Raw genomic sequence first — 118764 nt, forward strand, 5'->3', positions numbered from 1 at the left:
ATCTTTCTAGGGGATCTCATGGATTTTCTATTGTATTTTTGCAAGATTACAACTCCTACACACTAAAAATTCGTTAATAGAATATGTTATGAATTGACTTACTGTTAGGAATTAATACAATATATTTTCATTATATTTGCATTGAATCATAAAAAAAAATTTTTTTTAATAAAATAATTTTTTTTTAGTGAAATAAGTGATTAAAAAATAAACGTGGAAATATGGCAACAGTGCGCTAGTGTTGAGTAATTTTTTTGTGTACTATTGTTGGTCATAAGCAGTGCTGCCAGAACGTGCGATATTTTTACCCCCTCCTGAGGTGACATAGCATTGAGTGTAATGACAGGAGGGGGTAAAAATATCGCACGTTCTGGCAGCACTGGTCACAAGGCTTATTACACTCATTGTCATTAATGCCTGGCCCCCTGCTTGGTAAAGAATTAATAGTCTGGGGGACCAGGCATGACAACGAGTGTACTAGCTGGAGCTCAGGTCTAACATGAGTAATATGTGGTAGTGTGTATTAGCGAGTAAACAGAAAAGAACGTCAGCTGATTTTTGTTTTTATTAATTATAAAAGAAAGTAATATTGAAAAGTGGAAATATTGGAAAGGTAAATTAGTATCCGAAGCTGTTTGTAATAAACGTTTAAAACTATCAGAAAAGGGAAAAAAACGAAAAAAAGAAGTTTACACGCTAGACATATTAGAGGTATTATTCAAATTTCCCGCGGTTGTATCATTTCACGCTGTTGCCGTCGTAAGTGCCATGCTGTAGCCCTAAAACATCTTTTAATAACAGTAGGAAAATAACTAGAATTGGAACTAACACCTGTACTAATACAATGATATTGTGATTTTTACATTAGACAATCTTTATAAACATAAAATGTACAACAATGTCGTTGATCTATATTGAGAGCATTTAACTATTCGTAAAAGTTAAAGCAAAATAATTGTAATACGCTACTGAAATGTTGCCAACTTAACTTAATTAATGTTTATTTGAATTGAAGTCTGATTTGATTATAAGTAAAAATTGAAAATAGTTCAAATAAAGAAAAAGAATATAATTAAAAATGTCGAACAAAGAATGTTTATTTATTTACAAAAAGTTGGAAATTAAAATAAAAATTAATATATAAGAGTCAAGTATAACGAAAAGATAGGTTTCAACAAAAAATAAAATAGTAATGTGTTTACGTTTACCGTAGGTATGCAATATCTTTCGGTGTATTTTAAAAAAAGTGAATATTTAAATCTGTTCTAAAATTAGCAGGGATGATGTTGTAAACATGTATGAATTTAGTTGTAGTCGATTTTGTTATTTTACTCGAAAGATAATACTGACTGTCGATATACTGTATTACCGTTGGTAATGTAGAATTTTTCATAAAAATGTTTTTGAAATGTATAGTAGATGAATTAATTTGAATACTGTGAAATGAGAAATCACGTATAAATAATTTAATTAATTATAAATAATTAAAAACTGAATTGTTATTTATGAATATTATTATCAATTAAAAATGATTATTATTATTATCATTATACTCCTATCACACCTAAATAATAATAAAACAAACGAAATATCGGAATTTATTCATCAAGCTGCAATAAATAATTAAATATAAATAATATTTTATAAATTTAATAACGGTACTCGGACAGTCACGTAGTGACTGTTTGCTATTATTAACGATATTGTTATTATTATTTTTATTATTATTATTATTATTGTCAGTAATTTTTTTAAAAATTCTATATCTTGGTGACAATTGAAACTCGGTCATTTTGTCAATTAATGCTTTAACTCTTTTAAATTAATTAATAAAATTTAATTACGCTTATATCAATCGAGTCATTGAATATTTAAAAAAATGGGGACACTGTGTGAAAATGCCCTCAAATAATTAAATGATGTATTTAAAATACCAATTGCTATTCTATAATAAACAATTCGTTTTTTATTGTTATTGTAGACACATGAAACAGTTTGGATTGATGCAAGGAGTCTCAGTAGTTTGGTGGATATGAAAGATTAGAATTTACACATTATTTTTTAATTATTTGTAAATATTTAGTAATATTATTCTTTTATTGTTATCAGTGTATTGTACGAGTTGTTTATTTCATAATTTTCATAAAAATGATATTATAATATTGTAATGAATATTTTAGTGAAACCAATAACATTACTGAATCAGGTAAAAATAAGATGAAAATTGCGATAGAAAACCGGGATATATCATGTAATTTTAAAATCATCCCTTTGTGGTGGGCCTCTTGTAAAGGCATGGCATCCAAATATTATTTACTCTCTCATAAATTAAATTTCATATTTATTTTTTTCAAAATTATGAAATAAACAACTCGTACAATACACTGATAACAATAAAAGAATAATATTACTAAATATTTACAAATAATTAAAAAATAATGTGTAAATTCTAATCTTTCATATCCACCAAACTACTGAGACTCCTTGCATCAATCCAAACTGTTTCATGTGTCTACAATAACAATAAAAAACGAATTGTTTATTATAGAATAGCAATTGGTATTTTAAATACATCATTTAATTATTTGAGGGCATTTTCACACAGTGTCCCCATTTTTTTAAATATTCAATGACTCGATTGATATAAGCGTAATTAAATTTTATTAATTAATTTAAAAGAGTTAAAGCATTAATTGACAAAATGACCGAGTTTCAATTGTCACCAAGATATAGAATTTTTAAAAAAATTACTGACAATAATAATAATAATAATAAAAATAATAATAACAATATCGTTAATAATAGCAAACAGTCACTACGTGACTGTCCGAGTACCGTTATTAAATTTATAAAATATTATTTATATTTAATTATTTATTGCAGCTTGATGAATAAATTCCGATATTTCGTTTGTTTTATTATTATTTAGGTGTGATAGGAGTATAATGATAATAATAATAATCATTTTTAATTGATAATAATATTCATAAATAACAATTCAGTTTTTAATTATTTATAATTAATTAAATTATTTATACGTGATTTCTCATTTCACAGTATTCAAATTAATTCATCTACTATACATTTCAAAAACATTTTTATGAAAAATTCTACATTACCAACGGTAATACAGTATATCGACAGTCAGTATTATCTTTCGAGTAAAATAACAAAATCGACTACAACTAAATTCATACATGTTTACAACATCATCCCTGCTAATTTTAGAACAGATTTAAATATTCACTTTTTTTAAAATACACCGAAAGATATTGCATACCTACGGTAAACGTAAACACATTACTATTTTATTTTTTGTTGAAACCTATCTTTTCGTTATACTTGACTCTTATATATTAATTTTTATTTTAATTTCCAACTTTTTGTAAATAAATAAACATTCTTTGTTCGACATTTTTAATTATATTCTTTTTCTTTATTTGAACTATTTTCAATTTTTACTTATAATCAAATCAGACTTCAATTCAAATAAACATTAATTAAGTTAAGTTGGCAACATTTCAGTAGCGTATTACAATTATTTTGCTTTAACTTTTACGAATAGTTAAATGCTCTCAATATAGATCAACGACATTGTTGTACATTTTATGTTTATAAAGATTGTCTAATGTAAAAATCACAATATCATTGTATTAGTACAGGTGTTAGTTCCAATTCTACCCTGATAACACAAGTTGATCGAGAAAAAGTTGGTCATTCATTAGTTTTCGACCAACTTGACGACAAGTTATCGACAACTTCAGCTTTTGCAACTTTTGGCTACAAGTTACCGCCAACTTTCTCAGAAAGTTGGCGGCAGTATGGAGCCGCAACTGGAATGCAAGTTTCTGAGGAAATTGAAAGTAAACTTGCCGTCAACTTATGATCACCAACTTTTGCAAGCAACTTTTGCCACCAACTTTCTCAGAAAGTGATAGTCAACTTTTTGGATTTACAACTTTTGCCACCAACTTTCTCAGAAAATGTCCATCAACTATTGGAGGTACCAACTGTTGGCGATCAACTTGGTTCCAGTTGCGGCTGCAAGTTTCTCGTCAGTTTCTCGCCAACTTGGCTATCAGGGTAGTTATTTTCCTACTGTTATTAAAAGATGTTTTAGGGCTACAGCATGGCACTCGCCGTCGTTTCTTACACTGATAGAAGGATTTCTTAGTATTAAAAAAGATTTGTTAATATTTAACAAATTATTTCTTAACGGAGCTTTATTTAAGAAATATTTATTAATATTTAACAAATCATTTCTTAAACATCATTTTTTTGTATTTAATAAAGATTTCTTAGCATCTAATAAACGATTTGTTAATATTTAATAAACGATTTCTTTCCATTTAAAAAATGATTTATTAGTATTTAATAAATCACTTTTTAACATTTAATGAATCACGTTTTAATAATTAATAAATGAATATTTTATATTTAATATATTTTTTATTATTTGAACAAATTTTTTTTTTATATTTAAGAAATTATCTATTAACTTATTTATTAAAATTTAATTCATAAAATCACACAGTTCAAGAATATATATCTATATATGTTTTTGCATGCAGCTACACACATTCATTAATATTTGTATTTATAAACAAAAATAACTAAAACAACCATCGTATAAAATTTTCTGTTCTTTTAATTTCAAAATACAATTTCATAGTAATTAACACTATAACTAGAATAAACAAATTAAAATTTCTTATGTTAAACTACGCTGAGAAATAACATAAAATCCGTTTGATAGTGCATGTGTTTTTAATGGTTTTATATTTGATTAAAATTGAACTGAATAAAATTAACAAGGCTTCCATATTTTCATAGTTATAATATGGATGACAATTTACAAAATACTTCTGATATAAATATTATTTAAGTATATGAGAGCTTCAGTTGTAGGTTACGTTTAACCAACAATGCAAGCTAGAACGGAGTAAACAATATGACGTGGCAACGACACACACATATAGCTTTTTTAATACTTGTACACCACTACAGGCTCGTGTTCAGTCCTCTACCGACAAATTCGTCTAAGAAATATTTATTAAATATTAACAAGCCTTGTTTGGTGCTAACAAATATTTCTTTTATGTTAATAAGGCTTTGTTAGCATTAAAAATATTTCTTAATAATAAAGAAGTTACTTATTTCATTATAATAAATATTGTTAATAATTACTAAATATTTGTTAAATCCAAAAAAGTCAGTTGAGAAAAATTTAATAAATCAATTTATTACTCCTAAACAAATCCTTCTATCAGTGTAGCTTCACGACACATGTGACGTCATTAATTAACTAAAATTCGCCTCTTATTTCATTAATAATTTAATAACAATCCCATGATTGCACTCACAAAAAATATTAATGTATTCAGAAATGTTTAATTATTTGATACTGAATAATTTATAGCGATGGTATTATTGTAGCAAAAACTATAGCACTTTGAAAATTGATTCCCATTTACGCCTGTGTATAAAAACAAATTTTGAAAATATATTTCTCGAAAACGGTGTAGTAAATCGATTTGAAATTTTAACAGTGATCTTTTTTTTTAAAACTTTTTCAATAAAAAAAATATCAGAATTTTGATATGATTTCGAAAATCGGTATCGAATCTCCTTAAGTCTATGCATTTTTTTTTTATGTAGTCACGATGAAAAATTAAAACACTCAAACAATTTTTCAAAATTTTCATTTTAACAACAATTTTTTTTACAATGAAAATTTTGAGTACTTTTAATTAAAAAATAGATTCCAAAACAACCGTTCAAGATAAATTAATGAAATTTTCAGGATTTATTGTCAAATATCTATATTTTATAAAAATATTAATGGCTTAAAATTCTTTGGTTTTTATCCTATTGTTAATTAACCTTTAAGTAAACAAATGAAAATTTCATTGATTTCTCAGTTACCAAATGAAGTTTTTTTTCATGGTTTACATGTGTTATTAGTTAAAGTTGAAGATCCCGAAAGAAAATTCACTGTTCGCGATTAGTTTAAACAATATGAATTTATTTATCACCGCACGCCGGTCGCTGAGCGCTCTCAATACAGTGCGCGGCCGAGTGTCTCAGGTTCTATTGCGGCTTTGATCAGTCATAATTCAAAGTAACATTGATAAATATTATTACTTTCCCAGGAAAAAATGATTTTGCCTAATTATATTTAAGTATGTATGATTATATATAATCATATCTACCTTCATCTATAATTATGCATGACGTTATATATAATTTGATCTGATCAGACCTGAATTATCTGCGCCTATGTATGATCATATATAGGCTTTTATATGATCATATATAGGCAGATATAATTCAGATCTAATTATATATAGACCTATATATAATCAGATATAGGTACATACATAATTAAGTCTGATCAGAGATGACTGATAAAAACTTAAGAACGGTTTTCAGATAATTTTGTCCCAGCTTTTCTCTAAAATAAAAGCTCTAAACACAAAATAAAGACACAGGCCCGATGCTTTACTCTACGAACTAGCGAAGTGCACTTGAATTTTTTGATAACTTCCATTTGTTTACGAGAAAAGCTTGGATAAAGTTCCTATTTAATGTACAAGTGCAACAGAGATAGTACCGTTTATCCAGTTGAGTGCGAATAGAGAAACAAATGAAAACGCGTCTTAAGTGTAGTTATATATGTCTATGTATGATTATATATAACCCGGGAAAAAATGATCAGACATGAACAGGCATGAGCCTTCAGGCCTGATCAGACATGAAAAATGGCCATGCCTGACCAGGCATGTTTAGGTCTGATCAGGTATGTTCGTGTCTGTTCATGCCTATCCGGGAAGAAAAATTATATATATAAACTGGCCCTATATACTTATATATAATTATGTATAACTATATTATATTATATATAATTATTGCTATAAAAATAAAAAACAAATGAAAAATTTGGGCGTGTGGAGAATTTGAACCGTGGACCTTGCGCTCGAAAGTTTAACACGCTACCCACTGACCTAAGAGATTTATTTGAAAAGTAAGTTTCGTATGAACTTTAAATAATAAAAATCTTCTATATGATACATTCTTGGTCAACAAAATTTTATATCTATGACCATACATGAACAGGTATGATCAGGCCTGAGTGTATTTAACGCTTCAGACATGAACAGGCATGACCAGACATGAACAGGTATGATCAGGCCTGAGCGTATTTAACGCTTTAGACATGAATAGGCATGATCAGGCCTGAGTGTATTTAACGCTTCAGACATGAACAGACATGGAAAGGTATGATCAGGTCGAATTTCAGGCCTGATCATACATGAACAGGCATGATCAGGTCTGATCATTTTTTCCTTGGTATAGATCTGATTAGACTTCATTGATATGAAACCTATAAATATATAATTATGTATATAGGCCCTATATATATATATATATATATATATATTACATAATATGATCATTTTTTAATATCAATGTTATTAAATTTTCATTTTGTAAATTATCAATCAAACTTAAATCCCCAATATATTTAAAAAATGTTCAAAGGTTTCGCAAGCAATTTAAAAGCATAAATCGATATCGATTTATATACGAATATTTATAAGTTTATAGATAAATAGATTTGATTAGATGTTTCTAATAGCCCTAATTAAAAATATTGATTGAAAACAATTGAAAAAATTCTGAATTCATTTCAATTTTTTAGATGAAATTGAAAAATATTGATAGAAATTGAACTTTCGAAAGTTGATTTTTTTTCAATAACTAGAAGCCGAATAGAAAACTATTCAAAAGTATTCAATCTTCTTTGATTTCAATTGTTTTGAATTCCGAGCATTGAATTAAAAAATATTGAAAACAATTGAGACCAAAAAAAATGAATTTTTCTTAATATTTGCTAGTAAAATTGGATGTTATTGAAAAGTGATTAAAATTTTATGGTTTCAGTTTTACGGTTTTATGTATAATTTAAACAAATTTAAACAAACTCGAAACATTGAATTATTTTTTATTTTTTACAATAAAGAAATAAATTTTTTAATTTACTTTCGTACAAATAATTCAAACGAATTCAAACAGATTCGAAACTGAATTTGTTTCTATTTTTCCCAACAAATAAATGGATTATTTAATTTACGATTTGATGAATAATTTAAACGAGTTCACAACTTCTAATTATTCCTATTTCTTCGAATAAATACACTAACGTAAAAAATTGAATGAACAGAAAAATTGTATTAATTTTTTAGTGATTTTTGCAAGGCAGTAACTAGGTGAAAAATAATTGTATTGCGATTTTAAAAGGAGCATTTTATAGCTTGAAATCTCTAATTTCGGTGCATTTTTTTTTAATTTTTTAAGAGCTCCGGCTATTGCGTAAACATGAGAAATACCGCGAGACAAAAAATTTCGAAATTTTTTGTTCCACTTCCCGCTTAGAAAATCGACGATTTTCAAAAATTTCGGGAAGTTATTGTTTTGACCCCGATTTTCGAAAATCGAGTTTTATTAGATGTCGACGTTTTGAGGTCCTAAGAAGCTATTCTGACTATTTTCAGAATGATGTCCGAGTGTGTCCGAGTGTCCGAGTGTCCGAGTGTGTGTGTGTGTGTGTGTGTGTGTGTGTGTGTGTGTGTGTGTGTGTGTGTGTGTGTGTGTGAGTGCGTGCGTGTGTGTGTGTGTGTGTGAGTGCGTGCGTGTGTGTGTGTGTGTGTGTGTGAGTGCGTGCGTGTGTGTGTGTGTGTGTGTGTGTGTGTGTGTGTGTGTGTGTGTGTGTGTGTGTGTGTGTGTGTGTGTGTAAACTCTTTGTAACTTTTTAACTAATGAATCGATTTAGATAGTTGAGGTGGTAATCGAAAAAGCTTGTTGGCCATCAACTTTCCTAAAAATTTCAGATCATTTGATCAAGTAGACTCGAAAATATTTGTGAATTACGAAAAAAAAAAAAAATTTTTTTTAGTGATTTCTCAGAAACGACTTTAACAATCGACTTTAAAATCTAATCAGCTTTAGACTTTGATGAAATGTGTCGATTGCCGCCTCAGCCATCTTAATTGGTTGATTTGTTCGGGAGATATCGCGGGAGAAAGAAATGGTGAAAAACAGTTATTTGCAAGTATCTTTGAAATTACTTAACCAAACAATTCGAAAATCTAAACAGCTCTAGAACTCAATAAAATACGTCGATTGCCGCCTTAACTATCAAAATCGGTTGATTCATTCGCGAGATATCGTTAGAGAAAGAAATGGTAAAAAACGGGTTTTTCCAAATATCTTCGAAATAGCTAAACCGATCGATTTCGAATTTTAATCAGCTCTAGAATTCTATGAAACACGCCGATTACTAGCCGTAAATCGGTTAAATAGTTCAAAAGATATCGGTGTCAAAAAATTAAAAAAATAACATTTTATGTTATTTTTTCTGGATAAATCATAATACAATATACTAAAATATGTCTATGTGTAATATCATACCAACTCTTCCTCTTTATGGTTTTTTTCGATCATCATATAATGTCATCTAACTTGTTTTTTAGTTTAAATCATATTATCAACAAAAAAATCGATAAAACGTAGTTTCTAATATTTTTCTCGGATATTTCATATTTTATTGTTTCTGATATAAGTCAAAACTTATTTAAATCTTGATTTTGATTCCTGATATTGATTTCTGCCTCAATACACTGATTTTATCGAACATAATCGGAAATTAAATTTTAAAAACCGCTTCTTTATTAATGGTGTCGATTCTTATATTTTCAAACTTCAGCATAAATCGTAACTTGTTAGAGCTTGAAAAGATTATAAGAAAACAACCGCACGTAATAGCATTTTCGAGCTCGAAGAGCTCAAAAATACATCCGCACCAATGTTTTCGAGCTCCTTGTGTTTGAAAACAGCGGGAAGTTTAGGGACTGGCCCGCAGGGCTAACCGACGCCCAGATTTTTTTTTTCGAAGAGCCTACGGACCGCGGAAAAATTCTTTCAAGTCAACCAATGCATAGATCGTTTAGAAAATTTATTCAGCTTCAATATGGTTTTTTTTTTTATCTCGTAGGACGATTTGTCGCAGAGATGTCAGCCTTCAAACAAAAAATAATCCTTTTGGCTTTGATCATCGATATTTCAGGTATCAATGATCGCACCGTAAGTTGAAGGGCGGCGTTAAAAACTTGAATGAATTCCCTACAAAACCCTCTCATCGTTTTTTGAAAAAAAAAATTTTTTTTATTTTTAACATCCATTAGAAGTAACTACAAAAAAATGACTTTTTGTGGTTTTTAAGTAAATTTAAAAAAATAATGTTGCCAGGGACTTTTTAAGCTCAATGTACCCCCTCTAGAATTTTTGTATTGGCTACTCAGCAAATGCAAGGAAATGACAAAAAAAAAAAAAAATAATTACCAAAAAATGTCAAATTAAAAAATCGGTCTATCGGTTGACTCTGCAGGCCAGCCCCAAAACTTCTCGCTATTTTCGAGCTCAATTAGATTCAATCAGAAAATAATAATTTTAATTTTCGATTATTTTCCGATTGAATCCGATTAAATCCGACAGAAGATTTTCAATCAGTTTTAATCAGATTCAATCAGAAAATAATAATTCATTTATCGAATATTTTCTGATTGAATTCGACAGACAATTTTCAATCAGTTTCAATCGGATTCAATCGGAAAATAACAATTCAGATAGTATTGATAATTATTAAAATTTGGGCAGATATGAATTTCATTTATCATTAATTCAGCAATTTTTAAAATATCCGAGTATAGAATTTTATCTGTCTTTCCAATCTAATCAATTTTATAAAAAGTTAAAACAAGCATTTTTCAGGATTATATAAAAACTTTTTTTAAAAAACTGTATTGATTGAGTTTAAAACTATCACGAAAATAAAAGGAAACATCAATAAAAAACTATATATATATTAAGTTGGTTAAAAAAAAAATTTTTTTTTTTGGTATCCGAAAATTGAAAGTATACCTAAAAATAAAAATTTCGGTACCAATCCAAGCTCTTAATAATAATACTACAGTTAGCGTCACTCAATTTTTCTATTTTCTATTTAAATAACACGGAAAAAAAACTTTTTATTTTTTAGAATTTTCTAACTTACAAGCCAATCAACGAATTATTATACACGATAGATATGTTTGTAGGATATTGAATGCTCTACAACAAAAGTCTCATTATTTTTCGATAAATCTAACTGTTTAAAAGTTATTTGAGCTTAAAGTCAAATTTTTAGAAAATTTTGAGATCTTCTTACTTTTCCGGCGAAACTATCAGTTTTATCAGAAAATCTCATAGAAACTTTTTTGTAGGTAATTTCATTTCTCAAAAATTATTATAAATAAAGTTTTTCAAAATTTCGCTTTTTTTTCTAGTTATTTTCATTTCAATGTCAAGCTCTTAAAAAAATAGTTTCCTGATTGATTTTTTATAAATTCTAAAATATATTTTTTGTATTTTAACTTATATTTTTTAAATAAATTTTTTTCATGGGGGTGTTTAACGCAAGGATTTTCGTATGCTCCAACTAATAGAAAAAAAAGTTGCTTGAACCAAGAGAAAAATTTCTTAGGAGAAAAGATATATGTAGAGAAGAGGAAATTCACCAGTCCTAAGCAATAGCAGTGGGAGTAGTTCGATGCTCACCACTAGATAGCGCCTACCACTTGTGAAGTGTCCCTGGTAAGAAACGTAGTTCAGACGTATTATATTCCAGACTTGGAAGCAATTCTGACACGAGCACTCCTCTGTTCTTTGATAAAGTGACAAGTGCCATTTTTGTAGTCTTGGGCCTAATCGGTCACCACTGAGAGCGCTCAATTTAGTTCATAATCCAATGGCGAACTAGTTCGCTCTTTTAGTTCATTAGTTCTTTTTTTTAAATAATTTGATAAAAACAATAAATAGAGAAAAAAATATATTTATGATTATTGCAGGTTCTGTTTATTTATGGAACATAACATTTATTATTTAAATAAGAGTGAGAAAATAAAAGAATTTATATTAATAATTAGTCAACAGCTAGTCTCGTTTCTAGTATAATGCGTAATTATATTACAATATTTAAAAAATGCTAATTATTACAATTAAAGTTGACATTTTTTTATAGCACATCAAATCTTTTACTTAAGTAAAAATGAAAAAATTAAATAATTTATATTAATCATTAGTCAACAGCTAGTTTCGTTGAGTAATGATCTAATATATAAATAGTCTCTCGAAATATCAAGGCGCGCACAGAAAAAGTAAATAACTCGGTTGGTCACATAGTGCCAGTGTCTAGTAAAACCGACGCTAAAAAAAATTTAAAAAGAACTAAGAGCGAGATCATCGATGAACTAGTTCGCATAGTTCACCTAAAGGAGCGCTCTTTCGACCTAGGTCGTTCGCGAACTACCCAAGACTACATTTTTGGTGGTAATATAGTATTTCCTCTATTACTTCATGACATGAAATCTAATCGTTAATATAGATTCAACGTAGATTTTAATATATTTGATTTTTTAATTTTTTACCATTTAATAATATATAAAATTATTTTTTCCGGGAATCAGTAATTTTTGATTAATTTACAATCGAAACCTTCCGGAAATATCTGATTAAATCCGATTGAAACTGATTGAAAGTCAATCAGAAATTTCCGATTGACTTTTAATGAGTTTCAATCGGAAACTTCCGAATGATTCCGATTAAAACTGATTAAAAGTCAATCGGAATTTTCCGATTAAATCTGATAGGATGTTTTCAATCAGTTTCAATCGGAGTTTTTAATCAGGGCTAGGGCTCTTGGGGGTACATTAAGCTAAAAAAGTCCCTGGTTAAATTATTTTTTTTATCGATATTTGCATAGTAGCGGTTGATTTACTAATAAACCAAAAAAAGTCATTTTTTTGTACTTACTTCTAATGGATGTTAAAAATATAAAAAATTTCGAAAATTTTTGTCTCGCGGAATTTCTCATGTTTGCGCAATAGCCGGAGCTCTTAAAAAATTTTGAAAAAAATGCACCGAAACTAAAGATTTCAAGCTATAAAAGGTTTTTTTAAAATCGCGACACAATTATTTTTCACCTAGTTACAACCTTCCAAAAATCACTAAAAAATTTATACAATTTTTCTGTTTCTTTAATTTTTTACTATTGTACGAATAATTCATACAAATTCAAACAGATTCAAAACTCCGAATTGATTCCTATTTTTCCCAACAAATAATTGAACTATTCAATTTACAATTTTATGAATAATTTAAACGCATTCGCAACTTTAAATTATTTTCTATTTTTTCCAATAAATAAATGGACTATTTGATTTACGATTTTATGAACAATTTAAACGAGTTCGCAACTTCGAATTATTTCCTATTTTTTCCAATAAATAGATAAATTTTTTAATTTACTATTGATTAAAAAACAATTATAGAAAGCAACAGAATGGCGTTCTTGGTTATTGTTTTATAGCATCCCCGATGAAGCTGAATATTACGGCAGGAATTGCTCGACTCGTACAAATTGTTCGTTACAAGTACCACAAATGAATGTCAATAATTTTTTATCCGCTATGTGACCGGATATAAAATATTAATTATCCACTGAAAATAATTGAAAGACATTCGAAATTACAAATGAAATTCAATCACTTTTTATTCAAGAAGTAACCAGAAATGAAGTTTTATTTATTCATAGAGAACAATTAGGGAAAATTCAAAATCATTAATTTTTTTCAATTATTTTCAAATTCCGTATTAAATCCAAATTCATGAACTATTTATCTATTCAAATTTATTGAACGCAATTAAATATTTGAATTTTTTAAAATTTTTTTCTATACTTAAAAAGGTTTGAAATCTTCATATTATTTATCTATTCAGAAATATTCATTCTTGGCTGAATTGAATCACTCATGAAATAGAACTTGCTGAAAACAATTAAAATCATGTCAGATTGACTTGTTTTCAATCAATAATTTTAATTAGGGATGAATTCTATTGCAATTTATGTACAAAACCAAATTCATCATTAGGTGCATTATTTACGTAGGATGTATCATTTTGATTATTTGAGTTAAGTAATGCCATAAACTTCTATTAATTATAAGTGTGTAACAGACTAGAGGATCCGACTACCATCTAGCGGTTACCAAAGTTAAGCAACATCAACGTGGATCATTAATTGAATTGGTGACCCCTTAGTACAATAATAGTTAACCGATAGTATTTTTTTTTTTTTTTTCAATTTAAATTTAACCGAAATTTATATTATCATATATGATTATATATAATCAGATCTGGCCAATTTTTGGATCTGGTCATATATAAGTGATTATATATAATTAGGCAAAATCATTTTTTCCCGGGCAAACAAATTTCATTTTTTTAAACAATATTATGAATAATACAATAAAATAATTTTTTTATTATTAAACTGAAACAGGGAAAACTAACTAATAATTAAACTTAATTAGTAATTAGTTAATTATACTATTCCATATAATATACAATGTATATATATTGTAGTGACTGGTATCTTATAAATTAATATCACTTATACACTGCAATGATAACACACTTATATTAGAAATAACAACACCAATATTAACAGCAGTAAAAGAAAGGAAGAGAGAGATATACAATCCCGATGAAAAAAGTTTTTGTCTAATTATATATAATTATATATGTTCATATATATAATCATATATGATTATATATAATCATATATGAAGTTATATATAATCATGCATGATTATATATAATCATATATGACCCCATACATAATTAGATCTGATCATACCTGGCTGTTATTAGCCCATATATAAGTCTATATATAATTAGATCTGATCAGATCTGATTATATATGAGTCTATATATAATTAGATATGTTCCCGATGAAAAAAGTTTTTGTCTAATTATATATGTTCATATATATAATCATATATGATTATATATATGAACATATATGAAGTTATATATAATCATGCATGATTATATATAATTATATATGACCCCATAAATAATTAGATCTGATCATACCTGGCTGTTATTAGCCCATATATAAGTCTATATATGATCAGATCTAATTATATATAAGTCTATATATAATTAGATCTGATCAGATCTGATTATATATGAGTCCATATATAATTAGACATGATAATACTTGGCTGTCAGCTCCATTTACTACCATATATAAGTCTATATATGATCAGATCTAAGTATATATAAGTCTATACATAATTAGATCTGTTTAGACATGACTGATACAAATCCATATACAATTAGATCTGATCAGACATGGCTACTATAAATTCATGCATGCTCGTGCATAAGTTTATATATAATTGGATCTGATCAGACATGACTGATATAAAGTTATATGTAGTTATATATATATATATTACATAATATGACAATTTTTTAATATAAATGTTATTAAATTTTTATTTTGTCAACTATCAAATAAACTTAAATTCCCAATACTTAAAAAATGTTCAAAGGTTTCGGCAGCAATTTAAAAGTATTAATCGATATCGATTTATATACGAATATTTATAAGTTTATAGATAAATAGATTTGATTATATGTATCTATTGAATTCTATTGTAATTTATGTACAAAATCAAATTCATTATTAGGTGCATTATTTACGTATGATGTATCGACTTGATTATTTGAGTTAAGTAATGCCATAAACTTTTCTTTGTTGTAAGTTCATAACAGACTAGAGGATCAGAGTACAATCCAGCGATCACTAAAGTTAAGCAGCATCGGCGTAGGTCATTGATTGGATGGGTGACCTCGTAGTAAAGTGGTGGTCAACGAATAGTAGTTTTTTTTTTTTATTTAAATTTAATCGATATTTATATTGATGAAATCAATAAATCCTAATTAAATTACTTAATAAATAATTTAAAGGTATTCTAAATGAGATTCTAAAAATGACTATATTCATTTATGCATTATCATGTATAAACAGATCTGATTATATATAATTAGACCTGGCCAATTTTTGGATCCAATCATATATAGAAGATTATGCATAATTATATATGATTAGACAAAAACTTTTTTCATCGGGATACTGGCTCATGATTCTTGAGCGGTAGCATAGAATCGGTAAAAAAAAATGTCTCAAAATAAAAATGTATATGATTACTTTCATACAAATGTAAAAATAAAACAATAAAAAGTTGTAAAAAAAAATTCAATATTTAAAAATATATGTATATTAGTAAAATTTAAAATTATAAATATGTATTGTAAAATAAGTGAATGAAAAAAAGTCTATAAAAAAAAATCTCTAGATTTATAAATGTTATGTCCTCAGGTGCCTCTACCTGTTAATTGATTAGTGAACTTGAAATACATAAATAGGCGCGCATTTAAACTCCATTTGAAATTTATATATTAATACTTATTGCGTTTTATCAACATTTGGTCAATAATTTAGATAATAAATCGTCGTGGTACATACTTATTAAATTATATATTTAGATTATAAAAATTGAACGAATAGATTGTTACGTCCTGGTCGATGTTTTGGCGCTGGCGTGATTGAGCGGTCGATTTGAATTGGACGTAATGAGAACTTACATATAATTATAAATAATTATTTAATAGGGGTTGAACAGCCACCATTTGGTGGTTGAAATAAACTGGTTATTATTTTATATCTCAATCCGATTTATTCAATTGTAAAAGAATAATTTCAATAATGTGAAAATATACAATTGAATCAATTTATAAATTGTTAAAGTTCGTCTAACAATAACTTCGAAAGGGTGAGAAAAAAGTTGAGTGTTTAGTATTGGGCCTGACTGCTCTCTATGATTCTATATTTCAGACTGACTTCTCTTGATCGAAAAAAACTAGAGTAAGTCTCTTATCAATACGAGGCGCTTGGGCATCAGGCCCGCGCATCGTTCGATATAGAGGGGTGGATCGTGATAAGCAATATTCTCGAATGATCCATTCTCCGTTCTCACGCTTTCTCCGTTTTTGTTATTAACAAATGAGTCACTTATCTATGAACAAAAGTTATCTTAGAACAAAATAGATGTTTGTGCAGCTGCACGTCTCGAGGATTTAGTCGAGGCGTCAGCGTTTATTTGTACATAACAAATATTAAGAGAAAAATAACTTTATTAATATGTTTCAAATATTCTAAATGATATCATATTATTTTATGTTCTATTATTTTATATTATTATGTTATGCTATATTATTATATTATATTATATCCTATAATATAGAGTAACTTATTAATTATGCAACTTGCTAAATTATCAATATACATCTTAATTAATTAGTTAGGTCTCAGATCGGTCTCGTAATAATTAGTATTTAAAAATAGTCAGAGACATCCGATGAGCAGGCTGGGACGTAACAAGATAAGCAAATCTTTATTTTATAGTCAGAGAAATATAAATACAGTTTGAGTGGTCTGGGAACGTTTCCTGTCACCCGATACTTAAAACCTAAACAAAACACACGCATAAAAATCATAAATAGGCCCTTGTTCTATAGTTAACAGTAAATATGGTTATAAACCAATGCATTCTCTATAAACAAATAAGAAAAGGAAATATATAATAAATAAATGTTATTTATAAATGAAATCCATATCAAAAGAACTTAACTATTATTGTTAATATATAGTTCTATATTAAACAAAGAGTGATTCGTATAATAAATTAATTAATAGAAATATTGAAATATAGCATTAGAATAATTATAATGATGTTTCACGATAAATGATAATGTCAATTATCGTTACAATTGTAACGAATAACTAAATATGGAATAATTATAGAAGAACACACCTTTGATAGTCTAGAAAATTTAACTGGAAGATTGTATCCAAGTACAGGAAAATAGAATATAAATAACATAAGTAATAAGAAGACGTAGAATGGATAAAGTTAAGAACGTAAATGTATAAGCTTATATCTCAAATTTGTATCCGTTGAAAGTATGAATGTTTAAGTCTATTTGATAAAGAACTAATATATATATATATATATATATATATATATATATATATATATATATATATATATATATATATATATATATTTATTGTATGAGCATGAGTGTGAACATGAGAGTAGTGGGGAGAAGTTGGAGGTGGAGGTCAAAGATCTCTCTGCCGTCTGATGTAACTTCACTTCTCTCCGAGAACTTTTCACGAACACAACTGTTATTACTGATCTAATTTTATCGATACTTTATAATAAAACTCAATCTTCAGATAAAAGTTATTTTATCAATTACATCTATCCTTATTCATAACTTCATTATTTCTTTAAATAATAATCATAATCATCAGCATCGTAGCCAACAATAAATTTATTCGCTATTTTAAATTCAAAATTGATCCCGCGTGACAACGAACTGCCCACTGTCCAGGAGGTGGCATCAGCTCCAACCCTAGTGACCTCCCAGGACATAACATAAATCACTAAGAAAAAATTACTATAACAAGAAAAATTCTACAAACAAACAATTGCATGACTAAACATCTTTATAAAAAAATTATATAAAAATAAAAATCTCTATCTACAAATAAAATATCTATGAAAAATCGTCGATTTTAAAAATCTCAATAAATTATGACATCTATAATCAAATATCTAAATAAAGTATAACCTCTATAAATGAAAGAATTTCATCACGTGCTCATAATATCGAATAAGTTTATGTTGTCATATATAATTATTAATAATAATAATAAATTAAAAAAAATAATAATAATTATGATTATTATTGATCTTAAGATAAAATAATAAATAAATAATTGCAAAGATAAATTCAAAATTCAAGAAAAGATAAATAAAAAATCTGAAAACCGTCTGACCCTGCGAGCCATCCTCAAAATTTCCCGCCGTTTTCGAGCTCAAGGAGCTCGAAAACATAAGCGTAAATATATTTTCGAGCTCAAAAATCCTGTTACATGCAATTGTTTTTTAATAGCTTTTCAAACTCTAACAAGTTACGTTCTATGCTAAAGTTTGAAAATTTAAGAATCGAAAATCATTAATGGAGAAAGGTTTTTAAAGTTTTATTCCCGATTATGTTCAATAAAATAAATGTATTGAGGCAGAAATCATCGTCAGTGATCAAAATCAATATTTAAATGAGTTTTGACTTAGGTCAGAGCAATAATTTGGTGGTGAATAACGGGTTTTTCCAAATATTTCCGAAATGGCTGAACCGATCGATTCCAAATTATAATCAGCTTTAGAATTCAATAAAACGCGCAGATTGCCACCCCAAACATTAAAATCGGTTTATTAATTTTAAAGCTATCGGCGTTGAAAAGTTAAAAAAATAACATCTTTTGTTATTTTTTTCGGATGAATCATAATATAATGTACTAAAATGTGTCTGAAATCATACCAACTTCCACTTTATGGGCTCTTTCTATCATCATATAATGCCATCTAACTTGATTTTTAATTTAAATCATATTATGGAAAAAAAATAGAAAAAACACAGTTTTGCACGACTCTTAATACGCAGCATTAGAGAGTGCTTTACGATCGAAAAATTCAGTTTGCCTCTTTTTCGCGACAGCTCGATAAAAAATTTTCAAGAGGTCACTCACGAATTTTGAAAATATCAAAAATCATCGAAATTTGAATTTTTATTTCAAATTTTTTTCCTTCTCGTGGCAATAATAATTTATACTTGTGAAATCTTGACTACGCAGAAAATATAATCCTAAAATTTGAGTATTTAAACCTCGGTCAAGAATTTTAAATGTTTCCGAGTACTGTCTTTTGAACGTTTTTGAGCGACCCTTGAATATTCTCGATTTTTTCACCATCAATTTACATCACAATGAATGGAAATATAACCCGAGAAATAGAAATAATAAATTATTTGCATACTTTTTTATTTTTTAATTCAAATTTTAGGTTTTTTCGCTTATTCAAAACTTACCAAATTTTATTGTTCAAGACTGTCCTATATATTTTTGGTTATGCAAAAGTTATATTTTAGTGTAATGACAGGAATTGAGTTATAAAAAAAGGCCATTCGGCATCCGAAATGGAAGTAAATTTCTTACGGTAATTGTTCAACTTTTAATAAATATATATAATTTAATAATCAGTTATCAAAAATTTTCAAAGATATAAACAATAGCATTATCACAATAATACATGAATCAATTATGTGACTTTGAACCCTTATTAAAAGTCGAACAATTATCGTGAAACGAAAAAAAAAATAGGAAAATATAGCTTTTTCTATCGGCTATTATGTTCTTTTTATTTAATAAGGATAGATTTACCCGTTAAAAAGTTCTTTACGAAAAAAACCAAAAAAGTAGGATTTTTCATTTTTTTGGGAATTTCAAATGTCCACCATTTCTAAACTAGTTGACCGATTTTGCTCATCTTCGAACTTAACCAAGCTAATTGTTCATAGAATAAGTGTGTCAAGTTTCATTAAGGTCTGTTTAAAATTGTGGCCGCTATCGTCGCAACATGGGGCATTATATTACATATATATACATATATATATATATATATATATATATATATGTAGCGTTGCTACAATAATTACGATCGATAAATTTCGGCAATTTACGCCCAAACATCGATTTTTCCATATTCCGTCTCTACCTCATTCGTAGAGATATATTAGAAGATACACCGCTAAACTGCGTACACGCATTCAAGCAATATTCATTTTGTATACTTTCTTTTACTGTGTTAATTACGTTGGTTAAATGAAACATTTATTTAACAATATTAGTTGGTTTAAATAATTTATTTTAATATAATTAAATTTTACCCTTAACCACTAAATATATATATATATATATAAATAATGACCTTGTGGTTAAAAATAATAGAGATTTGTTTATTATAAATTAGCAACAATACACTAGTAATAATTTGAATCTTTTTATATGCTATAGCTGTAGGTACTGACAGTAGTTAGTTTTTTAGTAATTAATAAGAACACTTGAGGCGTTGCTGGTTCTGGCCAGCAGTTTTTCCTTGGTCCGATGCTGGCGTCGAGGTAGCTTTGTTTGCGTTGGTTGTCAGCAGAGGCGTGACCGAGCTCGGTAGGCTGCCACATCCACTCCCCCCCGAGTGACTTTCGGCGGGAGAGTTGAAAGTGACTTTTCTTGTGTACGTGCGCTTGGGTTTATCCATGATTGAACCCCATTGATGTGGCTGGACTTGTTGAGGCGTAGGTGTAGCGGCGTGAACCGATTCATTGTCAATTGCTTTGGTTTTTTGTTGTGTCATGTATATGTAGTCGGAGCTCTTTGGGGTACGAGATATCGCTGTCGGTCACCGCTCCCACTGATGACAGCGATTCTAGTTTTTCTGATTGTTTGTACTGACAGATGAAGCAAATTTGCACGGTAATGTGCAGCGACGTGCTTCCTTCCCGTATCTTTGATGATAGTAACAGATGCCGTTTTGAACGGGTGTCTGAGATCTTGGTCTCGAGCGGTTGTAAGACTGGTGTGGTAGCTGTTGATTTTCTTGTTGAAATTGGGTCTGTTGTTGGAGCAATTGCTGTTGTTGTAAGTTTTGTTGGAGTAATTGTTGTTGAGTTTTTTGTTGCTGTATTTTTAACTCATTGAGTTCGCGCAGACATTGATCAAGAGTTTTTTGAATTTCAAGGAATTTCAAGTCAGTGCTTACCGGATTTTGTGTTGAGTGTGATGAAAAATTACGTGCTGCAGTAGCCATGACTTGAGATGTTGACAGTAATTCAAAGAAATGATCAGCAAATTCAGCAATGGCATCAAGTGGTAATTTGCTGGATGTGATCAAGTGAGGTTTAATTTGATGTGGTATACGTTCCAACCACAGTTGGTGTAATATCATGTCGTCCACTGCACCGTTTGCGAGTTCACGCATTTGACGCAGGAGCTGCGATGGTTTTCTGTTATCGAGAATTGTTTCTCGTAGCAATGGATGTATTTGTTTTTGCCTGGAATCAGAGAGACGTGAGATAATGGCTCCTTTGAGCGTTTTGTACTTGTCTTGAGCTGGTTCCTGTTGAGCGATGTCCGAGAGTTGTTCCAGGGTTTCATGATCCAACGCTTTTATTACTGTTAGGTATTTTGTTCTGCCATCGTCAGTCCTAGTGGTGTTGAATTTAACTTCGACGGTGATGAACCAGAGATCAGGACGTTCCGTGCAGAAAGGTGATAATTTCGGATTTGGTGGGTAGTAATAGTAGTTCTCGCATGATGGATTGTGGTACTGTAGTAATGGGTTGTATAGAAGATATTGTAATTGGTTACGCTGCGTACCTGTGTTATTTGGTAAGAATACTGATGATCCAGCAGGATTACCACCTGGTAACCTGGGAGGATCTTGACCTGTTGACTTAGAGGCGTCGTTGCCGTTTGTGCCATTGGTTGCAATTTTCGAATAGTCTTGAGTCTTTGTTACCTGCCCATCGATATCCTGTTTATGATTAGTTCTACCATCATTGTTTTTAAAATCCAGAGCTTGAGCACCTGGAACTCCGTGAGGTTGTTGCGATTGATTGAAGATCGGGTTGAAATGTCCATCGAAGCCCAAGAGATCTGGGTTTTCGTGTTCATTACCAGTAAGTGTCATGTTGTTTGGATTTACTTTTTTGACTGGTGTTTTGTCAATCATGTAATTTTCGTCTTTGTTAGAAAACAAAGGAAAAAGATAAAAAAATATGGCCGCCGGTACCTTGGCGTCTGCGATGGAAATTTTGTGTTGATGAACCACAAAGATCACGTCGGGGTCACCTATTGTGGGTTACTTATCAGCAGTGCTGCCAGAACGTGCGATATTTTTACCCTCTCCTGAGGTGAAATAGCATTGAGTGTAATGGCAGGAGGGGGTAAAAATGTCGCACGTTCTGGCAGCACTGCCTATCAATAACACACTATATATATAAATAAATAATGACCTTGTGGTTAAGAATAATAGAGATTTGTTTAATATAAATTAGCAACAATACACTAGTAATAATTTGAATCTCTTCATATGCTATAGCTGTAGGTACTGACAGTAGTTAGTTTTTTAGTAATTAATAAGAACACTTGAGGTGTTGTTGGTTCTGGCCAGCAGTTTTTCCTTGGTCCGATGGTGGTTTCGAGGTAGCTTTGTTTGCATTGGTGGTCAGCAGAGGCGTGACCGAGCTTGGTGGGCCGCCACAGATGAGCAAATTCTAGTGACATCTAGAATCGAAAATTTCGACTTCGACCGACTAATTGATCCAACGCATGGATCGTGACGAAAGATCCGGGATAGACTTCGTACTGAACGGCCGCGTTTTTGTGTTTGAACAATTCGACTTGACCAAAAGAATAATTTCGATTCCGATTTTTGAACAATTCGATAATTAACTAATGTAACGGGACGGTTAAGTCCACCTCCGTTTAACGGGAGGCCGATTCCTCACCCTTTTGGGCACACTCGCGCTGCGTAATCGCCTATCCACTACCGTAATATTATAAAATCGAAATATGAGCATAAGCTCACATTATCTTACCCATTAGGCATGCAATGCATGTGGGTGCCTCACCAACAGCCACCACGAGACCGTCCTCACTTGGACCCAAACACTCCTCCTATCTCAGGAAATAGAGAAACTCTGGTCGAAGTGGGGCTTGGAATGGGTCCCCCATGGTACCAATTCCACGTATTGGTAGACATGCTGCAGATTAGTGGTAAGTCACAGCCTTCCCTCATTACCCCAGAAAGGGTTTCTTCCACATTATACTCACTTGGATTTAAGACAGCAGTTAAATAAGCTTGCCCTCAATTATTATTACCGAGTGATTGTCACTATATGCTAGTGATAGTATTGCGTACAGGCTATTACCCTTAGAATTTTAAGATGTTCAAAAGGGGTAGGCTTCGCCCACGCAGAGGTACCTATTGGCTTCCTGCAATCACGGAGTTGCCGCATGTTACAAGGTGCAAGACATGCGGGCACCGCTAACGGTTGGAGTACTGGTCCCAGAACCCGCGGAGAGGGTGGTACTTTGTAACGGGGCCGCTAGAGGTTCGACTGCTCAAATCGGTCGCGTCATTTCGGGGAGCCCCTCAGTTCACACACCACCCTTATCAACGCATATTCGCTACCCGGTTCACCGAGACTCCGAAAGAGGCCCATAGGTCAGTGTGCCAAACATCCTAGACGGAAGTTCAGGCGAGGTCACGTGGATGACCCCTCCTCGGATTTTATAGCTATATAAGGGCGAGCAATCAGCGATGAGCTCAGTTAATATGCAGTTAGCATACACTTAGCATCTAGCAATCAGCTAGGAGATGTAGAGAAGGGCTGAGGACGCCTAGCGAGGTTCTTACTCTATACTCTCCAGCTCACTAAGCACACATTGCTGCATATCTTTTGTACTAGTCAAGCTCAGTCAATTCGTTGTATTGTAAGGTCCGTTAATTCATTTCCAAGTCCGTTTATTTACTGAAAAAGTCTAGTCAGTTTATTCGTTGTCAGTTGATAAATTTCATTTTAATCTATGTAATAAAATATATGCTATAATATTGAGTCGTCGTCAATAGTCTTGCAAAAGGGTCAATCAAGTATGTTGTAGTCCACGTCCAGAATGTCCCACGCAATTTGAAGATCATCGATGTAAGTCTACATGCAGTTAATTGTAAGTTTGCCAAACGCGAAGTTATTTATATTTAGAATTTTGTTAAATTTTAATTTGTTGAAAATTATATATAAATCTTGGAATTTTTTGACTTGTTGATAGAAATGATTAAGATAAATTATTCAAGTTGTTAAATTTTATTACAAGAAATAGTCATATTGTATAAAATAAATTCTTCAAACCGATTATGTTACTGATGAGATCAGACCCAGGATCTCCTACTTACGCATATTAATACAGTAATTCTTTTGGTTTTCCCTTATAATCTAAATGTCCATATATTCAGTAAATCACGTTTGTAAGTAATCAGAACGTTAATAAAATCAATAAAATAATATTATAATAAAGAGAATGACACTATAAAATAAATTCATTACACCATTCCCTCTATCCTGTAATCAGGCTGCGTACTCAGTCATACTAGGTATTTCAGAACCCAGTTGCTCGTAATCGAAGCAGCCGGACAAGAATGGCTGTCCGAACTTCCTGGTACGAGAAAGCCAGGGCAGATCCTTACAACTTGATAGTTTTGACGTCCCCTATAGAGTGCCAACACCACTTCTGGGTGAACAATTCGATATACACCGTAACGAACAATCCGAGTGTTGAATAATGACCTGTTAACTTAACTGATAGTGAACTAATTCCGAGTGAACAATAACCGCCGTTCATGATCAAGCCGAAGCCTCGGCACGAGAACTGAGTCAAGTGTACGACTGTTGATTTTGTGTATTGAACAAGTGAAACGCGTCTGGTGTAAATAATAATTAATTTAATAATTAATTACGAGCAATAATTTTATAATAGTGTAGTTTACACGTTACCGAAATAAGATATTATTTTATATTTTATTTTATTTCATCAGGCAATTCTGAGAATTACGGATTATCCGTGTCTCCTTCGTTTTGGTAGTAGAGTCTTGCCGTGTACAATACTCTGACGTCACTCGTCAAGTATTCCATTAATATGCACGTTGTATGTGTGTGTGTGTGAAAAATAAAATAAGTTTATTTCATTTTGTCAACCGACAGTTTTTTTTGTTTCTTTGAGTACAAACTGATTTTGTGTTGATCAACGAAGACATTTAAGAACGGTTTTCAGATAATTTTGTCCCAGCTTTTCTCTGAAATAAAAGCTCTAAACGCAAAATAAAGACACAGACCCGATGCTTTACTCTATGAACTAGCGAAGTACACTTGAAGTTTTTGATAATTTTCATTTGTTTACGAGAAAAGCTTGGACAAAGTTCCTATTTAATGTACAAGTGCAACAGAGATAGTACCGTTTATCCAGTTGAGTGCGAGTAGAGAAACAAATGAAAACGCGTCTTAAGAACAATTTTTGTTTATATCGAGTCAAGCCGACAACGGCAAAGTATATTTTATTTTGTAACCGTTTTTTTTGTTTGGTGATAACGATCAATTGATTTTCTGTTTAATATACGACCGATTATTTGTGTTTAATTCTGATCAATTATTTTATCGTAATCTTAAGTGCCTGACCTTTTCCCGATCCGCAACCCTGAGCCGATGTATTTTTGATAATTGTTTATTGGTGATTATAACATCACCTGGCGCCCAACTTTTAATTTTGAACAAGGTTGCCGAAAGCGTAAGTGTATTCGGACTTTACTCCGCTAGATCCCCGGTGGTGAAAAACCCGTTACAATATATATATATATATATATATATATATAGTGTGTTATTGATCTTTTCAAATAAATTCAAACCACGAGTCGATGTCGGATTTTACATCATGTTACAATATATATATATATATATATATATATATATATATATATATATATATATATATATATATATATATATATATATATAAATATATGGAAAATTAAATGTCAACTCGTCCTACCAATGGATTTTGCATCTCCGATTCCGCTAAAATTGGGGCACTTTTTTGTACCACTAGAAAAAAGTTTTTATGAATTTTTTCATCCAGCCAATCGGGAGATATGAATTTTTTAAGATTTCGATGCATTTTTTCTTAAATAGCCATAACTTGGTGGAAAATTGTCCGATTTGGGTCTTTTTTTTTTCAAAATTCGTGTTTTTTGATGAATTTTCTAGAAAATTCATGCAAAAAATTATTCATTATGAATTTGATTGATTTTTTTAACTTCCCGCTGAGAAAATCGACGATTTTCAAAAATTTCGGGAAGTTATTGTTTTCACCCCGATTTTCGAAAATCGAGTTTTCATCAGATGTCGACGTTTTGAGGTCCTAGGAAGCTATTCTGACTATTTTCAGAATGATGTCCGAGTGTGTGTATGTGTGTGTGTGTGTGTGTGTGCGTGTGTGTGTGTGTATGTAAACTCTTTGTAACTTTTGAACTAATGAATCGATTTGGATGGTTGAGGTGGCAATTGAAAGAGCTTGTTGGCCATCAACTTTTCTGAAAATTTCAGATTATTTGATCGAATAAACTCGGAAATATTTGCGAATTACGAAAAAAAAAAAAAATTTTTTTTAGTTTTTTATTGATTTCTCAAAAACGATTTATACGATCGACTTCAAAATCTAATCAGCTCTAGTACTCAATAAAACGCGTCGATTGCCACCTCAAACATCAAAATCGGATAATTCGTTCGAGAGTGATCGCGGGAGAAAGAAATGGTGAAAAACGGTTTTTTCTAAATATTTTCGAAACGACTGACGCGATCGATTTCAAATTTTAATCAGCTCTAGAATTCAATAAAACGCGCCGATTGCCACATCAACTATCAAAATCGATTGATTAGTTCAGAAGATATCGGCGTTGAAAAGTTAAAAAAATAACATTTCATGTTATTTTTTCCGGAAAAATCATAATATAACGTACTAAAATGTGCCTGATATCATACCAACTTATCATTTTTATGGTTTCTTTTGATCATATAATGTCATCGAACTTAGTTTTTAGTTTAAATCATATTATCAACAAAAAAATCGATAAAACGTAGTTTTTAATATTTTTATCGGATATTTCATATGTTATTGTTTCTTACATGAGTCAAAACTTATTTAAATCTTGATTTTGATTCCTGACATTGATTTCTGCCTCAATATACTTATTTTACTGAACATAATCAGGAACTAAATTTTAAAAACCGCTTCATTGATGATTTTCGATTCTTAAATTTTCAAACTTCAGCATAACAGGTAACTTGTTAGAGCTTGAAAAGATCGTAAAAAAAACAATTGCACGTGATAGCATTTTCGAGCTCGAAGAGCTCGAAAATATATCTACACTAATGTTTTCGAGCTCTTTGAGGCCGAAAACAGCGGAAAGTTTTGGGGCTGGCCCGCAGGGTCAACCGACGCCCAGATTTTTTTTTTATTTTAAACTCGAAACGGCGATATTAAGATTGTTTGTATCCTTCGATTTTTTAAAAAAAATTTTTAAAAATATTACTTTCCAAAACACGAATTTTAAGCCTAGTCTCGTAATGGGATAATGATGGTTTAAATTTTTTTTTTAACTTCCCGCTGAGAAAATTGAAAATTTTCAAAAATTTGGGGAGTTATGGGCTTCAGTCTGATTTTCGAAAACCGAATTTCTATCAGATCTTAATTTTTTGAGGTTCTAGAAAACCATTCTGACTAATTTCACGATGATGTCCGAGTGTATGTATGTGTGTATGTACATCCGTATGTAAATATCTGTAACTTTTGAACGGATGAACCGATTTTGATCATTAAGAGGTCATTCGACGCGTTCTGTTAATATCTAGAAGCTGTGGAAATTTAAACGTAATCAGTAATGTGCGTTCGGAGATATTTCAAAAATAAAATTTTTTCAAAAATGTTTTTTTTGAATAACTTTTAATTCGCCCGATGGATTGATTCCAAAATCTAATCAGCTCTAAAACGTTATAAGTCGCGTCAAATGACAGATATTTACATACGAACGTACATACACACACACATATACTCGGACATCATCGTGAAATTAGTCAGAATGGTTTTCTAGAACCTCAAAACATCAAGATCTGATAGAAATTCGGTTTTCGAAAATCAGACTGAAACCAATAACTCCCAGAATCTTTGAAAATTTTTAATTTTCTTAGCGGGAAGTTAAAAAAAAATTATAACCCATCATTATCCCATTACGAGACTAGGCTTAAAATTCGTGTTTTGGGAAGTGATATTTTTGAAAATTTTTTTAAAAAAATCGAAGGATACAAACAATCTTAAAATCGCCGTTTCGAGTTTAAAATAAAAAAAAATCAATCAAATTCATAATGAATAATTTTTTGCATGAATTTTCTAGAAAATTCATCAAAAAACACGAATTTTGAAAAAAAAAAGACCTAAATCAGACAATTTTCCACTAAGTTATGGCTATTTAAGAAAAAATGCATCGAAATGTTGAAAAATTCATATCTCCCGATTGGCTGGATGAAAAAATTTGAAAAAAATCATAAAAACCTTTTTCACAAAGTACCAGGTCGGGTATTTTTCGGGCTTGGGTTCGAATCCAACTCAAAACTTTCTGTGCCTTCTCATTTTAACGTTTTCTACATTGAATTTCCTTTAAAATAATGTATTTTTTTTTTGTATTTTTTTTTTTTTTAGCGAAATCGGAGATGCAAAATCCATTGGTAGGACGAGTTGGCATGGAACGCCCCATACATATATATATAAACTTTCACACCAGTGATATTTTTGGAACCTTTTTGACTAGCTATGATAGGTGGTGACGAATTTTTTTTAAAAATCCACAATGAGGACAAATACAATAATTAAATTTCTGGAGCATCCACGGAAAAGATATATTATTGTCGTTCTTGAGGTTGTTCGGATATTACCCAATAAATCAAAATAAAATCTAAATTTTTTTTTCCCAAAAATTGGAAATGTAATTATATAAATTCATTATCTAAATGTACACTGTACTTATTATTATTTTCGAACGGATTTATTCATGAATTCAATTAATATAAATAAAAAATAAAGTACTTTTGACTCAAGTATTTTTTTTCTTAATGTAGATCTAACAACGTCGCTTCGAACAGCTGTTCACGTTGATCTAGCTAAAAAGTGTTCAGTTAAATTTTATTTATTACCAAGAGTAAAAAATATTTTATTTAATTATTATTTAATTTAGAAAATTTATAAAAAATTAAAAAATGAGTGATAGAAATTATTTTTACTGACTCAAAATTATTTTACTCCTTATTATGTATGATATTTTGTATTAATATGTTAAAAATTAATTATTTTATTTTTTCAGATTACCGCAATTACAAATTTAAAAATAAAATAAAAAATTGTCATAAAATATGATATGCATCTGCAGAAATAATCAGTAGCGTTTTTAATTTTAAAAGTTCGCGCGTTTTATTTTTTGCGACGCTGCCGCACTCATCTGAGTCACTTGAATAGATTATTTTTCATCATGGCGCGTGGGTATTTTTGTGAATTTTCTGTGTTTCTTATTAACATATTTTTAAAATCATTTGTCAGAACACTTTTTAACTATTTTTAACGTATTCTACGATAGTTAATCAATAAAAAAGAAAGTTTTTTGTTTTTTTATCTTTATAGGGAGCAACTACATTACTCGATACAAGGGCAATTCGTCTACATTTCCTATACTCTGTATGTTAAATTACGATATTCCAATAATTAATAACGTGAAAACTATTCGTCAGATGTCCCTGAAAAAATTGATTTATACGTATTTAATATAATTCAATAACATACTAAAAATTTAGATTTTCATCTAAATGTCGCAGTAATGTCCGAACAACCTTAAATAAAAAAAAGGAGACAGTGAATAGCGTAATGTCTATGATTTTTTTTTTATTACACAGCACCTAAATCAATATAAAATTGTCGTACATCTTTTACTGCAAGATATCGCTGAATAAAACATAATTATATATATCTATATTTTTACACCATATAAAGTTACATAATTCCAAAAATTAGTTAAATATATTTATATATAAACTAGGCATGTACGTCTACACTTATATATATATGGCACATCAGTCTGTTGAGTTTAATCAATTAAAAATGTCATTTTTATCATATTATTAAATACTGCGCTACATTAAGAATACATTTATATTTTTAAAAAATTTCATTGTTTTTGGCATAATTATAATTGATACTATAAAAAGCACTACCGTATCATCTCCATGTATTTTTGTTTATGCTTACTTAACATTTCTGTAACAGTTACCAGCTGCTTTATAGTCGGCTAAAACAAAAGAAAATAAACATTAATCCATATAAATTCGAAAATTTTAGGGAGGTGTTGTTTTAATTCTGATTTTTAAAAATCAAATATTTGGCAGATGTCAACGTTTTGAGAATCTAGAAGGCTTACTTGATTATTTACCATGTGATGTTGATATTTCGTATGCTTTGTAATCCTGATAACTAGTTGAGCTCAATTTTACGTAAACCAATACAAGTTATGTATTGTTTGACGTAAAATTGAGTTCAACTGATTATCAGGGAATGAGGCTGTAAATGTCGAGGGTAACATAGCTGTAATTTACCTAAATTGGAATTTTGAAAAAAAAAATTTTTTTGTAATAAATGGAAAGATCACATGTAAGTTTTATAACAAAACTGTTTTTTTTTTGTTTTTTTTTTCAGTATAATTAAGAAGTTATATTGAATTGAAAATAAATTTTAAATCCAGTACCGAAAACACGCCGGCAGTTCCTGAACAAACCCGAGCGCGTGTGACGTCACAATGTTAGTTTCTACTCATTGTAGCATAAAGCTGATATAGTGTTTTGACTTTGAATCGATTATATCTCGTTATTATCGTCAATATATCAATAAATATATAAAAAATGTCGAACCCTTTAAGTTATTGTGCTTGCTTTGTACTATTGTGTACAAATTCTACAAAAATAACTCCTGCAAAAACGTTTTTAAATGTTCCTCTAAGTTATTAAGGGCATTTTCAGACAGCTTATCCCCCCCCCCCCCGGGCGACACACTTTTTTAAAATATGCAATGACTTTTAACTGTCACAACCGTATTCAAATTTTATTAATTAATTATTTTAAAAAATTGAAACTTTAATAGAAAAAAAGATAACGTAGTGGTAATTTCGCCGAGATATAGACTTTATAAAAAATTACTTACAGTTGTTCTCAATTAGGAGTTAAACAAAATTTGTTGAATAGATTTGTCTAAAAAATTAAAAAATTCGGATTATAAAATTGACATAAAAACTTCACTGAAATTTATTTAACAAATTTCGTTTAACCCCAAATTGTTATCAAATGTAAGTAATTTCTTTTCAAATCTATACTCCGACGAAATTACTACTACGTTGTCGTTTTTTCAATTAAGGTTTTAATTTTTTTTTAATCAATTGATAAAATTTTAAAACGCTTATGACAATTGAAAGTCATTGAAAATTGTTAAAAAGTGGGGGGCACTGTCTGAAACCTTAAGCGTCGTCACAAATGGGATTAGCCTATATAAATCTTTTATCACACATGACTAAATAAAATTACCTGTTTTCATTAATTTTTTTTAACTAAATTTCGGATATTTTTAGTCAATTCACGTGTAGAAGGCATTGACACTGTACTATCGTAAAATTCCTTTATCATTGTGACGTCACAAACATGGCGACCAATCGTGGCGCGTTCGTAGTCACGTGATTCTTTTCAAAATTTTATCAATTTTCAATTGCTTATAATTAATTTAAAAAAATTCGTTTTAAAGTTTTTCGCATCAACTATCAATATAATTTGTGTCAAAGTTTTAAAATAAATAAAAAAATCGATAATTTTTTTTTTTTTCAAAAACCCAATTATCGGCAGAGATTATATTATAATTATTATTTTATATAATTATTATTATTTAAAGTACTCTCCCCTACCACCAGAGTGGTTTTTTGAGCAGTTCTTGTATTACACACGGAGAAAAAAAAAACATTAACCATTGCTGCGCAGAACAGAAATCCAGTCAATGAGCGTGTTTGGGCGAAAGATTAAGTATAGTAAAAGCATATTTTACTATATTTATATTTATTCAATTGACTGGATTACTGTTCTGCGCAGTAATGGTTACTGTTTTTTTTTTCTCCGTGCACTTACTACAACAGGACTCTAGAGTTCTTATAATGTATTCGCTATAACAGGGCGTTTAAGTTCCTAAATATATTACCAGAATTAGTACTCATATAAAACGCACAATTGCGGATTCATTTTTAATTATTCTAAACCTAGTTATGGTTTATCCCATTACGGGCCTCCTAGTGTTGAGTAATTCGTCAGTAGATACTTAATTGGCTCTGATCAACCAGCATACGTAATAACCGCTCTGGAGAAATCATGCAATATTCCGACTATTGTTGGCTACCTTACCTCTATTAGTATAAGCGGACTGGCATTAGAAAGAACGGCATTCTACCAGAAGAGTCTTCCTACTTTGTATTGACCGATAGCTGAGAGTTTCCACTTAGGATCAGGTGGGTACGATGACTATGCATCAATTCCGATGCCGCTTAATTTCATTAATTCGTCATGGCTACCAGAGAGCTATTATACCTACGTTCCACTTGCATACAAACCAGACATCTGATGCCAGAATTTTCATCAGCGTGTGCCAAAGCTTTTAAATAAATATAATGTAAAAATTCCTTATTGGCTTGTAACGAGGTCAATTCTTTGTTATCAAGTGTCATCAATTAATTTTACGGTCAGTAATCAGCCGTACTGTTTACTTATAGCACAAAGCGGACAGCAAAATTTGTACCGTCAGGATAAAGCCGGAAAAAAGTGATCTACTGGGGATGAATATCATCAGATTAGATAGACCTGAAGGCAATGGAAGAGGCAGTGCAACAGGAATACGGTAAGGAATAGAGTACAACAATATTGCTTTAGACCATCCCATATTTAATGGAGGAGAATTTAAATCTATCGCTGTGAAAATTAAAATACTAAATAAACCGAACCAGGTCCCACAGAATTAACTATCTTTAGTCTATACAGACCTCCAAAACAAAACACTAATTATGATAGCTGGAACACCCTACTGGAAGAATGCGTAAAAATTGCAAACAACAATCACTTTGTAATAGCAGGGGACCTAAATGTCCAGGCTGAACTTTAAGGCAGTAAAAAATCAAATGCTTCGGGGAGGTGTCTGATACGCTCAATCAAAAATATCTTTTCAACACAAGTAAATATTATAAATGACAAAACCCCAACTTATTATAACAAAAACTCAGGTTTTAATTGTCCTGATATTATTTTAGTAAATCAAGTACTAGTCCAACTATGCCAATGGAAAGTTTTAGAGGATCCCAGTGGAAGCGACCACTTCATTATAAGATTTAGGATTTGATCCAGCATTGTGGATAGTAGGGATCCTAGACCAGAACTGAAATTGAGTAAGGTAGATTGGAACACTCAAAAAGAGTTTGATAAACAAATTCGAAAATAATGAAAACAGAAAAGCTCCACATAGTTATATTGCAGAATTCGACCAATTATGCACAGATATAAAAGAAGCGTTAAAAGAAGCCGGAGCGATTGCTGCAGTGGTACAAAAAACGTTTGATAAACAACAAAAGAAAATAATTCCTAAGACTTGGTGGAATAGAATTCGCTAGGATCAGATAGAAGCATCAAATCCAAATCTAGGAAAGAAAAAATTAAAGTCTTTCCATGATTTTGATAGTTCTATCAATCCAAACACCAGCATTGCTGAAGTCTCGAACATAATAAGATTTTTCAAGGCGAACAAGCAAAAAAGAATATCGACGAACTTAGTGCAGTGTTCACTACTACTTTAAAAAAATACGACAGACAAATTAGCACCACCAACAGCATATAATTCGGTCACCATACCTTCAGTCCCAGGCAGAGACCTCAAGGCAGTCAAAGGAATTTGGGTCCTGTTTAAAATAGAAGAAGTAGATTCAGCTATTAGTAAAGCTAAGGAAAAATCAGCAGCAGAACTCGATGAAATATCGAGTGTTTGTATCCAACACCTCTCAAAGGAGGTATTAGTAGTTCTGACACACATTTTACATTTACAACAGAATCCTGGAAACAAGAGAAACTCCAACAGCCTGGAATACATACAACATAATTCGAATCCCAAAACCAAACCAAAAGGGATTCAGATCGATAACTCTAGCTTCGTCGATCATGAAAATCTTTGAACATCTGATTAAAATAAGACTTTAGATTTTATATCGAATCCGACTTCAAAATTTCTAAGCATCAATACGGCGTCAAGCAAGGGATGTCGTGTATTAACAACATTACCTCCCAAGCAACAGATATCTATAATGCACTTGCAGAAAATAAGGCGGTAGTGAGAGCACTACTAGACATAAAAGGCGCATATGACAATGTAAACCCCCAGGGGCTCACGGAAAATCTCGCAGAACTAAGAATCCCATATAAACGGTTTACTTAGATTGTTCCCAAGTAAGTCATTATCAAATATTAATACACAGTTTGTTGAATATTAATAAACGGCTTATTAAATACCAGTGAAAAATGAAACATATATGGCCTTGTTTGGCCGTATATAGTTCATAGATGAAGCATATATGGCCATACATGGGCATACCAACTTAACCCTCGGAGTACACACCTGCGAACGGACCTTCGAAGTATACACGGGGTCAAATTGACCCCACTTCACTTTTAAAGAGTTGTATCTCAAAAACTATGCATTTTATCGGAATGCAGGTCATGACGTTTTTTTTTTTAGGTAAAACAATGCTCTTTCGAATACAACTATCATTATTTCGAATTATCTAATTTTTAACGGTGAAAAAATTAATGAAAATCAAACCTAACTTGAGAAATATTTTAGGATAAAAGAAATTCTGAGGTCAAAACGACCCCCAATGTACTCCCAGGATTGATACAGTCATGCATGGCCATGCATGAATCATATATAGCCATACATGGTTTTGTATGCCTGTGATTAATTAAACATATACACTGAAAAAAAGATTTATTTGAGCCAAAGATATCGTATATTTGGATATGCCCAAATAAATATTTGATTGTGAGAAACATATAATATATTTGAGTAGTTTAATTGCGTGAAATAAGTGATTTATTTGTGTCAAAGAAATGATCCAATTGCTACAAATAAATAAGGTCTTCAAATATATGTATAGTACCGCCAAATTTTAGGTTATTTGTCATAAATTTAATATCTACCACAAATATATCAATTAATTACCACAAATAAATGATATATTTCTGTCAAATTATAAAATTATTTGAATCAACTGTCATATTTAGTTGTACCAAATATATTTATTTGTCATTGATAAATATTTGAAAAAAAGCCACAAATAAATTGATTTCTTTGGGACAAATATTTCTTTTTTTCAGTGTATGGCCGTATATAGTTCATATATGAAGCATATATGGCCATACATAGTTGTAGTGTTGAGTATTATCTCGGACAGTAGTTGATACAGTCTAGATAGCATACAGTACTGTCTGAAATTTTTCTTTTACAGAAAGTACTCAACACTATCCCAGAGAGTTGCCATTACTATATTGTTTTTTCCGTGTATGATATACATTTCTGAAAATGAGAATCTGTTACCCGTGAAAATGAAATATTTATGGCCAGGCATGGCCGTATATAGTTCGTACATGGGCATATATAGATCATACATGGGCATATATGATCATGTATGTCCATAATTAATGAATTATATATGGCCAAATACAGCCATGTATAGTTCATACATGGGCATTAGGGTGATTCAAAAAATAGCAAATTTTTTTTTTCTTCTCTCAAACAGGTTTAAAAGTTTCATTTAGATATTAAAAGACGCCTGTTAAAATTAGAGCTCTTAATATTAACATTAAGAGGTTCCGCATTGCACTTTTCTATTTTCCATAAGAATAACATGGAAAAATTTTTTTTTGCATGTTCTGGTTTGTATAACTAGCTAACGATGCATCATAGAAATAATCAATAGGCACATTTTTGTAGGAAATTGAATGTTCTACAAAAAAAGTCTCTTATCATTTTTTGATAAATCCATTTGTTCAAAAGTTATTCGAGGTTGAAGTTAAATTTATATTAAATTTTGAGATCTTTTTACTTTTCCGGTGAAACTATCAGGCTTATCACAAATTGTCATAGGACTTTTTTTGTAGACATTTTTGTTTCCTAGAAATTAGTAGCAGTAAAGTTTTTTCGAATTCCGCATTGTTTTCTAGTTATTTCCATTTTAATCTCAAGCTCATAAAAAAAATAATCTTCTGATCGATTTTAAGAACTTGAGATTAAAATGAAAATAACTAGAAAACAATCAGGAATTCGAAGAAACTTTATAAGTAATAATTTTTAGGAAATGAAGATGTCTACAAAAAAAGTCCTATGATATTTTGTGATAAGTCTGATAGTTTCATTGGAAAAGTAAAAAGATCTCAAAATTTAATGTAAATTCAACTTCAACCTCGAATAACTTTTGAACAAATGGATTTATCAAAAAATGATAAGAGACTTTTTTTGTAGAACATTCAATTTCCTACAAAAATGAGCCTGTTGATTATTTCTATGATGCATCGTTAGCTAGTTATACAAATCAGAACATGCAAAAAAAATTTTTTCCATGTTATTCTTATGGAAAATAGAAAAGTGCAATGCGGAACCTCTTAATGTTAATATTAAGAGCTCTAATTTTAACAGGCGTCTTTTAATATCTAAATGAAACTTTTAAACCTGTTTGAGAGAAGAAAAAAAAAATTTGCTATTTTTTGAATCACCCTAATGGGCATTTATGAACTATATACAAAAATTTTGTTAAAATTTGTTGCGTTAACTGATGAATTCTGAATTTTAGACGATTTTGTGCCAATTATAATCAAGGCCAACCTTTCAAGCTCTGTAACTCGAGTATCAATGGTCGTACCTACTTGGCTCTCATAAACTTTTCTGTAGCAAATTCCGCACCCTATAAAAACTTGAAAATTCTTCATTTCAAAAAAAATTTTTTTAACACCAAAAAATCAAGTTGAAACCGGAAAAAAAATTTTCTCATGTTACATGAACGGGAAATCGAATTGCTGGAATTTAAAGTCAAAATGTAAATTGTTAAATGTCGCTCGATATCGTTGAAATTTCACAAAAGAGGTATCAGCTGAGCTACTTTTTTGTAAAATTTGACAATTACTAATAATAAAAATTTAAAAAAAATTTAGGGTGCACATAACATCTGAAAGTTTCGAATGATTTTCAAATATGAATAGCTTGATTTGATGCGAAACAAATAACTCGTAAGTTTGAACTAATCGCATACTTCTGACGCGTAGTTACCTATTATCACATTTGATAGCGCATTATCTGTTTTTATACTATCTTTTATATCATACATAGACATACAGATTTATTATGTAAAAAATTTTAATATCACTAACAGCATATTAATGATTATATTTTGCTTTTTCAAAAGTGAGTATATTCTTTCAATCTTACGTAGCACAACTAAACTTCGTTGTAACGGTCGGTTGCATAACCAAGTCGCGAAATTTTTGATTCTAGATGTCATTAGAATTTGCTCATCGGATAACTATTTAATGTTTTAAATAATTCCAAACCACGAGTCGATGTCGAATTTTTCATCATGTTACAATATATATTAGGGTGTTTAAAAAAAAGATAATTTTTTTTAATTTTCTTATATGGTATCCAAAAATTAAAAGTATATCTGAAAATAAAAATTTTGGTACCAATTCGAGCTCTTAATAATAATATTAAGATTGATAATAATAATAATAAGGTCTGCCTCAATCCATTTTTCTATTTTCCATTTAAATAACACGAGAAAAAATTTTTTTTTTTTTTAAATTTCCTATTTCACAAACGAACAAACGGATTTTTATGTACGTTAAATATTTTTGTAGGAAATTGAACGCTCTACAAACAGAAGTATCTTATGATTTTTTGATATATCCAACTGTTCAAAAGTTATCTGAGCTTAAAGTCAAATTTATAGTAAATTTTGAGATATTTTTACTTTTCTGGCGAAACTATCAGTCTTATTACAAAATATCATAGAACTTTTTTGTAGGTAATTTTATTCCGCACAAATTATTATAAATAAAGTTTTTTAAAATTTCGCATTGTTTTCTAGCCATTTTTATTTCAATCTCAAGCTCGTAAAAAAATAGTTTTTTTGATTAATTTTGAGAGCTTGACATTGAAATAAAAATAACTAAAAAACAATGCGGAATTTACAAACAATATATTCATAATAATTTGTGTGGAATAAAATTACCTATAAAAAAGTTCTGTGATATTTTGTGATAAGGCTGATAGTTTCGCCGGAAAAGTAAAAAAATGTTTTCTACGTGAGTGAATCAGCTCGGATCGAGAAAGCGTTAGTAGAACACATCTCATTGCTTCGCAAATTATTTGGGCAATATCTCAAAATTTACTATAAATTTGATTTTAAGCTCAGATAACTTTTAAACAATTGGATTTATTCAAAAATGATAAGAGACTTTTTTTGGAGAGTGTTAAATTTCCTATAAAAATATTTATCATACATAAAAATCCGTTTGTTCGTTTGTGAGCTAGAAAATTCTAAAAAAAAAAAAAAAAAAAAAAAAAAAAAAAAAAAAAAAAAAAAAAAAAAAATTTTGTATTATTTAAATGGAAAATAGAAAAATGGATCGGGGCAGACCTTAATATATATACATATAATAATTTATATTAGCAATACATTTTTATTGCCCGCGAAGCGGACGGGATCTGCTAGTAATTCTATAACTATAAAAAGCTAGCGAAAAGTTTTATAAATTCTTACTATTTATTGTTATAAATTCAGTTAACAATAATTCAGTATGATCAAGAAAAAAATACTAAATAAAATACTTGACTCAGTGAAAATTTGGTTATAAGTACTGTTAAAGTTTTAAAAAATAATAACACAAAATAAAAATTTCTTAAAAAACTAAAATTATTATCTTTTTCACAAAATTGTTATATATCGATAAAATAAATTTTTATTTTTTTACATAATTAAAAAAAAATAAATAAATGAATAAAATGGTTTAAATACGTATGAAAACATGTTGAACACATAGAAATGTAAATTTTCTTAATTATTGTTTAAGAATATTAATTAACTGTCAATAAAAAAAAACCTATCAATTGTTTGATGTCTGTGATTTTCAGTGTTACTTTTATGATTGAAATAGAAGTTATGGTAGTAATTTTCCGTTCTTACTCCAGCTATCTATTTTTTTCTTTGATTTTGGTTCCATGAAGCAACCGGAAATTTATAAAATCTACAATCGTTTCTTCTGCTTGTAAGTTTGCAGTCAGAAAAACAGAAACTTTAATGGCTCATTTTATTTTTTTTAATTGAAAAATTAATTTAATTAACACGTGTACTTAATACACCAAAAGAACAAAATATCCTCCTTAAGTACCAAAATTATCCGTAGCTCACGCTGGCATCGATTTAGTTTCCCCTACCATGACTTCGCACGGAGCGAGTATAAACTACAAATAATTTTAATAAAACACCAAATTAGGAATCGTACAAAGGTACTGCAGTCCAGGAAAGTTTGTGAAAACGCATACGCTTTTAATGGTATTTGTATCAATCGCGTGACGCTTTTTGTTAATTTTCCTAATTCCTAATCCATGCTAGGTTCCTTTATGAATTTAGTATGGTGTGGATTCCCATACACTGAGAGAACAATTTACATGAGCCAGATAAGATTTGTTTCAGGCAAATAAATCCCATATTTTAATGGACCCAATCAATACTTATGTGTGACAAAGATATGGTTCATTTGAATGAAATAATGATTTTTTTATAGTTAACAAATTTTTATTTGAATGGTGGCACCGTAGCGCCATTTGTTAGCTATAAACGAATATATATTTGAATGAAATAAGTGACTTTGTTCAGTCAAATAAATCTATTTATTTGGCTCAAATAAATTTTTCTCTCAGTGTAAGAACCTGTGTAAGAATCGACATAGAGATCTATGCTGGATTTCTATGGAAAATCCATGGTTCCCTACATGGATTCTTTCCTATATGGATCCAATGGGTTCTCATGCAATCATAAATGCCCTATCAAATAAATCCATTTAGGATTGCATCCAGGTATACCACAACTTTCTATGTAGATTTTCCATATGGAAATTCAGAAAACTATAGTTCCCTACATGGATTCTTATATAAATTCATTCACTCCTGTATCAATTCTTAAGATTTCCTGTATATATTTATACTTTCCTATATGGATTCCAATGGGTTCTCATGCAAACCTACATGGATTTTTTTGATGGGGTATTTATATACTACCCAGTTGATTTTTCTGAATTATTAGATTATTATTTGATAAAAAAATTTTATTTAAAAATAATTATATTTATTATATATAAGTTCATTTTCATGCTTTTTTTTATATAGTTATGTTTTTAATATGGATGTTTATTTTATTTATTTACTAATTTCTCTTGTGTTAACAATCTACTAACTGTTCGTTTAATAGTCTCAATGATTAGTTCTTATATTAAAGCGACTATTCATTGCGATCAGTTATTGTTCGCGGCTAATTACATCCATTAAATTATCACGTGCTCGTGCTTGAACTCGCTGATACCACGTGTCTTGTTTTATACCTGATTTTTATTACTGTTGCAATCACTAACTCTTATACCGTGTTGCATTCACTAGGAATGTTCACATCGAGAAGGAACATCATCATGGGCAATGAAAATATTTTTTTAAACCTCAAAACGTCAATATCTTACAATAACTGGCATTCCGAAATTCTGAATGGAATAATTGACTAACTTTTTTTTTAAGTTTTCAATTTTCATTCCGCTTTATTTAATATTCATATTTTATAATGTACCTGAGTTTTGGAGAGTACTTGAAGTTCACGTAGGTGAGAAACACATATATGATGCAATGTTGCCAAGTCTCTGGCAGTATCGGAAATGTTTTTGTTTCGATATTCGACACCTTCCGATTCTGGTTTTTCGGTAACACTCTAGAAAAATAATTTGCTTATTTATAATTACTAGCAACATCTACAGTTATTTTTCATGCTATACTTAATTACTTACGGATAACTGGTCAAGAAAAACAACCATTCTTTCTTTATTCTTGAGAATGAAAGGATTAACAACTTCCATATACGGTTCCTTCCCACCAAATTCAACTAAGTTAGCCAGATTTTGCAAACATTTAGCCACCATTACTAGCGACCTAAATAAAATATTTCAACAATAAATTAAAATAATATATATGTAAACAAAATAACATTATATTAACCTTTAGCGTTTCACTTATACTACATAAATAGAAAAAGCTTGGATTATAGAAATATGATTGATACTCTCTGAGTATTGTTTCTATACACGGAAAAACAATTCGACGAAAAATTCCAATATTACTATCGTAACCTTGGACTATACTTTTATTATCTGTAACTTTGAAATATATGATACGAAAATTTACAGTTTCTAAAAGATTTTTTACTATTCACTATCGTAATTTCATTAAGAGTGTGTTGTATAAAATTCAATAAGAAATATTACAATCTTACTATCGTAAATAGGAAAAGAATAAAAAATAAGATTTAATTATAATATTTATTCTTTTATACTTCCTTTTAATTTACAGTGCTGCCTCTATGTTTTTACAATACAAGCCACAAAAATTGCGATAGTTGGATTGTAAATTTTCTGAAATGGTATAGTATATGCCATCTGAAGCGTTTACGTATGAAAGACAAATGTTGTCACAATACCATGATGTGATGCTTGCGTGAGAGTATATATGTATATACAAATGATGACATCTATTTCGTTCGTATTATTTGTGGTTCAACTATATATATTTATAAACCAGTGCATCTTTACCTCCACTGTAGTGCAGAAATAGAGGTTATTTTTCGTGTCATTCTTCGGACAATGACAAATAAAAAATTAAAAAAAAAAACTGTGCTTTCTTCATGACAAATCTACATAAATTAAGGAATATAATAATTTGGTGATGTAAGTATATTTATTACTATTCATTTCTTATTAAACTAAATATTCTGTGGGTATTTCGTTCGTTTTAGAATTATTTATCTGGACATGAAGTTTATTTTTATAAACAAGTAGTATCATTGTCATAGAATGAATGATTCTAAAAGAATGATTTTTTTTTTTTTTTTTTTAATAAATTCAATTCTCCTAATTTTGTTACAGAATATTATTTATTTGTCGACAATGAATAATTTTATCCGACTTGGCGATGAGGTAAACAGTTCAATAACCTTAAATTATGGACATTAAATGTTTCTTATTGAAGTTAGCCGATGCCTAATAATTTTTGGATTTGTTTAAAAATGATAAATTATGAAAAAAAAAAAAATTTTCGAAAAAATTGCACCTATGGTTTTTTTAATTTCCTACATGTGCATATTTTGGATATAAAGGAATGAGTTATTTTTATTCAAAAAGAAACAAGTATAATACTTTTTGAACCTGATGTGATATTACAACTTATAAGTTAAATTAATGAATAATTAATAAATTTTATAAACCAAAAAAGTATATTTCAAAAAATATTAAATAAATGTTTTATTATTATTACTTCAACATGTTTTATTTTTATTTCGACATTGTATTTACCTTCTCAATTTAATTATTAAAAAAAAAAAATACAAAATGATAAATTTTCTTTTTTTTTTATTTTAAATTCTACTTTTTTAAGAAAATAAATTTTACTCCGTTGACTTCTAATTATACTTTTATATTTGAAGAAATTCTACATTACCGGCTCATTCATTTTACGATAGTTGCATTGTAATTTTTATTAACACAACTTGTATAATTTACTCTATAGTATCTGATTTTTTCTATCTTGTAGTAGTATTAATTATAAAACAGAATTTACGATAGTCTATTGTAAAAATTATGATTTAAATTTTATAGTCCACCGTTACGATACCATATAATGAAAATTACGATAGTTAAATCGTAAAAAATCCGGGAATTTTTTTTCCGTGTAGACGGTGCTCATTATCTCCGATCACCCCAAAATGTTAAGGTGCCTATGGTAGCATAGGATCGAAAAAATAGTACTCGAAAGATTAGATCTAACAATGTTTGAATACCCCAAAACTTAAGCATTCAAAGTATATTTTAAATAATAAATTCACTCCTGCTAATGATCAAAAGTAAGTAAGGTACAAAATTTTTAATACATATGAAATTGTAAATAGAAATAGTAGAGTTTTAATTTATCGGGTCATATATGCCACATTGTGATTCTTTTACACACAAGTTCTTTGTATTTTGAGTTTAAGATAAATAATTTACGACCTGATAGTAGTAGAAAAGATGCACGAGCATAAACCACGATGTGATCAATGAAATACGAAAGCAGTTTTGGTCGATCACTATTCTACGAAGAGCGTGAGAACGGAGGTTTTTTAGTCAGAAATCTCATACTATACTGAGAGAAAAATGCATAGTAGCCTGAACTACGACAACTCAGATATTAAATATTAGTTCTGTGAACTAGTTTTCGTAGTCACTGGTACTACACGGTAGTCCACGAAACTATGCAAAATAGTAACACTAACTATTCTTTATAAACAATTTTTACCTGGTTATAACAATTATAAAGAAATAGTCTTTGAAACTTAAGATTTAATAGTAATAATAACTACGATTTATAGTTTGCGTCAACCAATTAAAATAGTATCAGTTACTACTTCGGCTAAGTTAATGTTGAGTAGTTGACGTAACTTGAAAAAAAAGTTATTGCAACTGAAGTTTGGGCAGTTCTGACAATAATAATTTTGTAGTTAGCTTCAATAAATTAAAGTAGTGTTAGTAACTATTTCAGCCCAGCGGAAATGAATTAGTAGATATAACTATTGTTCCGTCGATAACGAAAATCCGATGTTAATTGTCATCCTATTAACGTAAAAAAGGGTAAATTTTAATAGAGTCACCATCTGGTGGTGTTTTATCTAATTTCGTCACCACTTTGGGTCGCACCGTAAACGCGCGCGTTCATTATAGCGTCGGTTTCGCTGTGCATCATCGTCGCACTCATGCCTTCAGCATATCTCTGTCGCGCGGTTGTCTGATTTTTCCGTTCGGTCGAACCAACGAACCGGTGTCACCGCGTGTTTCTGCACAGTTGACTACGAGTCTTACTAACGAGCGCACACACTGTGAGCATTCTCTCTATAATTCTCAAGCCAACAATTACATATTCATTAATAAATTGATTATCCGCTATAATTCACTTCCACCGTGGAAGGATAAGTATTTCTTGATATCATCCAGGTATTAATTAAATATATTTCATTAAAATTAAATCATATTTTTGTCCATCTTCAAACTGCGCGTATTACGTTGTACGAAAAACAAGCCAGACTCGGTTAAGCGTGGGTCTCGCCCATTCAACCCGGGATTCATTTGTGTTTTATTGCGTATTCGATCAATTGTGTTCGGTCTTTAATATTAATATTAGTATTAATATTAAATAATAACAACACAAATTGATCTTGAACCTGTAATAATCATATACCGTTCATTCCTATAAGCGTTCAGTGTATCTTAATTAAAATAACTCGCGTTCATTCATTATCATTACACTTCAATTATCAGATCGTGAACAATTACCTGAATTCAACAAACATTCAAGTAACGGCCTCGTCGCTAATCAATCATCGATCAATTCCAATTGATCAGATTCAATTCACTGCAGTACATATTCGTCTCTGTCACGTTACATAACCGAATCATCTAATTTAACAATCTAATTTAAAAATCAATCAGATTAACGTTTAATCACACCTTATTGTTCATCGACAATATAATTGAACTTCTAAGTTCTTTCTAACGAATTTCAATGTCTCAACATTCTGCGCGATTCAAATCGTAAGGCCGATCTGATCCATCGGTAATTTCGCCTCTGCGCATATACACTTGAAAGCTTTCATCAATCACTCGATCTCTAGTGCCAAGTACTATTTAATTGTCCCGCCGCGGACAATTAGATCGCTCTTGCCTATATACAGACGTGTATATAGTGCCTAAAATTCTCATAAAATAAACACGCCGATTTCGCATCGCGTAATTTATAACTACAAACGCTCACATATTACATACACTTGCACACATACACGCACATATCCACATTACTCTTGTACCAATTGTTCAACGAGTTATCATCATTCTTCTTATAACAATATTCTCGTGTTTATCATTGTAACATCTTCAAAGGGTTTTATGCCGTAGTGCTTTCCCTAACTTTTTTTGGGTCAAAATATACTCTTCATTTTGATACCCAAATCACGTCTTTTATTTACTAATACCTATTTTACCCATTCACCCTCCTCCTCAATTAATTTACGCTCAAAATGTTAATCCAGTTTTATTTCAGGTTAATTAGAAATCTAATAATTAAATTAAACAAAAGAAAAAAGGGATTTATTTCCCGCTAACAACTATAATAATTAAGTTATCAAAACTTGAATTTTAGCAGTGGAGAAAAATAGTGTTTGAATAGTTTGCTGTAATAAATTAGAATAGTATTAGTAATCGTTTTAATCTAGTTGATCGTAAGTAGTTGATATAACTATAAAAAATTAGTTTTTGTGACGTAGTCCTTCGCAGTAATTACAATAATTTATTCATAGTTTATTTGAATAAATTAAAATAGTATCAATAACTACGTCTACATAGTAGATTCCGAATAGTTGATATAACTATCAAAAAAAAAAAGTTCTTGTAACAAGCTAGTGCAGTACTGACAATAATATTTCTATTATTTGTTTCACTAAGGTAAATGTCCTAATACCGGAACAAGAGCCAATACCGGAACGATTTGATAATCAATATATTATACTTCAACTCGTACGTGATGAAACTAAATAAAACTTTCTTTATTTGAAACCTTAATCTTTCAGTTAACAAATAAGATATAAAATAGATTTTAGAAAATATTTAAAATATGAAAAAAAAAATGTTAATTAGAGCAATAGTCTCGGATTCATGACTTTTTCATGTCTCTTAATGGTTTTGCTAAGAAATCAGTCAATGGTCTTAAGCTTATAGAAAATGCATAGAATTAATTTTCAATAATTTTTTTTTTGTATATGCATCTTGCATGACATAAAATTCAAGAAAACATATTAAAAATATGAAAAAAATAGTATTATTATATTAATTTTACTGTTTGTTTATTGGTACACCAAAATGAACCCGTGCCCAGTACCGGAACAGCCAATCATATTAATGTTATCGATAGACATTAACGGTGAGTTTTATTGACCGGCTAAATCAAGTACAATATTAAGTATTACTGGAGCCCTAATATTTAATGCAGTATGTATAATTGTTATAAAAAATAGATTAAGTATAGATAAACTCTAATTTAAATCATAAAAATAAATTTTTGTTTTTAGTTTTTTTTAAATTATTCTTTTAGTATAACTTCAAATGATTCATTTTGTTTCTATTCTTTAGTTCAAAATATTTATTTTCATTGAATATTCAATCATTTTGAAATTTTAAATACATTTTACATTATGGGTGTGATATAGCAGACATCAGACAAATTTAAAATTATTAATAAATCGAGTAAATAATTAATAATATAAAATTTAAAAAAATGCAAATTCAAAAAATTTTGAAATTGATAGTGCTTTTTTTGTAAATATTATTTTCTTAATTATTTATCTTATTTATTTATAATTTTAAAGTTCTCTGATGTCTGCTACATTCATACTCGTTTTACATTAATATTATTTAATAATTATTAATATTTTCACCATGAATAAATGCAAAAAATAACTTATTTTATTTATTGTTCCGGTATTAGGACAACCGAATTCCCGTATTGGGACAAGGCTATTTCAGCGTTCCGGTATTGGGTCTTTTGGGTGTCATAGAAAAAAATTTTTTTTTTATATTAAATTTAAGAAAAATGAACTAATTTGATTATTTTTGAATTAGTAAATGTCTATTCTATATGATGTAATAAATTATTTTGGTTTATAATTTATTTGAATATTTTTAAAACGATAAAAATCAGTCATATACCCTTCGTCGTTCCGGTATTGGGACATTTACCTTATAACCCGAGAAAAAATGTTTATATATAATCATACATAATTATATATAACTATATATGATCATATATAATTATATATAATATTGTATATATCCATATAGAATTATATATAATTATATATGATTATATATGATCATACATAATACAATATTTAAACGGAGAAAGTCATATGTAGCTCCATATATATTATATATGATTATATATAATACTATTCCAAGAAATTTTTTTCATATAGAATCATATATAATTATATATAATCTTATATATATACATATACATATATATATATATATATATATATATATATATATATATATCCATATATAATTGTATACAATCATTAGGGTGTTTAAAAAAAAAATAATTTTTTTTTTCATGGTATTCAAAAATTGGAAATACCCAGTTTTTCAATCGGTTGAATTTCATATAATTTTGTAAAATTATTCAATGTTTCCCAAAATTTTATATAAGTTTTTTTAAATTTCACATCACAACAGAAAATCAAAAAATTTGAAGAAACTTAATAAAATTTTATATAATTATCATCGAGGCCGACAACAATAAAATTTCATATAAGTTCATGGAGTTTTTTTAAATTGTGTAAAAATCCATCACGAAAACTTATGATCTCGGTCTTTACCGGCATTTCACTCTAAATACATCAATTAAGCACATGAATTGAACTCTCGTGATGTGGACCAGTGATCAACGTTCAGGGCTACCAGCCAAAAGGAGCCGTGTTCGAACCCAGCAGATGTTCCAGGATTTTTTCATCATTTACTGCTATCAATTCTTGTTTCTGAATTTGTAATGCGTTCGCGCGGTAATAACCAAATCAAAAATTTGGTATTTAATTTTTTTTTTTTTTTTCAAAAATATTTTTTAATTATATATAACTTGATTATATATAATCATATATGAAAAATGGCCAAATATAATTATATATATAGTTATATATAATTATATACAGTTATATATAATTATATATGATTATATTTGGCCATTTTTCATATATGAATATATATAATCGAGTTATATATAATTATATATAATTTTATATGATTATATATAAAAATTTTTTCTCGGGAAGTTAATAGTATCAGTCACTTTTTTTATTTAACAACGTTTTTTATTTTTTAATATCGAGAAATAATTCAAGGAATTATTAATGTCATTATGTAGGTAAGGATCTACTGTATGACCACCAAAACAAGCACTTGTCACTCTGTCAAATAACAGAGGAGTATTCGTGCCAAAATTGTTTTCAAGTATGGAATATAAAAACTCTAAAATATCTATCTAACCAGGAGCAGCACAAGAAGCTGAAAAAATCTATTTGTTTATAACATTAGTTAATAAAAAAAAAAGTTCTCGGCACGATACGACAGCAATTCGATTCAGAAAAAATCCTGTCGATTGGTGGTATCAACATTTTTTCGATTTTTTCAATTCAATCCGGACTTTGAAAAAATCCATTTGTTTATTACTTTTATAGTTAACAAAAAAAAAAAAAAAAAATGGTCTTTGGACGATACGATAGAAATTCATTTCGGAAAAAATGCTGACGATTGGTGGTATCGACATTTAATCATTTTTTTTTTATTTTCTTTGATTTTTAATGTAAAAGACTTAAGAGAAATATTTGTTGGGAGAATATATATATGGAAGAGGAGAAAGTCATCGGTGCTAGGCAGCAGCCGAAGTAGTTCAGTGCTCGCCACTAGATGACACTCAACTTCTTGTGCTGTTCCTGGTTAGATAGATATTTCAGAGTTTTTATATTCCATACTTAAGAACAATTCTGGCACCGATACTCCTCTGTTATTTGACAGACTGACAAGTACCTGTTTTGGTAGTCATATAGTAGATGCTTAACTACATAATGACATTAATAATTCCTTGAATAATTTCTCGACATTAAAAAATAAAAAATACTTTCTAGCTAACCAAAAAAAAAGAAAAAAAAAAAGAAAAAAAAAAAAAGAAAAAAAAAAAAGAAAAAAAAAAAAACGTTTTAAAATCAAAACAAAATCTCGGAAGATAGTATGTATGGAAAGTCTAAATGACTAAATTTTTAGTTTAAACAACCCAGCGTAACATAGTTCATCTAACTTAATATAAATGATAAGCCGTAACAAAATAGTGTAGTTACGCTGATTTAAAATTTGTAGTTAAGAAAATTATCTTCAATTGGTTGATCTTACTTGATATAAATATTAAATTATTAGCATGTCGTATAGTTGCGCTGACTAGAAATTTTTAATTTAAATTACCCAACTCAGAACAGTCATATTCACTAGTATCATAGTAGTGTATTCAACTGCATAATAGTGTAATCGGCTACTTTTTTGTAGTACTATTTATTATAACACTTTAGTTACGGGTACTACAGCCAATAGCTGAGATGTTTTTTTACTATGTTTTCCTAGTTCCGAAAACGTATTTTTTCTCTCAGTGTACTAGCACAACACACCCAATCTCTTTTATAAGTCTAAAGTCTTATAGAAAGTTTTTCGACGTCTTTATAATGAAAAAAAAAATGTGTTTATGTATGCCTGTGTGTATACGTCGTAACGAAGAGATATTCAATTTAAATTGACGTAAACTAAAATCTGGCCTTTTCCAACAAGGTATTAATAGGATAATCCGAAACTAATCATGGAAGGCGTTACTGTCAAGTTCATCATCTCGGCTGTTTTAAGTCGGACAGATTTCTATTTTATTTTAATTTTTTCTCAACAACAACTCATGTAAATTCTAATCATTTTATAATGTGACTTCGTGCAACAATAACATCCAACCATTTTTAATAAATGAAATGAGATAAATTTGTCGATTTTTTGTACGTACTTATTAGTTTACTCTCTTAAATTTAAGTCACTGAATAGCCCAATTTATGATGTGTCATTGTCATAAGTTCAATATTAGTCGGCACAAGGTATGTGATTGAGAACATCTAATACTGTCGTCCCAACAAGAGCTTGGGATTTTTTTCCCACCACGGCTTCTTTCCCCACCCTGTAAATGTTGGTTTTGCACATGCGCACATTCAATGGTGTATACGCCAATTCTAATATTATGGTGATAGGGGAAAAAATCCCATGCTTTCATTGGGACAACTATAGATTTCTTTAAGTAGTGCCTTGCACTATTTTAATCATTATTTATTTATTTGAAGCCACATATTAATAGATTAAGGTCCTCCGTTACAGTACGTGTAAACACGTGCATGGGTGGGTTGGGGGATATAGTTTAGTAGGACCTGAAAACATCGACATGTGATGAAAACTCAATTCTCTGAAATAGGACCGAAGACAGTAGATTCTACTTTCTCAAAATTTCAAATTATCTAAACATTAATAAAAAAATAAATGAGTATGTTCGGCCGAATTAAGTCCTGAGCAAATTTACTAAGGACTTAGTAAGACTTGATATAGTAAATATGCTTTTACTATACAAAATCTCACTAAGTTTACTCAGGACTTAGTTCGGCCGAACACGCCCAATAATCTAAAGCTTATAATTTACAGCTAAAGGTTAATACAGTAATTATATAATGTGAAAGTTTCAATACCTCGCAGCTGCAGGTGGTGGTGACTCAGAGATCAGATTAAACGATCTAGGATTTAAAATAGCTGGACATAGTAAACGTAAAAATATAAATCCGCTAACAACTCGTGTTCTGACAAGTCTTTCATGGGGCCATTTAGCTACAACTGCTCTTTGTAAACAGCCGCAAATGTACCTTAACGTTTTAGGGCATGCATCTGGGCTTGTGAAAATACTTAAAGTTACTTCATCTAAAACCTGAAAAAAATATCGATAGTTATCAAATGTAATACGGATTACCACAAGCAAAAAATAACAAAACATATATCTATTTATTGATTTATAATGTAATGCGCTTTTTCATCATGATTGAGTTCACAATATTGCTAAAATAATACTTACTTGTAACAAAAATTCAGCATTGCTGCAAGCATCTTCTGGTGAATCCATTTTATTCGGATTTAATTCACAGCTTTGCTTACTTTCAATTAATTTTATGATAGTGTCACGTAAGGCAGCTTTTAAGAAAGATGTGCAAATCGATTTCATATAAAGGTCCATTAATGTCGTTGTAAGACTGGCAGCCCTGAATAAAGTAGGAGTTTCATCTTCTTTATCAACCTGTAAAAATATTTAAAAAACCATTGATTCATAAAATTGTAAATATTAAGAATTTACATCATTGTAATAATATAAATACTTCAGCTTGATTCAATGATCGGAGTAAATCCGCTTCTTTGCGTTCATATCGAAATATCTTTAAAAGACTACTAGCTAACGGTACTCGGTCTGAATGACAAACATCCGCTAATGCTCGGACAACATGCAATTCTGGATCCAACAAGAGTTGTTGTAAAGGACTGTATTCTTCAGGAGGCATGGCTAAATCATGCCGGTACCTATGAACAACGAAACATATAATCACAATTTTTATAACCACGATAAAAATGTATTGTGTAAAAGAATAAAAGATAATATTTAATCTTTACCGTATACGTAATCGTAATGCTCCCCATTCTCCGATTGGAGTTATGCCAGAGAAAGGATACCATTCATCCATTTCTTCCCCATTTAATAAATTCGCTAATTCTACAGACACCTCTGCTACTTCCGTATCCTTACTTCTCTTTCCCTTATTATACAATGTCAATGAGAATGTCATTACATCGGGAGGTACATCTCTGTTAAACAAATGGCATTATTTAATTAAATTTATCCAATACATGATTGTAACAATGTGGGTTGGATATATTTAATATATTTAAGAGTGTACAAAATGAAAGGTAATGTTTTGAGTTTGATAAACTTAAAAATATAAATTTTATCATTCCAAAAATTACAACATACCACAAACCAGAATAACGTAAAAATAATCATTTTTTCGAACTTTTCATTTACAATGAGCTTTAATTAATTAAATAAATTGAATTAAATAAATGTTAAATAGTGTGAAGCGGGAAAATATGTATACATGCAAGCCATCATACAGAAAATTTTACGTAAAGAGTTCCAGACTTTTTTTTAGGAAAATTAGGATAATAAGAGAATCCGGTAAGAACAAGGATATTATCAATAAATCATTTATAGAAAAATCATAAATAATAATCTCACAGCCCAATTTTCTCAACCAGACTGCTACCAATGGAGCAATTTTTATCAATGCTTGCACAAGCCTGTTCTTAAGTTCGATAGTTGCTAGTGTCATCATTCACCTATAGGTTTTGCTCCAGAAATTTAGGGCAGATTTGACTTGCAAGTCTTATGCTGGCCTTACACAAGAATTTTGGTGAAGTTATTATTCAATTCTAGGGGAAAATCGGCGCCAGAAACATATTGAATCTTCCTTGCGCATGGCTTGCTCAAGATCTGCTTAAGTTAAAAATAGTGGGGGAAGGAATAGTTTCGAGAGTATCACTCGTCTTGAACAGATCTTGAGCAAGCCATACGCAAGTTTCTTGGGCAAGAAATGCGTCAGGAACTTTTGGTTGCATCATGTTAGGAATATCTCTAATATTCTTGCCTACAATACCATGAGCAAATCCTACACAATTTTTAAGTTTGTTCCTTGCTACACAATCTTGTGCAAGGCACATATGTCGAAGGAAACACTAGTAACTAGTAACTATGGGTTTTTGCACAAGGCTGTTTAGGTATAAAGAGTTCCACACTTTTTTAGAAAAATTAGGACAAGAAAGGAATCAGGTAAGAACAAGGAAAAAACTGTATCAATAAATCATTTATAGAAAAATTAAGAAAAATAATCAGATAGCCTAATTTTGCCAATCAGACTATTATAAGTAACAAAGAAGCATCGGCAACTTTATTCAAATTGGAATAGAAGTATCGAGCTGTTGTTTTTCAAAGAATTCTTTTTAAACATATAATTTTACAATAATTCTAGTAAAAAAATATTGTTAAGTATTTTTCGATAGTAGGAATGATACCACATAAAAAAATCTGTCTATCGGTTGACCTTGCGGGCCAGCCCTAAAACTTCCCGCTGTTTTCGGGCCCTTTGAGCTCGAAAACATTGTTGTGAAAACAGTTTCGAGCTCTTCAAGCTCGAAAATACTTTTGGATGCCATTGTTTTCGAAAAAATTTCTTCAACGATATCTCTCAAACGAATTAGCTGATTGAGGTGGCAATCGACGCGTTTTGATAAGTTCTAGAGCTGATAAGATTTTGAAATTGATCGGATAAGTCACTTTAAAGATAATCGAACCAAACCGTTTTTTAGTATTTCTTTCTCCAACGATATCTCTCAAACACATTAACCGATTGAGATGATTAAGGCGGCGATCGACGCGTTCCATCAAGTTCTAGAGCTGATTAGATTTTGAAGTTGATCGTTCAACTCGTTTCTGAGAAATAAAAAAAAAATTTTTTTTTGTAATTCGCAAATATTTTCGAGTCTACTTGATCAGATGATCTGAAATTTGCAGAAAAGTTGATGGCTACCAAGCTCTTTCGATTGCCGCAAGAAGCATTCAAATCGGGTCATTAGTTAAAAAGTTATAAGCCGGTCACGCACACACACATATACACACACGCGCGCACGCGCACGCACGCACACACACACTTGGACATCATTCTGAAAATAGTCAGGATAGCTTCCTAGGACCTCAAAAAGTCGACAACTGATGAAATTTCGTTTTTTGCAAATCGGCGTGAAAACAATAACTTCCCAAAATTTTTGAAAATCATCGATTTTCTTAGCGGGAAGTTAAAAATCTGAAAAACAGTTGACCCTGTGAGCCAGCTCCTAAATTTTTTGCGGTTTTCGAACTCCTTAAACTTGAAAAAATTATCGCAACTAGATTATCGAGCTCAGCGAGCTTAAGAACACTTTTTCGTACATTGGTTTTATTGAACTCTGCGAGCTCCAAAAAAAGTAATGTCTTGCGTTAATATCTAACAAGTCGAAAAAATCACTAATAATATAAAAAAAAGGAAAAATTGTTATTTTTTGCATTTTTCATCAGCAATATCTTTTGAACTAACCAACCGATTTTGATGTTCGATGCGACCTTCGATGCAGTTTTTCGCCCATCTTAAAAAAATTCGATAGATTCTTATAGCTGTATGCATAAGACCTACACAACTGTATCACTTTTCATAGAACTATTTCATTCTTATAAAATCTTTATGGGATTTTATGAGAATTTGTTGGATTCTACGAGATTTTCTAAACAGGGCGGCCTCTAAGGTTTCAAGAATTGTAAAATCTATCAGTTTAACAATTTTGACGTTATTCAAAAAGAAAAGTTTTTTCATTAACATATCTCTCAAACCAATGATTAGATTTGTTGATTATCCTAATTAAGAAAAATACTTTACTCCATGTTAAAAGTTTTATCTGTGGGGCATTCCGAGCCAAATCGACCACTTTTGACCCCGACCCTTTTCAATTTGGCTAAAAATTTTTTATCCTTTTCTACCCCATTAAAATCATTTTTCAGGAAATTTTCAAATTTTTTTACCGAACCCAAAAACAGTTATGAGTTTTTCAAAAATAAGGCTTTTAATTTTTTCAATAGCTATAATTTCTTCAAAATTGATTAATTGGGACGTTTTTCTTTCCAAAATTTTTGTCTTGGAATGTAATTTTTAGAAAAAATTTTTAAGACAATAAACTCTATGAAATTTTTGGCTTTTTTGAGAAAAACCGCCATTTTCTTAAAGTTCGCCATTTTTAATATTTTTTTTAATTTCTTAAAAAAAACTTCAATTAATTCTGTAATTTTTCCCGCCAATCTGAGAGTGGGCGGATTTTTCCTTCTATTTTTATTTATCAATTGAAAAAAAAATTTTTGCCCAGTTGGGCTTATTTCACAAAACATCACTCTGGAAATTTTTGAGAATTTCTCGAAGACTTCAGAGTTTGAAAAATTGAGACGAAAGCCTTACGACATTTTGTGATGAAACTAATATTTTCGATGGGGACGTTAAATAATAATGAAATTTACGATAAATTTAAATTTGACGTTGAGTAACTTTTGAAAGAGTAAACTTCTCAAAAAATTTTAAGAGACCTCTCTTATAGAGCTCTCAATTTCTAACAAAATTATGTATTGGCCTTTCCGGTATAATCCGTATTCTATGTCAATGGTGTGTATGAAATTCAAGTATAGTAAGTATAGAGAACAAAATGTTATTAAATTAGCAAACATCAAATTTTCCAAAAATTTCTTTGTTAAATCTTTAGAGTCTGAAAATGAAGGATACCACAGTATGGGTCATTATTTTTTCTTTTAACTTACGAATTAATGAAAAATGATCGATAAGATCAATGGTTTTTATCGAATTTACTAAAGGTGCTTTTTCATGCTGACGCTTGACGCTGCTTTTTAGCGTCAAATTCGGTCACGTCATGAGAATTTAACATGTGCGTCACTCAGAAAAAATGTAGCGATAAAGTTAAATTTAGTTTAGCTTTTCTTGCCCGGTTATTAAGCGTCAAAGTCACTCAAGCAATCGCATCGATAATAATCGATCTTTTCAAAACAACAATCTGTTACTTTATGATTTCATAAATTTAGCGAGTCCCAAAATAAGTATTGAGAAATGTCGGATAGGTTTTTGTTTTACGTTACCAGTTATAATTTCGATTGTTACTTTGATTCTTCGACCCCTGATAGCCAAGTTGACTGCAACCGTTGACTGCATGTTGACGACAAGTTTCTCAGAAAGTTTTCGACAGATTGCAGCAGTAGATTATCGCCAAATTTCTGGAAGACTTGGAGACAATTTGCAGTCAACAGTTACAAAAGCTGAAAGTTGTCGACAACTTATCTTCAAGTTGGTCGAAACTCATGTACACCAATTTTCTGATCAGAAATTCCGGTTATCGGGGAAAATGCTACAAATAAGTCTTGAGGTAAATATCAATTATAAGGTACAAAGATAATACGTCAACTTTGTATGTATATGAAAGACTTGACAGCAATACATCGACTTTCGATACTCATGTATTATTTGTCGCTTAAATTTAACTCTAAACGCTATAATTTATCGCTACATTTTTTCTGGGTGGCGTACATGTTAAATTCTCATCACGTGATCGAATTTGACGCTAAAAAACAGCATCAAGCGTCAGTATGGAAAAGCACCTTAATGTGCAATAATTATCTAAACTCATTATCAGTAAGGTAAAAGACCTAGTACCCTATCAGGGAACTAGTGCCCGACCACTCCATGTATTTGTATATCTATATTTAGTAAATATAAATATACAAATACATGAGTGATCGAGCTATTTCCCTGATCGGGTATTGGGTCTCTTACCTTAGTGATGTATTTGTTTCAAATAAAATTCATAACCTTTGAAAGTGAATTTGACTACTGTACATAAAAGAATGGTAGCATGTGCAAACATAAGCTTGAACGTGAATTTGACACGAGGCACTACACGGAAAAAAAATTCCATTTAAATTTACGATCTTAACATTGTAATTTGTCCTATTGATTATTGTAATGGTGGACTATACCTTTAAAATCATAATTTTTACGATGTAGCATTGGAAATTTCGTTTAAGAAATAATACTTCAGACAAATAACACAAAGTCTTAAGCTCTTTAGTGTAAATTACGATGTGAATATCGTAAAATTTGACGAGAAATTTTAAATAAAATAATAATCTCTCGGCAGTTGGATTCAAACCCGAGTTCTTTCGAATGCAAACTGACCGATGCCTTGCACCACTCGGCCACAGAAGGACCCACTAGTCTACGTTATTTTTAGAGCCATATGAACGATTTAAATACACAGTCATAAGTCACGAGAGCGCCTCTTACGGAGGATGCAGTTACTATTTAAAAATTCTGATGTAACTTCGTAATTTTTATAACTTCCATCATATTATAACAGAGGCAGCACTGTATTATTTATTATACTCAAAAGTAAATAGAAAGATAAATATAGGAATAAATATGGTTTTTGAATTGTGATTATTATTTTATTCTTTTTATGATGTTAATATCGTAACTTTTGTAATAATTTTTAATCCAAAAACGCTTTGTTTAAATTACGTTATTAAATAGTAAAAATTTTAATCTACAACCATTTTTTAAATTTTGATTCACGATTATGTTCAATAAAATAGATGTATTCATGCAGAAATCAATGTAAGTGATCAAATTAAGGATTTAAATGAATAAAAAATGTATTCTATATAGTAAATTTTAAAAGGAGACATTTGAAAATTGATGCTAATGAAAGTATAGCCCACGATTACGATGTTAATATCGTGAATTTTAGTGGAATTTTCTTTCCGTGGACCAGTTCTCTAGATGTTTCATTTTAAAGTACTTAGAAGGGTGGAGAAATAATCAAGCATAAGTAAAATAGCCAGAAATTTGATAGCGATTGCAAAGTTCTCTCAACTCAGCCGCGCGTGTTATTGTCAATATTTAAAAAATAATTCCGTACATACTCTAATAAGAATTCTTCGTCCCATAATGGATGCAAGCAAGTTTTAACTTTTGTACGTGCCACTTTTACGTTGTTGAGCGCCACTATAATAAATGGATTCGGAACTAATTTATAGGGAAGTCTGTGAGCATCCAAAATATGCAGATGAAGTGATCGTAATTCACGTAAACGTGCGACTTTAGGTGCACGCGATAACTGTGATACACAGAGAGGTTTCAATGCATTTATCCAATCTTGCGCACTTTCAGAATTAGGTGCAGCTAAATATGTAATAGTCGCTAAACAAGGAAGAGCACGTTCAACCAGTTGAAAGCAATGAGGTCTATCAAATACGCTATCGTGAACCTGAAAAAAACCAAGAGAGATATTAATGTTTATTTTGTTACTCTCAAGTAAATAAGTTATTTTTATGTTTGGGAATAAACATGAAACTGAGCACAATATTATAATGAAATGACAAATAAATTACATTTCTTTTATTACGATTTATTAATGGAAATATTTAAAGTATGATCTATTTGAACTACTTGTTCTGTCAATTATTTTATACAATATAAAATATATTATTTCCGGTGAAAAATAAATATTTATTGGGAAGTGGACTTTCTTTAGCGACGCATTAATAAAAAAAATCCAGCGTAACAAAAAAACAGGAAGTATTATAAAAATGGAAATATAAGTATATAGTTTGGCATGGAAAAACAGGGTAACCCATGCAGGAGCTACCTGAGTTGAACAACGGGGTTCTACTTGACCCAGCACTGGGTAACCTAGCCTTGGCCATAATAATGATTACCCGGGCCTGGGTTCTCCTGTCTTGGCCATCCAATGGCAAGCCAGACTTGGTCTAAGACTGGGTAACCAAACCTTGGCCATTCAATGGTGATCTAGGCTTGGGCCAGGACTGAGTAACCTAGCCTTGACCGTTACAATGATTACCTAAGCTTGGGCCAAGACTGGGTGCCCCTACCTTGGCTATCCAATTGGGCCAAGATAGGATTACCCAATTTTGGCTATACCTATGGTTTAATAAGTAGATCATATAAAAGTATCAGTTCAACATTAGTAGGTTCGTCCAGTAGCTAACGTTCAGACCCAGCAATCAGAAGGACGGCAGTTCGCGCCCAGAGCCCAGCAAAAATTTCACCGAGTTTTTTTCACATTTATTTCTCTTAGATAGTTTAAATGTTAATGATCATGAACTCTACGAGGTTAATAATCGTAGAATTTTTTTTTAATTAAATCTATTTGTTTCGTCGATGTATGGGTCAAGTCTGGGCCCGTCGTACATTCCTCTCTGGGAATACATGAAGTGCAAGCCCAATCATTCAAAAGAATGAGAAGCCGAAAAAAGTTGAAAAAGATATAAAGTAGAATACATTTATGCATGTGAGTATGAAATCTAGAGGTGTAAGGAATGAAATGCAACAGGGATCACGCAAACAAGAATGATCGTATCTATCTTCAATACATTCAACACTCCCTTGCGGTTTCAGCGCGACGATGGAAATACGGTCGAATCACGGTGTTTTTACCGTGGAAACGCGCCTTTAGTGTTTTGACAGTGAAGCGGCGGAGATTCGACGGTGATTTTACGGTCGAACCACGGTAGTTTCTGTGCAGTCACGCTACTATGTTCCGACCGTGTCCCCACTGTGTTTTATCAAAGTTTTTACGGTGGCTTAAGGGTATTTCGAACGTGAGTTCACAGTATTTCGACGGTGAATGTCCAGTATTCTCATGGTAGCTTCACGATGGTTTGCAGTAATTTCCACGGTGGGCTCATGGTGGTCCCACGGTGGCCTCACAGTATTTTTGCGTCGATTTTTTAGCGTTTTCACTGTGATAGTTCGGTATTTCCTTGTTGTTTCCACGATGATTTTATGATTTCTTCGCCATTGATATATTTTTTTGTTATAGTTTCCAAATCTCTGTCAATCATATTTTTTTATTTTCTCAGTATTTTTGATATCTATCTTTTCTAAAGTGTATTGTTAAATTATTAAAATGGACAAAGCTTATCACTTTAAGTTATCTTATCAATATAAGTACACAGAAAAAAGAAATTTCTTGGCACAAAAAAAGTTGCGCTCACCCCAAGAAAATTTTGATTGGCCCAAAAAAAACTTTTGCATGATGAATTGAAAACAAAAATTTTCTTGGGGCAAGAAAGAATTTTCTTAATTTAAGAAAACATTTTTTTAGGCGAAAACAAAATGTTTTTACGCCAAAAAATTTTTCTAGTCCCAAAGTAAATTTTATTTTTATTCTATAATGCAAAATTTTATATAATTGAGTTGTAGAAAATTCTATTTAACAGCGATTTCCGAGTAAATATGCTGTGCAGGTATGTAAATCATTATATTTTGTAATATACTTTAGATACGACTAGATAACGTATCATTATTCGAAAAAAATGATTTCATAAATCTTATAAAGTCTATGAAATTTTTCAATTTACCGCATTCATGAATGTTGTAAAGTACACAAACTTTTTTAAAATTTTTGAAAATAAGCTAACAAGACCATTAGCGAGATAGTTAAGAACATTTTGATGTTTCAATAATCAATTGAGTTTATAAAAAACTGAGATATTAAATTCAAAATATTGTAGTTAAGTTTGAAAAATTTCAACTTCTCATTTATATAATTTTTCGAAAAAAGTATTTGTTGCCCCACTACTAGTGGGTATACCGCTACTGATCTCTTTACCTTATAAACAATTATATAATTGAATATAATACAAATCAGAAAATCAATCAGTTATTAGATATCTTTAATTTTCTAAGTTCATGAGTGTTTATACTAATACAATTAACCATTTCGTTCAAGTGTGTGATTCGGCACAGTGGATATCAGACCAGACTTGGAATGTAAAGGTGCTGGGATCGAGCCTCTGAGTCAGCGTTAATTTTATTTTTTTTTTTTTTTCGCTATAAAATTTATGGACACACCATGGAACGATGAACTCACCGTGAAAATACGTTGAATTCACGGTTAAAAAACTGTCAAGCCATCGGAAAGCCATTGTAGGTTACCATGGAGATCGCTGAAAACCACTGTGGAGCTACCATGGAACAACGGTGAAATTACTGTGACCTCACGGTCGAAACACCGTGGAAATACTCTTTAAATGCAATAGAAACGCGGTTAGCATACAGTGGTATGACTGCACAAAAAATACCGTGATTCCATTGTAATTACAACCACGTTTCCACAGTCGTTCCACGGTGTTTCAACGGTGTTTTTACTGTGAGGTCACCGTGGCGTTAAAACCGTAAGGGCTATTACCAAAGTATTACATACTTGAGCAAGATTCTGGTGCCAGTGCCTTGAGCAAAATTCATAGTCACTAGTGTCTTTCTACATACGGATCTTGCGCAAGATCATGTAGCAAGAAATCGTCATCAAGACTTGTGCATGACTTGCTCGAGGCATTTTACACAAGAATATTGAAAATATTTTAGATACGGTGCAGTTGAAAAGTTTCTGGCGCATTTCTTGCGCCAGTAATTTACGGCAGGTACTTATGCATGGATTGCTTAAGATCTTTTCAAGATTAAAGTTCAATTTTGAGCTTTGAGCAGATCTTAAGCAAGTCATGCTTAACTATTTGCGACTATAGTCTTCCTTCAGAATTGAGATATAATCTGGTACGAATTTCTTGTGTAAGGCTTCTATTAAACTTGTTATTGAAATCTGGCCACAAGTATCTGCAGCATGACACATAGGTAGAAAAAGATACTAACGTCTATCGAACTTGAGACCAGGCTTGCTCAAGCCTTAAACAAAATTGTTATATGGGTATCGCTTGCGTTTAAGGTTTAGCGCATACGTGAAGATTCGAAAACTTCACTACATCTGTAGTAAACAATTTTCATGTAAACCTTTTGGCATCGTATATGTTAGCCCCTCGGTGAAAAGAAGATTCTGTATGCAGCCAAATGACTAAAGATGTTTGCCACTGTTTCTTATGTACTTTGGGTCAAGGATTACGAAAAACATGGTTGTATGTTAATGTCACGATCGGAGTGAGTCCGATTGCCTAGGCGGTGGAGATCACGTGAAGGGGCTTAGTCGTTTTCAGTGGGTCACTTCGTCGTCAACTCAAATGATTTTACTTTAGGTCTCCAACCTAGGAGTCCGGATGCCTAGGCGTAGGACAGTCACGAGAACGAATGTTGAAATCGACTCAGTGAGTCTTACTCGCAAATTTTTAGCTAGATCCGACAAAGGTTTTGGTAGTAGAAGTAATGACTGAATTTGGTTATTTTTCATGGGTTTATATAGCAAGGGCTTAATATAAAAGTGGGTCTGGGAGATGTCATATCTCTAAGACAAAAATGGGTTGAAGAAAAAGAGGGAAAAAATAAAATAGAGGAGTTTTGATTTTTGGACAGCTGAAAGTGAAATATGAAGTTCAAGAGGTCATGGAATTTCATATCGACCGGATGCAGATAGAAAAATGACTCCGTGGTGGACCGTAGGACACCTTGAAACAATGTCTCTTTGTCAAATATATAATGACATTTAATACCAATATTTGAAATGCTCTCAAAAATATAATTTTAAAAACCAAAAATCAAGAGGGAAAAATTTCCTACAGTAGGAAAGGGAAAGGGGTTTCGCGGGATACCGTGGATCAATATCTCTATGTAAAATATATGACATTTATGATCAATATATTACGTACTTAAAAAAAAAAACTACAATTTTTTAAAAAACAAATAGAGAGGAAAAATTTTCGGTGATACAAAAAGGAACAGAGAGGTTCCGCAGAAGACAGTGAGACTTGTTGGTCATAGTCGTAAAAATTTGAGTCGAACTAGATCAAGGAAATATCTTGATGAATTTATGTGACATTTACGATGATCTAAGGGACTCGCGTCGGACATCTAGAAAACATTGAGTTGGTGAGCTAATTGTAAGGGGTCGTACTATGCTCTTATACATATGCGTATGTTATACATACACGATAATATATTATTATATTTTGTTGGGTGTGCTTTGGATTACCCAGATTGGTTATAATTAAAAAAAATTTTTTTTTTTTAAATTTTAAATCTAAGTATGGTTGAGTGGTTTTCCAGGTGTACCGATTGATACATTCAAAAGTTATTATATAAACGATTGTTATTAACAATTTTACGGTTCAACCAGTCATAACGAGGCGCTAACGAAGTGTCGTCTCATGAAACGTTGATTTGACGAGAACACTTATTCGAAAAAAAAAATATTTGGAAAATAATAATACACGAAATAAGGTCATTCGGCGTAATTTTGGCCAAATTAAGCTGTTTCGGCCTTTTTTCGGCCAGATATTTTCACCTAGATTAGATCAAATAGTCGTAAAATCGGTTGCCATAGCAATGGTTGCCAAGACATCTATAGGTTCGGAGAACTCGTGATGAGTGAGTGAGTAAATCAGTGAATCAGTGGTATTTCACTTATATATTGTGACGGGTTTTTCACTACCAAGGATCTACCGGAGAGATGTCCAAGTACATTTACAATTGACAACCTGGTTGAATAATTATAAAGTTGGGCGCTAGGTGATTTATCAAATCCTATCGGTGATTATTAAATTACTAATAAACAAATGTCATAAACATGACTCAGGGTGGCGGATCGGGCAAAGGCCAGGCACTTAAGATTATGATGAAATGATTGTTTAGATTACAAAAAAATAAATTGTCGTATATTGAACAAAAAAAAAAAAAAAACCTAAGTTGATGGATACCACAAATTATAAAATGCCTGCACAAAAAAAAAAAAAACAGTTTACCAGAACCTGGCTTAAGACTCGATATAAACAAAAAAAAGTCAATTGATCATACGGTTCATATCCTTTCAACATACAACTTGATCACTCAAATCGGACATGAACGGTAACTCGTCAGTCTCGGTTTCATTAACAAGAATGCTCGAAAATTAATGATCGTACTTGATCTAATTTACAACACCAGTTCATACTCAGTACAAAAATTCAGTTGACGAACTAATATAAAATATTATGTCATTTTCGACAAACATATACAAAGTACATTTTTACGACATACTTGACTAGTATACATAAGTCCCAAAAATTAAGGGATAAAAAAAAAATTCGAAATTTTTGGGTTATTTTCAACATACTGTAACTCGGTGAAAAATGGTCGTAGAGAAAAAAAAAAGCAAATTGCAGCCTCAAGTTTCTAGTTTTCAGATCTGGGCCTTAAATTTGTTTATCATGCACGGTTCCGGAGTAATCTGAAGAAGTCCGACGAAAAGAAAATTTTTTTAATTTTTGCTCCTCTTCCAACAAGTCTATGGGCTTCAATAAAATTTTTTGGATAATTTGACGTTACGACTATCTTATGAGATTTTATGCTCTTTAATTTGCCGTCCTCAAAAAGTCTCTACGACGATTTGGCGCCGAGTTATCATTGATCAAAGCAAAAAAGTCCATTTTGGCTTTGATAATCAATAAGTCCGAACGTATTGGTCGTACAGAGAATGGAAGTAGGGTTTTGAAAACTCGAAAACATTATCTATAAGACAAAGTTAGTGACTTTTGATAGAAAACTTTTTTTTCAAGCGATAATGTTTATTAAAAAACAGGTGAAAATTCGCATATTTAAGGATATTCGAAAATCTTGCTATAACTTTGGATATAACGGATGAACAAAGGATATCGTCATTTTTTTTTTCAACCTCAAAGTGTCCTGAAAAAACCCTGAAAATTTCAAAGCGCTGCGATTTTTCTTTCCTAGTTCCCCCAAGCTTTAAATTTGTCGATTTTGCCAAAATTTGCCATAATTGGTAGTTTCTCGGTTTTTGATTATTTTTTTGACTTTAATATGTTTTTTTCACCAATAATCATGATTTCTTTGATCAAAAAGATTGATTATTAAAAAAATTTTTTTTTTCCAAAATTTGTTTTTTTCAATTTTTTTCGATAATAAATCTATCAAAATTTTTCTATCGAAAGTCACTAATTTTGTCTTATAGAGAATTTTTTCGAGTTTTCAAAACCCTAATTCCATTCCATAAAGTATTGCTATATTCATAGTCTACAATGTTTATTTAATTTTTAAATGGTTACTATCACCTAACGGTATTACTATTAATAAAATATTATCTTCCAGAGCAAACAAATCAAAAGATTATATTATTAGCGACACGAAAAATTTAATGGAAATAGATTTCAATGTATAATGCATAAGTTATAAAGACTTAAAACCATAAAAGATGCACGTTTCTATATTAAAAAAAATTTTTCAATACTTTGAAAGTATCATAAAACAGTAAAAATGTCAATCATAGAGCGTGCAGGTACATTTGAAACATCGTTAAAGATATAAAGGATACTTTTAAAATATAAAATAGCTATGAAATTTAAAGGTTATTTTGTTCACAACAAAAGACAACTGACAAAATTGTATTATAGTGGGAAATGCTTATGGTTATGTGGAATGAAAACCATATTTTCAGCATTTTTTGATTTATTTAACAATTTCAAGGCTATCAAATTATTGGAAGAAATGGGCAAAACATGGAGCGTAAGGTCATAAATTAGAGATTATAAGACAAGCTTTCAGATACTCTTTACGGAAATAGTCTTTGAATATTAGTTTTAAAGTTATATAAGCTTTAACAATGATTAAAAACTGATTTTTACGAAAAATCATGAATATTTCAAACAGCCATAATTTCAAAACTATACATACGATTCAGAACATTTTCAAACTTGATCAAGGTAATCGCCTATAGAATTAGTGTGAAAAATTTCATTAAGATCCGATAAGAACTGTGGGTGCTATCGTAATGAAAAGACCAGTGATAATAATAGGGGGTAGAGGTACATTTGATACATTCCATCTCTAGCTATACTCAAAATTACATTTATTGCTGGTCCAGCAGTACACTCACTGCTGGTATTATCATCACATTCTAACTTCTCACAACCTTTACGAGAGATCAGGAAGATAATGCCTGTTTGCTCTCTCTTAGCATACTCTCAGACTAGCAAAATCTTGTCTACGACTCTCGTCGCAGTCGTAAATCCCGGAGAGCTATTCTTATTTTACTACACTTTCAGGCTAATACGAATCTTGATCACGATCCTGCTATCGTGAACCATCCCTATCAGTGCATCTGCTTTGATCCTTACTTGCTCTAAGTCTAGCTAGCTCTCGTGCACGGTCCAACTACTGTGTACCACCCCTGAAAGTATTTCTGATTTAAAACATGATCTAGAACTCTCAGGCTAGTCAAATCTTATCCAAGGGCAATCGCTTTGTATCATCACTGAGAGCTCCTACTCTGAAGCCCCACGAATATCCTCAGAATAGTGAAATCTCGTTTATGGCTTCACCAAAGCCGTGGACCACCTCTGAGGATATCGGCTCATATCTCTACACACTATGCTCTACAAAAACTCTGCTGTGATCTAGATTTTCAGGTTAGCTTAATCTCACTTACAGTCTACACGATCGTTTGCTCCACCTGAGAATCACCTTTGCATGGTCTCTTCTTACACCTGATGTGCGTCAATCTTACTGGGGCCTAGTGTTCTATAGGCATACGGATACATTCGTACGAGTGTACAAGTGCACGAGCGAACAAGCGCACGAGCCAGGGTGACAACCCAGCCCAACTTACTCACGCTCATTTTATGTAAGGATACACTGGACATTAACTAAAATACATCATTACGAGAGACAATCACTAACCATCGTCAATCGGCCAGATAGTCGTTCTCATCAGCTAGTCTAATCCTTCGTCTTCTACGTTCACCAGTACCAAATATAAAATTACAACAATACAACTTAACTCTACTAGAATTATACACTTGATCTAGTTTAATTAAATTGCTTGTTTAATAAACATTTTGCTCCTTCGAGTTCGGATCTGGTGACTGGAAATCATGAGGGTTGAACACGTTGAACGTCGGATGCACTCGCAAGCTGAACTCCATAAGTTCATTAAGCAATTTATTAGAAATCTGACCAGTATTGAAGTAGAAAACGTCACTCGTCATCGCACTGAAGCGCGTTACACGTTACTTGACGAGACATGGATCAAACTGTCTTTAAACTACGATGCTTTAATGTTTGCGATCACCAAGCTGAACGCCGACGAGAAGGAGCAGATTAGGGGAAAATTTTATTTTTCATGCCATGATTGCGACTTCACGGAAGAGTGCTATGTATAGGCACTAGAAAAAGCAAACACTATTGTCAAAAAAAAATAAGCAAGCGAAGCGAGAGTCATCTGACACTGCCAATCTCGTCAAGGTCTAGCAGTCAAGCAACTGTTCACCAAGATCCACGTCTTTCACCACTGGACCTACCTCAGTTTGATGGAGCCGTAGCCAACTGATTACGGTTCAAGAACATGTTTCTGAACATGATCGTGAATAACCCCGCCGTGACGCCAATATACAAGCTGCACTATCTCAAAAACTCATTCATCGGTTCTGCCGTTCACTTTCTCAGAAATACCACTCTTACTGAAATTAATTTTGTAAAGACTCGGGAGTCGTTACAAGGCTTCTACGAGAACACAAGGGTGCTCCTCAACATGGTTTTCAGTTCTAAGTGACGATGAAGCGCATAACAGAGGAATCTCAAGTTGTATTCGTGCACCTGTACACCGAGGTCTGGCAAATGTGCCAGACTCTTGAGACACTTCAGTGACCTATACAAATGAGGGACGACATTTTTATCTTCATGACAGTCCAACGCCTGGACTCAGAGCCAGTCAAGGTATGGGAATAACATCTAAGCTTGTCCCAGGAATCCCGTACTAAGAAAAAAATTTCTGGATTTCATCTTCTCAAGGTTATTAACTTTAAAATCCTATGAAAGCTCAAGCCAGTCAAAAACCTAATGCTGCACTAAATGGAGCAGTATCAGCCACAAAAGTGCATTTTGCCAGCAAAGGAAGTACTAAGCCTTACACACGTCGAACGAGTGCTCGTATTATGTTCCGAGGATCACTGAGTTAATCGCTATCCGCGTTTTAATGACAACATTTTCCGCCCACCGGCGTTTATTGTTTATTTTAATAAAATTTTCATTAAACAAGCTATTTAATTACAAAGGATCAAGCGTACAATTTTAATAGAGGTATTGTGTTTTAGTATGTGGATTAGTGGCTCTGGCGAATGTAGAAGACGAGGGTTGGATTAGCTTATGAGGACGGCCATCTTGTCGTTCGGTGAAGACTTTTAAGTCCTCTCTCGTGATAAAGTACATGTGGCGTTTGCCACAGTAACTGCGATCGACAAGTTATTTGACTATGTTCGTAGCCAGATCGATCATTATCAGATTTTTTACGGCTTCTTTTTCTATCCTAATTGCATATAATTGAGAATAATTGAAAGTTAGTTGCCAAGACGAGAACACGCGTTTCTGTATTTCCTTAATTCTAACGACTTTTTACTCTTTACTGGGTTATGATGTATTTGTTAAATAAAATATTACTTAACATAATAAGTTGGTTAAATGAATTTATTTCATTTAATATACCCTTAACTGCTAAATTGGTGATCTCAACGTAATCTCGTTTGTAGAGAAGTGTAAAACACGTGTGTTACACAGTTTATAAGAAATCTCACCAGTTTTGCATCGTTTTGCCGCAAATATTTTGTCACGTTGCCGATAACTCGATGAGACCGCAAATTTTACTCACAGTTATTGTTGTGTAAATTTATTTTAAGTTAATCAGTGCACTGAGTTCGTTATCATTGTGCAGTTTTCATCTTTTATCATCGCTGGTACAATGCTGGGCATCGTATGGACGTTATGTCGCATTAGTATCGGTTCAAAGGACAGTTAGTGCAAATCGAATAGAGATAAAAGTTTTTGCGCACGGTAAATCAAATTGCCAATTCTCGAAATAGTTTCGAGGATTAAGCCAGAGAGTCAGCCAAATACTTTTGAGTGGCGGGTCACCACTGGATTCTGTTACATTCTGGCTTATCTAATTATTAGGCGGATATTTTTAAATTGACCAGGTTGACATCGTTAGGGTGTCGATAGACCCCAGGTGCGTCAGCTGTTGACTCTCCTTTATTTTATGCAAAAAAAAGTTTATTCACTTACCATGGTGGAGATTGTGGGCCCTATAAGTCGGCCCAAATAATCCCTTGATGCTTCCTCTGAGAGTGACCAAGATGAGCTTTGAAAGTACGGTTCCTCCACAAGGGAAAGTAATTCCAATTAGTCGATCAATCACCAGAGCTCGAAGGCTCAACAACACACGAGCTCGATGGCTCAGCAACACATGATCTCGATAGCTTCAACAATACACGAGCTTGAAAGCTCAACAACACATGAGCTTGAAGGCTCAACAACAACTCCCTCAAATTTAATTCTCGGACGACGTTTGGTGAGGTCCGCGATGACACCTTGAATCCCGCGACCAAGCTGTACCGTACATCCTGACCTCCTGCTTCATCGACCACGAAGCATAAAGGGTGATATGATAGGTGGTAAAGGAGCCCGAACTGCTGGTTAGCGCTCTGAGCAGAGGAAGGATGGAACAGCTAGTAAGCGCTCGCCCCTTTAAGCTTCTTTATACAAAAGATTTGTATTCAGGTTAAATTATAGGTTTTATTCCTCTAAGCCTGGAGACAGGAGAATCAGTTAGTTAATTAGTACAGAGTTCCGTGCTCTTTTAGATCTCGCGATCAACTGGCTGATCCTGCTGCTCTTCGACGAAGTACATTTATCGAAGTGTTAACGTTGCATCTCAGGCTTCCTATGAGAGAATCGTCGTTGCCCGAGTCTCATGCGTCGTCATCTGTTTAGACTATCCGCGAGCCACGGCGATTCTCTTATCGCAAGAGATTTCCGTTACATTGTTGGCGGTGAAAAGAAAGAATTTCGCCAACAAAGTAACGATTTATTAATTTATTATTTATTTATGGTTCTAAGAAGTGTCGAACCGTTTATTCGCCCACCATGGCGAATAAATAATTCGAGACTTCAAAAAAAAATTTCCTAAAATTTGTATTTAAATTTAATTAGAGCCAGAACATAACAATTCATAGGAAAATTCAATTCAAATCCCTGTATGTGTACATGATATGCTTATTTAAAATATTATTTTTGTATTTTATAATTTAACATGTACGCATCCGACGCAGAGGAAATTACTGATTTGCTTAAACATCTTGCACTATTGACTGCCGAGTATGATGAAATGCAAACTCAGGAACAACCTCCGAAGACGTTCACTTATACGAATGTATCCATGTGCCTGCAAAAGACATGAAGTCCTAGTAAGATTGTCTCACACCAAGTGCAAGAAGAGACCATGTGAAACTGATACTTAGGTATGACTTACGATCGTGAAGACCGCACCTGGGAATCGAGATCATAGCAGAGTTTCTAGATCACGAGATTTTACTAGACTGAGAGTGCGGTAAGATAAGAATGAATAGCTCTCCGGGATTTACGACTGCGACGAGATTCGTAGACAAGATTTTGCTAGTCTGAGAGTATGCTAAGAGAGAGCAAACAGGCATTATCTTCCTGATCTCTCGTAAAGGTTGTGAGAAGTTAGAATGTGATGATAATACCAGCAGTGAGTGTACTGCTGGACCAGCAATAAATGTAATTTTGAGTATAGCTAGAGATGGAATAATCAATAAGATGTACGTACCAACGCACTTATTATAATACATAATAAGTAAACACTTCGACTGCGAATTGTGCTGTAGGAAATCCTGCTATCGAGTTCGTGGCTGTGGACTGTTGCGTACTGAAGTACGTGATGTTGACTGATAACTGCGATGAGTTAATGATGATAGAAAATCTGAGTTCATAAAATTCAAATCGGAATCCGGAAAGAACATTGTGACTGAAGCACTGAGCACTTTGTTGGTGATGAGTTATCACTGATAACACAAGTATATATCGGATAAGGTAACTGTTCGAATTTGAATACAGAAAGATATCTGGAAAACAAGAACTGCTCAGGACTCAGGACTCGGTAGTTTGAAAAGTATGTGGGTCATTTCATGTCGAATCGACAAGTTGTTGGGATTGACCCCCTCCGATTCGGATAAATTTTAGTGGAGAGTTTTGTCTCATCATAAAACGAGATTCTGCCAAAGGGAAAATTGTTAAAAAATGTTTCTTGAGCGTTACACAAAATTGAAAATTTTACCGTTTTTCCAGTTTTTTCAGTTTATTTATTCAATATTTCATAACATACTATTTATATTATTTAATAATATAAATATTATTAAGTATTTCTTTTAATGCTTATAATCCTTTCGTTTAATCAGGGAATTCTTGAATCTTAATCATTATGATAAACAAAGAAATAATAGTATAAAATATTTGATAAATTTTTGTTTTTACATTCCATTAATATAAGAAAAATATTTCAGAGCTCAAACTTCAATATTTATGTGGTAGAATAATTATATTCAACAAAAATGTTGAAACAAAGTATTTTGCCAACATTCAGAAATTCATCTTTGAAAAAAAAAAAAAAAAACACCCTTCTGAAAATTTCAGAATCACTCAAGATATGTTAGATGTATAATATAAAAAATTTTGAGCTCAAAATTTTACTGCAAACTTTACTTTTTACGATTTTGAAAAATTCAAAATTTTCCAATTTTGGTAATTTTCAAAATTTTTTTCCCAAAAATTTTTTTTCTAATATCTCCAAGTGTTCTCTTTGAACGCACGGGTGGTTTTTTTTTAATATACAGTAGGTTATGAAATATAAAATAAATAAACTTTAAGAACCAGAAAAACAGTGAAATTTTCAATTCCACATAACTCTCAAAAAAAATTTTTCATAATTTTTCCTTTGGCAGAACTTCGTTTTATAATGAGACAAGACTCTCTACCAAAATTTATCCGAATCGGAGGGGGTCGATTCCAACTATTTGTCGATTTGACATGGAATGTCCCATGTAAGAAAAAAGTCGACGATACCCAAATACTTTGTGGTTAGGAAAATCCTCAATATTTCAGTTTGGAAAACCCCGAAATAATTTTAAAACATTCCTTTAACTCAGAGAAAAGTTTATATCGGGCAAACCTTATGCTAGGAGAGAGTTGAGACGTTCTAGATGTGGCTGTCCCGTTCGAGCGCTACGTTGTAACCACGGTTTATGGCCCCAATGAATCCTGTAAGTCGTAAAAATAAGCTCCCGGGTACTCGGCTTGAAGGACGAGTTGATTGGCTGCGGATAGACCTTAACTTCCAGCCTCATCATGGTGGTGGCTTAGGTTCAGACGGTGACAACCCTGGTGTATCCATCCATCTCAGGATGAACCTCGATGACGCGGCCCAATGGTCACTTGGCAGGTGGATAACGCTCGTCAATAACCAGGATAATATGCCCTGGTTTGAGCTCTGGTGATTCTTCTCACCGTTTATCGATGGTTTTACAGCGTTGATGGCATGGTTTCGAGTACTGTGACCAGTAAAAATACATAAAGATTGTTAAATATGTTTGAATCACTTAGAAGATTCAGGGAACCGCCTGAATTTGGATTAATAAGTTTTAATCACGCAGAGGGTTAGGGTGACCACGTTAATTACATAGTAAATTTTTGACACGTACATTCTTCAGGAGATCACGTGGTGGTTGGTTAGGATAAAGTCCAGAGCAATAGTTCCCTGCTGTACGGGGCTTGGCGTTCGGACTGAAGTGTAAATTTTGCAGTCGTCCTTCGACTCGCAGGACGCCCAGAGTATCTACCGTTGTCGTTGGTCGTATCAACGGACTGGTCCTTAGTATTTGCTGCCCATTCTTCAGCATCTTGATTTCTAAGAAGAAATAGATATTCTGAGTGTGCATGTGTCTCTTATAGCTAAAGCTTAGCTAGCTGTTCAGCCAAGTCAGTCCGTTTGACCAGATCGGATGAGATCATAGCTAATCAGGTGTTAATCTATGACTCGCGCAATCAGCAGGATTTGTCTTTCTGGGACAAATCACTATGGTACCTGCGGTACGTACTCCTGGAAGAAGCAGCCGATTGTGTACAAATTCCTTCCATCGATATGGGTGAGCGTTGACTCCGGTGTGGGTCATCGCTGAATCAGTCCAGAAGTAGACCCATAAGCCTCCCCAGCTCATGGAGTTTATGACATGCTTGAGCGGTTTCACCAACAGCACTGCTCCACAGAGTTCAAGACATGGACTGGTCAGCGCCTTGAGTAATGCCACTTTGGTCTTGGCACATATAAGACTGGTGCTAATGCCATGTTGATTGCTGACGCGTATGCAGACCACAGCAGCCATGACTTTGTTTGAGGCATCACAGAAACCATGGAGGTCTGTTGATGATGTTGAAGTTAGGCTGGTCCAGCGAGGTATTGACAGCTTTTCAAGATCCTTGAGCTACTTTACATAGCTGATTTATTTGCTGAACGACTCCTGAGATATCTCCTTATCCCACGTGAGACTCGTGACCCACAAGTTCTGAGTGAACACCTTGGCGTCTATGATGACTGCAGATATAAACCTCCAGCGATCGAAGATCTAAGCAATGGTTGAAACCATCTTGCGCTTTGTGATAGGCGGTGTAGCGCTGAGCGTGATAGTGAAGTGAAAGCTGTCAGCATCAGGTTGTCATTCCAGGCCTAGAGCATGAGTCGCTGAGTCATTGTCAAGGGCTTTTAACAGCGCTGTGATTATTCTATCCTCTGGCACCTCACTGAAAACCCCAGAGTGATTGCTGTTTCATTTCGAATAGGGAAGCCGTCTGTGATAAAGAGTCCGATTATTTGAGTGATTTGTGACCTCGCTTCTTCAATGGCGTCAGCTCCACCGACGATGTCACCCACGCAGCGACCTCGCTTCAAGTCTGGTATTGCCAGTGGAAATTTGTTTCCTTCATCCGTGATTGTTGCTGGAAGTTGCCGAAAGGCTCGTATGTGCAAGAATGCAACATGCGCTTGCCCATAGGTGACGGTAGTAAGCTCGTAGATCACCAGCTAACCACCTGAATACTATCGGGTACGCCAAAATTTCCAGTCCTCTGGGTGCAGCTTGACCTGCCGATAAAATTTCTCCATGTTATCAGAGAATACATATCGAAAAAGCCGGAAGTGTCGAATAATTAATTAATGTAACGGGACCTCAGTCCACCTCAGCCAACCGGAGGGATCTGGCGCCCACTAGAAAGCGCCAAGGCCCCTTTTGGGTGAGCCGAAGTACAACAAAACATCAAATAGATTCATTTAAAGATTAGCTTCAGAGTTAAGTGACTTTCCGGCGCGAGTATATCTGGAGCCATTGAAAACTACGCGTAGCGTAATCGACAAGCTGCTAACTTTAAGTACGCAGTGATAAGGTAGGTAATTCACTTGCTCAGGCTCTGAAGCTGAGCTAGAAACTTGCGTAAGATGGTTTTTCTCGAAAGACTTTACAGCATTCTATAGACCTTGGATTGTGGTTCTCCCGATTGGTCAAGTAGGTTCTTGAAAGGTAGACGCATAACGTATCATCCTATCTCGTCTCTCGAGTGCGTAGCTTTGAAGTGAGATTCACATTCTTCCTTGTCCTTGGAAGCCCTGAGTTGTGAGCTTTAGGTACTTCATCTAAAAACCAGAACCTCTGGAGTGACGTGTGGTACTCAGAATCAATATATAAATGATATTCTCGGCCTACTGATGCCGTAAAGTTGGAGCCTGAGGGGTTCGATATGATTCATCCTAACTTGGTCAAATAAGTGGTTGGAGTATCAGCAGCTCCTTTGAATACGCATTCTTCGACAATCTGCCCATGTACATCTGCCCCGGCGACGATGTCGATGGGTACCGACGAACAAGAGTCAGGATCAGCAAGCTGGAGCACCTGCAAAACCAGCAAGGAAGTGGTTGTTGACCTTGTGGATAGTAAGGAGATAATAACAGCCCAACAATCTAAATTCACGACAGAAGAAATCTTATACATAGTTTGTGATAAGTAGGCAATACAGACGCAGACACATATGTACACTACCATCACAACTATAAACAGACACAGAAATACGTATATACTTATACACACAAACAGACAAACACATACACACTACCGCCATCCTTTTCCTTTTCTACCGATACACACCCGTAGACACAGTTTTTTTTATTTTTAATTTTTCATTTTAAGTAGTAAAATTTATAAGTCGTTCGATTATGACTTACATTCTTTGAAAGCACATAAAAAGCCCATAATTTTATAGCGATATGAGTCTTTTCTAATGCACATTCTGATTAGACCAGTATGGCTATGTTGAATTTATTTTAGCTAACACAATCATCATTAAGAAAAAAAAAAGGGTGGGATAATTATTTTATCTACTCATACGTGGAGCACATAATGTCAGTCTACGCAAATAGTTTATTTTTACATCAATGTCCAGCAAAACGGAAATGGTTGTTGCAGCTTAATATCTAGCTGGCATAACTTAAAAAAATAAAAAAAAAGTTGAGCCCAAAAATCAAAATTCGTGGCAATGTGAAGCACATAAAAAGCACTTAATTCTATGTAATTTTCATAGGATTGTGCCCATTTGGCTGTGCCAGCTATATAGAGGTGAATCTGGATTATGGTCCTCATGTCATTTACATAGTTAAACGGGCTTTCATTCGCAATTGAGAGTAATACAATAGGGTACTAACGGAGTAAAATTGATTGGTGGCAAGTACAAAGTTTCAGATGAAACGCAGTAGAATATTTACTATAGTCCTTATGTCGCTCACCTATGGTAACGTGCTTTAAAAGGTAATTAAAAGTGGTACAATTGGGTTGGTTCTCTAACGGGATCCTGTTAGCATTTACGACTGGTACAATTGAGTACTAACAAAGTATAATGGATTGTTTCAAATTTTTAGTGACCTAGGTGGAATGCAAGAAATTCCCTTTAGCAGCCTTTAAACTTTCTCAATAATTGTAATTTTATGATAACATTGAGAGCGGTACAATCAAGTAAAAATACTAATTAATAATTTTAAACAATCGTTTTTAAAAAAAAAATGTTTTTTTTTTAGCCCTTTTAAGGGCTGACTGTATCTTAATAGTCATTATGGTACAACGGAAATATGGGTGATACGATTTGGTACCCATGTTGTACAATCGATCTCAAGAATTTTTGGTCAAAAATTCAAGGGTCAATTGCCAGGTTCACGGAGCTTACTTGTTCGATACAAAAACGGTCTTACGCGGATATAACCAAAATACGTTGATCAATTCCGGGCCGAAGCTTTAGCTTGTTCAATTATTCAATAAAACTCGAATTATTGTTTAATTGTAATTATTAATCGCGATTCAATTATTTGCTGATCAAAATCAAAATTGCTCAAATTACAACAGAAACACGTTCGATACGTTCAAAGTCCATAACGAATCTTCTTTTCAATCAATCTGTTGGATCGATTGCTCGGTCAAAGTCCAAAGTTTGATCATAGATGGCACCAAATTTATTGCTTAACGGGTGACTATTCAAAATTTGAAATTATTCAAATCCATGAGTCGACGTCAAATTTTCCTCATATTACGATCCATATATATATAGACGGAAACTAGCTGTTACCAGTACGCTTCGCCGGGCATTTTGTAATGTTCAATGACTATACAGTTTTTTTTTATTATTGATATCAATATCCTAAAATTAACCGTTCAAACATCCTTAAATATTCTTAGTCTCCCGCACCTTTTATGTAAAATAAAATGCCATTTGGCAGCCACAGTGGAAAGTAGATTTTTCGACAATTTTTAAGAAGAATTATTTTTAAAATGAAGTTCTACTAAGAAATTTAAAAATAATTTTTATCAAACTATTGTGTCAATTGATAACATTATATCACTTTCTTTTAACATAAATTATTTAAATGTTGAATATTTATTTTTACTTTAAAATGCATAGTTATTCCAAAATAAAATCGATTATTTTATCTTGAAAAATCATTTATATCCTTTCATGCGTTTCGAGATATCGATAATAAACTGAGATCAATATCAATTTTAAACAACTTAGGGAATATCAATGAGTTATAAAATAACATATTGTTATGAAAACTATCAAGATATGGTTATATTTATGATTATATTCATAATAAGTCGACCAGGCGCTTTTAAAACTTAATAATTAATAAAATTTATATTGCAAAATAATGATGTTGCAGTGAGATTAAAAAATTATTTTATTAGCGACAAAATAAAACGATTGGAATGAAATTATAATGTGTACTGCATATTTTATCAACAGTTAAAAGATAATTTCTACAGAAATTATCAATCAGTTCTATTTTTAATGGTATGTCAACTTAACTTTATGGGAAAACGTCCATTGCACAGGTTTCAATCTTTGCTATGTAACAAAGAAATCGACTTTGAGCTTACGAAACCTGTCCGATCGGAATGTCTTGTAATCAATGTTTCTGGTTGACGAAAAATTAAGCTATCGAACTTTTGGATTATTGGAAATTTGGGTAATTGGTAGTATTGGTAATTGAAATTACTGGTGATCGGGATTTTAGGAGATTGGAAATTTGAGTCATCGGGATTATTAGTAATTGGTAATTTAGGTAATAGAGATCTGGGTTATTGGGATATGTCCTACCGGTCATTTTTCTAATTGGAACCTGTCCAATGGACGTCTTCCCAACTATACTACCGAATACGGCACCTCCGTTTACTTACAAAAATACTGAATATTGCACATATTAGCACCTATAACATAGTGCTATGTGTTGGCAGTAAGAGCGAATAGATACGAAAAAGTTGAAATACGTGACACAGATGGTGCTGTTAATTGATCAATTTCCAAAATCTAAATTAAAATTAAATACTAAATTTTAATTTTATTCAAAACCGTACGATAGACGGTGGCGTTGAGGCCTATAGATTTAACGCATCAGACATGGACAGACATGAACAGGCACGGACAGGTATGATCAAGCCTGATCATGCCTTTCCATGTATGATCAGGACTAATTTCAGGCCAAGTCTGATCATTTTTTGCCGGGTTTCCCATTTATAATTTTATGGTAACTTTGGTGTTAGGTATGAGACAGGGTGTGATGGAGGTGCCTCACTGACGATTCCACCATCACACCCGGGATCAAACCGAACATAGTCCGGTGTCTAATGAATTATATTTGTTAAAAATTGTTATTGGTGAATTAGCAGTGTAATTAACATTCAAAATTATGTGATAACCATTAATTAATTGTTAGTAAATTTTGAACATGTATCTGTGTGTACTCGGTCCAAACATCAAAATAACAGCTTATTTGTCTCCACCGCCAGAAATTTCGTTCGGGAAACTTTTATATTACAAAAATACAGTTTACATAAAATTTTTAAGTAAAAATATGAGTTGCCGTATTTGGATGTATATCCCTCTTTAAGTGTTCAATAGATACCAAAACTAGGATTTTTCAACAAATGAAAACAATAAAAATCTACAAATTAAGTTCATTAAAATTTAAAGAATATTAAAATTTTTACCTGATATAGATAAGCACAACTAAGATCTATTAGTCCTTTTGGCTTCGTTCGTTTAGGATTATCATACAAATAAAGATGTGTATCAGTTGCATCTACTAAAAGTACAAAATATAATGCTTTCCACTTTTTATTTTTTTCCGACTTCTTTTCTAAATATCCTTGCATTTTTATGCCTTTATTTTTTTTAGCTCCTGATTGTTCACGACACTCTCGTAGTGTTGCATAAATCTTTTCTGCATGTTGTACGTCTCTGTTAACTCTTACACTGCCATCAGGTTCAGTTACCATTGCTTGAACTAATGTATGTCCTTCAACTATTTGTTCTTTCCTGTAACGGTTTATAACGGCGTCAAGACATTCAAAAGTTCTTCCTCCCATCAAATATCGAACACCTTTTTTTTCAATTCTAAATCGTTGAATTTGATTATTTATGTGAAAAAATAGTGAATAATCACCAGGACTGTTATCAGATGGTCTGACCTAAAGATTTTATTTTCATAAGTTGATTTGATAATTATGCTCAAGTGAAAGTTCATCCATTGTGGATAGTTAATATATTTGTTTGTGGTTTCTATTTTTAGAATTTTTTTTTGTGATGACAAGATTGGTTATATTCATAGGGCAGGGCGCACAGATACTTTTAAAAGATTATAAGTTATGAAAGGTATATTTTTTTAATATGAAATTGTTGAGAAATTTTATGATTATTTTGTTCACTATAAAATAAAACTGACGAAATTAAGTTATGACGTGAAATACATGAGTTATCAGGGATTAAAACCATATTTAGTAATGTTCTTGACACTGTCGTAACTTTTAAAGCTATCAAATGATTGGAAGAAATAGTCAAAACTTTAAATTTAAGAACAAAATTTAAAGCTTATTAAACAATCTTTAAGATTATTTTTACAGAAGGATATGAATTTTAGTTTTACAGTTATATGAACTTTAACAGTGAATAAAAACTGATTGTTTCGAAAAATTGTGAAAATTCCAAACAGCCATAACTTCTAAACTAATCGACCAATTAAGTCCATCTTTAGACTTGATCAAGATAATCGCCCATAGAATAAGTGTAGGGAATCTCATTAGGATCCGATAAGAACTGTAGACGTTATTGTGATGACAAGACCAGTTATAATCAAAGGGCATACGCTAAAACAAACGTTTACAACATCATAAGTAATAAAAGTCATACTTTAAAGATATAAGAAAGTTCTGAAATTTACAGATTATTTTGTTCACAATAAAGTATACTTGACAGAATTGGGCTATAATAGGAAATGCATGTTATCAAGAATGAAAACCATATTTTCTAATTTTCATGATTATCAAATTATTGGAAGGAATAGTCAAAACGTTAAGATAGACAAAAATTAGAGCTTATGAAGCAAGTTTTTTTTACACAACTATACGTGAAAAAATCTATAGAAAGAACGATTAAAAAATCTGGACCCGGTTGACCTTACGGCTAGCCCCGAAACTTCCTTCCTGCTGTTTTCGAGCTCAAGCGGCTCGAAAACATTACCACCAATATACGTTCGAACTCAATAAAAGCTTCGAGTGCTTTTATATTTTTGAGTTCTCCGAGAATTCGAGCAATTGAAAATAATCAATGAAGATCGCTTTTCAACGTTTTTGCTCTCAATTATGCTTGATTAATGTAATCTTTTTCGACAGAAATTGGTAGAAATGAGTAAAATAAAGAGTGACATTAACTTTAAATTTAACTTTAATCATTTTTCAAAATTTTTGAAAATTATATTATTTGAACTAACGAATTAATTGCAATAATTTATGTAGCGATCATCAAAGACTATGAAGACAAAGGGCCGGTGTAAGTTTCAAACATATGACGAAACATGATGCGTTATCCAGGAATAATGAAGTAAATTTTGATTTTTTTAATTTTTCATCACCGATATCTTTTGAGTTATCAACAGTCTGCCGGGAGTAGACAAGTGTGAGATCTGACTCCGTTACACAGGAAGCCGAAAAAACGCGTAACGGCGCTTTGAGCGTTCGTTTTCTCGGCGTGAGGTAACTATTTACCCCGGGTGGCCGCAACTGTCGCTCGGCACAAATCTTTTTTTTTTTTTTTTTCTTCAAATCGACTTGTTTGTAGTATCAATCGACAAAATGAAGGTAAGTTTTCGATATACTAATAAAAAAAATTTTTTTTTGATCCTAGTCAATATAGAATCTTGTCTGTACATGTAAAATAATTCAGTATCATTTTTGTTTGATATTTTTTATTGAATAAATCTAGTGTACCTTCATTGTAAGACGCTTCAAGTATATAATCCCGTGTGTGTGCACTGATAAAAATCGTGTTTTCTTCCAAAATACGCTGCGTACTTGGCCTATCCGCACTTGAGTCAACTGAATTTCAATTGATTTAAAAACATGGAAATTGGAACTTCATAAGGAGATTTGAATAAAAGACTATACGGTTTTAGGCTTACTATAGAAATATTTCTGTCAAAAACGATGTATTTAATGAAATGAAATGTGAGATTACAGTAAAAAATAAGAGATGGAGCTGAAGTCGTCTATGTATGTGATAAAAACAGCTATGAATTAGAAAAAAAATACTGTTTTGAGTTGATGGAAATTATTGATTTCTTTCAATCAATTTTGCAAATATTGTTGATGAAAAGTTTTATTAAATTGTCTTAACTTACTTTTTATTCTCCTCAATATATTATAGTGGTAAGTCAATCAAATGGATACTTTCTGGCTACAAGGAACTAGTACCGCTGATTAAATTTTATTTAATTTTTTTATATGATTACTTATTTACTACCTGCAATGTACTTTTGTAATTGAAGAAGTTAAATATATCATTGATTGTGTGTATCCAGAGTAAATGAATACACTGAAAAAAAAATTGTACAGGAATTTATTATTTTTAGAATATTCAAGAGCATGAATGAAATACAAAAATCACTTTTTCTTTTATCTAAAACATCTCTCGTGCAAAACGTTTATAAAAAAAAATATATTAAAACATAGAAAATATATATTTTTAGTATAAAAAAAATATAGTAAAAATACATGAAAATTATATGAATATATATAATATATAAAATATGTGTAAAAAATGCATTTCTAATAGCTAACTTTCGGCCGATTTTCGTATATATTTTACATATTTTAAATGTAACTCAAATATATTAAAAAAAAGGATGGGTGGAGCGAATCGGGGTACTTAAGGAAATACTAAGTTATCGAGAATTGAAATACAGTAAATTTTTTTTTTCAATGATATCCAAAGTAAATATTAGAAAATATTTTCAGACCATTAAAAAAAAAAAATTCATTTTTGCGGGTAAAATAGGGTAACTTCTAAAAAAAGTAAAAGAAAAAAAATTTCTGAATATTAAATAAATTCGATTACATCAAATTTTCTTGTAAGTAACTTACATAAAGAAAAATTAAATTTCACATAATTATTAGATGCAAGGACAAATGAAATATTTTTTAATGGTATTTATCATAAAACTAAAGTCATTAACATTTTTTGACTGACATTTTCGATTTTTGAAAAATTTTAACAAAAAAAATTCAAAACAATGGTCAATTACATTGACAAAAGAGATTTTGGAAGGTTTTAAAAACATTTGAAAAATACAATTTTTTTTTTTATAAAATTTTGGGGGTACCCTATTTTGCCTTCCTTTTTCCTATATCTTAGAATATAGAAAAAAAAATATATATATAACAATAGAAAGAAAATATATTTCAAATACATAAAAAATATATAATTTTATTATATTTTTTTTTTCTTATGTTGTTGGTTAAATTAAAAATATATTTTTCATATTTTCATAATTATATTTATTTTTATATTTGAAGTATATTATTAATATAATTTGTATATATTTGAAACATGTATTTCTTATACACCTTAAAATCTATTTTAAAAATATTTAAATAACATTTAAAATAAATACGAAAATCGGTCATAAGTTAACTATTAAAAATTTATTTTTGATACATATTTTATATTTATTTATGTGCTTTTTATGTATTTTTAATATATTTTTTTTATAAATGTTTTTCATAAGGCACCGAGCTCTAATAAGCAGCGGTAGGAGTAGTTCAGTGCTCGCCACTAGATCGCACGTAACCTCTTGTGCTGTTCCTGGTTAAATATATATTTCAAAGTTGTTATATTCTATGTGCCTCTTTTGACGGTAATATAGTATATACTATATTACATTGTGACAACAATGTCTATTTTTGTTTCCTTGGATAATTTTTTTTTATAATCCAGAAATATAAAGTACGTTTCAGGTAATAACAAAAGTAATTTTTGTTTTCAATAAATGCTCTTGAATAATCTAAAAATAATAAATTTCGGTAAATTTAAAAAAATTTATTTTCAGTATTCATTACTCTGGATACACTCTGGTTCCATTCTATTCTAGAAAGTATTATTTTGATGCAAGATCGATCATTAATGACTTGACAACTTGAATAAATTGCAGTAACGTTATATGAAATTCGGACAATGTACGATGTTTTAGAAGAAAGATATAAAGCAATCGAGTTGAATAAAAATTATATTCTTACGACTAAATATAAGTTTACTCAAATTAAAAAGAAATAGATAAAATATCATCATTTTTTACATCAAATTTAAGTATTGTAGAAACAAATGCAAAAGTTGGCGGAATAAAGTCTCTAGTAGGTTGACTCAATTACATATATTTTTTAATTGAGTGCGTAAAATTCGTCGAAAATGCAAATGATATGCTCACAAGTACGCCATGTATTTGAGTAGATGATTCCCTCCAAATACGTGTGGCTTTGCAGCCAAAGTCGTAGCGTGTTTCGCCGTACTTAAATTTGTGGCGCATTTGACTCAACTCAAACCAAGTTGACTCAAAAGTTTCTTTTTATCAGTGTGGGTAAGCACATATAGTTTCCTGTCTAACAGCATTATTTAAATTATTTAAAAATGCTACCGTACGATAGCTCAATGAGCATAGATCAATTGAACGGAATTTGGCATAGGCTCGGATAGCTCAACTGGAAGAGTACTTGGCACGATATTGACATGATCTGGGTTCGATTCCTAGTTCGGACTATCCATATTTTACTCGATTTATTTATAAACTTTTCATTGAAAAGGTTCCAAACAAAAAATTTAAATAATGCTCTTAAGCGGGAAAGTATATGTGGTTACACGAACGTACGGGACTATATACGTGAAAATAATATTTTTATCACTTTTCTGTACGTAAATATTAGGGTGGGCCAAAAAAAAGAACTAATCTTTTTTTCTTTAGTTACCGTGAAAATATCGTTAAAGATGATGAAAAAAAAAATTTTAGCAAAGTTTGAGTTCTTAATATTAAGAGGTGGTGCTTTGTGATTTTTGATTTCCCATTTAAATAACATGGAAAAAAAAAGTTTTTTAAGTTTGGAATTTTATATCTCGGCAATGGCTCATTATACAGATATGATTGGGACAAATTTTTGTAGAGAATTAAATGCTCTACAAAAAAGTCTTTTATCATTTTTTGATAAACCCATCTCTTCAAAAGTTATTGGAGCCTGAACTAAAATTTATAGTAAACTTCGAGATCTCCTTACTTTTCCGGCGAAACTATCAGACTTATCACAAAATATCACGTGATCTTCTTTGTAGACAATTTTATTTCCTTTAAATTAATTCTAGTGAAGTTTTTTGAAATTTCGCATTTTTTTCTAGTTATTTTCATTTTGATGTCGAGCTCTTGAAATCGATCAGAACACTACTTTTTCGGCCTGACTGAGGTGTGGCCGCCAAAGGTTAAAGCTGATTAGACTTTGAAATAGATCGATTTCGTAGTTTCCAAAATATTCGAAGAACACGAAAAAGAAAGAAGAAAAATGATTTTTTTATTCTTTCGTCAACGATATCTCTCGAATGGATCATTTGATTGAAATGTTCTTGGCGGCAATCGGAAGCTTTTTACAGTAGACACTCAATTAAGTTTACACTCTCGGGCGCAGTGTAACTTTTCAAAGCGGATCTTGAGAGGCGTGAGAAACGATTTTGTAGCCGATAGCCAGCGATAACCTGATATTCACTAAAACACCTAAATAAAACTTGTATATGTGCTTGTTTCCGCGAAATTTAAAAGTATATGGAAAAATAAAAAATTAGGAAACAATGAATTATAATATATTTGTTATCATAACAATCATATGTTATGACTAATTATTAACAATAATTAATAAAAACAAGTATTAACCCTTCAGAGTCATAGGACCTTGAAACGTCTACGTGTGAGATTAGTGGGAAGAGCGCGAATCGTAGAGTCCCGTGAGCATGTATGAGTGACATGTGAGAGTAGTAGTGTGCCTATGAGTACCCTTTTTCACTCATTTGAATCTCGCGCTGCGTTGGTCGACAGTGCCATAGTTAGTATTGTTGACGTGAGAAAATAATCTCTTCGAAAGTCAGGTTAGAAAAATTTGTAAGATTTCATCAAAACCACCATAAAATCAATTAAAGTTCTTATGGAAAAAATTAACTATTTAATTATTAAGAACATTACTAAGAATATTATTTAAAATATTACTAATTATATTATTAGAATTGACATTGAAATTTGAATGATCCTGAAGTTAGGAGACAATTAAAAATTTTCAAATTTTGTTTTCAGCGACTTAATTAAAAAAAAAAATCGGTCTGTCGGTTGACCCTGTGGGCCAGCCCCAAAACTTTCCACCCATTTCGAGCTCCTTGAGTTCGAAAAATTATTGTGCATACATTTTCGAGCTCTTCGAGCTCGAAAATACTTTTGTATGCCTTTGTTTTCGAAAAATAACGTTTTGTACCATTTTTTCTACAACTATATCTCTCGAACGAATAAACCGATTGAGACGTTTAAGGTGGCAATCGACGCGTTTTATTGATTTCTACAACTGATCAGATTTTGAAATTGATTCATCTAGTCGTTTTTGAGAAATTTCCAAAATACTAAAAAAAAATTTTTTTTTAATTCTTTCGTTAACGGTTTCTTTTGAACGAATGAACCGATTTTGATTGTTAAGGCAGCATTCGACGCGGCTTACAAAGTTTTAGAGCTGATTAGATTTTGGAATCAATCCATCGGGCGAATTAAAAGTTATTCAAAAAAAACATTTTTGAAAAAATTTTACTTTTGAAATATCTCCGAACATACCCTACCGATTAAGCTCAAATTTCCAGTGTTTATAGTAAATAACAAGCCGCGTCGAATGACATCTCGAAAATCAAAATCGGTTCATCCGTTCAAAAGTTACAGAATATTTACATGCGTACGTACATACATACATACACTCGGACATCATCTTGAATTAAGTCAAAATAGCTTCCTAGAACCTCAAAACGTCGACATCTGTTGGAATTTCGATTTTCACAAATCGGACTGAAACCAATAACTTCCCGAATTTTTGAAAATTTGCAATTTTCTTAGCGGGAAGTTAAAAAAAAACTAAAAATATGCATATATAGAAAATTTAAAAAAATATAGTTGCATTTTTTTATAAATATTTTTTTTTTATCGATTTTTAGAAAATTCAAAATTTAATAGACGTCGGCTAATTTCAGTATCATAAATTTGAACTTTCCTTAGTATTTATTTTTACTAATTATTATGCTGAAAATTAAAATACTTAACTATATTTATAATGAAACCAAATGTTATTCTTACTTTGAATTTAAGTCCTTTGGTATTTATTATGTAATAAATTAAAAATTAAAAAAAATTTATTTATTACTTCCCGCCGAGATAAAATTTTTTCTCTGAGAATACGGCCCTGTCACATTTGCTTCGCGCTCTTTCTAATTCTATCGGGCTCCACCACACCGAAGAGTGGGGTTTCAAGGTCAGGCTCTAAAGGATTAACTACGCTCTACAGTTATATATAGAGATGCGGAATGACCATCATTTTTATTTTCGATCTGGGAACGGTCATAGGACCGCCTTGAGACCGTCACATAATTTAAAAAAAATTCTGTAATGCTGGAATGACCGCCACATTTCAAACGGTCACAAATTTCGTCATTTGCATCTATATAGACATTTTTGACAGAATTTTTTAATAAAGCATTTTTGGAGAATTAATGCAAAATTTACGGTCACATTAAAAACCGTCATAAATTTGGTCATTTGCATCCATATAGGCGTTTGTCACGAAAATTTTCATTTATGATTTATTCTTAAATAAAAACTATAAAACAAATCGATCACTGTATTACCGAAATTTACTGACATATTTTAGTTTTGGCTTGTTCAGGTAATCATGTTAAAGTCAAATAAAAATAATTTTTTCATGTACTATTTTAAAAATGCCTTTTCAAATAACTTTCAACCATTAAATGATGTAATAAATATGAAATGACATTAATCATATTATTATTATCACAAAAGTTTCTTTATTTTGGCCAGCCCCAAAACTTCCTGCTGTTTTCGACCTCAAAGAGCTCGAAAACATTAGTGTAGATATATTTTCGAGCTCTTCAAGCTGTTTTTTTTTTACGATCTTTTCAAGCTCTAACAAGTTACCTGTTATGCTGAAGTTTGAAAATTTAAGAATCGAAAATCATCAATGAAGCGGTTTTTAAAATTTAGTTCCTGATTATGTTCAGTAAAATAAGTATATTGAGGCAGAAATCAATGTCAGGAATCAAAATCAAGATTTAAATAAGTTTTGACTCATGTAAGAAACAATAACATATGAAATATCCGATAAAAATATTAAAAACTACGTTTTATCGATTTTTTTGTTGATAATATGATTTAAACTAAAAACCAAGTTCGATGACATTATATGATCAAAAAAAACCATAAAAATGATAAGTTGGTATGATATCAAAATACACACACACACACACACACACACACACACACACACACACACACACACACACACACACACACACACACACACACACACACACACACACACACCCACGGACACACGGACATCATTCTGAAAATAGTCAGAATAGCTTCCTAGGACCTCAAAACGTCGACATTTGATGAAAACTCGATTTTCGAAAATCGGGGTGAAAACAATAACTCCCCGAAATTTTTGAAAATCGCCGATTTTCTTAGCAGGAAGTTAAAAATAAATTTTCTAATCTTTTGAAATTTTAAGAGTTCTTCTACTATACTTTTTAGTATCGAATGAATCAATGATAATTGTTTTTCCGATATTTTAAATATTTAAAAAATAATTTTTTTGGTTGGAAAACCTGAGAAACGCAGCGATGTGCCGCTGACGCGAGTAAACTCGGACGTTGAATTTGTTCGGATTTTCTGCGCAGTTTTGCCAGTTACCACCAGTGGCTCATTTCCAGCTCATTTAATTCATCTCTTTCATTTACATTTTTATTTAATACAAAATTTTTATTTTAATAAAAAAATTCTAAAAATAATTACAATTGTCTACTCGTATAAGCTTGTGTGATTTGAATTTTAAAAAATCATAATTATGATACTTGGCAACACCGCAACATTAAATACATTGCGGCGGAACGCCGCAGCGCGATGAATGAAGGGTGGCGAGATCGCGCGATGAAAGGAGGGTTAATAACGACATCTTTTCTTTAAATAAATAATATTTTGTATCTATTAGAGAATATTCGTATTAATTTTAATTATTTAAACCATTGCATAAAATATATTTTAATTTAGCTTTTAAGCATTAAATATTAGTATTTATATATTCACTGGATGGCAGCATTTTCGCTTGCTTGGTCCGTCATTTAACAAACGGTCATGAGACGGTCCTGTAACCGTCCGATGACCAGAAAAAAATGTCAATGACGGGACTGCTCGCATCTCTAGTTATAACGCATTTTAATTTTTAATGAAGGTTAGGCTATGTTTTTATTAACTAACCATGTCAGACTTCTAGCTTACCGATTCACATACATTTACCACACAATCATCAAAAAGACCGCCTATCACCAACTTCCCCCTTAAATTCTTAAAAAAAACCAAATAGAGTGAGGGACTCATTTAAGGGGAAGGTAACTTTTGAAAGCGTAACTTTATTGAGCATCTACTGTATCAAGTTCTGATTAGACTTGATCAGATTTTGGGATTGATCAATTCGATAGTTTTCGAAATATCAAAAACACGAAAAGAACAAATTTCAAATATATGTATATAAATTTGGTAACGAGTGGCATTTTTCGAACCTACTCAACCAATTATAATAGGTTATGAGACAATTCCTTGAAAAATCGATCATGAGAACAAATACAATAGCTATATTTTAGGAAAATCTACCTAAAAGTTGTGAAAAACAAAAAAAATCACCGTTTATAAAGCACCCTCAGCGCTTTCGCACTTGAAGTGTGCAAATAATGTATTAGTGATGTACTTGAGACTATTTGTGCAGTGAATATTCACTGATTTGCAGTACTTCTCTCTAATTTATTTTAAAAGAGTACAAAGCTGAAAAATTTGTGTTAAATTTAACACAAAACACATATCCCAAACGGTCCACTCAATTTTTTGTGTTAATTTAACACATTGTACTTGGTCAAATAGTAACAAAGGTTTAAAACTTGTTGAGATCAGATAACACATTCAACTTTAGTTAAGTTTACACTTGAAGGTTTCAAATAATTGTTACAAAATATGTAACCATTGAATTTTTGTACACAAGAACACAAAATTTTCAACTATATATAGTCTCAAAAATGATTAAAATTAGAACCAAATACGTATCATATAATACATTATTTTTTTTTTCTCAATTTATTACTATCAGCCATTAAATATTTTTGAAAATAAACAACAAAATTCCACGTGAATAATAACGATTCCGCCATAAAAGTCTAAAATTTAGAATGAGTTCAACTGTAACCTTGAATAACTTTTGAAGAAATAAATATATCAAAAAATTAAAAAGATCTTTTTCAATTATGGCTGTATCTTATTTTGTTCAAGAGAAAGAAAAATAAATGTAAAAAGTGGAAAATCTATCGTCTTGAGGGCAAGGTTTAATATGAATATCAATAACTTTTTTAGCCTGATATTTTAATTTAGACCATAAACTAAAAATTTAGGAGGCGCTGTAAAATAAAAAATCAACTTCGTAAACAACGGGAACTCTAGTGTTACATATTCATTCAAAACATCATCTCGAGAAACATGATAAGGGATTCTTTGAGCATGTATTTCAAACAAAATTATTTATTCGAGATAAATTTTACTTACTAAAAAACTTCCTGGTCCTGCTTTAACCAACATGTCAACAGCTTCGCTTTTAGTGACATTAGGATGAAACCATGAAAATACTGTGTTGGGATCAATGGAATCATCTAAGTCCTCAACCAACTCTCGAAAAATTAAGCCTTGTTCTCCAGTTCTATGAGCAGTCACCCAAAGCCACCCATCTCCCATGTCGTTGTGAACGAAAAATATATCACCTTTTTGAAAGCTGAGTTCATCAGTATCAGGCATTTTTGTATATGGCAAAATGGCAACAATCCGTTTTTTGTCATTAACAGGCTCAGGGGGAGGTATTGGGTGTATTAATCGCTCTCTCTTTAATAAATCTGAGCAATGAGTATAGTAAGCTACTAAATCAGATAAGCTATTAAATTGTCGACCTCCTATATAATAATCCCCACACACGGCTGTAATTCTGAAGTGATTAATTCCAGTTCTTCCGAGATACGATAACACATAACTCCCGGGTTTTCTATCACTTTCTCTGACCAAATAACTACCCATCTTATTGGCATCCCATAACCTCTCTTCCGCGGTAAATCTATCAAGTCGTCCATGATACCATCTATTATAAATGTAATAAAAACAGTAAATAGCATAATATCGAATTAAAAAAAAACATACTAAAATTAAATTTGCTATAAACGGAAAATAAAAAAGGTATTAATATCTTTACTGATTTTCGGGTGGTGCAGTTAAAAGAGTAGAACTAGCATTGTCTGGCTCTTCTGTATCTTGTAAATCATCTGGTATGTTTTCAAGGAAAGGATCAAATTCACTATCGACGTTTAGTAGCTCATTAGTGCCTCCATCTTCACTTCCAGTACTAGGAGACCCTCCTTTGCTAGAATGTTCAATCTAGAATAAAAGTCAATATTCGCAAAATATTATAAGAACACAATTATTGTTAAAATATTAAAATGAACAATTATTGACAATGTAAACTTGCTGATTTTTAGAATCAGCTCTCTTCGAAATCATGAATACACGGAAAGAAAATTCCGCTAAAATTAAGGATGTCAACATCGTAATTTGTCCTATTGATTATTGTAGAGGCGGACTATACCTTTAAAATCATAACTTTTGCAATGTAGAGTTGGAAATTTCATTTAAGAAATAATACTTTAGACAAATAATACAAAGCCTTAAAAAGGGTCTGAACTTTTTTCTCTGTCACACTCAAGTCGACAAACGGTACAATCTCTGTTGCACTTGCGCAGTAAATAGAAACTTTGTCCACGTTTTTCTTTTAAACAAAAGGATACTTTTGAAAAATAAAAACGTATGTTGCTAGATTATAGAGCAATGCATCGAGCCTCGTTCTTCTTTTTGCGTTTAGAAGTTTTATTTGAGCGAAAAGCTTGGACAAAAATTGCTATAGACCTTACTTAAGCTCTTTAATATAAATTAAGATGTGAACATAGTAAAATTTGAAGAGAAATTTTAAATAAAAGAATAAAATAATAATTGTCCAGGATTTGGATTCGAACCCAAGCCCTTGCAAGTGCGAAGTGTTCGACGCCTTGGATCACTCGACCACAGAAGGGCCTACACGTGTACGATGATTTTAAGATCCATATAAATAATTTGAATAAATAGTTATAAGTCACAAGCGCGCCTCTCATGGAGGACGTAGTAACTATTTAAAAATTACGATGTAACATCGTCATTTTTATGACTCCCATTGTATTATAACAGAGGCAGCACTATAATATTTATTTTATTCAAAACTAAATAGAAAGATAAATATAGGAATAAATATAGTTTTTAAATTGTAATTATTATTTTATTCATTTTACGATGTTAACATTGTAATTTTTGAAGTAATTTTTAATCCTACAAGTCTTTGTTAAAATGACGATGTTTGATAGTAAAAAATGTAACCTACAAAGATTTTTGAAAGTTTTATTCACGATTATGTTCAATAAAATAAATGTATTCATGTAGAAATTAATGTAAGTGATCAAAATGAGGATTTAAATTAGTTTTGACTCAGATCGGAGCTTAAATGAATACATAAAATATCCGAGTAAAATGTTAGAAACAGTGTTTTTTCAATTGTGTTATTGATAATATGATTTAAACTGAAAAAAGGATTGTATTACGTTAAGTGATGATCGAAAGAAACCATAAAGACGAAAAGTTGGTATGATTTTGAACACATCTCAGTACATTATATTACGATTTATCCGGGAAAGATGATATAAAATGTCATTTTTTAAACTTTTTGACGCCGATATCTTTCGAAGTAATCAACCGATTTCAAAGTTCAATGTAGCAATTGACGTGTTTCACTGAATTCTAGAGCTGGTTAAAATTTGAAATTGAAAGGTTCAGCCGTTTCGGAGATATTTGAAAAAACCCGTTTTTTAGCATTTCTTTCTCCCACGATATTTCTCGACGAATTAACTGATTGAGATACAATTCAATTTTTGAATGGATCCCTAGTGGATCCGAATAACGGAAAATGACCGTATTTTACCGCAAAATAACATAATTAACGGCAAATGCCGTATTTTACGGTAATGCATCTGAATATCGTAAATTACGGTACTTTTGCCGTAAAATACCGCAGTATTGCCGCAAAATTTACGGCGAATCGCCGCAATTTTATCGTAAATTTGCCGCAAAATACGGTACTTTGCGGTTATTTATGGTAAATTGTGATAATTTACTGTAATTTGGATCTGCTAGGGATTGATCAAGTGGTTTCTGAGAAAGTTCAGAAAAACTAAAAAAATTTTCTTTGTTTTCTGTATTTCTTAATTAATTTAGAGTATATTTATTTGAATGATCTAAAGTTCACAGGAAAGTTGATAGCTAACACGCTCTTTCGATTGTCGCAGAAATCAGTTAAATCGGTTGATTAGTTAAAAAATTATAGAGCGTCCACACACATACATAGATACTCACCCACACAATACACACATGCATACAGAAACTCGGTCATCATTCTGAAAATTGTCAGAATAGCTTCGTGGGACCTTAAAACGACGACATCTGATGGAATTTTGATTTTCGAAAATCGGGGTGAAAATAATAATTTCCTGAATTTTACGAAAATCATCGATTTTCTTAGCGGGAAGTGAAATAGTATATTACACACTTAGGGAGCGAAGTCGGATATTCCAAACCAAGTGTATAATTGCCTACCCAAGACGAAGGCGAGAGTGGCAAACAAGTGGATTGGGACGTCCGACCTTCCTCCATGATGAGTATACGATTTTTCTCCAGAACTGACCTAAAAGTTTAAATTTTTGCCTCTGTTTGGGAGAAGAATAGTGTATACACTAATTTTTATCATTTGTTTTCTCATAAAAGAAAAGAATGACTGTCTTTCCTCTAAAAAAAGTAGTCTAGTCAACAAGTGCCTTTTTGACGAAAACCTGTTCAAGACCACCGAAAATTATGATTAAGGTCTCATTCGATTCGAAATGGCACCTATAAAAAATGTTAAAGTGGAAATTTAGGACCGGCAAAAATTGTAAAAGTTATAAACAATTTAGTAAAAAAAAAAAAAAAGTGGTTTGGTTTTTTGGAAATATTTCAAAAACTATTTGAGATATCCAAAATCTGAAAAAAGATTCTTAAAGAGCAGGAAATGTCCTAAAAAAGTCCTACCTCTCCGAACTGTACCGGCAATATTTATAATTTTAATTTAGCGGTGAAAATGGGACTAAAAACGGGTAGTAGCGCGTGCACGCATGTCGATCGAATCAATAGCGTGATCAAAAAAAATAATTGCGCGCGCGCGTGTGTGTGTGTGTGTGTGTGTGTGTATGTAAAATTTTCATCTTTATAATGAATTAACCGATTTATTTAGTTCTTGCGAAAATCAGAAGAGCTTATCAGCCTTAATCTTTCCTATAAATTTCAAATCATTTGTTTCGATAAATTGAGAAAATAACAGTTTAAAAAAATCATCATACGAATACATGTCTGTGCTCAAGAATAAACTCCTCTTCTTCATTGAATCTAACATGTACAAGCTTTAGAACTCTACCAAATTCGGATATGCCGAAAAAATATCTAAAGCATACCTGGTATTTAAGTATGGTTTCAGTATAATTCTAAAAGTATACTCAAATAATACTCATCCATACTAATAATTTAGGTATGTTTTTGAACCATTTATACCGAAATTATACTGAAATAAAAAAAAGAAAAATTTCTCAGATATCCATAGATTCAATGCATTTAAGTATGTTAGCTGAATAATTTATGTATTTTTTGAAATAAATGATTTTAAAAAAGTACTAGTAGACTGAGGTTTCGAACTTGGAACCTATTCCTTGAGAGTCTCGTGAAGTAATCTTGACGCTGCCAGGTCTTGACGAATTGAACAATTTTGTTCTTATTTATGGTCTGTTTTTTTTTTAATATGCATTATGTTTGTCTCAACTATCCTGTTTTGAAAATCTCATAGAATCCAATAGATTGTCATACATTCCTATAGAGCTTTTGTGAGAATGAATGAGTTCTATGAGATGTGCTATAGTTAAGTATAGGACCTTATACATACAGCAATAAGAATCTATCGAATTTTTTAAGCAGGTTATCTATTTTGTTATTGCAATATAATCAAATAAATAATGAATTAATAGTAATAGTATGTCTATCAAACATAAACGGAAATATTTCCTTTAGAACTTAAATTTTTCTTTTCGTAAAAAAAAAAATAGAATACGTTAATAATTAAATCAATAGGTAAATTATTATAAAAATAATTATTTGAACTATTTTACTACTAAAAAGTATTATAATGCTAAATGCTCAAGTAAAATAATATTTTTATAATTTTTCGTATATTCAATAAATTTATTCACTTCAAACTTCAAAGAAAAAGTTTTTTTTTTCACAGGTGAAGACTTATATAGAAAGATATAGTGCTCATCATCTCTGATTTTAGTATAAATCGTGCTTATAACAGGTATTTTTTAGTAGTGTTTAAGTATGAAAAATTCAAAAATATACCTAAAACGAGATAATTTCAGTATAATCTGAGTATATATTAGGTATAATCCTTAAAACAAACTGAAATTTTAATTAATTTCTACGATACCGGAAATGAACCCAAATGAAACTTAAATTTTCGGTAGAAACAAATTCGCTAGAGAAATCACATAAAATTTTTTGTGCAAACTTATTCGCTCCGTGCGCGACTGGAGCACCAAGCAATGAATGAACTAATAGTCTACTTCCCCTAGTACTAAACTTAGTGGCCAAAAATTGCCGTAGTCAAAAAAAAAGTTGAATAAAATGGAGAAAAATCTGATGAATCTTCCGGTACAAAAACGTAGCAAAAAAGTTCTAATTTTTTTTGGTATCAACAAAAACGTTTGGCAAGTAAGGTCTCAGTCGACTTTAACGGAATACTGGATAAAGATTTTCCTCATGCAGTTAATGAATTTAATCAACACAAAAAATTCTAGCCTAACAGCTTCCGTTTGTACCGACCTGGTCTGCGCATCTCCATAGTGGGGAGAAGTTGCGCGCGTCATTACGATTTATTTAAAATGCCAAGTGCGTGAACTATTTTATTTTAGGCGATTATTTATTCTAATTTCATAAATTCAATTAATTAATTATAAATATTTGTTACAATTGATAAAATTATTAAAAAATTTTTGTGGATCCTGATGTTAACTATGAAATATAGGGTAAAGGTACCGTTTTTGGCCACTTTAGAGTCAGTTTTGGCCACTTGAAAATATAAAATGATTTGAAAAAAACGCAATGACGTAATTAATTTTTTTAATGTATTCAAAGATACTTTTATCATACTAATCCAATGGAATTTGTTTTAAATATATTTTCATCGATTAAAAAAAAGTATCAGATGGTTCTACCCTAAAATAAGTAGCAAGCAAATTAGAAAAATAATTCTCAGATATTTTTACGAATATTAAAATTGTAATTTGGAATTAAGGTAGTAATTAAATATCTCATTAAATTCTTATAAGCTTAACCGCTAGATTATTTATAATATTTAAAACTTAACATTTTTTCTTTTATTTATTATATCTGTTTCTCTCTGAAACATTTTTCGCCAATTATTTTTGCTTCCAATACTTTTCTTATTATTATGATTATTATTATTAATAGTATATGCTTGTAATTACTTTAATAAAATAATCATAAAGCATCGATTATTTTTCCATCTTAAATGAGTTTTTTCTATGTTTAATTTATAACTTTTTTGAATTTAGTTTTTTTTTTAAGTTAAATTTATAATATTAGTTAATAAAATTCGTTTAGTTTATAACAAAACCAATAAAGTCAAATACGTAACAGATTAGTACATTTAACTTTTATTCATTCGTGACAAGAGTAAAACATTTTACGAACTAGCATTTTTAATTTAAATATAAACTTGTTTATATAAATTCTGTATAGTTAGCAAGAATTGTACATCAATTTTTAATAAGGTATTATTAATAAAATTCAATTATTAACCAAAAAAAATATTGACATAGGAATGTAGTCAGACATCGACAAGATTTTTGGATTTTAAATAAATTAAATATCATGATAAAAATATTGAGTAAATTTGTATTTATAGTTTTTATGATTTTGTGGATGTACATACATCCAATTTTCATTAAAAATAATAATACTTATTGTTAAAAATAAACCATTAACTATTTTATATTTATGTCTGCAATCTTCAATGTCATAAAAATAATATCTATTTTCTCAAATATAAACTTAACTTAGCAGCCATCTTATTTAAAACACAAATAATACAAAGTGCAAATATTATTTCATTATTATTACATTTACTAACTACACAGAAAGAAAATTATGGGAAGTTTTGCTATGCATTATAAGAATAGTTCCTATACCAATATGAGAACCATTCCCATAATGGTATAGGAACCATCCCTATAATATTGTAAAGTTTCTTTTTGCAAAAGTATAGAAATTTTCCTCATGGTATGGAGAGATTCAAATGAAGCTTCTTTGATGCTAAATTTGTATTGAAACACTAAATTAAGCTTAAAATTACCCTTACTATACAGGGATAACTTTCATGCACGAATAGACATAGATATAGATGTAGACTTGCTTTTATTAGTCCAGTCAAATAAACCTGATGAACGGAAGCAGGCCTGATTTTTTGAGGTAAGCTTCGGAACATGGTTACAAAACCTATAACAAATATAGTCCACTTAATATACTCTTAAGCGTTGTAGGGGGAAATTAACTACTGGATTTTTTTTTATTGATAATGTCTAAAAAAAAATCCGTAGATTACGAAAATAATAATGAAAAAGCTCAATTCGGCCGCGTTTTTTAAATAAATAATAAAATAACAATAGGGAAGCCGAGCCATCGTGTATTTTCATAAAAAAAACTTCTATCTATTCGTGTAAAACCCTATGATGACTGGTATTAAATTAAAGGACGATAAATTCTAAATAAGAAAAATCAAAAACCAATCTCCTGGGGCTTATTATTTTCGCGAAAAAAATTAATTAAAAAAAAAACAAAATAATTAGTTGTTTACATTTTATCACGCTGTCAGTAACAGAGCTGCAGAAACTGAGCTAGAGGGCGCGTGCAAGCCCGAGCTCAGTGGTTGTCATCTACTGCAATTTAAAATGTTCTCACCATTCTGTGTTATGGAAAATAATTTTTTTTATTTATTTATTAATTTAATTTGATTCCAAAAAATTAAATTAATAAATAATAAAAAAAATAATTTCACGCGAGTATTATTATTATCATGTTAATAAATGAAGAAAATGAATAAAAAAAATACTTTCTACTTACAGTTCTACGATCGTTATAATACTTAGACGTCAATCAAATTTTAAATTTATAATTTACAGATAAGAATAAAATATTCATTAAAAATAATGAACTTACAGAAATGTGAAATTAAAAGTTTGGCATGCGCTATTTCCAAAACAATGTTTAATAATTGATAATTGAATAATAATATAATTAATAGTGAAAGGATAAAAAATTGAACATTTTATTTATTATAAATTTTATTTATTATTAGAAGGAAAGAAATTAAATTAATAAATAAAAAAAAAAAAATTATTTTCCATAACACAGAATGGTGAGAACATTTTAAATTGCAGTAGATGACAACCACTGAGCTCGGGCTTGCACGCGCCTTCTAGCTCAGTTTCTGCAGCTCTGTTACCGACAGCGTGATAAAATGTAAACAACTAATTATTTTGTTTTTTTAATTAATTTTTTTTCACGAAAATAATAAGCCCCAGGAGATTGGTTTTTGACTTTTCTCATTCGGAATTTATCGTCCTTTAATTTAATACCAGTCATCACAGGGTTTTACATTAATAGATAGTTTTTTTTATGAAAATACACGGTGGCTTCCCTATTGTTATTTTATTATTTATTTAAAAAACGCGGCCAGAAAGAACTTTCTTATTATTATTTTCGTAATCTACGGATTTTTTACATATTATCAATAAAAAAAAATCCAGTAATTCATTTCCCCCTACAACGCTTAAGAGTATATTAAGTGGACTAATAATCAAGGTAAAATTTCAATTAAACAAGTGAAAAAAAAAAATAAAAAACACTTCTAATTAGCGTTTTATCGAAGAATTAAGTAAATTTCGGCGAAAAGTGCTATATAAAAGTTGTAGACAAAAAAATATAAAAAATTATGAGTATCCTCAGTTTCATTATACTTTGGTAGTAAAGGTAACAGAGCACCTGAAAGTTTAAATGGAAAGAATCATACGTAAAAGCCCCGTTGCTCTACACTTTTGGTAAATAGTACATAAATATATGTCTACACCGTAGCAAAGGAAAGTTACGCGTGCGTAGTATTATAGAAACAGCAATATAGACCACACTATTCCCACTTATATTTATATTTTCGGGGCCTAAAAACTACACCACGTGTTGATATGTTTATGTCTAGTAAAATTTAAGTCAGAGGTTCAAATGCTAATAGAATTTTCGTCAATTTCTCGTCTGGAAGGAGATATACATATGCATTTTAATAACCAGAGGTTTTTGAGTTCTGGATTACGAAAATCAAGTTTATTTTGTTTAAACCTAAAATGTACAATATGAGAACAATGCAGTTGAATCAAATTTTAGATATATAATAGCTTTTTCGCAAGAAAAGTTTTTTAAAATGATTCATTAAAATAAAAAAAAAAATATACAATCGATTAAATTAATAGTGATTAACAATGAAAAATAACACTATTAAATTAAGATTAAGATTGAAAAATGAAATATTTGGTCTTTTCGCGTTCAAAAAAATTATATTTCACTATATTTTTAGCAACGTGAGCTTCGAAGAATGATAATGTGAATTTTGGAGCGATAAAAAAATTTTATGCTATTCAAAATTGAGAAATATCATGATTTTCAGACAGTGTAATTTTTGGATGCGAATATTCGAACCGTGGACCTCACGATTGAAAGTTTAACCCGCTACCCGTTGACCTAAGAGATTCACTTGAAAGGCAAGTCTTGGATGAATTATTTTTCTTTTCTTGATTTTCGTAATCCACAACTCAAAATACGATTGCAAAAACCCCTGGCTTTTAAGATGCATATGTATATCTCCTTCCAGACGAGAAATTGACGAAAATTCTATTAGCATTTGAACCTCTGACTTGAATTTTACTAGACATAAACATATCAACACGTGGTGTAGTTTTTAGGCCCCGAAAATATAAATATAAGTGGGAATAGTGTGGTCTATATTGCTGTTTCTATAATACTACGCACGCGTAACTTTCTTTTGCTACGGTGTAGAGATATGTTTATGTACTTTTTACCAAAAGTGTAGAGCAACGGGGCTTTTACGTATGATTCTTTCCATTTAAACTTTCAGGTGCTCTGTTACCTTTACTACCAGAGTATAATGAAACTGAGAATACTCATAATTTTCTATATTTTTTTCTCTACAACTTTTATATAGCACTTTTCGCCAAAATTTACTTAATTCTTCGATAAAACGCTAATTAGAAGTGTTTTTTATTTTTTTTTTTCACTTGCCTAATTGAAATTTTACCTTGATTATTTGGAATATGTTTTGTAATCATGTTCCGAAGCTTACCTCGAAAAATCAGACCTGGATGGACCTGTTTCCGTTTATCAGGTCTATTTGACTGGACTATTATATTGACTAATATTTCTGTGTATTGTAAAAGTGATTTCGACACTTTTCTTTAATTTAATAAATTAATATTTTCATGATAGTATGGGAACCATTCCCATAATATTATAGGAATCATTCCCATAATGGTATACGAACTATTCCCATAATATTATGGAAACCATTCCTATAATATTATGGAAATAGTTCTCATACAATTATACCCCAGTGAACACATGACCTTATTTTGACGTCATACGTAGGTCGTAGAAATGTCACGACATATTATGTAAATTTGATGTCAATCTTACGTTCTACATGACTTTAATATGATGTAAAAACTTGACATCATATTGATGTAAGCATGACTCTTGTATGACGTCACAGTTATGATTTACGTGTTACGTACGCTTGACATAAAATCTACATCACATTGTTACGTAGTAATAAAGTCATTATTGTATATCATAATGACGTAATTTTAAAATCGTACATTTATGTCAGTAGCAAAGCCACGGTTATACGCTATATGGATGTCACTTTTAAATCATATCTTTACATCAGTGACAAGTCAGTATTTTACGCAGGGCTGATGTAATTTCTGAGTCGTAGTGTTTTTATCATCTATTTATTAGAATAAAACAATCATAGAATGAATTTTCAAAAATGTGTAAAAATAAAAACTAAATGTCGAATATTCTTGGGGCCAAAGTAATCGATAAACTCGATAATATATTTCAGACGTTTTAGATTAAAACATTAGCGTGAGCATAAAAAAATTAACTTTATTCTTTTAAATAATATACCAAAAATACTATTGAGGATGACAAAGAAAATGTAGCGACAGTTTGAACTCTTTTGATATTAAGATTGTTAAGTTTAGTATCGCAATTTTTCAATCGATTAAATTTCATACAATTTTGTGGAATTATTTAATGTTTCGCAAAATTTTATATAAGATTTTTTAAATTTCACATCACAACAGAAAATTAAAAAATTTGAAGAAACTTAATAAAATTTTGTATAATTTTTTATAGTTATCATTTATGTTCATGGAGTTTTCTTAAATTTGGTAAAAATCCATCACAAAAACTTATGAACTCTGTCTTTACCGGCATTTCACTCTAAATACATCAATTAAGCACAAGACTTGAGCTCTCGTGATATGACCAGTGAGCAACTAAAATTATCATCTTTTTAACAAAATTGTTATATATGGATAAAATAAATTTTTATTTTTTACATAATTAAAAAAAAAATAAGTAAATGAATAAAATGGTTTAAATACGTATGAAGAAATGTCGAACACATAGAAATGTAAATTTTCTTAATTAGTGTTTAAAAATATCAATTAACTGTCAATAAAAAAAAACCTATCAATTGTTTGATGTCTGTGATTTGCAGTGTTACTTTTATGATTGAAATAGAAGTTATGGTAGTACTTTTCCGTTCTTACTCCAGCTATCTGTTTTTTTCTTTGATTTTGGTTCCATGAAGCAACCGGAAATTTATAAAATCTACAATCGTTTTTTCTGCTTGTAAGTTTGCAGTCAGAAAAACAACAACTTTAATGGCTCATTTTATTTTTTTTAATTGAAAAATAAATTTAATTAACACGTGTACTTGATACGCTAAAAGAATAAATTATCCTCCTCAAGTACCGACATTATCCGTAGCTCACGCTGGCATCGATTTAGTTTCCCCTACCATGACTTCGCATGGAGCGAATAAAACACCTCTTAGTTTAGAGCTAAACTCAATAGAAATAAATGTCAATGTCAACAGTGTTCGATTTTACATTCAACTTATATCAATATCGAACACTAAAAATGTGTCATAATGACAAATGTATACAATGCTGTTAAAAACTGTATACTCAAATAAAAATATTTTGAATAATACCACTTTTATACAAATTTCATATCCCTTTATTAATGAAAATAGAAATTGTAAATTAATTAAAAAAAGTTCAATACGAAACATGTTATAATCGCTATATATACATGAGCACGCGCGCGTGTGTGTGTTGTGTATGTAAGCTTTTATATCTTTTTGCCTTAAATTTATTTTTTATTCACTTCTTTTCATGTTTCAAATAAAAATGTATACTCCAAACGTCCGAATAGTAAATTGTAAACATTACAAGCAATAACAATAACTATACCTTAGCATTATTCGATACGCTAGGGCCTCCACGCACAAATTCTGCCATTCTTGAAACAATTCTTTATAAAAATATGTATAACGTAGAAAACTTTACACTCTTTCGCAACCACCATTCATTGCATGAAGATATTTAGAATACCATTATTTGAGAGTCAACATTAATTTTACATAGTAAAATACAAAAAATATAAGGCTGTTATCATTAATCATTTTGCACACTAGAAATGTAACATCAGACATTCACATTTAGCCTACTCTAAATCACCAATACATTAGGTAAAATATAAGATCAAACCAGATTATTACTTTGAATGTAAGGGCCAAAGGCAACTTGCAAAACTACATGACTAGAGTGCGGTATTTTTTCGTTGTACAGTTAGTTGCCCTAATAGCACAGTTTGCATTAGCAAAAGTTTACTTAACAAAAGTTTCTGAGTTTTTCGTGAAATGTCCGTCAACTTCGGACTTTTCCGTTTTTGACGATAATTTGTATACAACTTGCTATACAATTTGACGTAAATTTACGCCCCGAATTAGAGGGCAAATTTATTTCAAAAGTTATATACAAACTATCGTCAAAAACGGAAAAGCCCAAAGTTCTAGTAAAAAAAGTTATCTCTGAATTGAGGAAAAATTAACCGTGAATTTTTCTTTCCAACTTTTGCTGTCAACTTGTCAGCAAATCCGGGTAGCAAATTTCTTTAATTCCAATTATCAAATTACTGTTAATTTCAAGCAAAAGTGGCTCTAATAGGGTACGGTCTGAATTTGGCTACAATATGCTGTCAACTTAACAACAACTTTTTTTGCTGAAGCATTTTTCTACAACTTTCGACCAGCCATGATGTCAGAAATAATACTTACAATTTGACAGAAAGTTTTTAGGAAAGCTTGCCACAATTAATTGAACATCATCCTGATAGCCCCATTTTAAATATAATTGTTCAGCAAATTCTGTGCTGCTCAGCAAATGTAGTGAAACATTCTCGGCTAACTTAACGACAAATTTCTGGCAAGCCTTAACTGGATACCTGCGTGTAAATTGATGCAAATTAACTGCCGTCATTTGAATGTAATTTGACAGAAAAACTTGCCGTCAATTTCAAATGAAACTTTCTATCAACTTAACGTTATTATCTAACAGTAACACTTGTAGAGAAATTGAACTCAAGTTACAGACAATTTACTGTCAATTTAAAGGTAACTGTTTGCTTTCCAACACTTTCCTTTAAATTGGCTTCAGAATACGGCAGTAACTTGAAGTTAATTTGTGGTTAAGGTTGCTATCAGGGTAACTTTTTACAGTCAACTTGCGTCAGATGACAGCCATTTCTTTCTGTCAACTTACAGTCAGTCAAAGTGGCTATCAGAGTGTGCTCTATATTTTTTACACCATACCATACTCCTGTCAAGTGTTGAAAAGTCGTCTAAGGGTAGCAGGTATTTGATGTAAAATTGAAATAAAATTTTGCAGAGCAACCCTTATCCTTTCTCATTTCGGAACATTCCCGAATGATATTCCTCGGTAAACAACTATATTCAAATTATTAAAGGTAATATTTATAATTTTTAATATTGTTATCACTTTTTTTAAAAATTGGTGGACTTACAATTCACAGTATTTTTTTTGAAACATTTTTAGATTGTTTTGAATTTCGAGTTCATCTATTTACTTCGTTCTTTTCTTCTATTCATTTAATATTTCATTCATTAAATATTCTTAGCTCGTTGTTTAGAAAACTAAATCACTGATCGAGTGATATCCGGGTTTGATGATAGTAATTTGTCTTATATTCTGAATTAAAAATATTTACAAATAGTGAGTAATTAATTATTGTGAAATCAGCAGACTGCTTATGATTTTAAAAATTTCAAATAATCGAATTCTACTTCATTAGAAAATATACACAAACATTTTAACAAGTCCTTCCGAAGCAATTTTTCACATTAATTTCTATTTATTCGAAATTCGTAGGTTGCAAATGGAAAAATAATCGATTTTCCCTTATTTTCCTACCATTGTAATTATTATTTATTTGATGTATTATCAGAAATTAGCGAATAATAATTTGAATTTTTCAAGTTTTTATTTGTAGGTTAGTATATTTTATATTTCATTAAAGACCTCATAGTTTTTAATCAAAGAATTGTTTGACACTCCAATATAGCAATAATTGTTTATCATACAACTATTAATATTCATAATGATACTGAAGTCAGCCGACGTCGAATAGTTTATGAATTTTTTTACAAACGGAAAATTATAAAAAAAAAAAAAAACACATTTTAGAAAATTGCATCTGTAGTTTTTTTAATTTTTTACATGTGCATATTTTTAGTTTTTTTTTTTTTTTTTTTTTTTTTTTAAATTGTTAACGAAAATCCGAAAATTGTTAATTGTCTGCTAACTTTAGAATCATTTATTCATAATGATAAAGAAATTCTAAAATTAATTTTTATGTTATTTGTTACTGTAATTTAAATCGAACTTGAATTTGTTACGATGTTATTTATCAATTCACAAGTAAATTTAAAGACTCGAAATTTAAAATTTAATGAACCGATTGTATTGCAGAATTTTCAGTAATTAATATTTGAATTTTTAATCAAACGTTACTAAAAAGTGTAAGTAGCAAACAACTGGCAATTCTTCCATAAACAATACAGGATACATTCTGAAATTCACCTCGAGTTGCTGTCGCCAATGCTGCTAGTATGGTCTATAGTTATTTGGGGCGCATTTCAGAGTGTAACATTAATAATATTAACAAAAAATATCTGTTGTAAGAATTTTTCAAGTTTTAAATGTCCATATTTAAATCAATGTTTCTAATTATATGTTATTTGTTACAACAAAAAAATTTCAATTCTTTGCTATTTTCATTATCGTGTATTATCAGTTTTTCGTTTAGATAACAAGGTAGCTACAAGCCGAGAAAACCGAGAATCATACTATTTTACTGTGAGGTCACCCATCCAATTAATGTCCCACGTCGATGCTGCTTAACTTTGGTTATCGCTGGATCGTAGTCTGATCCTCTAGTCTGTTATACACTTATAATGAAGAAACGTTTATGACATTACTTAACTCAAATAGTCAAATTGATACATCCTGCGTAAATAATGCACCCAATGATGAATTTGGTTTTGTACATAAATTAGAATAGAATTCATTAGATACATATAATCAAATCTATTTATCCATAAGCTTATAAATATTCATATATAAATTGATATCGATTTATACTTTTAAATTGATGCCGAAACCTTTGAAGATTTTCCAAGTATTAGGGATTTGAGTTGATTGATAGTTGACAAAATAAAAATTTTATAACATTGATATTAAAAAATTGTCATATTATGTAATATACATATGGGGCATTCCACGCCGAATCGACCACTTTTGACCCCGACCCCTTTTGATTTGGCTGAAAATTTTTTTTCCTTTTCTACCCCATTAAAATCATTTTTTAGGGAATTTTTAAATTTTTTTACCCAACCCAAAAAAAGTTATGAGTTTTTCAAAACTAAGGCTTTTATTTTTTTAAATAGCTATAACTTCTTCCAAAATTGACTAATAGGGACGTCTTTTTTTTCAAAATTTTTGTCTTTGAATGTACTTTTCAGAAAAAAATACAAAAAAATTTTAAGATCATAAACTCTATGAAATCTTTGGCTTTTTTGAGACAAACCGCCATTTTCTTGAAGTTCGCCATTTTTTATTTTTTTTTTTTAATTTCTCAAAAAAAAACTTCAATAACTCTGCAATTTTCCTCGCCAATCCCAGAGTGGACGGACTATTCCTTCTATTTTTTTTTATCAATTGAAAAAAAAATTTTTGCCCAGTTGGGCTTATTTTACAAAACATCACTCTGGAAATTTTTGAGAATTTCTCGACGACTTCAGAGTTTGAAAAATTGAGACGAAAAAATTAATTGAAACTGGTAATCCTCGAAAGAATTTGGATTTTTTTTTAAAAAGTGTGAAAAAAAATAGAAGATACCTACAAATAATTTTATTGTAATTTTTTTTGAAAACTACACCAGAAAACAAAGAATGAAAAAAAAAAAAAATTGCCCTCTGGTTTATTTTTGACCAAGTCACAGGCTTTTGAAATAGCGATGTGCGTTAGATTTATTTTTCGAAAGCCGTATATATATATATTAGGGTACTTCGTTTGAAACGACTGTTTTTTTTTCTGGTCCATCGACGAAATAATGTCCTAGACATGTGAAAAAAAATTCTCACCAAAGATGAGCTTTTAATTTTAATTTAAAGTACTCGCTAAATGAATTTGAAATTTTCCCATTTAATTGACATGTAAATTTCAATTTTTTTAACTTCCCGCTAAGAAAATTGCAAATTTTCAAAAATTCGGTAAGTTGGTGGTTTTAGTCTGATTTCCAAAAATGGAATTTCTAAGAGATCTTGACGTTTTGAGGTTCTCGGAACCCTGACTAATTTCACGATGATGTCCGAGTGTATGTATGTATGTATTAGGGTGTCCGTTATTTACCAAACTGAATTTTTTTTTATCGACGCCCCCTAAATTTTTCGTTTATGGCCTAAAAAAAATTATCAGACCCATATAAGCCCTTAATATTTATATTAAACCATGCCCCAAAGACAATACATTTCCCATTTAAATAACATGGGGTTTCGGCGCGTTTCACATTTAATTTTTCTTCTCCTAAGCTAGTTAATCTACAGATATCAGAGATACATATTTTTGTAGGAAATTGAACATTCTACAAAAAAGGTCTCTTATGGTTTTTCGATAAATTTACTGCTTTAAAAGTTATTCAAAGTTAAAGATAACTTATAGTTAATTTTTGATTTTTTTACTCTAACCGCAAAATTATCATTATTTCTGTAAAAGTAAATGGTTTATTGCGAAAAATCTTCAATTTTAACTGTGTTATTGGAAAAATTACCGTCAAAAATTCAGATAACTAAAGAATAATATGAGTGACGTGTTGAGTGAATTACAAAATTTTTCAATTAAACGGAAAAAATATGACAGATAAAAAAAATTTTTTTACATATTCATCAACACTCTATTTCATTAAATATTTTTTGGTGGAATTTGGAAATTTTCGTTTGAAAATTGTTAAACACCTACAAATAGTCATTGATAATGCAGAAAGAGCTGTAAAATTGACTGAAGAATATATTAATACTTTAGCCAAGAACGAAGATCGAAAACCATATGCCACCCGGGTCAAAAATAAAACTTGATTTAGACTTGGTTTACCAAATCGAAATTCGGAGCTGTTTTTCACAAGAGAAACTCGACTTTTTTTACAAAGATTAAAAATACATTGAGTTTTCGCCTTGGTTTAGACTTAATTGGCTTACTTAGTCACGATTGAAGACGAAAAAGTTGCAATCAAGTCGAAACTGACTTGATGTAGACTCATTCGACTTGAATTATACGGCGAAAAAGTCAAAACTAAGGTGAAATAATTTTTATATACTGAGGCGAAAGAAAGGCGAATAAATAACATTTTTTCGACTTGGTTTAGCAAGTCAAAAGTAAGGTGAATGATTATCGTGTTTAAAGTTAAGACGAATAAGTTCAAACTAAGACCAGAAAATACAAATAAGTTGAATCTAAAACGAAAAAAGTTCAAAAGTTGAAAAAAATTAAATTTAAGTCGAAAAAGTCGAGATCTTATCGAAAAATCGTCGGCAAATCGATAACTTCGAAAGAAAATAAGGTGAAGTGAGCCTGAATCAATTTTTATTTTTGACCCAGATGTTCAAATCGTACAGTAACTTTTTCTATAACAAGTTAGAATTAAAGATTTTTCGCAATAAACAATTTACTTTTAATGAAATAATGATAATTTTGCGGTCAAAGTGAAAAAATCAAAAATTAACTATAAGTTTATCTTTAACTTTGAATAACTTTTAAACCAATAAATTTATCGGAAAACCATAAGAGACCTTTTTTGTAGAGTGTTCAATTTCCTACAAAAATATGTATCTCTGATATCTGTAGATTAACTAACTTGGGAGAAAAAAAATTAAATGTAAAACGCGCCGAAACCCCATGTTATTTAAATGGGAAATGTATTGTCTTTGGGGCACGGTTTAATATGAATATTAAGGGCTTATATGGGTCTGATAATTTTTTTTAGGCCATAAACGAAAAATTTAGGGGGCGTCGCTAAAAAAAAATCAGTTTGGTAAATAACGGACACCCTAGTATGTATGTACGTCCGTACGTACGTATGTAAATATCTATAACTTTTGCACGGATGAACCGATTTTGATCTTCAAGGTGTCATTCGACGCGGCTTGCGAATATCTTGAAGCTGAAAAAATTAAACTTAATCGGTACGGCCTGTTCAGAGATATTCCAAAAATAAACTTTTTTCTAAAATGTTTCTTTTGGATAACTTTTATGTTCTCGATGAATTGATTCCAAAATCAACTGGGCTCTGAAGCTTCATAAGCCGCGTCGAATGCCACCTCAAACATCAAAATCGGTCAATTCTTTCAAGAGAAACAGTTGTCGAAAGAATAAAAAAAAAAAAAATTTTTAGTATTTTGAAAATTTCTCAAAAACGACTCGATAAATCCATTTCAAAATTTGATCAGTTGTAGAACTCAATAAAACGCGTCGATGGCCACCTTGAACGTCTCAATCGGTTTATTCATTCGAGAGATATCGTTTGAGAATAAATGGTAAAAAACGTTTTTTTTTTTTTTTTTTTTTTCGAAAACAAAGGCATACAAAAGTATTTTCGAGCTCGAAGAGCTCGAAAATGTATCTACTATACTTTTTCGAGCTCCAGGAGCTCAAAAACAACGGGAAGTTGTAGGGCTGGCCCGCAAGGTCAACTGACAGACCGATTTTTTTTATGAGCTTGACATTAAAATGAAAATTACTAGAAAACAATGGGGAGTCCAAAAAAACTTTGTGGGTAATAATTTGTAGGAAATAAAAATGTCTATAAAAAAGATGCAACAATATTTTGTGATAAAACTGATAGTTTCGCCGGAAAAGCAAAAAGATCTCAAAATTTAATATAAATTCAAATTCAACCTCAGATAACTTTTGAATAAATGGATTTATAAAAAAATGATAAGTGATTTTTTCTGTAGAGCATTCAATTCCCTAAAAAAAATAAGCCTGCTGATTTTTTCTATGATGCATCGTTAGCTAATAATAAAAATCAGAAGACGAAAAAAAAAAATTTTCCATGTTATTCTTATGGAAAATAGAAATGTGGAACCTCTTAATGTTAATAACAAGAGTTCTTATTTTAACAGGCGTCTTTTTGTATCTACATGAAACTTTTGAACCTGTTTCGGAGAAGAAAAAAAAATTTGTTTTTTTTTTTTAATCACCCTAATATATATATGGGGCATTCCACGCCAAATCGGACGGTTTACGAATTTTAATTTTTAATTTCCGTTATTTTTTAGTACTAATTAAAAAACTCATCCTCTTAAATTATAAGATTTTTTTGATCATTGGTTCAAAAGATATGAAATTTTCAAAAAACCGCTCTTTTCATGGTTTTTTGCTCATAATTTATTGAAAAATATTTTGAATAAAAAAAAACTCAATGAATAAAAAAGTTTCGTTATTCTATATACTTTTAGAAAAAAAATACAAATAATTTTTTAGAAAAATTTTTCTGCGTTATTTTTGAATTTTAAAACTTTAAAGTCGTTTTCTGAAAATCATGCGTATTTTGATTTTTCTGAAAAATTGTGTCAACAAACTACTATCCATTCCACAACTTCTCAGGTTGTTCCGGTCGTGAGACCTCCGTGGCTACTTTTTTTTTTGATTATTGAAAATTTAAAAAAATTTTTTTCCCTTTAAATTATTTTCCGTACTGATTTTTGACACTGTGCACTTGTTTTTCTTACATATTCAAAATTGATTTCGATATTTTTTTATTCTTAGTAAGGATTTAAAAGCAGTAAGCAAAAGTTAATGCTATTTATGAGCAGTTATAAAAAATGTTTTGATTTATTAAGAAGCAACTATTTCGAAGCAAAAGAAACATTAGATTTGCTATATAATTCAGCTAAGACCATAACAGGAGCTCAAAAATATCATATAATTATTCGAAAAAGCGACGGAGCTATATCAACTAAGGAATACTCTAGTTCTTAAAACAATCGTTAATGTAAAATTTTTAAAAGAACACGGAAATGATTAAAAACGTTTGTAACACAGTTTCGTCGCTTTTTCGAATAATTATATGATATTTTTGAGCTCCTGTAATTGTCTTAGCTGAATTATATAGCAAATCTAATGTTTCTTTTGCTTCGAAATAGTTGCTTCTCAATAAATCAAAACATTTATTATAACTGCTCACAAATAGCATTAACTTTTGCTTACTGCTTTTAAAACTCTACTAAGAATAAAAAAATATCGAAATCTTCATTTTTAATATGTAAGAAAAACAAGTGTACAGTGTCAAAAATCGGTACGAACAATAATTTAAAGCGAAAAAAAATTTTTTTAATTTTCAATATTCGAAAAAAAAAGTAACCACGGAGGTTCCACGACCGGAACAACCTGAGAAGTTGTGGAATAGATAGTAGTTTGTTGACACAAATTTTCAAAAAAATTAAAATACGCATGATTTTCAGAAAACGACTTTAAAGTTTTAAAACTCAAAAATAACGCAGAAAAATTTTTCTAAAAAATTATTTTTTTTTTTTTTCTAAAAGTATATGGAATAACGAAATTTTTTTATTCATTGAGTCTTTTTATTTAATATATTTTTTAATAAGTTATGAGCAAAAAACCATGAAAAGAGCGGTTTTTTGAACATTTCATATCTTTTGAACCAATGATCAAAAAAATCTCATAACTAAAGAGGATGAGTTTTTTGACTAGAACTAAAAAATAACGGAAATTAAAAATTTAAATTCTTAAAACCGTCCGATTTGGCGTGGAATGCCCCATATATAGTTTCTATACACAAATAGTTTCTCACGGCGGCTAGATTTAAGGCGGACACAGAGAGAGTCAAATCTGTAAATAAAATCTACGACCAAATCGAGCATAATGGTATGAGTGGGGAGACTGTATTACCCGGAAATATAACCCCCTACAGGCCTGAAAGCGGGCACTTTCAGAGAGTCGACTGTATTTCTTTTATTGTTTAGACGTTTTAAACATACCTGTACGCCCTATGATTATAACTCGTCTTTTTATACATTTTAGTATGTATGTATATTTTTGTCATATCAACCGCGGAAGTTGAATTTTCGAGTAACATGCAGAGGGCGCAAACTATACGATTTCTGGCAATCTATAGTTTAGTTATCTCTCCTAGAACTAGTATCGAAAAGTAACTTCTCTCTCTCTCTCTCTATCTGTCTCTACATTCTTACACGACTACTACAATACGCTATAGATGAATCGAATTATTTTTTAATTCGACAAACGTCCGCTAGGTAGAACTTTCAAATTAACTAAACAGTAATCAAATATTTTTGACTGTTTCTCTCACAAATTCAACTTCCGCCGTCGATATGATAAAAAATTTTGTTCGATACTTTATGCTCAAAGGTAGGAACCCTGACAAACTTGAAGTGCAGACACGCGTTTGAGGCTATGGATACATTCTCATCAAGACCTCGTACTCTATCCGGTCTTGCTAAGAATGCGCCCATAGCCTCAAACTCGTGACGTCACTTCAAGCCGTCAGAATCCCTACCGTTCCGCATACGTATCGAAAATAACTATTTCGTATTTTAGCATGTGAGTATACACAAACATTAACCAGACTTCAAATGTAATATCAATAACTCGGTCTATACATATAACCACGCTCACTCAAAGCTAGTTTGTCAATCCGAGATTTTAGTAATACGTAATTAAATTAGTTTAGTCGTACATGTATATATAAATGGGTCATTCCACCAAATAAAGTTATTTTTACGGGGCGACCCTTGTCGATTTGATTTAAACTTTGTAGAGTCTTTCCATCTATTGAAAAAAAAATTCTCTGAAAATTTGAGCCTTTAATATGCAGCAGTTTCAAAGTTATGATTTTTTGAATTTTTTAAAAATGTTTGTTTTCAACTTTTTCATTAATTTTTTGAAGGAAAAATATTTTTTAAAAAATGAGCACATAACGGTATTTCGTAGGAAAAATTCTCAGCTTTCCAACAAAAATATCCATTTTTTATTTTAAGTTACAGAAGACCCTTTAAAATTCGTTTAAAATAGAAAAAACGATTTTTATGACCGTGCGTCGCTTGATACATCTAATTTGATATTTTTTTCTGAAAGCTGAGACTTTTCCACAAAATATATAATTTTCACGATGTGCATATTTTTTGTTTGAACAAAATCAATAATTATTTAAATACAAGTCATTGATTTTATAGTTTTATCAAACTGTAATAGTTTCTTGTGTGGCAAGAGATGAAATAAAACGATATCAGACGAGAATGAAATAGGCTGCCCAAGCCATAGGCAAAAGCTGACAATAACTGCAATCTGAAGTCGTGTTTCATCTCGTGTTACTATTTTTTCATGATTATCTACATTGAAAATTAGTTTCAGTGGCAGCAGCCAGTTAGAATTAAGTTAATTTAAGATCGATGGTGTGATCAACCATAAGTCTACTCGTAGCTTATGATTTGCAATTTATAATTAATCAGGAACCATAAATACTATTCAATATTTACACAAATTTTTATAAACCTTGATGACAAAGTTAGAACTGTCATTAAGAGAGATAATATCAATAGCCTGAAATCATTTTTGAACAAAACCCAAGAATCAAAATTCAAATCACTAATTCCTAAACTTGAAGCTTTGATGCTGGTATCACGAAAAATAGTTTTATAATTTTTGTTGTCAGAGCTTTACTGCCGATACATACTAGAAAACATATCCTCACACCGCAAGATTTATGCATCCGGGCTATTCAAAATTTTACCAACGTTGATTTCACTTTTATAACCAACGCTTATTAAAAGAAACGATTCAAAACGATTGGAAAAAAAAATTTTAATACTTTTTAATGCTTTTGAATACTTTGAATACTTTTTAATCACCCTTTTTATGGGCATTTAACATTACAAATTGTTTCGAATCGTTTCTTTTAATCAAGGAATAATGACTTTTATAGAAAATAAATGTTTTAGACGTACGATACTTAGAGTCAAATACAGTGAAAGAAACACAAGCAGTACATCCTGTCTCATCTATTGTTGATAGCCAAGGATATACTTGTGTTAAAAAAGTATCAAGATCCTCAAACAAGTTAAGAATTAAAGTTTTTTAATCATACAAAGTTCATCTTTCATTTAAGAGAATGAAACAGGTGATTTTTAAATGAACCGTTTTCATAGATAAAGGTCCAAAAAATGAAATAAAATATTTCATTCGATGCATAAAGTTATTATTTATCGAATGAAATGCTTCCGGTTTGGAAATTTCAGTTTATACCTGAAAACGGCTCATTTGAAATTTCCATTTGCTAATGTAAGTGCAACAAGGACCGTTTCGTTTGTTCACATGTGTGTGAGAAAGAGAATAGATGGCAAACCTTCTTAATTTTGCTCAAACAAAAAATATGCACATCGTGAAAATTATATATTTTGTGGAAAAAAGTCTCAGCTTTCAGAAAAAAATATCAAATTAGATGTATCAAGCGCCGCACGGTCATAAAAATCGTTTTTTCTATTTTAAACGAATTTTAAAGGGTCTTCTGTAACTTAAAATAAAAAAAGGATATTTTTGTTGGAAAGCTGAGAATTTTTCCTACGAAAAACTGTTATGTGCTCATTTTTTTAAAAATATTTTTTCCTTCAAAACAATTAATGAAAAAGTTGAAAACAAACATTTTTAAAAAATTCAAAAAATCATAACTTTGAAACCGCTGCATATTAAAGGCTTAAATTTTCAGAGAATTTTTATTTAAATGTATAGAAATACTCCACAAAGTTTAAATCAAATCGACGAGGGTCGCCCCGTAAAAATAACTTTATTTGGTGGAATGACCCAAATATGTAAGTATATTAACAATATTCAAATTGCGGATTAAGAATCTCGAATTGAAAAACTTACCTTCAAAAAATGGTTCAACTCTATTAAAAATGAATAAAGGTCGGCCTCGTTTTAAACTAAGAGCGAGGTAACAAAAAATCAGCAATGCTAAAAATTTTCGAAAAATCTACCTTCCATCCTGGCTGCCAGATGGCATTTTTAAATCACAAATTTCTTTTGTGGTTTAGTACCAATAATCGTCCCGGTTTCGATGTAAATTTTATAATTACTGACATTTGTATGATGCATTTAATGTAAGATTTAAATGTTTGTATCTTTTCAGATGACTAATATTACAGAAAGCTCTTCATATCCAGATGCTAACACAGCTATATCGCATGGAAAACGTCACCTTCTAGTTCGAGATTATACAGCAGCTGTAACTGCCTTTGCACAAGGGCTAGAAATGTTGTCACAACAGTACGGTGAGAAAGGCGATGAATTAGGTGAGCCATATCTTCTTTATGGCCGTGCTTTACTAGGATTAGCACGAGAAGAAGCTGGAATATTAGGAGGTGGTGTACCCGGTAATGAAGAAGGAGATGATGTTGACAGTGAAGAAGACAATGGTGATGAGGAAAAATTAAATAGTACTGAGAGTAAAAATCTTGGAAGTGTAAAATCAGAAAATACTACATCTGAGAGTTTAAGCAACAAGTCGGTCGAAAAAGAAACAATACTGATACCCGGTTCGAGCAAAGAAACAGTACCAAATATCGATGAGACAGACAGCGTATCATTGAAAAATGAAGCAAATGGTGAAAACTCGAGTAAAGAAGATGATGATGATGATGATGACGAGTCTGGACATGGAATTGATTTGCAAGTCGCTTGGGAAGTTCTTGAGCTTGCTAAAATTGTTTTTCATAAACGCGGATCATCGGGTTCCAAAAATCTTGCTGAAACGTACAGACTGTTAGGTGAAGTAGCAATGGAAAGTGGCAATCACGAAATTGCAGTTGCTGATCTTGAACAAGCTTTAAAAATACTGAGCACTGTTGAGTCCTTTGAAGCAAGAGTAATGGCAGAACTTCACTATCAATTAGGTCTTGCGTATTCATTACTTAACGATTTTGATTTAAGTATTGAGCAATTTGATAAAGCCACGAGTTTATTAGAACTTAAAATCAAAGAATTGGAAAATTCAGAAGAATTGCCTGAATCGGACGATCCATTTTACACAGTTGAAAACGAAATCAAGGAGCTGAAAGAATTATTGCCAGCAATTCAAGAAAAAATCACAGACATGAATGATTTCAAACAAGAGGCTTACAAACGTCTTATTGAAAGAGTAAAAAACGACGTTACTAGTGGCTCCATTAATACTGCAAGTACGAGCTCCACACCAATGAGTACCTCAGGAAATTCCATTTCTGCGAACGAAAGCAAGCCTGTTCGCGATATCTCGCATCTCGTACGTAAAAAACGTAAAAGTGATGAAGCAATATTGCAGAATACATCACCTGTCAAGAAAAAGTATTAATGTAACATGGCAAGTTTCGAAAAATTTAATAATGTGTGTGATGAAGTCCGTAGGATCTTCAATAGTTATTTCTTTGTATTTAATCTGTTGAAATTGAATATTTAAATACAATAATTATTTTTCTATAAAGCAATTATACATAAGATACTAAATTTCACTTTTTTCATTACTCAGTTAAAACTGTAAATATTGAGAAAATCAAAATAACCGTGATTTAGAAAAAATTGAAATAATCATTATTAACAACCATTATTTTATATGTTGAGCTGTTTAAACTATCTTAATGATAGTCATTGTAGTTCCAAGAAGGATAATATTATTACTTTCAACTACTTACTTTTCAAGATTTCAAATGTAAACAATTATAAATTCAGTTAAAGAATTAATTGCTCAAGCAATGAATTGATCTTGTAATTCGTATGATAATAGATGAATAAATAACCATAAAGCCTTGAGTAGTGTAATGTTTTTTTCAATTGTTTATAGTTCTGTCACGTTTTCACTGCACGATGTTGATGTTCAGCTCAGCTAGATTCGTATTATTTCTAGGTATTGGTAGTCTAGTCAACAAGTGCCTTTTTAACAAAAACCTGTTCAAGACCACCGAAAATTATGATTAAGGTCTCATTCGATTCGAAATGGCATCTATAAAAAATGTTGAAGTGGAAATTTGGGGCCGGCAAAAATTGTAAAAGTTATAAACAATTTAGTAAAAAAAAAAACGTGGTTTGGTTTTTTGGAAATATTTCAAAAACTATTTGAGTCCTACCCCCCCCCCCCCCCCCCCCCCGAACTGTACCGACAATATTTATAATTTTAATTTAACGATGAAAATGAGACTGAAAACGGGTAGTGGCGCGTGCACGCATGCCGATCAAATCAATAGCGTAATAAAAAAAAATAATTTTGACCGATAAAATTTAGCAAAATATGAATATTAAAGAACAAAAAAAATCGGTACTTTCTAAACATAAGAATGAACAGTGATCCGCCTAAAAAAAATTTTTACCGCAATTTTTTAGTTCACTATGCTTTTGTTAATTAGTTAACTTTTACCTGTTGAAAGTTTACATAAAAACCCTGATTATTTTAAAACTAAAAACCTGAAATTTTTTTACTTCTTGGAGCTATTCTTGAAAGGGTTGAGAAAAGATCGCCGTTGGAAAAATTAAAAAATTTTGATTTTTCACTTTTTTATTAACAATCGAAAACATTGAAAAATTATAAACGTAAATAAAGCAATCGATAAAATTTTTTTTTTTTTTCATTGTTTTGGTTAATTTGTTTTTTTATTGTTAGAAACTACATAACAATCATTTTTTTTTAATTTTTACTGGCATTGTTTAAATATTTGTTATAAACAAATGCATCGTTAATAAGATTTTTAAAAATTTTCGTTTGGGAATCTGATCCTTAATGGAAATAATGATTTTTAAGAAGAAAATCGTTTCTTAAAAAAATTTTTTTATTGTTGAAAAACACATTTGCTAATTAACAATATTTTTTTGTTGCTTAATATCAATATCAAGGAACCATTTTTTTTTAAATCATTATTTTCCATGTTCTCTTATGTTATGAAAAAAAATTTTTTTTTTATTAATTTTTCATTTGTTTATTAAACAAACAATTTGTTGTAAACAAATGAATTCTTATGCTATATTTTTTTTTAAATACTAAAAACGACCATGTGTTTTTATTATTGGAAAAATTTTTTTTCTATTTTTTATATAATTTTTAAAATTATTGAACACTTGGACTTGTCGCTACCTTACTATTTTTCTTCATTGTTATTAAAATAACTTATAGACTATTGAAGATACGACTTGAACAATTCAAGGCTTTATTATTCTCCGTTAATCATTGAACAAATTAAGCTTTTAACCGAAGCTCTAACTCGATTGTTTAATAATTTTTTTACTATTATTTATATAAATACTTTGAAATAAATCTTTCTGGGACGTTTCAGTTCAAATATCTTATAAACTATTGGGAATACGATAAGAACACTTCAAGTCATTTTTATTCTTCATTGGTCAATAAACAAATTGATCTTTTGACCGAATCTCTAACTCAATTATTCAATGAATTATATAAAATAGTAATTTATTTATGTATGTGCTTTTTTTTATAATTTATTGAATAATGTTATCATTTATCATTGTTTTCGATTGTTAATAAAAAAATGAAAAATCAAAATTTTTTAATTTTTCCGAAGGCGATCTTTTCTCGACCCTTTCAAGAATAGCTCCAAGAAGTAAAAAAAATTTCAGGTTTTTAGTTTTAAAATAATCAAGGTTTTTATGTAAACTTTCAACAGGTAAAAGTTAACTAATTAACAAAAGCATAGTTAACTAAAAAATTGTGGTAAAAATTTTTTTTAGGCGGATTACTGTTCATTCATATGTTTAGAAAGTACCGAATTTTTTTTATTCTTTAATATTCATATTTTATCAGTCAAAATTATTTTTTTTGATCACGCTATTGATTCGATCGACATGCGTGCACGCGCACTACCCGTTTTTAGTCCCATTTTCAACGTTAAATTAAAATTATAAATATTGTCAGTACAGTTGGGGGGGGGGGGGGGGTAGGACTTATTTTTAAGAAATTTCCTGCTCTTTAAGAATCTTTTTTTCAGATTTTGGATATCTCAAATAGTTTTTGAAATATTTCCAAAAAAATCAAACTACTTTTTTTTTTTTGTACTAAATTGTTTATAACTTTTACAATTTTTGCCGGCCCCAAATTTCCACTTCAACATTTTTTATAGATGCCATTTCGAATCGAATGAGACCTCAATCATAATTTTCGGTGGTCTTGAACAGGTTTTCGTTAAAAAGGCACTTGTTGACTAGTCTATGGGTTTTCGACAGCAAATCACCTCACGGTGTCCTGAAACAACTGACTATTTAGATATTATTTATAATAATAACTTCATTTAAAATAATAGCTATAGAATTTAGAAGTTGAAAGTATAGACCTGTGATATAAGGGTCATTCTCAGTTAAGACGTCAATCGCTTATTGATAAAACGCGGCACGATAAAAAATTTGAAAATTT

The 118764-nt window shown here is 30.8% G+C and overlaps 2 protein-coding genes across 4 annotated transcripts; one reads left to right on the forward strand and one right to left on the reverse strand.

Annotated features, from left to right (window-relative positions):
* Positions 1–30443: 30443 nt before the first annotated feature.
* Positions 30444–102569, reverse strand: LOC103572256 (ras GTPase-activating protein 1). 2 transcript variants are annotated; one of them, XM_014440172.2, is made up of 12 exons: positions 102177–102569; positions 90587–90768; positions 89896–90475; positions 78677–79156; positions 58223–58566; positions 52279–52470; positions 51990–52188; positions 51692–51910; positions 51315–51547; positions 41719–41860; positions 41505–41642; positions 30444–30848 (listed from the first exon to the last, which is right to left on the reverse strand). In XM_014440172.2, exons 1-12 carry the CDS (start codon positions 102222–102224, stop codon positions 30771–30773), a joined length of 2835 nt encoding a protein of 944 aa, XP_014295658.1. In that variant the 5' UTR covers positions 102225–102569; the 3' UTR covers positions 30444–30770. The 2 variants fall into 2 exon arrangements, with proteins under 2 accessions (XP_014295658.1, XP_014295659.1); XM_014440173.2 differs by lacking the exon at positions 78677–79156.
* Positions 102570–103557: 988 nt separating this feature from the next.
* LOC103572257 (nuclear autoantigenic sperm protein) lies at positions 103558–116159 on the forward strand. 2 transcript variants are annotated; one of them, XM_008550780.3, is made up of 2 exons: positions 103558–103731; positions 114505–116159. In XM_008550780.3, the coding sequence occupies exon 2, from the start codon at positions 114505–114507 to the stop codon at positions 115702–115704; it is 1200 nt and encodes a 399-aa protein (XP_008549002.1). In that variant the 5' UTR covers positions 103558–103731; the 3' UTR covers positions 115705–116159. The 2 variants fall into 2 exon arrangements, with proteins under 2 accessions (XP_008549002.1, XP_053596454.1); XM_053740479.1 differs by lacking the exon at positions 103558–103731 and adding an exon at positions 103911–104274.
* Positions 116160–118764: the final 2605 nt, after the last annotated feature.

This window comes from Microplitis demolitor, chromosome 7, assembly GCF_026212275.2.
Source record: "Microplitis demolitor isolate Queensland-Clemson2020A chromosome 7, iyMicDemo2.1a, whole genome shotgun sequence".
Classification (NCBI taxonomy): domain Eukaryota; kingdom Metazoa; phylum Arthropoda; class Insecta; order Hymenoptera; family Braconidae; genus Microplitis; species Microplitis demolitor.

Coding starts and splice junctions, on each gene's coding strand:
- LOC103572256 (XM_014440172.2), bottom strand. CDS start 102,224: ATGGCAGAATTTGTGCGTGGAGGCCCTAGCGTATCGAATAATGCTAAG. Junction 90,476..90,586: donor ACTGCACCACCCGAAAATCA/GTAAAGATATTA, acceptor CATTTATAATAG/ATGGTATCATGGACGACTTG. Junction 58,567..78,676: donor GTTGTGCTTATCTATATCAG/GTAAAAATTTTA, acceptor GGTTTTTTTCAG/GTTCACGATAGCGTATTTGA.
- LOC103572257 (XM_008550780.3), top strand. CDS start 114,505: ATGACTAATATTACAGAAAGCTCTTCATATCCAGATGCTAACACAGCT.